Genomic DNA, 113,035 nt, shown 5'->3' with positions numbered 1-113,035 from the left:
CCAAACCTATGTCTCCGTTGTGTCCTGCATTGCAGGCAGATTCTTTACCCACTGAAGCTACCTGGGAAGCCCAATAAGAGGGTAGACCTTAAGTTTATTTTCACTACCAAAAGAACAAAGAAAAGGATGTGACTGAGGTGATGGGTAAATTTACTAGCTTGACTGTGTTGACTGAGGGTAATTTCACAATGTATATGTATAACAAATCAGCAAATCATGCACCTTTAAATGTACACAATTTTTAATTGTCAGTTGTACCCCAATAGAGCTTGGGGGGGAAACGACAGCAGACAAGCTTTCCAGGTGATTCTGACACACACGAAAATCTGAGAACCACTTGGGGAAAGAGATCCAAGAGGGGCTGGAGGAAAGGGAGGTGAGGAAAGGCAGGGTGGACAGAGCTGGGAGCAGGGACATGCCAGGTTCTGTGCCGGGAGGGGTCTCTCATCACCTCGCGATGAGACAGAGACAAGGATCAAGATGGGAGCCCATGGAGGTGGGGGGTGGTGGCATTGAGGATGCCAGTCCTGGAAGGAGGTGTGAGAGACAGGAACGTAGAGAAATCAACACTTCGAGCCAAGGGTGGAGCAAGGCGTAACCGAAGGGCATGGGCTGATGAGGGAGGGGAGCAGAGTTCACCCATTCCTAGAAGCTGCCGGAGGAAGAGCAGAGCCCCTGATGGAAGAAGAGGACGAAGGGGAAGGGGGACATCGTGGACAGTCTTATTGCCTTCTCAGAGCAACTCCGAAAGGTACAGCTGATTATCAGCTCTGTTAAGTGGACGAGGCTCAGAAAGGTTCAGTAACTTACACAAGGTCACACAGCAGGGACATGGCAAAGTTGAGACTCCACGTCCTCAGGAAGGAGCCCATGCCCTCAGAGCACAGAAGTGACTGGAAATCAAGAGGGGACTCAGAGCCTGGCTCTCTCCACAGGGCTCTGCAGTGGAAGAGCTGACAGCCACCTATTTATGGCAGTAATAGTAAGAGCACCCGGCTCCATTCAGGGCTTCCCCGCCCCCTCCCCATCTTAATTCCTATAATTTCTCCTTGAGAGGAGGATCAGCCAACTGAGACAAACAGCTATTCCACATTTCAAATAAACATAACCCCGGGAGGTGAGAATTCTTTTCTAGGCCATTTTTTGGTGAGAGGCTTGGCTGGGGCTGCAAAGATAACCACTCCTCTGCTTCTCCCCTACCCACCCCTGCTGATGTTCTCAACTACAAAACACTCCCCCCTGGGATACTCACCCTCCATAAAGTTCTTCCAGCATATTTTCTGATGGATTTCAAGAGGGAACCAGAGATTTTTATCTTTGTGATTTAATTAAAATGTGTTTGCTTGATGGTGAGGGAAGACAAGCTTCACCACTGTGGACACCTCTTCGAAAATGCCCTTTTCCAGCCCTTTGGTGGCTCCCCCGATGCCTGGGGCTGCCCCACCCAAGAGGGTAGGGGATGTGGGCTCTTTCACAAAGGTACCCACCAGGGCTCCCCCCTCCACAGCCTGATTACACATGCCCACCTTCCCCCGGGGGGCAGCCTACGTGAATCAGAAAGGAGAAAGTGCTGGGTGTTTTAGAAGAGCAAACCAGGCAAATGCCATTTGCCCTTTGGGTGTTAGGAAATTGGCTGAGCATCAATGGCCTCCTTAACTGTTGGCTTTGAGCTCATGGGAGATGAAATGAGTGGGAAGAGTGAGCAGCCACTGCCTCCAGGGCCAGCCTCAAGGGAGATAAGCGCAAACTCCTGGAAACAGGAGTCGGAGATGAGGGAGACAGGCAGTTGCTGAAACGGAATCAGAAAGCTTACCAGGCAGTGTCCAAAACAGATAGCTCCTGGATTAATCTCTTTGTCCAGGGTGACTCACACATCCTCACTGAGCCCCACCCAGCCCCACCCAGCCGCAGACCAGCCGGTCCCAGAGGTGGGGAGATACAGCTCAGCAACTGGCCGGAACAGTCATGGTCCAGCAAGTCCCAAGTCCTGGCTTCAGACGAGACACTCAGGAGAGCACGTTATCTACAAAAGCCGAGCAGGGATTTCAAAGAGGTGCTGAGACCAGCAACTCAGACATGAGTCTGAGAGCACTTCAAGGCAGCCAACTGGGCTGTGATAGTAAAAGAGGACCAATTCTCAACCCATCAAAGCCCTCTTTGCCTTCAGCAGTAGAGATACACTCGGACACCTTCTTCGCTTTCCTAAGCCCCACTTTCAGCATTTGAGCTCTTCACTGGACTGACCTGTGCTCAGGGTCTCCCACTCAGAAGCTCACAACAGTAAGGGTCCCCATAACCTACTCCCTCCATGACTCAGGAGCTCACAGTAAAGGTCTCCATACCCCACCCCTCCATCACTGACTGCCTGGCAACTCCTCCTGCCTGCTTATATTTTATGGGATATTTATATTGTTCTATAGCTTTCCTGGGAGTGTATGGTTTTTCCAAGCAGATAAAAAAAGCTCCTGGAGATCAAGGTCCATATTTTAAACTCCACACTGTTGCACAGCATATTAGACCCATGTCTCAACCAACCTGATACTTCCAGAGACGAACAAAGAGATTAGTGGCTCGACTGATATACGTAGTAGAGGCAAAAAAAAAAAAAAAAAAAAAAAACCATGTATTAAGTGAGTGAATGAATTTAACCTCCATGCAGCTCTTCCTAAGAAGGCCCAGAACATCTCCTCCCCAAGTCCTTTCTCAGAGCCTTCATGGCTCAGAGCTCTGATTAATGGCCCTGCTGAGGAGGGGAGAGGCCAGTCTGCTGTTCCCCAGCAAGCAGAGCCCACAGGTGGCCAGGAGCTCCCAGAGCAGATTCTTACACAAAGCCCCACAATGAGCACGCAAGACCCTTTCTTTGTGTCCTATGTTCTGTGTCCACACCCTGTGCTCCCCGGGGCTGCCAGGCCTGTGCTGTTGCTAGGCAACCACCTCACTGAGCTTCCAGGTGATGGAGGACCTGCGGGTCGTTGGGGTGAGAAGCCCCTGCCTGCTCCCAGGTCCAGGCACTTGTGATGGAAGCAGATTGTCCTCATCTGGACCATCACCTGTTCAGAGGGCTTCCTCCAGGGCCTGTCAAGTTATGGATCAGGTCCTCCTGGAAAGACACAATGGTTGCTGGGCCCTCCCCTGTGAGGCGAGCAGGCAGCCACCACTCTGTCCTGTCTAGCAAGGAAAGATAATGGTGGAGGGGTAAGGATGAGGCCACATGTTGGGGATGCTGGGAGGTGTTGGGTGGTGTCTGTTCCTTCGTGTGAAATCCCCAAGGGAGGCAGAGAAATACTTTGCTTTTCCCTCTCTCCTTTCAGAATCACGGAAATCAGTGGACCCCCAACCCAGAATAATTTTGTCTCTCTGCCCCCTGCAGGGACATTTGGCCAAGTCTGGAGATATTTAGACTGTTATGACTGGGATCTCTGTGAGCTCCTGTTCATTCTTCACATCTTTCCTCCCCAGCAAGCTTTTCTGACCCCCTTGCCCTGGCCAGGTTATCTCCTACCTCATCCTCTTTTACCCTCTCAAAGCACCTTGTGCTCACGCATCATAAAAATACTGTTGTAGCTAAAGCAGCTGATGTGCAATTGCTGATTCAAGGTCCTTCTCCTTAGAATATAAGGTCCTGACAGCAAAATCGGAGCTTTCTCATCCACAGTGCACCCCCCAACACCAGGATCAGGATGGAAAACTGAACCAGGAGTACCTTTGCTACTGTATGGTGCTCTTCTCCAACTCGTTCATTTCTTAGCACAGCAGAACTCACCTTAGACAAATGCCTAATGACTCAAAGGCACTTAGTGAGATTTAATAAACATCATTCCCTCCCCCGCCTTGTTCCCATCCCCTCCCCTTCTCCCCCCTCAGCCCCCAATCCGAAGTCAAGCACAAGAGGGGAGAGTCAACAGCTAGTCTGCTGATTGACTGATGCCTGCCTGCACCTGAGCCCTCAAATTCCCCTTCCAGGCAGAGGGTTGAAGGATTCTCATGCTTCCACAGAGACTGAGGGCAGGAGCTGGGACAGCTCTGGACTGGGCCCCCAGGCAGCAGGGAGGGAATTAGCTCAAATCACATTAACATGCTTCTCAGGAAACGCTGCTGAATTAGAGGTTACAGTCACAGCCACTGCCTCTTTTTAATAGGATGCTAATGCTCATTCTGAGCAATTACTCTATTTGCAATGGTTTCTTAATGTTCAGCTTCTGGAGCTCTGAGAGGAAAGGGCCTTGTGTTTCCAGTAACCCCACCCCCCCTCCACTGGCAATGCAGAAGGATGAGCTGTGGAAATGCACCTCATGGCCAGACCAGGGACCTGCTCCAGTGAGACTGGGGAAGGGGCTGGCAGCTGGCTCCCCTGACTGGGAAGCAGGCCAAGGGTGAAACCCTACAGGCTGAGGCAGGACGGTCTCCCTGAACCTCCTTCTCAGTTCCCTGAACAGCTGTGCAGCTGCTGAGCACTCTTAAAGCATCCTGTCCTTCTCCCAGCATAACACTTACCATGCTTATTTTGATTTTAACATTTCCCCCTTTTGATTATTAGAATAATGGAGGTTCATTGCAAAAATAAAGCAATCTGTAAGAGAAGAAAATAGATCACACTGCATGGTGCCCAGAGATCAGAGCATGCTACCAGATTTTATTCTACATAAAGGCACAGATAAAAATCTGTAAATACCTTTTTAAAAAATGGGCCTATTGTACTCTCCAGCCTGCTTTTTAACAGTAGAATGAACATACTTCATTGTCATCGCTTATACAATTATCTGTCTTTCCCAGTGAGTTTTCCCCACAGTGTGGGCGGCTCCCAACTTCACTAGGTTCACTGTGCCTGCTGGGCACAGACCCTAGCGCATGGCAGTCATCCCTTAAATGTTAACTAGAGATGATATGTCAGTCAGGATTCTTTGAGGTTACAAGTCGCCCAGTTAAGTACCCAATTGCTGCTGCTGCTGCTAAATTGCATCAGTCGTATCCGATTCTGTGTGACCCCATAGACGGCAGCCCACCAGGCTCCCCCGTCTCTTGGATTCTCCAGGCAAGAACACTGGAGTGGGTTTCCCTTTCCTTCTCCAATGCATGAAAGTGAAAAATGAAAGTGAAGTCGCTCAGTTGTGTCCAACTCTTAGCAACCCCATGGACTGCAGCCTACCAGGCTCCTCCATCCATGGGATTCTCCAGGCAAGAGTACTGGAGTGGGTTGTCATTGCCTTCTCCGAAGTACCCAATTAAAGCTGCTGCTGCTGCTAAGTCGCTTTAGTCGTGTCCGACTCTGTGCGACCCCATAGACGCCAGCCCACCAGGCTCCTCTGTCCCTGGGATTCTCCAGGCAAGAACACGAGTGGGTTTCCCTTTCCTTCTCCAATGCATGAGGGTGAAAAATGAAAGTGAAGTCGCTCAGTTGTGTCCAACTCTTAGCAACCCCATGGACTGCAGCCTACCAGGCTCCTCCATCCATGGGATTCTCCAGGCAAGAGTACTGGAGTGGGTTGTCATTGCCTTCTCCGAAGTACCCAATTAAAGCTGCTGCTGCTGCTAAGTCGCTTTAGTCGTGTCCGACTCTGTGCGACCCCATAGACGCCAGCCCACCAGGCTCCTCTGTCCCTGGGATTCTCCAGGCAAGAACACTGGAGTGGGTTGCCATTGCCTTCTCCAAAGTACCCAATTAAAGCTAGCTAAAGCAAAAAAGGAGTGTACTGGCTAAAAAAATCTGGGATGTTCAGAAATAGTTCTAGCTTCATATGAGACTTGATCAGTAATTCAAACCATGGCATCCAGGGCCTAATCAATCTCTGCTCAATGTCTCTGTCTTGTCTCTGTCCCTCTCATCTTGTGTGGTGTTAGTGTCATCAACTTCTGGTGGCCCAGATCCCCAGATCATGTCCTCACACCACAAAGTCCAGAAGAGAGCAGGTCACTTTCGATAACGGTAGCATATGTTCTAGGGGTGGTGGTGGGGTGGAAAGGCAGGGTCACTCTCTCTTTAGCCTAAATTGGGACACAGGCCTTTCTCTGAACCCATTCCTGTGGCCAAGGGGATGCTAGAGCTGGGGGTGGGGTCAACCCCAGCCAAGTCCCAAGCATGAGGATAGAGAGTAGATGGATTCACAGAGGAAGACAACAAGTGCCCACTAGAAATGAATGATCACACAGGCAGGTGGGAGAATGAGTCAAGTATTGAGGAAGGTGGGCAAATTATCTTCTGCCCAGATAGTTTAGAATCTAAGAAAGGAAAATACAAGGAAGGAAGGAGCATGGCTCACTCTGCCCCGAGTTCCCAGCTCACCAACAAGGTGCAGAAGCAAAATACAGTGACACCCACATCAGTCACGAACCCTTGGGATTGTGCTCATCAAGTGTGAAGGGTTTCTTTCTCCTTCTCTCTTGCCTCTATCCCTCCTCCCTCCCTTTCTCTGTTTGCATGCAGGTGTGTCTTTCCCCATCTCCTTCTCTCTGTTTTGCTGCTATCAGGTATTTGAACTTGATCAAACACAGTTACTATATTATCAACCAAGTAGGTGCTCAATGTTTGTAGTATGATTCTGGAACTTTCAATCTCCTTTCTGATAAGTGAATCCTGTTTATTTCCATAGACTATGAGACCTTAAAACACACTAAGAATGTAATTTGATTTTTAAGAGCCATAACATGGGTCTCCTTATAGAGATCAAAAGGCCCCACTTCCTGCAGGTGGTACAATGGGCCGTACCTGTGTGTTTGCAGAGATAAGAAGGGCAGTGTCCAAGCTGAACTAATTTCAGAGCATGCCTGGCAGACTTCTGGTCAGTCTTTTAACTGGCTCTGCTAAAATGTCCAACAGCACTGCCTTGCAGCCACTGGAAAGCTCTGGGCTCTGAGTGGTGGTATGTTAGGGTCATTTCAAAGAAATGCTTCCCAGGTAGAATCAGGCAATCAAATGAAGAAAGGGCTTTGGGCAGGAGGGCAGACTACTGACCAGGAAGTGGGGGCAGCCATTTCTGGATCATGTGACATTCTAGCTCCCAGTTCACCAAAGCAACGTCTGATCCACACCCATAATGAACCTGACCAAGGGACTAAGGATTTTTTCCACTCAGCTCCCAACTTTGGGACCACAATTGAGACCTCCCCCACAAATTTTGTCCTTTTTCTCCATAAAGGACCATCATTATAGTAATGAAAAATCATTCTGTGGGTGCATTTTCCAGGCCAGTGCTGAGCTGGGCAACTCTTCACCTGTTCATTCATCCTATAGTTCTTCATTGGCCAACTACTGAGTGCCAGGCTGTTTTGGGTGTTGGGGCAACAGTGAGGGATAAAATACATGAAGCCTGGGTTCTCAGTGGGAAGAGACAGGTCATTTAAAATGAGCAGATAAATACAGAATATCGAGCAATGAGAAGTGCTCAGGAGAAACACAAAGCAGAGTAAAGGGATAGAACGTGAAGAGATGCCATTTTCGACAGTTGTACAGTCTTTAGGACGGGGTGCCATTTGAGAGAACCCTAAAGGAAGGGAGAGATCAAGCCACAGGGAAGGATGATCTGAGGGAGGAAATCACGTCTGGAAAGGTGACAGCCTGCTTGGTTTGCTGGAGGAAGAGCTGGGAAGCCAGCAGGGACAGTGCAGAGCGAGCAAAGGGGAGACAGTAGAACGCTGGACCAGGTAGGTCATGGGCCCTGTGGGAAGGATCCAGATTTGGGACTTTATTCCAGTGCCATTGGAGAGTTGTGAGATGGGGAGAATCTTGTTTTTTGTTTTTTTTTTCTTTAAGAACGGTTCTGGCTCCTGAGGGGAAAGGAGAGTCTGGGACAAGAGTGGAAGTGGAGGCACAGTGAGGCAGCAAACACAGTCTCGAGGTGAGAGATTTTAGGGCGGGGAGGAGGGGCTGCTGTGGATGGATTTTAGAAGCAGAAGTAACAGGTTTTGTCGTTGAATTAAGTACAGAGGAGAAGCATAAGTGGAGGATGGCTGCAAGGATTTCAGCTGGAATACCTGGGAGAGCTGGTGGCGCCATTGACTCAAGGGCGGAGCCCATGAGGGGCGGGTGCGGATCCAGGATTTGACCTCAGATGGGTTACGGTTGGGGCTGGGCGCAGGGAGACCGAAAGGCTGAGGAATTAACACCAGGGGAATCCATCGTGTGACTGAGAAGGTGAGGATGGGGCAAAGGAGGCCGAGAAAGAGTGGCAGGGAGGCTGGGAGGGACCCAGGAGAGACAGGTGACCCCTGCCTGAGGGCAGCAAGTATTCCACGGAGGCCTGGATCAGTCATGTCATAAGTTGCTGGTAAATGGAGCAACGGAAAACCAGGGATTGACCTTGGAATGAGCAGACAGGCCAGGGAGGCTCAGTGGTGCCCCCGAGGCCACGTCAGCAGTGAGAGGGATGCAGTGTGGATGTATCTGTGCCCCCATCAAGGGCATCACATCCCAGCCATCCAGGCTCCTCACTCCTGTGGCCCCTGAGAAGACAGACCTGACTTTACTGCCAAGGGGCTGGTGTCAGCAGGCAGTCCTTTTAGAAAGCAGCTTGGCATGGTTCAAAACACGAGCCTGGCATTTCGTTTTCATTGTTTTGACTCCTAAAACTTACCAGGTCTTCTCTCGGCCTAGCTTCGAGATGATATCTTAAAAACGTTATCGTTTGTAACTGGACAATTTTTGGTGAGCTAGTTTTGAGGGCTAACTCTGCTGCCCACTTGATGACTAGGGGAGCGGGTGGCCGCTGTCTCCCTTCTCTGTGCCTATCACCCCCTTGAAACTAACACGAAACGACAATGAGTGATTTTCTTTTCCTGCATCTTTGGACTGTCTTATGGATTACAGCAAACGTTAGCTACCGTTGAAATACATTTTTTTCCAGATTATGTTATTTTTTTTAAACAGCTCGTTATGAAAATTTTCAAACACAGAGCAAAGTTGAAACTATTGTGCAGTGACCGCCTATATACCGCCACCTAGCGTCTACATGTAACATTTTTTTCTACTTGCCTTATCCCATCTACCCATCTATTTATCAATTGATTTTATTTTTTGAGGCATTTTGAAGTAAGAGGTAGATGCTAGTACACTTCACCTCTGAACACTTTGGTGTGTGTATCATTAATGAGAATTCACTATCTGCTTAAGAGGTGTTTTTTTTTTAGATAAATTTTGCAAAAACAGAGAAATCAACACCCATCATGCATACATATGCTGAACTTGGACAAACACATTCACACCTGGGTAACTGAAACCTCTGTCGAGATGCAGAGGTTTCCTTATCACCCCAGAAAGTTCCCTCACCCCCTTGCCCAGTGGGTTCCCACCTCCACCCCATAGGCGACTGCTGATCTGGTGTTTTTCACTGTAGATGACTTTGCCTTTCCCAGGGTTTTGCATAAATAGAATCCTAGAGTGTGTACTCTCTGTGTCTGCCTTGTTTAACTCAGCATAATGTTTCTGCAGTTGGTGGATGCAATAGCGGGTTATGGGTAGTCCATTTCCCTTTCCTGCTACTTGTGTTCCACTAATGACTGTATCGCAGGTGGTTCATCAATCCTGCTGCTGATCGCAATGATTATCTTAATAAAGGAAATTACCCTTTGATGAATTTCTGGTTAAGATGCTTCTGCCTTTCTGTTAAGCATCTGCTCATCGTCTGAAGCAAACTGGGCCTGAGTTGTGGCTGTGAATTGTCTGTGAAATCAGAAAGCTCTGGATTCCGAGTTCAGCTCCAGCTGTGATAACCAGGAGCCCTTGCTTGGGCCAGTTACAGACATGCACGTGCCCTGCTTCTCATATCTCAACAGTGGAAGCAGAAGAATCTAAAGGATGTGAGGTGTGTACTAGGATCAGAGCCGTGTATTTGGTCCTGGGCTCACTCATGAACTGCAGCTAACAAGTGTCTGCTATTCTGACTTCCCTAAGCACTGGGAAAACAATGGGGAACAAAAGCGGGCCCAGACCTCACGGGCTTTCAGTCCAGCGGGCAACATGAACACCAAACAACTAGCTGCACGATTAATTAATTGCCATTTTTCTCAGTGCTGCAAGGTGGGCTGTGACAGCTCACAGAGGCGCTCAAGGTGCTGAGAGTGTCGTATGAGCCAGAGCGAGGCAGGCCCAAGAGAGCCTTCCAGGTGGGAGCCATCCACTGGAGGAGCCGATGACCACTGTGTACAGACGGTCCTGTACATGGCCACTGGTGGGGAAGGAGGGGGATGGGGCATACGTGGAGGCTGACAGGCTGGGCTTTGGACAGTATTCAAAACGTGGGGCTTTACCCGAAGAGCCACGGGCAGCCAGGGCGGCATCACATGAGACTGTCCCGTTTCATCCTTCCCGCTCAGAGCTGCACCTGCACGGATTTGAGGAGGGGCAAAGGGGCGAGAGGCCAGCCAGCAGAGGTTTGAGATGCATGTCTTTCATGAAGCCTTGGTGAGGGGGCGGGGGGAAGCTCAGAGTCATTGCTGGGGCTGCTCGGGCTGCCATGACAAAACACCACAGGCTGGGGCTAGAGCGACAGAAACGCATCTTCTCAGGGCCCTGGAGATGGGAGCCCTAGATGGAGGTGCCACCAGGTCTCTCTTCCGAGCTTGCAGACGGCCAGCCTTATGCTGGGTCCTCACATTCTTTTCACGGTGCACGTGTGGACAGAGAGATCATTTGTGCCTCTTCCTCTTCTTAAAGGGACCCCAGTCCCCTCAGACTAGGGCCCCACCTTTACAACCTCTTTTAACTTTAGTTGGGGCTTCTCAGGTGGCTCAGTGGTAAAGAATCCACCTGCCAATGCAGGAGAAGCAGGTTCAATCCCTGGGTCAGGAAGATCCCCTGGAGGTCTGGCAACCCACTCCAGTATTCTTGCCTGGAGAATCCCACGGACAGAGGAGCCTGGCGGGCTACAGTCCATGGGGTCGCAGAGAGTTGGACACAACTGAGTGATTAAATAGCAGCGGCGGCGGCAGCAGCATCTCCTTAAAGGGCCTTTGCCCAATGCAGTCACGGTGGGAGTTAGAGCTTCAATACATGAATGGGGGCGCGGGGAGCACAGTTCAGTCCACAGCAGGGTGGGCATGTGGATTCCAGTCAGGAGATTAGGGTGGAAGTGCTGACAGCGTGGACTGGGTATTGGCAGTGATGGTGAAGAGACATCAGGCAGAAGAATCTACCGGAATCAGTGGAGGACATCACAAGGTGGGAGGGGAAGGGAGGTGTCAATTCCTAGGTTCACTGTCAAGGGCAGTTCCTAGGTTCCTAAAGTGCGGTGAGCTGAATGACGGTCCCCTGAAAAGGCATGTCCATGTCCCAGCCTCTGGAATCTGTGAATGTGACCTTACTTAAAAAGAGGGTCCTGCAGGTACGACTGAGATGACATGATCCCGCGTTACCTGGGTGGACCCACATTAAAGGATAAGTTTACTTGTAAGAGGCAGAGGGGAGAAGACACAGACGCCCGAAAGGCACAGACTGGCCTGGTGCGGCCACAAGGTCCCCAAAGCTGGAAGAGATAGAAAGGACACGCTGCCCGCTGACACCTTGAATTTGAGCTCCTGGTCTCCAGAACTCTGAGAGAGTACATATGTCTGCGGTTTGCAGCCGCCGGTTTGGTGATGGATCCTTTGCTAAGGCAGCCCCAGGCAACCAATGCAAAGAGTGACTAAACGGGAGGTTCAGTCCCAGAGTCGGTGGGGGGGGGGGGGGGGGCGAGGCGTGGGGTGGGTGGCTGGGGGGCAGGTCCTGTGGGATGGGAAGAAGAATTTAGGTTTAGAAACGTAGAATTTGTGACTCTAAGATGTCAAGGAGCTGAAAGGATAGCAGCCGGGCTCACAGAAAATACTCAATAAATGACAGCTATTCTCCTTATTATTTAGTTTTGGAATGCTCTGGTATTAGAAGCGATGGCTCCTCTTAAGCATATTTGGTTTTGCTGGAATCTTAGGAGGGCAAACAGTTTGAAGCTCTGCCAGACACAGGGCAAAGTGTAGCTCTGTGTCAGTAACACCCCAGCGGGGACCAGCACTTCCTGGTACAAAGTTCTGTTTGTCTGTCTTCACCTCAGGCTGATACCAACCTCATACCCACCTGGAAAGGCTACATCACAGCCACGTAGTACAGGTAGTCCGGGGAGCACTGCCGGCCCTCTCTGCCTTCCCTTCCCTCCTCCCGGCAGGGCCGTTGGTGGCAGAAGCTCGCCACCTTGTGGACAGCCACAGTTCTCGGCCTGGTCTGAAAATCAGAATCAGGATTGGAGACAAGGGGCTGCAAAGACCTGCCTACCTCCCTCCACATATAGCCTTGTTTAATCAGGCTCTGCAAGTCAAGGTCTGGCTGGAAAATCTCTCTGATCTTGAAAATATCTAAGAAATAAGGAAGATGGCTCCAAGCAGGCCCTGAGGGACGGCGCCTCCTGCGTGTGTCTCAAGGTCTCCTCCCCAGGCTATGCCACAAAAGCAGCTACTTCTCTGTCATGGGTGAGAGAGCCTTGGGCCCACTCCACCCACGGCTTCCACAAACCCAGAGGAAGCCTCCCCACTGGCTTGGAGATGTCCAGTTCTGACTCAAAGCTCAGAAAGCTGGGGTTTTTCTCAACCAGTGTATTCAAAGGCTAGTCTATGCCTCAGTTTCTTCATCCATTCAATGGGGGTAATAACAGTATCTATGTAATTGATCTGTTGTGGACATGAAATGAGTTAACCTAAATTAAGTGCTCAGATGACTGCCTGAGCCAGCAGGCCCAATGCCTGTTAACTAGTATGTGCCCCTCTCCCCACCCACCCCGAACCACCACCATCAAACCCAGTTTTCAGCAATATCCTTACAACTCAAGGCATCCCCACTCACTGTCGGATACCAGTGGTATCCAGGTAGGCCAGGTACTGTGGGAGGGGAATAAAAATACGTAAGTTATAGTCCTTTCCTCCAACAGTTTGTGGGACAGTCCAGAAGCAAGGACGACACACATATACACCAGTACCCCACCTGCTCTCAGACGCTATCACTGACCTGGCAGGCTGGGGCAGTCCAGCAGCGTGAAGACCCCTCCTGCCAGCCTTTCTGCAGAGGGAAGCCAGCACTGACAGGCCGCTGCTCCCTTCCAAACTTCATCCTCCCTGCGGTGGGTAACACCATAGATGAGAAGGGAAAAAATGGAGTGACTTCTCAAGCAGAGCTCTCTGGGAAACTGGAGTCACTTAAACTTATTTCTCATGACTTCTCAGGCTAAGCTTTCTCTTCCCTGTGTTTGCAAAAGCTGGACAAACATACAGCAGGAAGATTTAGAGGATTTCAAGCATTGGCGTAACTGTCAAATTGTGATTTTAAAGTCATCATTCTGTGTTGTGAGTGGTAAAAAAAAACCCCACCCACACAGGCTTATATGGAAGGAGGGACTGTGTTGACTCATGAAGCTGAAGGGTGGCGAGATGTTCCCAGTGGGACTAGACCCAGAGCCTCACTTGATGTTACCAGGTACCTGCCTTCCTTATCTCTGAGCTCTGCTTCCCCCACCTGGACTCAACTTCAGAAAAGCTTTCTCCCAGCAACTCTATCTTACACAGTACCAGCTCAACACACTTCTCTTTAATGCTCCAGCTAGGGTTACTGGATTTAGCAAATATTTGGGACACACTTACAATAAAAAAACTATTCCTTGTTGATCTGAAATTCAAATGCAATTAAACACCCTGTATGCTATCTGGCAATCCTCCCTCCAATACAGGTCCTAGGACTGCCCCTGGGCAATCTGAATCACACACCACCTTAGATCCAGAGGCTATGGTCAGGAGGATGGGCTGTGCCAGCCAGCAGACAAGGGTCACCTGCTTGTCTCATGACAGCCCTCCTAGTACACATGCCCTGAGGCTGGGAGACAGGGTCCCTCCCCAATAACTGGGATGCTGACCCTAGAAGCAGGGGGATGAACCCTGCACCAGCAAAAACAACAGATGTCCACACAATGGCCATGAATGTCCTGGTCAACACTGAGAATAGAAAACTCTGGGTGGCTGTACAGCACGCGACGGTTTATAAGGCATTTGCCCACCACTCTTTCTTGCCTCCCATACCTCTGTTTGGCTGGCAGAGCAGGTACTGTGATCACTTCCTGTATTTCTTTGCAAAACCACTACAACAAAGTACCACAGACTAGGGAGGTGAAGCAACAAACATCTATTATCTGACTATAATTCTGGAGGCTGGGAGGGCAAGATCAGGGTGTCAGCAGGCTTGTTTTCTCTCGAGGCCTCTCTCCTTGGTCTGCAGACGGCTGTCTTATCGCTATGTACTCAGCATATGTCTGTGTATATATCTCTTCCTGGATACTGGTCATACTGGATAAGGGTTCACCCATGTGACCTCATTTGATGGTAATTTTCTCTATAAAGATCCAGTCTTCGAACCTTCCTGGAGTGCGCACAGTAAGTCCCCTTTGTGGTCCCTACACCAAGTAAGGGGGCCAGGCGGCCCGTGTTCCTGAAATAAGCATTCTTTGAAACGAATGAAACAGAGAAAGAAAGAAAAAAAAAAACCCTAAAAGAGTTTTAGGAGATTTAGCAAAAAGGAGAGGAGCACAGGAGTACACGCTGATGATTTGAAGGGATTAAGACTTTTCAGAACAGCAAAAATGATGAGGCCTATGGATGTGTAAATGAGCCCCACGAAGAACTAATCAGAAAAAAAAAAAGGCCCGTAAAACAAGCGAGGGGAGAACAGTGAATATTTCAAGTGTCTTTAGTTCATAAGAAATTCATGAGCAAAACGTGTGGAGATCTTGTTGGTTTTGGTGGTGGGAAAGAATTGTAAATATGTATAATATGTAAATACCTCTGATAATAAAAGCCCATGAAGATAAACGAGGCTGTCTTCAGAAAATCTGTGAGCTGTATGAGATGCTAATATCACTGTCGTCACTCTAAGAAATTACCATAATGCTTACAGCGCTTTGAAAGTTTCCGAGCTTTGAAAAGAAATGCATCAACACTAACCAGAAGGCGCGCACTCACACGCATACATACACACACCTTTTTTTTTTTCTCATTCCTTCGCTCCTCTCTCCCTCCCTTCTAATTTCCTCTAATTTTTTTTAAATATGGGGAAGACAGCCTTAGTGAAAACTGGTGTTGGGAGTTACACCTCTCTGGGTTCAGGGGCAAGTTCCTGCCCCCACGGACCAGCTGTGAGATGCTGGGGCGGCCACGCGGGCGCCCTGGGACTCACTCTCCGCGTCTGTGAAATGGGCAGACCCCCGCGCCTCCCCACGTTTGGGGAGGAGCGAATGGGGGCCCACAGGGAAATCCGCTCAGCGCCCCTCCCGCCCTGGCGCGCGCCGGCCCGTGGCCCCGGACCTTCCGGCTGGCGAGCGAGCGAGCGAGCGGGCGAGCGGGCGGGAGGAGGGGAGGGGGCCGGGAGGGAGGAGGGGAGAGGGCGGGGAGGGAGGAGGGGCCGGAGGTGGGCCGCACCGCCCTGCGGACCCGCGCCCCGCCCGGCCCGTCCTGTCCCGGCCCGTCCCAGCCCGTCCGCCAGACCATGGCGCCGGCGGCGGGGCGCGGGCCGCGGGGCCTGTGGCGCGCCTGCAACTGGCTCATGGGTGCCTTCTTCGCGCTGGCGGCCTTTGTGCAGGTCAGCGCCCCGGGCCATGCGGGGGCGGCGGGAGGGGAGCACCGGGCTCCGACTCCTGGCCGGTTGCGGTGTAGACCGACCGACCGGCGGGGTTGCAGAAGCCGGCCCGGTACGCGGAGGGCGGGAGTTAGGGTTGATGCTTCGGGAACCCCCACCCCGTCTGGGCTGAGACACAGATGCCGTCACATGACCCCATTTGCTCACTGGCTGGAAGGAGCTGGTTTGGCGCGTGTCTCTTTGCGGAGGACCTTTATAAAAAGGCAGCCCGGGGGCAAGGCTGGTGCACAGCTCGGAGAGCAAGCAGAACAAAAACCCTAACAGCTAATTATCCTTTCAAGTAAGATCTGGGGCCCCCTCGCCATAGCTTTCCTCATTTCTTGGGACTGGAGGACCGTTTAAACACCCGTTCTGGGCTTGGCCCACACTTCGCAGAGCCTCTGTGCACTTCTTTACAAGTAAGTGTGGCTGTGTGTTCAAACCAGGTGCTGGGGCCAGCCAGAAACACCCCCTACACACACACAGCCAGAAGCACCCCCTACACACGTATACACACACACACCCCATCGGCTAGACTGTCTTACTCCTATGTAGCCTCCTGCTCGGCTTAGCAAATGGCCGACATGAATGAAGAGCAGACCAAATACTGGAATAGAACTGAGAGCCTGGGGCTAATGCTGCTGTTGTGGCGTTCCAGGTGAACGATCCGGATGCAGAACTGTGGATGGTGAGTATGGACTGCTCTCCCATACCTAAAAGAATCAGGGAACTGCACGAAACATGCAGTGTGTCTGTTTGCCTTCCTCCCTGCTTCGTGTACCTAAGAGCTTAGAAATCAACTCCTTAGTAAGCGCCTTTTCCTAAAATATTAGGAAGAAAAGTGAAAATGTTTGTTCCTCAAGCATATCTGACTCTGCCACTGCATAGACTGTAGGCCACCAGTCTGGAGTGGGTAGCAGTGCCTTCTTCGGGGGATCTTCCTGACCCAGGGATCGAACCTGGGTCTCCTGCATTGTAGGCAGATTCTTTACCGTCTGAACCACCAGGGAAATGTGAAAACATTAGGAGGAGAAGGATCAAATTGAGAATTCAGAATTTTCCATAGATACAGGGGTCTTTCAGCTGTATTCCCTTTGAATAAAACAGGCCAACTGAGAACACTTTTCTGAAGACAGAGTAGACCTCTCAAGGTCGTGTGAACCAATCCTCATGAATTTCTACCCAGAAACTCCAACAAACGTTTGACCAGAAAATGGCAGGCTTAAGGTCTGTGGTTCTGCTAATTCAGTGAGTAATATTCACAAAAAGTAATTAAAGCCCATAAAACCTACAGTATACACTGAACTGATACTCTGACTAAACCATTTAGAGGAGGGGGGGATTTGTTCCACACATTTTCTGAAATATCTGGATTTTGTTTCTTTTAACAGAGGCACCTAAGACTATACAATATCACCGATGAGATGATCTTAAGCTTTGGAATAATGTTGACTTTGTTCAAGTAGCAACAAGTGAAAGCATTTGGAATAACATTACATATAATATCACATATAAATATAACTACATTCTGATATTCTTATTGTCCAGATTCTCATGTCCCAGCATCAAATCAAATGGCCTCTTCCTCAGCACTCTAGTCTATGTCCTTAGTTCCAAATGTTATTTCTCCTGCAGTTCCAACTATCCAGCTTAATGGTGAATTTCCAAAAGACTCCTAGATCCGTCCACCAGTACGTGGTGGCTCCTCAAATATGCACAAGGTCCTTTTCAGCATCTTTCCTTCTAAAACCCATTCTTCCTCCTGACTCACCCTTTCTGTTATCAGCAGAGTCATTCTGAGTCATCCTTGCTCAAAACCTCAGCCATCTCTAATAATCTGTTTTCTTACTACTATCTTTGAGAGCCCCTCAAAAAACAAAATGAACAAAGCAATCCACCAAAAAGCAGTGTAGGTCTAATTGCTTATCTGTACAGTATCTATACATTTACCTTTTACATCATGCTTGGATGATGGAATTTGAGCATCAACACCGGACCCCCACAGACATCCTCACTCACTTCCAGTTTAGCCCCCCATTACCTCCCATGTGGACCCTTATGGGTCCTTTCTAATTCTTTGAGCTGCCTCTAATCTCTTACATTCCTGTAATTCTTCCCACATATTGCTTCCTGACAGAAACTTTCATCATTTCCCAAGATGTCTTAAGTTGGCCCTCTACAATATGGCCCTAACCTACCTTTTCAACTTGGGCTTGGAAGACTAGTCCACCTATAGTACTTCTGTGCCTTGCCCTGAGAATTTCTGTGTCAGACTCTATTTAAGTGTCCAGGTCTATCTCAAATGTTATCTCACCACAAAATCTCTCCACCTCTTTCCCATAAGTTCCAAGCAGCCTTCCTTTGAACCTTCACTGTAGCACTAACTCATTCTGCTTTGCCTTAGAGTTGGCTCTGTATATGCCAGCTTCCAGGGGTCAGGGGCCAGTTCCCTCTTCTTGCTTGGCAACCTAGCATAGAGCTTTCCTATGGCAGTCCTTCCCAGATTGACTCTTAGAGTGGAAGAATGAACACACGGATGAACTGATACTAGGTTACTGGGTCCTGGGGGCTTGTACTGTACCTGACTGATGCCCATGTTCCCTACCACAAATTGTTCATGGAGTATACTTGTATCAGGATGCATACAGGAGCAAATAACAGAATATCTGACTAGCATCAGATTCTAAACATACAGACCATCTCATGAGAAGTCTAGAGGCAGCTGCTTAATGGTCAACAGTGTCATCAAGGACCTGGGCTTGCTTTCCTGTTTCTCTGCCAATCCTCAATGGGTAGGTGATATATCCTTTCATGTTTACAGAATGGCTGCTGTAGCTCCAGACATCTCATCCCTAGACAAAAGCATCACAAGTAGGAAGAAACAAGGCAGGACCAAAACCAGTTTTCCTCCTGTCCTGCTTCTCCCTTTCATCAGGGAGCAAATGTTTCCCAAGAAGCTCCCCAGACAGGCTGCTATCCAGTTAGTACATATTACTACTAATAAGGCTTATGGTCTAGGATCCATCCTGCTTGGTCAGTACCCACGCATATTGAGTGTTAAGGGCTCTACGTATCAGCCTTGCCTCCAGAAGACTTCTCTGTACATTTCATTGCTAGAACATGATGGCTCCTCACTGCTAAAAAGGCTAAGAAAACAAATTGGCTTTTTTAGTTTTTATAGTGGCACGGAGACGGGGAGAGCATTGTTAGAAATGACTGTCGTGGGTCTCAGTGGCTATATGTTCAATTAAACTAAATACAGTAAATAAATATTACAATACCCTTTAGTTTAAAAAATCCACCAACAAAAAGATAAAAGACCATTATATGTGGATTCTGCTGAGTTCATTACTGAGTGTTTATACTGTGCATTGTTTTTACTTGTGTACTAAAAACAATTACTTTCAGTCTCTGCATGTAAAAAGAATCCTTAATCTCATTCAAAACAGAGATAAGCATTTAAATAAGGATTAGCATGGCACAGCTACCATGGGAAACTATTACTTAAAGATTTGTCCTGTTCATGTGTTTACAATACATTGAAATAAGAAGATCTTAGACCCTTTAATCTATGAATCACAGATATCTGTTATACTTAAATGCACATTTAAAAATCTCTGCCAAAAAAAAAAAAAAAAAATCTCTGCCAAACACTTCCTATGGAGAGCACAGTTAAATATTGTATGATGTGTATGTGTTTAATTTCTGTCTGCCAGTCTGTCTCAGTCTCTTTTTTACTGGTGGGAACTAACTAACCCCTTACTGCTCTAAGTGTGGCCCTTGGAACAACAGCAGCAGTGTCCCCTGGGTGCTTATTAGAAAAGCAGAATCTTGGGTCCTACCCCAAACCTCTGGAATCAGATCTGCATTTTAATCAGACTTCCAGATAATTCATATGCACTCTAACATCTGGTCTAACCCTCAGCAGCATGGTTGTCCTTGCAAATGTTGGTACCAGCTGATATTCCAGTCATCACTGGGGACCCTTTGGGAGGGATGAACATGGTCTTTAATACAGATACCATCTCTCCCCAGGGTCAAGACAGGTGTGTTTTCACAGTGACAGCAGATCACTTAAAATGTTGAGCCCTGACAACATCCAGATAAACTAATGGTTTCTAACTAGGCATCACGATTGATGTGGCTCACAGCTACATTTCTGGGGAGGCCCCCATGCTTCTTATAAACCTCCCACCTCTGCTTGTCCTCTGCCCACGACACACAAGCAATAGGTTTTTCTAGAATCTGCCTACTTGCTGTGAATGAGGCCTCTTTAGCACCAGTCTTCGCAACTCCTAAACAAGTTACCAGTTTCAGAAATGAAGAACCTGAACTTATTGGGCACATGTGATCCATACACTGTTAGTAAACTTTCTGTGGTCTCACTTGCAGAGATGGAATATGGGGCTGGATGGTCCATGGGTCTAGACCCAGCAGGGCCACATAGCTAATTATGGCTGCTTGGGTCCTACTTTTTATAGAGCAATTTTTGAAAAGTAGGGGAAGGGCATTTAGGCATGGATGTTGCTTGGGAGAGATTAGGAGGTCACTGTGTCTTGAGATCAGAGCTCTGCTTACTGCTAGAGCTTGAAAATGAATAAGTCTTTCCTGGAAGAGCCTACAGTCTAGGAAGAAGTCAGATAAAATGACACCCTGACATGGTAAGTGCCGTAAAAGCAGAGGTTACCACTTCCTTGGTTGTTACTAAAAGCTGGAGGTAAATCATGGCACATGGGGCCACCACTGGTGTTGTCTTTCTTTACTCCCTAAAGGTCTCTGAACATCTCCTATATTGGGCATCCTTCTTACCCCTGTAATTTCCTCTCTTTCTGCTCACAGGTTGTGTATACAATTCCTGCCACTCTGACCCTGCTTGTTGGACTTAACCCTCTTGTCACAGGTATGAACCTTGAATTCTCAATGGTGATAGGAAACATCAGATTTCCTTTTAATAATGAGAGTCTGTCTACCCAACTCCCAGTAAAAAAACTGGAGCCCTCCATGTCTTTCCTCTTCCTTCTGATCCTAAGAGGAGGTGAATTCCAATCTAGATCATCCCCTTCCATCTTCAGGAAAACTTGATGCGGATGTGCCATACTAAGACAGGCTTTATGCACTTGGATCCCAGCATCTCTGATGCTAATGTGGAACAGCAGTTAGGCCACGTAGCCCAAGAGAGAAGGGCTTCAGTCACTGCGCTTATTTCTTAAGCCACTAAGCTAATGGAAAATCAGCAATAGTCAAACTGCTAACTTTGTCTCCATACTCAGTGGGGATCAATGTCTATTATGTATCTACTCTATACAAATCCTTCTCCCAGTACCACTCTGGTTCATCATTTTCTGATTTTGAATTCATTCAAAATGAACGAACTGCTGTGTATCAGATACCTATGTATCTGCATTGCAACTATTATATAGAAACTGTCTATAATGTCTGTAATTATAGAAATCTCTGGATTTCTCATTAATACATGTTGCCCTTTCTAGTATCCCTGTGTACCATCACAGTGAAAGTGAAAATGAAGTTGCTCAGTTGTGTCCAACTCTTTGTGACCTCATGGTATGTAGCCTGCCAGGGTCCTCCATTCATGGGATTTTCTAGGCAAGAATACTGGAGTGGGTTGCCATTTCCTTCTCCAGGGGATCTTCCCGACCCAGGGATCGAACCTGGGTCACCTGCATTGCAGGTAGATTCTTTACCGTCTGAGCTACCAGGGAATCCATCACAGTAACTCCAGTAATTTCCTGCACACTTCTATATATGCTTCCTCCATCTAGACTGTAGGCCCCTTAAAAGCAGGATCATGTCTAACTCATGTACCCAACACTTGTTCGTCAGTGAATGGCTGTGTAACACAGAGGCTTTATCGTGTATTTGTTTCATAACCTACTCCTTGGACTGCTTACACATACATCCCAGGTGAGAATACATATAAAATATTCACTTACATTAGCTGGCTTGTATGGGCCATAGGTCACCAGCCTCAGTTAGGGGCAAAACATAGCTGCTTCACCTTTTACAGCCCTAAAAATTCACTAAACCTAAGTTGGACAGTTTCATCCTATAAAAGTGTCTTATAGCAGAAAAAAAAATTTTTTTTACATTGTTTACTAACATTTTCTTATTAGTGGGGAATATCAGTCCTGCAGGTTATTTTTCACTTTCTTTAAATCAGCTTCTACTAGTGGGGCTGGAAATTCCTCAGGGCCTTAGAATAAAGACAAATGATTCCCGCCTGGGTGGGGAAAACTCCCGTCACCCAGATGTATGGGCTTCTTGTACAGGCCCCTAGAATTCTGTTTACATCTTTAAGGTGTATCCATTAGGGCTCCATTAGTTGCAAGCAAGGAAAAAATACTCAACTCAAATGGCCTACAAGCTGAAGCGAGATGTACTGGGATCCTTTACTGAAAAGGCTGGGGCGGTGCTGGCTTCAGGTGCTGCTGGTGACTCAGAACTTAAACTTCTCTGCAGGCTTAGTTGCACATCAGCTGCACTTCAGCCCTGGGCTCCACGTGGTGGCCCTGCCGCTCAAAGGTCACAGCTTCACCACGCTGGGTCCAGCAGAATCTAGAATCCACTTCCCTGATAGCTCCGCAAAAGCTCAGGATGGAGCTGGTGCTCCTGATTGGTTATATGTTCATCCTGAGACAAATCACTGTCACCAAAGGAATGGAATACATTGACCTTGTTAGTGTCCAGTCGTCTGGGACACCGGGACTGAGAGTGTGGGAAGGGTGGGTCCCCAGAGAAAAGATGGGTCAGTCAGCATCCGAATGGGAGATAATGGACAACCAAAATAATAAATGTCCACTTAAGTTTATAAACATCATTTTCACCTGTTTTAACCTTTTGATTTGAGGGCAAATCAAAACAACCAAAAAATAAAAATAAAAAACCCCAGCCTTTTCTGTATGCTTTCCCTGAAGGCAGATTAAAAGCCAATACAAAGAAATCTTGTTTCTCTGGGGCGTGGTTCCATGATTAACAGCACCAGGATATCTGTTTTTAGGTAACTTTATTTGGAAGAGTGTGTCTGCAATACATATTATCCTTTGTGGCCTGTGGGCTATCAGCTTGGCATACAACCTCTTGCTTCATAAGAAACAGAACCTCTTGCACGAGGAGGAAGGCAGGTGAGTGAGTGGTGGGTTTCGCTCTTCGGAGGGGGTGGGGAAGAACTATAAATCTGTGTCTTCACAACACCTTATCTGTGGTGATTTAACTCCCCCAGTACCTCGAGGGGCAGGGAAGATATCATCTCCTTTACATGCTAAAGAAACTGAGGCAGTGATGGAGCTGGAGCCAGGATTTAAATGCTGCACATCACCTTATATTACCATCAGGCAGTTGGACCTTGGCCCCCCTTGTGATGAGCAGTGATGGCATAGAGTAATGTTCAGTCCAGTCTAATGAGGTGAAAACTCCGTCAGCATTTGGGTTCGGTCCTGGTACAAGCCAAACTCTACTTACAAATATGATCGGCCTCCTCAGAGGGGGACCTCTGCCAGCCTTGCCCTTGTACATCTCGTCCTCTGCACCCTCTGTCACCATCACTGGCTCGTTTTATCACCTCTTCCTCTGCTTCCCCTCACCCTTGACTCCCTGACCTCACAAAGAGCCCCATTCCTTTCCTTTCTGTCCCACATCTGCCAACACCAAGACTGAGAGTCCTGTAGGTTAAGTCCCACTGGTTTTGTGCTGCTGTTACAGGCCCTAATCTTTGGAAATTAGATCGGGTTGGGGATGGGAATGCAGACCAGATGGTTTGAATCAACCCCCACCTACTTGAAGCCCACGAGATTCAGTGAAATCAAAGAGGGGCTTCCAAGTGGTACTTGGCCAAATACAATTATGTTCTACTCTGTGTAGAAGATACGACCTTTTAACAAATAATTCTAGAAGCATATACCCACCCCCAAATCATTAGACTGACTCATTCGACAAATCATTCCTCTCCTCTAAGACATGACCTGGTCTCCTACAATGTGTACTTGAATTACTGATTTGAGCTCAACCTGCCTAACACTGACCCCTTTAAAACAATATGAAGAGTGTGCCTGATCAAATCTGGGATTATCTTCTTGACTGTAGTATTCTTCCCCATGACATGAAGTAGATTTATCTGTGTTTTTGTTTTGGTTGTTTCTCTGTTCATCTATAAATTGGGAAACAATCATGAAGTTCATATCTGCCTCATAAGATGAAATTTATTTTCATATAGGGCTTTAAAGGGTCTGACAAAAGTAATTTACGAGTCATGGCCAGACTTGAAAGTATTTTGTAGATGCTTGTATCTTGGAGCAAGTCATCAGACAATCAGCAGAATCAAGTGTCATTGTAGATGCTCTGTATCTTGGAGGAAGTCATCAGACAATCAGCAGAAGCAAGTGTCAGGGAGAAAATGGAATGATATGCATCTCACTTGCAGCCTCTTCAAAAAAAAAATGAAATCTCTGCTGTTTTGTAGGGAGCTGTTTGGTCTCGTGATCATCGCAGCATGGCTGGGTCTGTGCCACAGCTCTTCAAAGTAAGTTTTCGACCCATCAGTTAAAATCAGATGTGCTCAAGCAGGTGAATGAGAATACTGACACAGATGTAACCAGGAATCTTTTGAGAGAAATCTTCCCTTTTTGTAAGGGAAGCTAACAATAGATGGCTCAGTGTTTCACGATCACTGATACTTTTGTGAATATCACAATACAGTTTTCTGAGTCATCGCAGGGAGTTGCCAGTCTAAGAGGGTGTCCTTCAGGGAGAAAGTGATCTCAAAAGGAAGCTTGGAGATTGAGGAAAAGTGAGTAGCAAATAAAATATAAAACTGGAGGTATATATATATGTGAATATTAACTTTGTAAAACAGCAATAGAAAAAGAAAAATACATGACAACTGAGCATGTAAGTTGGAAGGGAAAAAAATGGAGCTAAAGCAGTCTGGGGTCCTTGAATTATCTGAAAAGGGTAAAAGTACTAACTTATATCAGACTTTGATAACTCAAGGATTCACGTGGTAATAATCTAAGAGAAAACCTTAGATTATTGGAAAAATAATCTAAAAAAAATCTTAGGAAAATAATCTAAGAGGTAACCACTAAGAGAAAAGGAGTACAGAAGGCAGGAAAGGAGAAAAGAAAAACAGAGAACAGATGGAGAAACAGGAAGCAGATGTTAAGAGAGAGAATTACATTCAAACATATGAGAAATTACATTAAATGTAAATATTCCAATAAAGATCCAAAGATTTTCAAAATAGATAAAAAGACTAAAAACCCAACCAAACACTGCTTACAAAAGAGAACTCTTAAATACACAGAATCAGAAAGATTGAAAGTCAAAAGATGGAAAAATCACAGTATACAAACACCAACCAAATGAAAGCCTGTATAGACATTTTAATTTTAAAAAGTAGACTTTAAAATCAGCATTAGAGTAGGGGACTATTTTTTGGTAATGAAAAAATTTTTGTTTTTTTATTTTGAAATATCCAAACATATTCAAAAGTAGAGAGACAAATATAATGAATCAGATGTACTCATCACCCATTTTCAACATTTATCATACATCCAATCTTGTATCATGTACCACTATCCTGATTATTTTGAAATAAATCTCAAACATCATATTGTTTTGTGTTTTATATATTTCGGTATGTGTCTCTAAAAGGTAAGCATTTAAAAAATAACCACTCTACTACCAATACACACACAAAAATAAAACAGTAATTATTCAGTATTGAGTTGTCCAGCCACTGTTTACATTTCCACAACTGTATGATAAAGGCTTGTTCCTGTGCTCCGTGTTTCCTAAAAACTGGTGGTAAGATCCCAGGCTTAGGCACAGGCTGGTCATCGTTGTCTTCTTCTCCTTCTCCTCTTGTCATCCTCATCACCACCATCACCACCACCACCAGGCAAGAACACCTCATTGGTGGTGTTATGTACTTCCATCATAACGTACATCACACCTCGCTGTTTCTCTGTAACATTAGTATAACATCTTCATGACCATTGCCTAAATCCACGAATTCATTTGAGTTGCAGAATGCTGATACTCTAATTATATAATTTCTTGGCTATTACCTGGAAAACTTTGAAAACTTCTACTTATCAATTCTTTGACTACTCAGATACAAATCGTAAGAGGAAAAGGAGTTGATTCTCTTAATTGCCCGGTTTTCAGAATAATGAGTTTTTCTTGCCTGGGCCTCTTCCAGAAGTGACCAGTGAGTTTTGTTTATGTAACAGTACCATTATAAAGTCATAGATCTCAACATACTTGATGTTTTTTCAGGCCATGGCAGTTGCTTAGACTGTTCCATCTTTGATCAATGGCACTTTTTCACACTGGCTTCAGAATTCTGTTTAACATGATCCTAGTAAACTTTTATTAGTTTTTTTGGTCTTAGTAAATTTTGATTGCTTCCTTGCTTTCTGGTATGACAAAATGTTCCACGCTAAGGTGTACATTTTATGCCCCAGACCTGGAATCAACTATTTCCCCCAAAAGCCTTCTTTACTTTTGGTAGCTAATAGTATTTAGAGGTCACATTGTGGGTATAAATGGTGCTCACTACTACTGGATTGAGTTCATTCTTTTTAGTGGTTAGAATTAGGAAATTCACATATATGTACACATGTATGTGTATATACACACGTGTATTATGTGTGTCATAAATGTATATGCATACATATGTATGAGTATATAAAATATATATAAAGTAGCTATATGTATATATATTTTTACATATATATAGTTAAAGATAAAATCCCTTATGAGTTCATGTTGATCCTAGAATTCAAATTCAGGAACACAGGTTTTCATTTAAACTTATCAGCAATCTTAAATCTGTATTTCCTTTTAATCATGTCAAAAAATCTCTAGTCTCAGAGACCTCAACATAACTCATCTGACTTATCCCATAATACAAACACAATCTCAGAATAATAATATAATTACAGAAAATAGGTACTTTGTGTTGTTGTTGTTAGGGAATATCTACTTAAGGGATGCACATTCAAATTACGTGGAATAGTTACTCTGTATGCTAATCTCACCAAGTGAATACATAGTTTATTTCATTTTACTTTAAATTTCTAGGGATACTTTATTTAAAATATATTTTGTTTTATAATTATGTAAAATATCTATATGGTTCTACATATAGATTTACAAAACAGAGGACATTCAAAGGGCTCTAACTTCTCTATCCCCCAACCCTAATTCCCCCCCTTTCTCTATAGGTAAAACTTTTTTCTACTTTGTGGTTTATCCTTCCATGCTTTCTTAATGGAGCAAATACATGCATTCATTGGTACTCCTGCTTGTCTTACATAAAGTGGTAGCACATTATACACAATTGTATTCTTCGTTTTACCCTTACCACATCCTGGAGATCATTCTGTGGTATATAAAGACTTTGCTTATTTTTTTTTTTTAACTTTGCTTATTTTGATATGTCCACAGTATATGCATCCAGCCCTCTACTGTTCAGACTGTATCTAATCGCTTGATATTAAAAACGGTACCAACAGAGTATACTGTCAAATTTCTGAAGTTTTACTAATTGGATAGTTGAGAAACGGGTAGTAGCTTTCACTTGCATTTCTCTTATCAGGAACAAAGGTGAGCATATTTTTGTATGATTAAGAGCCATTTGCATTTTTTTATACATGTTAGTTCATCTCTGAGAGATGTAGGTTTAACCAGTTTCTAAGGCAGTTGGTCTTCTCTACTTTTAGAAGCTCTTTACATACTAGGACTATTAACCCTGTCTGTGATATAAGGTCAGAGAAGGCAATGGCACCCCACTCCAGTATTCTTGCCTGGAAAATCCCATGGACGGAGGAGCCTGGTAGGCTGCAGTCCATGGGGTCACAAAGAGTCAGAAACGACTGAGCGACTTCACTTTCACTTTTCACTTTCATGCACTGGAGAAGGAAATGGCAACCCACTCCAGTGTTCTTGCCTGGAGAATCCCAGGGACGGCGGAGCCTGGTGGGCTGCCGTCTATGGGGTCACACAGAGTTGGACAAGACTGAAGCGATTTAGCAGCAGCAGCAGCAGTGATATAAGATGAACATTCTTTTTTGCTTTTATTGTCCTTTTACTTTACTCATGCAAAGTATGCTTTGCCATGAAAAAATACTTTAATGTATCCACATTGATCAATCCATTCCCTTACTGCTTCTGGATCTGGAGTCACAGGTAGGAAAACTTTCCGTCCTCTCAGGTTTTAAGTAACTTACCCAAGTTTTCTCCTAATGCATGTATGGTTTCATTTTTACATTTAAATCTGACCTATTTAGAATTTATCCTAGTATAATGGCAAAAAGAATGGATGCAATATTATCTTTCTCCCCTTTGGCTCTCTGGTGATCTCAACACCACTTATTAATAAAAAGGATATATAATCAACATAGCCTCAAAATATATAAAATAAATACTGACAAGCCAAAAAAGAAAAACTGAAAAATTAACAATCATTTTGGGAAACTTTAATATGCTTTTTCCAGTTACTAACAGAACAAGATTTAAAAAATCAATAAAGATATAAAAGACTAGCTACACAATAAAAAACTTGACCTAATGGACATATATAGAACACTAGCACCAAGAAGAGCAGAATTCACATTCTTTTCAAGTAAACATTGAATATTTACAAAAATACTTCATGTTGAGCATGAAATAAGTCCCAACAAATTTCAAAGAACTGTAATATGGAGTATGTTCTCTGACCACAGTGCAATTAAGCTAGAAATCATTAACAAAAATAATAATTATATAACCACGGTATGTTTGGAAATCAGGAAATATACTTCCAAAGAACATCTGGAAGAAATCACAATGAAAATTAGAAAATATTTTGAACTAAATGATAAAGAAAACATAACACAATAAAATTTGTGGGATGGGGGCTAAAAAGCATGCTTATGGGGGAATTTATAGCCTTAAATACATGTATAAGAAAAAAAAAGGCTGAAAAATCAATGAGCTAAACTTCCAAGAAGTTAAGAATTCTCCAGTTAAAGAAGGAAAATAACAGTAAAATAAGCCCAAAGAAATAATGAGAAAATAAACACAAAAGCAGAAACCAATGAAATAAAAAAAAAAATCAACATTTCATTCTCTGAAATGATTAATAATATTGATAAACCCTAGCAAGACTAAAAAGGTAAAAATAATTAGAGAGCAAGGAAAGGAAGGCACAAAACACCAATAATCAGGAATGAAAAAGAAAGTTATTACCCATGTAACAGATACTGCAAAAATCATAAGATATTATTAACAACTTTTTCCCAATAAATATGAAAATGTACATGAAATGCACAAATTCACTGAGAAATACAATTTGTCAGAACTGATATAGGAAGAAATACTCAGAATGGTCTTACAATGGTTAAAGAAATTGAGTAGATAGCTTTTCCTAAAAGAAAACTCTAAATGGCGTAACTGCAGAATTCTACCTAATATTTAAAGAAGAAATAATGCCAACCTTCAACAAACTCTTTCAGAGAACAGAAAAAGAAGGAATACTTTCCAGTTTATTTGTTAAGGGCAGAATAATCTGGATACCAAAACTTGACAAGAATGTTACTCCTACCACCCAAAAAAAGGAAAGAAAAAAAGAAATTATACAGCAATCTCATTCATGACCATGAATGGAAAAACCCTAAACAAATTAGCAAATCAAGTCCTGCAATTCATGACCCAACCACCAAGCTGGGTTTTTTCTAGGAATACAGTTAGTTTAACATTTGAAAAGCAACCAATGTTTTTCACCAGATTAATAGAATGAAAGAAAAAAATATCTATACAAAAAGAACATTTGATAAAATCCAACAGCCACTTATAATAAAAACTCATAGAAAACAGACTTACCCTGATAAGGGGTTGTTGTTGTTTAGTCGCTAAGTCGTGTCTGACACTTTGTGAACCCGTGGACTGTAGTCTGCCAGGCTCCTCTGTCCATGGAACTTCCCAGGCAAAAATACTGGAGTGGGTTGCCATTTCCTTCTCCAGGGGATCTTCTGGACCCAGGGATCAAACTCGTGTCTCCTGCATTGCAGGCAGCTTCTTTAGCACTGAGCTCCCTGATAGAGTAGCTATACCAAAGCATAACCCTTAATGGTGAGCCGCTGAATACTTCCTCTAAGATCAGGAGTGAGGAGTGGCCCCGGCTGCCACTTCTCACCACCATCCTAGCGCTTGCCCTCGCCAGTACAATAAGGCAAAAAAAGAGAAAGAAATGGCCCAAGGATTGGAAGGGAAAAATTAAATTTCCTTATTCACAGATGACATTAATTGCATATGTAGAAAATTTTTTAAAAATCTAAAATGTTCTTCAAATAGGTGAGTTTGGCATGATTGCTGGATACTATGTCAATTTACTAAAATCTTATTTTTAATCAGCAATAACAGAAAATGATAAAAAGTTTCCATTTATAATATCAATATATCAACACCCCAGGACTAAATATAGCAGAGATATGCAAAATCCCTACAAGCAAAACTATAAAAACTATAAAACATTATGGGAGAAATTAAAGATCTCAATATTAAAATAAAGAACACCTAAATAATGATTCTTTGGCCGTATACAATAAACCCATACTGGCAAAAGGATAAGTGAATGAAACAAAAGTCTAGAAACAGTTCCATGTGCATATAGACCCTTGACTTAGGACAATGGTAGCACTCTGGGATAATCTTTTCAATAAATAGTGATGGATCAATTGAATAGCGATACAGAAAAAAGAGAAACAACCCCTCCAACTTTCATAAAAATCGATTCTAGGCAGATTATAGATCTAATGTAAAAATCAAAATGATGAAACTTTTAGAAAAGATAATTTAGTATCTTCAAAACCTTGAGGAGAAAAAGTTTTCCTCAACGGGACACTAAAATCATTAGGTGAGGATCCATTTTAACACTGCTTAATCAATGACCTCAGTTCCTTACAACACATTATTAAGTGAGCGGGAAAAGCTATGTAGAATACACATTAAAAAAAAAAAAAAGGATTTGCAGTAGGAACATATAAAGAACTACAAGTAAGAATTATATTTCAATTTAAAAAATTAAAAAGACTGTACAAAAATGCGGTGATGTTTTATTAAATTCAGTCTTCTTATTTGTTACCAAACCAAATAGTAATTTTTATTGGATTTTTGTTTCTAATCATTTTTGTGTGTCTATAGGGCTCCAGGTGGTGGAAGAATTCAGCTGGCCATTGCTACCACAGTCGCTCTTCTCCCGTTTATCTCCTGGGTCTACATATATATAAACAAGGAGATGCGCTCCTCCTGGCCAGCTCACTGCAAGACGGTGATTTAAATGAAGAATCCTGTTCCTAAAATGAGAGTTCTTGATTTTTTATAAACATGGTTGTAACAAGCTGACTTCCTAGGAATTTATTTCAGTTGAGTTACTACTAGAGATGAATTATTTTTTAAATCCTAAGAACTTTGTATGCCTGCTTACAACACAGGACTGGATGGGACTAGTAAGAGAAGGGTCTGACATTGTTTTATCATAGTGTAGTAGGAAAGTTAAGAAAGATGAATCCCAACTCTGCTTCATCACTATCCATGTGACTTGGAGAAATATATAAATCTACTTTTTTTGGAATTAAAGAATTCCAACTGAAATTATCTTTTGGATAATTCTTTATCTATAAATACCAGCCCGCCTACTTATTTATATAATTGTGAAGATTAAAGTAGATAACATGAGAGCATTCCAAACATAAAGTCCTCCGCACAGGATAACAGAGGGAAGCAGGGTTTGGATAATGATAGATAGGAGTTTAAGAGGGCTGTGCCCTTGAACTAACATCGTTAGACTGGACTGGTACCATGAATTAAATGAGGTGCCGTGAATTAAATGAGGACTTCGGGTGAACAAAGTGAACAACTATGTCTTGGAAAGAAAGGAAAGTTAGTTAGAATAAAGGAATTTGGGACCAAAAAGCAGCAGAGAGGGAATATTAATTACCATGTAATTGAAAAGTAAGACCAAAATCTATACACATATCCTTAACGAATGCCAAAAGTAGCTCTGGAGAGATCATTTCAGAGCTGCACCATCTGGCGACCACAAGCCACATGCTGTATTGAGCACTTGAAATGTACTTACTGAAGAAGTTTTAATTTTTTAATTTACAAACATCAATTATGAGGACACTGATTACATGTATTTGGAACACTTGCTTTAAGCTTGTTTGGAACAACTGAAATATGTGAATCTACTTCTTCGACTGTAAATTTTGTACCTAAATACAGACCAGGTTTTTCCAATGAAAAGTTATTGTCCAAATGGATGGATTATAGGCATAAAACACACACTACATTTTAAACTTAGTATAAAAAGAATGTAAAATATTTTTATATTGATTACATGTTGAAATAACATTAGATGTATTGGAATAAACAAAATTATATTATGAAAATTAATTTTATGTGTCTGTGTACTTTTTAAAATGTGACTGCTAAAATATTTCAAATTACCAAGTGGCTCACAAGTTGTTTCTGTTGGTCGGTGCTGTTCTAAAGCATCTGGATGCAACTCTTTTAGTTGATGGCATCAAACTCCATAGTTTGATGATACACAGGCATCAAACTCCATAGTGAAGAGTTTCCTGAGATTTAGGAAATATTTCACTCAAAAAGTATTAGCACCAACAATGTCAGGAGAGTGAAAGTGAGTCTGGTAGTTTGTCTCCTTATATAAAGGATTTCAATGTTCTAGTGTACGTTTATGGTGCATATTCATAGTTTTTGTATATATAACTAGTAGTCAAGAAATGAAGAAACAGACTTATTTTCAAATTCCGTAAGGACCTACCCAGCCTCCAAGCAATGCTTGACACTGTGCAGAGGGCACATTATAGCCAAGTCTGTAAAGTGAATAAAGGGCCTCAAACGTAACCGGATCCCAATTCTCCTGAATGTTACCTTACATCACAATGTGCAGTTTGCAGATGTGAGTAAGGATCTTGAGATGGGGATTGTCTGGGTGAGCCCTCAATGCCATCACTGTTGTAAGAGGCAGGCAAAGGGAGATCTGACCACACAGACAGAAGAGGAGAAAGGCACGTGACAATAAAGCAGCAAGAGACTGGAGAAGGCTGTGAGGCTGTCTCTGCAGAGGGTGGGGTCATGAGCCAAGGACAGCAAGCCACGCAGCTCTAGAAACTAGAAATGGCCAGGAAACAGAGTATCCCCCAGAGTCCCTGGCCCTGACAACATGGTGCTCTCAGCCCGGTGAAGATGTTTCCAGACTTATGACCTCTGGAACTGTCAGAGAACACACACACACAGTTTATGCCGCCGAGTTTGGGGAAATCTGTCAGCAGCCAGTGGAGACGCACATGCTGTACTCCACAGTGCCTTGGTACTTCGCAGGCACACTACGCTGACTAGCCCTGGCTTTTGTCGTCCCCATCTTTAAGCCCTGAATCAAACTTTCTCTACACTTGAACAGTCCTCATCTGCCACTGAGTAAATGTTTTTGCAAATAAGCCTCAGAATATATGACAACTCAGTTAAACACGCACCACTTGTCTATGAAAGGAGTCAGGGGTAAATTCATTTACCTACTACAGTCTCACCCAGCACCGGCTGGGGGCCCAGACAGGCAGGATGGCAGGCACAGTCCTACTTTGGCTGAAATCACAGGAGGTGTGCAAGGAGACCACACATCTACCTGTGTGAACGGAGGTGCCATTCGTTCACCTGTGAGGCAATTGGTGATCTTTTTGGCTTACAAAACAGGAGCATAAACCCATAAAAGTACAAATATGATGAGTACTATAAGCAAAAAGTGTCCACAGCTCATTCACACAGCTGGGTAAACGGAAAGTTTACCTGGGCTTCTTTTACTTTTTTATTGTGAATTTTAAGTTACATGGCTAACACAGTGAATGAATACATTCTCCTTGTAAATAGTAAAAAACATCTCAGGTAAGGCTAAATAGTGTCTGTTTTGAGGAGTATATCCACCTTCCACCTCAGTCTCCTGCCTGGTTTACTCACGCTACTTTCATTCATCTTCTTTCCAATTTTCAGCATGGGATATATTACCCAAAAATGACACTTCAGAGTATCTTATGAGCTAACACACATTGAAGCCATTTATGGCTATTTGTTATGCAAATAGAATCCTAAATAATGAGACTGAGGCTTGGGGAATGGGAAGCAAACAAAACCACAAAGCCAAGTCAGTCTCTTCCTATAAAAGTAAACAAATAAAATCAGACAAAAAATGGAAGGAAGGCTTATTCCTTCCTGTAATTCATAATTCTGTCTGGAACTCTGCCTCTCCCTTCCAACATCATTTTGTCAGGATAGACGTGAACGGTGCCAAAGGCCTGGCTGTCCGGAGCTGTTTCGATAACCCCTTCTATGTTGACGTGGTGCACACCGTAAGGGTCCTCAGAGTAGCCGCCATCGTGAGTGTGGCCGGCGAAGAAGCACACCACACACTTGTGAGACCAAATGACTGCCAGGGCGTCTCTGTAATTCCAGGCCAGGCACACACTGTCAGAGGCCTCGGGGTAAATGGGAAGATGGCCTGTTTAAGAGAAGAAGAGTTATGAACCAATCAAGAAAGACCTCTTTCACAAAAACAACGAGTACTCAGGAAAAAGAAAATGTGTACTGCCACTCATCCTGGACTGAGAGCACAGGGAACCAACATACACAAAAAACTAGATACTCTACAGCCACGTCTCTGGAACATGAAAAAAGGGGAGACGGTTCATACCCAAGGGGAGAGCAGCCACTGTACAGGCAGAAGTCAGAGATCTACGGCCTCAGGGTCTCAAGATGCACAAACACCAGGGGAGATGGACCTGGGCAGGGCGGTCAGCAAAGGCAGCCACCGGCCAGGCAGATGCCATACTGGAATCCAGTCTTGTCAACTTTCCTATGTGTATATGAGTGTTACACACATAGAACGAGCTACTCCTAAGTAACAGAACAGTCTAGGGAGGCACCCATGGATTATATGTCATTCATATAAATACTCGATGTTTTATAAAGAACTGACTTGTGCCACTTTAAACACTTCCAGGAGGTCGTGATGGTCACAGCCATTTTACACGAGAAAACTAAGTTAGAGCAGGGAACAGTCACACTAGCTTCCCCATGAGACAGAGGCAGAACTTCAAATCCTTGATGCCAAGACACATGTGAGGCCACATCACATAGCAGGTACGGTTTCACGCCCAAGTATGGGTGCTATAGCTCATTGGTCTTTACTTCTTCCCAGTAAATCACTTTCCTTTTTTCTCTGTTACCGTTTATTTTTATTCTGAAATTTTATTCTGAATATTTTTATTCTGCTTAAAAACTATTAAAAAAAAAAAAAGGGAGGCGGTAACAGAGGGTTAGCACATAGACATACACAAACACACACACACACCATCACCACCACCACTCTTCAAGCTGTGATAAGGGCTGAGAGTCCAAGGAGGCCATGTGACTTTCTAGACCCAATGTTATGCTGGACACATCTATCAAGTCCCAGTGGTGTCTGACACAATCAGTTGTTCCCTTCTCCTTGAAATACTTGGCTCCAGAACACCGCCATCCCCCTACTCTTCTCCCAACCTTGACAGCTTCGGATACTCACCCTCCTTTACTGCATTCTCACTTCTCGGGGTCCTATCTGGGCTGCCCGAATGCTTGGTCCTCAGGATACACAACACTACCTACACCTAATAGCACAGTGGTCTCTTAGTAATTTACGATTTTAAACATCAGCTCTATTCTTTCAACTTCCACATTGAGATATCCAGTCCAAACTTCGATTCCAAGTTTCTGACAAGTATGTCCACAATGCTTACTCAATCTCTCTCCTGATGCCTAAGAGGCATCTGACACCTGAAATATATTTTCAAACCTGAACTCCTGAATTCTTCACCCGAAACCCCTCCTACTGCCATGTTCCACATCTCCGCTAATAGCAATTCCATCCTTCCAACTGAATAGCCAAAACTTGAGTAGACCAAATACCACTGAGTAGCCAAAATGAAAGTGAAGAAACAAAATAAAATGTCGATCAGCCATTTTAAACTTTGCTAAAGAAAACCCAAGGCACTCAGTTATTACGGGTTTGTTTACCTGGCCTCTGAGCTGACAGCAAAATGCAAGAAACCCATCAGAAGCTAATGCAGACAGGTGCACTGACAGAAGGGCAAAGAAACGGGAATACAGAGGGGGAGACGACAAAGGGGGCTCGTCTCAGGAGCTGCACGCCGTGAGCTACATGGTTCAATCTCTTTGGGTTCAAAGAGATCAGAGCATTCAGTACAGGTACATTCTGTACATTCAGTACAGGTAAAATTAACAGGTACATTTTGGCAGCAAAAACCAAGAAGCAGAGACAAGAAGTATCCCATTCTGGAGACCACTTATTACAGAGCCGAACAGTGTCACAGCAGGGCTGTCACACTTGAGGGCACCTTATTTAATTTTATTTAATTTTCCAAGCCTTGAATGACATTTGATATTCTAGAAACACTTTATTCTGAGTAAAATTTAAGAATAAAACACCATCTCGTGCACCATCTTATCATGTCAGTGAAAGAGAAGTAAAAACTGATTTTTACTTCTGATTAATTTATTTTTTGGCTGGCCCACGCGGCTTGCAGGATTTTAGATCCCCAACCAGGGATAGTAGAACCCAGGTCTCAGTAGTGAAAAGTGCTAAGTCCTAGCCACTGGACCTCCAGGGAATTCCCTGGATATAATTTTATATTACCAACTATCTGAAAGCCTGTCACTTTCAAAAGGACTTCATGTTCATAGTTTCATTTGATACAATGTAAGAAAACTGCAGTGTGTACATTGATCACTTGTCCAGAGCACACGGGTCACAGAGACAAGAGCCAGAAGGGCATGCTATCCCTGCGCCCCTCGGTCCAATCTTTAGGCCACGTCAGTTTTAAACAGGAGAACTCCTCTCAGCCCCCACACCACGTACACCAGACATACCGCAACCCAAATTCAGTTCATGTGTGTGTGTGTGTGTATGTGTGTGTGCATATGCGCCCACAAACATCTACATCTGAGTGTACTTTAAGCACCTCCAGATTCCTATGATCTCTGATGGCAGTATGCCGTGAAAAATGACTCTAAATGAAAACAACACACTTATTTCCTTGCAGCCACATGGAGGATTTAGTTGCAGCCCTGCCAGATGATCCTCTCACACTGGTCTCCTGGGACTCCAGCTTTGCTTTCAGTGGGCAGCAGAGACCACTGCACCCACCAGGAGGACTCCTGAGGCTGAGACGTGGGCCGGGGTCTGACTGGAATTCTTCACTTACACACATTGCTAGACAAATTGATCCCATTTGGGGAAATTCTGCTTTGAAACCTAAAAGGCCAAATCACAATCTCTAATATATGTTTTTCTCCTTTTTATTTTACAATTCTTAAACATTAATTTTATATTCAGATTGTTTCTCAACAAAGAGTTTTAAACTAAGCTTTTATTTTATAAAAAAGAGACATCTCAATATTAAATATCATTAGTATGCTTTAACTAAGCCCATTCTCTAAAATGCTAGTGTAACAGAATCATTTAAATACTTACTCACAATCACCACCTTTTCTTGGTTTCTGTCGGAGAATGTAAGAACTTCATTCAGCCAACTCAGCTGTTCTTGGCTAAATCCACCATTAAACTGGACAAACTGGGGCTCACGGAGTCCTGAAATGAATCCAGTCATTTACACCCATCAAATGTCAACGCTTCTCTCACTCAGGCATCCAAACTTAGCTACCATGGGGGAGACTCATGCTTTTTTCTTCAGGAATACTCGGCAGCAGTTGACTTAAAATAGGGAACTAAAAGAATTTACAGCAATGTAAATCACGCTGTGTCTTACTCCTGACCTCAATACTCCTCTGCTTACTTCCCTTGCTCCCTGTTTACACTGAATACAAAATAGACTGTTTTCATGTCCACTGAGTCACTATAAAGTCACTTTCACCCCCAGACCCCTGTGCATTCTTTACCAACAAGGTCTTTCTCTGCTTTGCATCTCTGCCTTTGTTTTTGTCTTGAACGCTGTGCTCCACCCACTCTTCCTGAGGATGATGACTCCTTCTCACTCAGGTGTCAGCTGAATGCTTTTCTCCTTACAGAGGCTATCTCTGGCCAACTAACTACAATGGTACCTCTAGTCCTTTTCTGTAATATTATGCTCTCTTTTCTGGGTGGCGTTTATCACTTCTCTTTCATTTACTATCTGTCCTGCACACTTTCTTCTCTTGCTTCCTCCACTCTGTCCACAAAAAAGTGGTGCTGTCAGTACTGCCCATAGCTCTGAAGAGGTGCCCTAGTGAAAGTGCCCGGCCAGAATATTAGGCCCTCAGATATTTGCTACATAAATGAATCTTGAACCAACTGCCACCGCTCCATGTGCCTTGAGGCGAGTGAGAAATCCTGACCCTGAACAACAGGACAGTATACTTTTACCTTAATCGTCCATCTTCCTGCTGAATAAAAGGTAGCTGAAGAATTTAAAGACAATGTATTAGATTCTCAGCTCAAAGGAATAATTCACCTTGAGGACTATTCAGTTCCGTATTTGGGTTGTGCTCCCTCAGTATCTTCAGACACTGCTGGTATTTTGGAGAAGACTGATCCACGCCCAAGACACTCATGTCATAAGCATCGAGTAAAATGAAGCGGAATTTAGGGAATGGCACAAAATGATACGCGTAATAATCCTCCGAGGGCACAGTCTCAGGATGGTGGGCAATCTGGTCTTCCAGAAACTTTGTGTTAAGTTTGGAGTTTGTTAAATAGTCTCTGCTGAAATTATAGAATTCGTGGTTTCCCCACGTGTGATGAACAGGGACTTTTAGCATTTGGAATGTGTTCATGACGCGCTCCAGTGACTTTTCTGATGCTTTGTACTGCGCATTGTATCCGTCAATGATGTCTCCAAGCTGAAGTACACAACGGGGCCGGCTGCTTTCTTTATTCCAGTGTTCAATAGCACCCTGTAAGTGAAGAAGACTGTGTCTGTAGTACCTCCGTCTGTTTCCCTGGAAATTATAGCCATCTTCCAAATCAGCATATTGAATATCTGCTATCACTCCAAAGGAGAAGAGAAGTTCTGAGCTCTCACTGAGGGGTTCAGGTTCAGGCTTATAATCCATACTCCAAATAGCTTTCTAAATAAAGAAGAAGAAAAAGGTAACTATGTTATAAATGTCTTAATTTCCTACTGGACTGAAGAAAATGCCAAGATGAATATTAAACTTAATAGTCAATCCACTAGGTAGCTAGGTAGAGAAACGTGCATGGGCTTTAAAGTCTGATTGGTTAAGTCCAAATTATCAAATCCTCAAAATGCTTCTGCTTCCTCACCTGTAAAATAGATAACCTCTATTCTGCAGAAGAGCAGCAATTAACAAAAGGGTATTAACATATTAATGAACAGGCATTCAAGTTCCTGTGAAGTCAAATTCAAGTGTGGTATAATTTGTAATTTTTAATAAATATACACTAATTTTAAACACACACACATGCCCTTCTTCCACAGACACCAAATAATTCTATCAAAAGCTCAGGACACCTTCTTTCAGTCAGGAACTGTTTTAGAAATTACTATTTTATTTAACATTGTAAATTTAATATGAAGAAGTTGTATAAAAACGCTTTAGTAAACAAACACAGGAACAAGCTATTAGAAGAATCACTCTGACAAATAAAAGTTAACAGACCAGCTGAAAAAACATTGAATTCAATTTTAATCTATCTGACAGCTGTCTGATCAGTTAACCTACAACTGAGCAAAGAGGTGACCGGCATTTTATATGCTCACTGCCTGAATAAGCAAGGAACTTTCGTGTCTTTTTGTTGATTGGAGGAGTAACTTCTCCCTGGGGAAACAAACAGAGACATGGGGTGCGGGAGGAACCTTAACCATAGGCAAGTTCAAGACAGAAAAATTTGTTCAATTAAAAATGATTTGACGTGCTAAGCAAATATTTACTTCCAGCAGATATTCTAGAGAATTCTAGCATAATTCAGGAATCAAGAAACATGGGTAATAGCAGACCACCAACTTCCTGGTTAGCAAGCAGAGGAACACACTAGCTAAAGATGCCAGTTCATAGAAAATATCATGTCCCAGGGTCACCTTTGCCAGATGCATTTGCTCAGTAGAAACCCCGGGGGGTAAAAAAAATCCCCCGAAGGAGTGGAATCCAAAGTTAAGGAAGTAAGAAGGCCGGTTTCTCGTGTCTTTTTTTTTTTTTTTCCCATATTTTGCAAATCCACCTCAGAGATGGAGAAGGGTAAGACTAAGGCAGCAGATGTTGAAGCAAAGGCAAGACAATTGAACGCGAGTTAAATTTTCGCAAGGAATGAAAAACAAACCTATGAGTGCTCCCCCCTCATTAATGTCAGTCGCTCAGTCATATCTGACTCTTTGTGATCCCATGGACTGTAGCCCACCAGGCTCCTCTGTCCATGGAATTCTCCAGGCAAGAGTACTGGAGATCTCCAGGGGATTTTCCCGACACAGGGATCCAACCCCGGTCACCTGCATAGCTGACAGATTCTTTACCGTCTGAGCTACCATGGAAGACACCCCTCATTAGTAGTGGGCTTAAATAAATATAGGCTTGTGTCAATCGCGGAGCCCAGGGGGACCAAGTCCAGGGCTGGGATATAACACAGAACAAACACTACTCCGTACAGTGCCGTTATTTGTAGTTCGATTCCTTGTAACTTGGGAATATAAGTTCCAGGCAGTTCGGTCATACTTGACTAGTCCTTGTCACCCTGCACTACTCAAACATCTTAATCAATTTTTTTTCTTTTTAAAGTCAAACAGTATTTCAAGTGCAATGGGTGCAAAGCGGTGAACGACCGGCCTCCTGGCTGGGCTGGCCGAGGGCGCCCGACAGGGTGGGGACGGAGGCTGCCCGGTCCCGCCAGTCTCCCGGCGCCGTTTTCTCTTTTCCAAGGCTGGGGGCGCCGGGGGAGGAGCAGCTGCTGCGGTCGCCGAAGCCTGGGGTCCACGAGCTGTACTCAGGCCTCTCGGCCCAGGACCCGCCACGAAGCCCAGCCCCGGAGGCTGCCCCCTTCTCCCGCACCTGCCCCATCCCTCGAGCCCGGCCGTCTACCCGGTCGGCCCGGGCGCGAAACCCCCGCCCAGCCCGGTCCGCCCCGCCTCCGACCGCGAGGAACCACCTACCGCGCGCCGGCTCCTCGGCGAAATGCTCCCTGGCTACCGGATGGGCTACCGCGTCACCATCGAGCCCAGCGGAAAGAGCGGCTCTCCCTCACTTCCGGAGGAGGTGGAAACGGCGCCGGACGTCGAGGGGCGGGTCAAAGGAGGCGCGGTCTCTCGAGCTCATGGCGGGGCTGTCGCTCGCGCCCGGCCGGATAATGCGGCTTCCGGGCCGCCAACTTTGGCCTTTCTTGCCTCACGGATTCGGGGTTTGGGGCCCAGAGAAGGGGACCGCGAGGGTCTTGCTGGGGCGGCTCTGCGCGAGGCCAGAGGGGGCATGGCGGGCCTCGGGGCTCGCTGCCTGCTGCCTGGGGAGCCGCCCCCTCAGCACTGCAATGCCGCCCCCGCCCGGGTCGTCAGGGCCGGAACGGAAGGGCAGCAGAGACCCCATGCGCCCCTCGAAGCCGGGGGTGAGTACATACCAGAGCCTTGCCTTTACTAGTCTCGGCTGTCAGTCAGCCCTGCGCCCTTCCCATACCGGTTGGTCATGACCTCAGAAATCACTCTACCTGGCCTCAGGTTGACCTCCACTCAGCCTGCTCACCTGAGTCACAGAATCTCATCCCGCGTTCCCCTCCGTTTTGCACGTAGCCCGGTCATTAAAGGAGCTTCCCTTGTGGCTCAGCTAGTAAAGAATCCGTCTGCAATGCGGGAGACGTGGGTTCGATCCTGGGTTGGGAAGATCCCCTGGAGAAGGGAAAGGCTACCCACTCCAGTATTCTGGCCTGCAGAATTCCATGGACTATATAGTCCATGGGGTCGCAAAGAGTCGTACATGACTGAGCGACTTTCACTTTCAGCGTTAAAGAAAGATAACCGGACTTGGATTTTAGTTCGCTATTGCGCGAAGAAAATAAGTTTCAGGTTTTTTCAAGGGGTCTCAACCATAAGTTTGCCATAATTAAAGAGTTAACGTTTTTATAATTGTCACTCGATTCTCCCTTCAGAGGCTTGTTGTGTTGTATGCTGATACTGAGCAAATGTGCGTCGTGGTTGCGTGCTGAGTATACCTTTTTCCCTTTGGTTTTTCCTGGATTCTAGGACCCCAGAAGAACTTAGGAGCAACTACGCTGTAGTGATAAGTAAGAGAAGTGGTTATTGGAGCTGGGGGAAGATCAATGAGTTATTTTACTTATCGCGGGACTTGGAAGAAAGTACAAAGAAATAATGATGCTATTTGCAAGAAGTTCCACTTTTAAGTCTTTTCTACTTTGGCTTTGTTACTTCTGGAAACCAGATTTCGGTTCACCTCCCAGATTTATTTGGTTTATTTCTCAGTATCCGCACAAGCAGGTGATTAACTGATTTTTAAATCAGCAGTTGGGATCTTGGTCACACGTGCTAACAGTCATGGTGCTTGAGCCTTGGGTCCTGTTTTCACGGGAACAGAAATTGATTTAGGGAACTTTCCCTTGAAAAGACGTGCCTTAGTAATTGTGTTAGGAGCTCAGCTGCAACTGTATTTTTTCATCCCAAGGTACTGTGAAACATTGTGCATGTTTAACAAGATCAAGGCCTCTGTGTATGTATTTTAGAAACTACTGTAATAAATTTAGTGTAATTAAATGCACTTTACTAATATTTTTAATTTTGAAATCTCTGCCCCATTAGCCTGTTTCCTGGAAGTCTTTAGCCGTCACATTTGCTATTGGAGGAGCTTTATTGGCCGGAATGAAGTACTTCAAGAAAGAAAAGACGGAGAGTAAGTAGATGCCATCCAGTGAGCTCTTAATGTAACCCTTCCTGGCTATGGACTAGCATCGGTGTTGGTGTTAAGCTTTGTATCTTGAAATAATTTCATGTTTATGGTAGAGTTGTAAAAATGACAGAATTCCCACGTATCTTTCACGTATCTTCACTTAATGTTAACATCTTGTATAACCATGACTATTCACTATACTACAAACTTTATTTGGGTTTCATCTGTTTTTCCACTGTCCTTTCTGTTCAGGGCAGACTGTCTAACTGTGTGAAAAGACTTATTGTAGACAGATTAGGATGCAGATGGTAAGTCCAGAGGGTACTCAAGATGACTAAGGTGTGCAGTCCAGCCATTGAGGCGCACATGACAATGAAACAGACACAGAAGTAAAGGGTTTCACTTGATGAGGTTCTGCCAGGCCAGAAGGAAGTGAATGAGAACCTGGTGTGGGAATGCCAGGAGCTGCTCTGGATTAACACTCAGAGTTTAGAAATTGTTTACAAGAACTCTATATTTTAGTGAATATTTCAGGACTTTTAAGGTTTTGTTTTAGAAGCTTCTAGTAAATCCTTAAAGTATCACTTAACTCTGTTTTGATTCTTTAGAGAGTATCTTTTGATGCCATTATACAAAGGATAATGTTTATATCTGGGAGTGAGAATTTGTAGGCTTTAGAACCTTAGGAATATAAGCAACATATTGATACACAGATATATTTCTTTCATGTAGCAAGCAGTGTTTTGCTAATTACAATTTTCATATTTTAACATGCACTTAAGTTGCTTCAGTTTCAAAATGAAACAAACTTGACAAACTAGGAAAGTAATAGTAAAGATAGTTCTAGAAAACCCAAACTTCTTTTGACTTTAGTTGCAGTTTTCACCTTCTGTTAATAATCTTGTTTTGTAAAAACTTGTGTTATGAAACAGTATTAGAAATGAGTATTTGCTGACATGATGCCTCATCATCTCTAAATACTGTATTATGTGTTTTCTACAAACAAGGACATTCTTCAACATGACCACAATACAATCAACAAAATCAGAAAATTACTACTGTTCAATCTTCAAATCTTGTTCAAGTTTTGCATATGATACCCTCCTTTTATTTTTTAAACATTTTTTGGCCGTTCCTCATGGGATCTTTGTTCCCCCACTAGGGATTGAACCCTCACTCCCTGCAGTGGAAGTGCACAGAGTCTTAACCTCTGGACTGCCAGGGAAGTCCCAACTGTTGCCCTCCTTTTACAGCAGAAGGATTCAGTGTAGAACTACACCTCATAGCAGGTTCTCTCTTTGTTCTCCTTCAGTCTGTAACAGTTTCGCAGCCTTTACCTGACTTTCATGACCTTGACAGCTTGGAAGATTTAAGGCCAGTTATTTTGTAGACTGTCTCTTAGTTTGGGTTTTTCTGGTATTTTCTCCTGATTAGATTGAGGATGCTGTGTTCTTGTTGCATTTAATCAGGTGTCACATGATTTCAATTTGTCCCATTACTAATAAAGTTCAGTCTGATCACTTGATTAAGGTGGTATCTGTCACTCTTCTCTACTGAAGATGTAATTGTGTGTTTTGTGATGTCCATTTATGTATGTAAATATTCTGTTCCCCATCAAATTCAATTTATGTACTTACGTCAGTGTGGACTTATGATTTTCTTGCAAGCCAGTGAGTTGTAGTCCATTATTCTTTAGTTTGATGCTACCATTATCCCAGATTGGTCAATGGGAGTTCCTTCGAACAGGCTGTTATTTCCTTCCAACAGTCCTCCAATATTCTCTTGAGTTCATCCTTAATTCTAGTGTGGTAGAGTGTTCTAGGATCGTGTACTTTCTCTGCCCTAACCCTGGTACCAGCCATTTCCCTAAAGAGCCTCATTTCCTTTTAGTGGAAGATGATGATATTTGGAAGTCAGGATATGAGCTCATTGCAGTTAGGGTGTGTCCGCTCCTGCGTCCTTCCAGTGGACAGAGCTAGGAAAGAGATGTACATGTTTATAGCTATATTTATTTCTGTATCTATATGTATTGAAACCATAAGTTCATACACTACCTCCCATTTCTTTCCAGTACTTCAAGATTTGTTCTACTGTCTCTTTCTATTGTTCTAACTCCTTTTCCATTTGTTTTAACAGTTATGTTTAATATATTTACTTATTTGATCAGGCCCCTGTATGTAACTAAGGTCACATTTCTGCTGTCCTGTCCCCATGCAGCTGCCCTCCTGCACACTCAGGCTGCAACATCACTGCCAGGCCATCCACCTCTCCCACCTGGGCTCAGACATTCTGTTCTGCTGTGTCCCTCCTCCACTCCATCAGGGTTGCACCTAATGGCTAAGGGCTGAATTGTTCTGGAAGAGGGAGAAAATTTTTTTTACTGCTTTTTTTTTTTTCTTATAGTCCCTATTATGTACAATAGCGTTTCATTTCATTTTACTTTATACTTATTTCTCTTAAAAGATTTTTTTTTTAAGCTTCTTGGAAACAGGCTATTTCTTCCACCTTTTGTGCCCTCAGTCATTAATATAGTGTGACGCATAGATCAGGCATTTGAGTACCTGTGGTTAGATTGACTTTTTTTCCTCTCCTGTTTGTGTTTTTTTAAGAGCTGGAGAAGGAACGGCAGCGAAGCATTGGAAAGCCTTTACTTGGGGGCCCATTTTCCCTCACAACTCATACTGGTGAACCCAAAACTGATAAGGACTACCTGGGTCAATGGGTATTGATTTATTTTGGTTTTACTCACTGTCCTGATATCTGTCCAGAAGAACTAGAAAAAATGATTCAAGTCGTGGATGAAATAGGTAAGAAAGCTGTCTCATTCTGTAAAAAAGTACATGTTTACTTGATGCCCTTAGGTTACTATGCTTTTTGTTACTGGTAGGTGGAGGGTTTTAATTACTCATTCGGTTTGTGAGAAAATATAATCTCAGTTAATCTCAGTTGCACTTGTTAGTTGCTGTGATTCCTGTGACCTTATTCTCCACCAAAGAGGAAGTTTGTTTTGATGCTAAATATTAGATTGCTTAAAAATGTTGGCGTGGTCTGGGTCTCCCTTAACTCTGCTTTGTGTCCCTTGCTTTTTGTAGCCTTTCGTCACTGACCGTACCATTGCCTTTCCCCTAGTGACTGCTGGCTAGACTAGGAAATGAATTGTTCCAGGATATTCAGACCTTATTAACAGTTTCCTGGCACTTGAGAAATGGTTGTGGGGGGAGGCGGGGGCGGGAATCCTACAAACACTGGATTGGATTAAAAGACAGGATGTCCACATGATGTGATTCTGAGTAACAGCATGTCCGCACTGGTGCGGGTGTTCACTAGGATGTGTATCTGACTACACCACAGATATGTATGTACCTGGACTTCCTGCAGCTCCCCTCCCTCCCCCATCGGTGTTAGCTGTACCCCTGTGTTGCCTGACCACTTTGCTGTGCTTCACACTGCTGTAATTGCTACTTGTCTTCTCCCTTAGAATGTGAATAATGATTAATGAGAACTTTCTTTCAGACAGTATTCCAACTCTGCCAAATTTAACTCCGCTTTTCATCACTATTGACCCAGAGAGGGACACAAAAGAAGCCATCGCCAATTATGTAAAAGGTATGTTTTATTTCCAATACTTTACGTCTGTTTAGCACTTAAAAGTTTTTGAAAGATCAGCTCACTGGAATCTTGCAGTGCCTTGTGAGATACAGGGACGAGTGGTGCCATCACTTGTACAGGTGGATAGAAAGTGGCTCAGAAGTGTGACTCTGGTTGGTAAGTAAATTATTTTGTCATGGGGAAGGGTTGAACTTGGCCTTCATATATCAGAAAGGAAAGAGAGAGCCTTGAGTTGAGAGGACACAATTGCTTCTGAGCAATTCATCAGGAGCCTCTCGATGAAATGAAAGAGGAGAGTGGAAAGTTGGCTTAAAATTCAACATTCAAAAAGCTGAAATCATGGCATCCGGTCCCATCATTTCATGGCAAATAGATGGGGAAACAATGGAAACAGTGACAGACTTTATTTTCTTTGGCTCCAGAATCACTGCAGATGGTGACTGTGGCCATGAAATTAAAAGATGCTTACTCCTTGGAAGAAAAGCTGTGACCACCCTGAACTGCATATTAACAAGCTTTAAATAACAAGCTCTGCCAACAAAGGTCCATCTAGTCAAAGCTATAGTTTTTCCACTAGTCATGTATGGAGGTGAGAGTTGGACCACAAAGAAAGCTGAGTGCCGAAGAATTGATGCTTTTGAACTGTGGTGTTGGAGAAGACTCTTGAGAGTCCCTTGGACAGCAAGGAGATCCAACCAGTCCATCCTAAAGGAAATCAGTCCTGAATATTCCTTGGAAGGACTGATGGAGAAGCTGAAACTCCAATGCTTTGGCCACCTGATGTGAAGAACTGACTCATTGGAAAAGACCCTGATGCTGGGAAAGATTCAAGGCAGGAGGAGAAGGGGACAACAGAGGATGAGATGGTTGAATGGCATCACCGACTCGATGTACGTGAGTTTGAGGAAACTCTGGGAGTTGGTGATGAACAGAAAAGCCTGGTGTGCTGTAGTCCATGGGGTCGCAAAGAGTCAGACATGACTGAGCTATTGAACTGAACTGAAGTGAATTGCTTCTAATTCTAGCTCAGAACCTCATTCTCCCTTTCATAAAATTAGGGCAAACATGCATTCTGGGAGTATGTTAATTGGGAGATTAAAGAAAAATAACTAAATATAAACACATTTTTTAACTCAGTGCGTATTTTATAAATCTAAAGTATAAATGACACATAGCTGTTTTAAGAAAGAATTTCAGCTCAAACATCTGAATATGTACTTAAAGCCTATTAGAAGGTACTTTTAAAGGCTAGAAATTATGGTAGAATTAAGGGTGAAAATTTAATTTCTTATGAGTTTGGGTAATTTCTCTGAATTCAAGTTTTTTCAGCTAAAAAAGGTGATGAGAACACAGTATTTGTAAATCAACCATAACTCAATTAATTATAATTCAAGTAAGAGAAAATATGTAAAAGGAAAGAAAAGAATGACTTGTTAAAATTAGTGTGATTAAACACTGGAAGCAAAAAATAATGAGTAAAAATCTGATCAGACAGGTTTTGTTGTTTTACTAGTGTGTGGAACATGAGTGCTTAAAAATCAGGAATTTCTATTTTAATTATGGTGAAATTGATTTAAGCTACTGATCAGAAGGACTAATGAATAGTTTTCTAATTATTTTTATTATATGAAACCTAATACATATCCTCGAGAGCTTTGAGTTATTTTCAAATGTGTTTTATGTAAGACCTGCTGTATATTTTATTATTTAACATGTAATGAGAGATGGTTGATATATAAAAAGAGTACATAAAGTACAGCATAGTGTATTCCTTTTGACACATGTAAGAACTCAGGACACCGAGTGAACGTATCCATCACCCCCATCAGCTTCCACGTGCCCTTGCTATTCATGTCTCTCCCCTGCACCTATCTCCAGGCAACCACTTATCTGCTTTCTGTCGATTCAGATTAGTTTTCAAATTTATAAGTTTATGTAAATGGGATTATACAGTATATGCTGTTTTTTTAATGACTTCCTTCAGTATAATTATGCTGAGATTCATCCATGTTGGCTCGGACAGTAAAGAGTCAGCCTGCAGGGCAGGAGACCTGGGTTCAATCCCTGAGGAAGGAAATGGCAACCCACTCCAGTATTCTTGCCTGGAAAACCCATGGATGGAGGACCCTGGTGGGCTACACCCCATGGGGTCACAAAGAGTCAGACACGACCAAGTGGCTAACCTGCACACACAGACACACACCTTCAGTATAATTATGTTGAGATTCATCCATGTTATGGTCTGTATCAATAGTTTTGATTATTATTGTTGTGTAGTATCCCATTGATGGACACTGGAGTTCTTTCCAGTCTCTGACTCTTACAAATAAAGCTGTTGAGAGCACTCGTGCACGTCTTTGTGTGGACACGTGCTTTCATTGCCCTTGAGTAAATACCTCGGAGTGGAGTGGCTAGGTCATGTAATAGGTGAGTTCTTAACTTTTTAAGAAGCTGACAGACTTTTTCGCAAAGTGGTTGTGCGTTTTTACACTCCCACTGGCACCATATGAGAGCTCCAGCTCCTCCACATCCTTGCCACACTTGGTAGGGTCAGTCTTTTTAATTTTAGCCGCTTCAGTAGGTGTGTTAGTGGTGTCTCATTGTGGTTTTAATAAAGCATTTCCCTTGGTAACTTTTCATATTAATCATCTTTTCCTGCTGTTACTTGCCATCTGTATGTCTTTGATAAAGTGTCTCTACATCTTTTTCCCATTTTTATGGAGCTGTTTTATTTTACTTAAGTATTTGTTTATTATTTATATTCCTGATAAAAGTCTTTTGTCAGGTGCATGATTTGCTGATATTTCCTCTTAGCCTATGGCTTGTCATGTCAGCCATGTATTTTGAAGAGCAGTTTCCATTTTGGAGGGCTTCCCTTGTGAGTCAGCTGGCAAAGAATCCGCCTACAGTGTGGGAGACCTGGGTTCGGAAGATTCCCTGGAGAAGGGAAAGGCTACCCACTCCAGTATTCTGGCCTAGAGAATTCCATGGACTGTATATCCACAGACATAACTGAGTGATTTTAACTTTTCACCTCACACTTCCATTTTGGAGAAGTTCCATTTATTAGTTTGTTCTTTTGTATTAATAGATCTTTTTTTTGGTTTCATCTGTGAGAAATACTTGCCTAACCCAAGGTTACAAAGGTTTGTTCTCTCATTGAAGTTTTAGAATTTTTATTATATATAAGCAGAATTTATATACACAGCTTACAGTTTTGTCAGAAATTGGAGCAATAGCATTGTTATTTTTTAAAAGCAGTTAAAAGCAGGTATAACTCATTGGGTAATACATGATCTCAAATTTAAATATGTGTCATACTGACTTCTACTTATCATCACATATGAACCAAACTTAGGTATCCCCAAATAAGTAGATGTTTGTTTGAGTTGCTAATGGAAATACCAAAACCCTATGGTAATATTCTTCATTAGCAAGTATAGTGATTGATGATGATACCATTTCTAGTTGCATTTGGGGAGAATTTTAAGTATTTAAGTTGGTATTTAGAAAATTACTGGAGTTTCAGCAATAGTTTTAAAAGGTTTGGATGTGCAGCTTGTTCAGGCTTCACTTACCTTCTCTTCATTTACTCAGAGAGTGGGGAAGCAAGACAAACCACCTTGCTTTTTCAGTTTTTGAGCAGATTTTCCTATTTAGAATGAGTTAGATCAGAGAATGATAATGGGCTTCCTCTCCCTTTGAAAGAAAGTGCTGCTGTTAAATGCCAGACTCAGCTCAGTGGTCTGATGAATCCAGGTGTTGTAAGTGACTTCCCCAGCTTACTTCTACAAATTCCAAAAACTTAATAGCAAATGCATGCTGTGAGATTATGTGGTGGAAAATGAGGCACAGGTATTTTGACCTGGCATGAACTAATCAGCCAAGTTTTTTCTCGTATGATGCAATTGAAAACTGTGATGCTTAATTTATAAGGATATCTTTAAACTTCAGCATATCTCAGAACTACACATAAATGTTTAAAAACAACTAAATTAACAAAAGATAAGACATAAATAGAATACACTGCTTCTAGCTTTATTAGATAGTCATGAAAGGATTTGACATACATTATCAAGAACTTTTTTTGGTTTCATTGCTCTTCTCTATTAATACCCTGTTTCAAGTTTCATTGATTTCTGCTCTAATTCTCTTCTGCATACTTGGGATTTAATTTGCTCTCTTTCTAGATCCTAAGGTAGAAATTTATAGGTTTTATGTCTTCTTTTTACTATATGCATTCAATAAGTTGTGCTTCCATTTTAATTTTTAAATTTCTCTTGAGATTTCTTCTTTGGCCCATGTGTTATTTAGAAATGTGTTTAATTTCCATGTGTTTTGGGGATTTTCCAGATATCTTTCTGCTATTGATCTCTGGTTTAATTCCAGTGTGGTCTGTCTTGGTGAATGTGACGTATATCACAGAGGAAAATTTTCATTTGTTTTAGATGAATTTCTTCTTCTTTGAAACATGAAAAACTGTTTAGGGACTCACAGGAAGAAAGTAGCAGTAGTTTTATAACTGTTTTTTGAAGTAGGGATGGTTGGTTTTTTGCCTCTCTTTCACTGTCTTTCTCATTTTTTATTTAGAATTTTCTCCCAAACTGATTGGCTTGACTGGCACAAAAGAAGAGATCGATCAAGTAGCCAGAGCATTCAGAGTGTATTACAGCCCTGGCCCCAAGGACGAAGATGAGGACTACATAGTAAGTAACTGCTCAGTTTCAACACCTGGGCAGGCTCCCAGGTCTCAGACATTTACAAGCCTTCCATGACAACTGGCTTTAAAAGCAAAATGAAAACGGTAAATAATCTGAGATGATAGCAAATTCCTTAATAATTAGGGATGCTTGAGAGGATAGAAAAGTGTATATAGTTTTTGAAGGATGAGTAATTTATATTTTTTGTTCTAATGGTTTAATTGCCCATTTTTCTCATGGCACATAAAATTGTAGAGCAGTATATTAAAATCTGGGATATCTTAAATTCACTAGAGTATAAAATAATCATTTTGGGCAAAGCTCACTTTTAGTTTATAAACACTGTATTGGTTCTCTCTGCCCCCTAATGAAGAGGCTTAAGAAATATGCTCCTTTTGATAAACAGTGTTAGGCCTTAGGGACCTGCATTTTTGGGTTTGAGTGAGTAAGAATTCTGAAAACCAAGAGAAAAGAAAGCCATAGGCAGTTAGACTTTTTATAAGATTTCTTTTCATACCAACTATATACATTTACATTATTTTGTGTTTAGTTGCGTTTGCAACTACTATGCTCTGCATAATTAGGTGTTTAATATGCTTTTTTAAAATGAAGAACAAATTCTATTAGGTGATTCTTCTTCAGCTCTTAGGTTAGAGAGCTGTTCACATTCATCAGCAGTACCCAGGAGTCTGAGTCACCTTGTTCCTCTTCTTGTCAGTGGTTTCTCAGTGAAGCGTAAGCACCACCCCTACCCACCCAGTTTCCTTCCCAACATGGACATACTTCCCTATCCCATGAAGAGCTTACATTGTATTTTAGTAGTATTTCGAGATTTTTCCTCTGTTGTCATGCTCTATTTTCTCTGTAATACTGTTGCAACAAAGTGATGAATCATAAGAGATTTTCCAGCTGCAGAACTGGTTCTGTAGAAAGACAGTCAGGACCCTGAATCACTGGTGTGCCAGCAGCACCATGGCTAGCTTCCAGGAGGGTTTGCAGAGGGGTCGTCTCACTGCAGTGCTACCCTACAGCCCACTGTGATTCCCCACCACCTTTGAACCTGGAGCATGTGGGTGCCCCATAGCCTTTGGCCTAAATTAAAGGTCTGTTTCTGGTCCCTTTGCCTTAAACCCACATAGTAATCTTATTTTTAGTTCCAGTGCCTCGTAGACCTAGGGAAACTTGAGTTCATGGGAGAAGAAGAGAAAAATCAGCATTTTTTCTTACACTCTAAGTGAAGTAGGAGGACCTACTGTGGTTTCCTTTTGTCACACTAATAGCATGAGAAGAGCAGAGAAGAAGCCGAGGAGAAACGAGAGGTTTTCAGACTTCTTTATCTTTCTGTAAAAGAGAATTGTACTGACTGGTTTTGAGCTTAACTTATGATAAGAGTGGGAGCATTTGAGCTAGTCAGTCAGACTTCAGGGTTGAACAGCTTTATTAAATTAAACATACACACAGTTGTCAACTAGTTAACACTCCTTAGTCTTGTGCTTATAGCTCATAATTCTAAAGTTAAATTTTACAGATTAGACCAAACAACCTAAAATACTCAGTTAAATCATTCAGCTAATGTTAAGAAATACTTTGCTGAACCCAGAGCACTGCTTACCACAGGAATGTGATTTGGGTCACACTGCTGTCAGACACCCACCTCTTATCATCAACTGACCCTCATCGTTTTTTGTTTAAAATACCTTCAGGGAATTCCCTGGTGGTCCAGTGGTTAGTACTCCACGGTTTCATTGCAAGGGCCAGAGTTCAGTCTCTGGTTGGGGAACTAAGATCCCATAGGTTGATCAGTGCAGTAGACCGGTAGATAGGCAGACAGACAAATAAAAATACTTTGAAACCTTTGAGCTGGTTGGTCTTCATTTAGTAAGAGTGCATCTCTTCTTGTCTGACCATAACCAGCCGTGAAAGGCAAGGTGCCAGTGAGCTCATAAACATAAACCAAACGCAGGTACTGAGATTTGAACCCTAAGATAGCCATGCAAATAATCCAGAATATGGGTATTAATCTTTTAATCTTTAAAATGTGAATATTTAAATCTTGTGGAGATTTCTTAAACCCTCTAGAACCCATCTGAGACCCCATTTTGAGAAATAAATACTGACCTACTACAATAGAATGCAATGTTTTGATAAGAATCAGCGAGTTCACTGCTCTACACTTGCAAAATCAACCAGTAGGAGGAGACATTGTCCAGCTTCTTGGTTTTTTTCCATACTAGTGTGACTCTGTCCCTTGAGGAGATGGTAGGGGAACTTAAGATTTAAGAACATGCAGGGAGTGAGGGAGTACTTTAAGATGGAGAGGTAAAGGAATGAGATTTTCTTAATCTCAGTAGCAACAGAGAGGAGCTTCTGGCTTTGAATGCTCGTGGCATCCTCAGACCCATAGTGTGCATAACCTGAACATGCTACACGTTCCTGACAGCTAAGTGTGCAAGCCATTGTGTGATATGTGTAATGTTGTATTATTTTCTAAGTGTTAGTTAGAAAATACTTTTGAAAAAGAATACACATGGCTTTCAAACCTGAGATGTTCAGTCTTAATAAAAGAAGTGTGAGTTGTATAATGTGACGTCATCTTTCACCTGTTGGATCAGAAAGGTCAAATATATTGTCATGATCTTACTTACTGAAAGAAAATACTACAGTGAGTGAAATTGGACCCACTGGCACTTCCATGCCTTGTTGATGGGAGTCAACTGATACGCCCTCTTCAGAAGGCTATTTGTATTATCATCAGCATTTAAAGCATTTAAATACTTTTTAAGTTAGAGACCCTATTTTTTGGAATTTGCCTTACAGATATAACCTACAGCATTGTTTGTAAAAGACTGAAAACCAAACAACGGTTTTTTAAAAGGCTTCTTTCTATACATGTGCTGATACAGAACAACATCCAGTATATTGCCAAGTGGGAAAACAGGTATAATGTGGTAGTGGTTACTCAGTTGTGTCTGACTCTTTGCAACCCCAAGGACTATAGCCCGCCAGGCTCCTCTGTCCATAGGCTTTCCCAGTCAGGAATACTGGAGTAGGTTGCCGTTCCTTCTCCAGGGGCTCTTCCCAACCCAGTGATTAAACCTGCATCTACTGCATTGGCAGGTGGGTTCTTTACCACTAAGCCACCAGGGAAGCCCCATAATGTGTTGTCACTTCTGCATAAAAAGAAATAGGTGGGTATTGGCACACTGATAAATGCAAAAGGATTGTCTGGAAGAATCCAGCAGGGCCAGGCGGCTGTAGTGCTCCCCGAGGAGAACTTAGGGAGTCTGAAGGAGTATGTATGTTTGTGTGCAAACTTGCATGTTAGAAACACCGCGTGTTGCTCCCCAGCATTCCTATAGAGATGGTGGTGGGACAGTCCAAAGATTATGCAGTTTGGAATGGTGTAGATCTGGTTCTAAGCTTGCTCTGGCACTTACTAATTATGTCACTTGCCCCCTGGAGCCTGTTTGTCGCTTGCAGAGGAGATAGTACCTGTCTCCTGGGTTAAGATGACATGTGGAAGTGCTTGTCTGTGGATGGTAGTGTCCTTTCTCTGCACTAGAAACTACTCGAACTTTACAGTAGAAACGGATGCTAATTTGCTCTGCCCACAACCTCAGTGAACACTGAGATGCGGCCACTGACAAGTCTGACAGTTTGGGTGGGACAGTATTTTTACTCTGTGTTAGAATACTCATAAAATTAAGCCAAACACACACTGAAATTCTGGTTTCTTAAGGAGGAGAGAGAACAGAATAGAAAGAGTAGGAATAAGGAAGAAATGGGGTGAAAAGAGATGTGAGCTATGGAGTAGGGCTTCAGGGGATGCCTGGAGGCCTCGTTCTGACTCTGTCAGCTGTTTGGAGAAATGCAGGTCCCTGTCCTCCCGAGGTGAGTTATCCCCAGACCCCTGAGATCAGCAGCTGTCTGAGCCCCCAGGTCTGCATTCTTTCCGATGTGAGTAGGCTAGTGACTCTTTCCATTTGCTCTCTCTTTTCAAATGTGTGTGTGTAAAAAAAGCATGACAACTTCACAGACGTAGCTTGTGTGTCCGGGTATATTTGGGGTGTCTCCAGTCTGGTATGTGTGATCACATTCCTGTCTTTGTCTTGCCGAATAGCAATCAAGCCTGGAATAAATTCCAAGGATTCCAAAGGCCAAGTCTTCTGCTCATTTAACCTTGGATTTGTGAAGCATATGACTCAGAACACTGATGGCTGGTCTGGACTTTAGGTCGAGCTAGGAACACTTTAAGAACTTTTCCAGGAAAGTGGATAATGGATTTAAGGGGACTCCTGGGAAGTATAGTGTTGATGGCTCCAAGGAATTCTCTTTAGGTGCGATTGTTCAGTGTAATGTAAACACTTCCCAGGGAAAGAGAACATTCATTTTCATGTTTCCTTTTGAATCACTAATATCAGAACTAAATACTATGTTGGAATTTATATATATTATGTGTTTAGTGGTTAGTGTTCTGGGTTTTTTCTCATAAAACATGGTAAGTAGAATTTAGGATGTGATAAATGATAACCAGTTCTTCCAAAAACATAGAAGAACATACCCAAGAACTTAATAAAGTAATTTCTCACCAACACTTTTAACCCCATGTGATATCTCTTTATGATAGGGGTCAGATAAAATATTTTACTCGTAAACATGGACTCTTTCCAAGCGGGCATCGGTGATCCACAGCTTTGGCTGCTTTGTGAAGGCCAGCAGCAGCCATTTCTTAGAAGTGTGTTCTTCCCTCAGAATTCTGTAGATGAGGGTGTTAAGGATTGAACTGAAAGAATTCCAAGTTCTTGCTTGATGTGTCAAAGCAATAGTCAGGGCAAATTTCTGAAACAAAGATTTTAGATAATTTGTGGTTGTGAATTGACCATAATAGACTTAGGCCCATTCCATAAATAATAGAAATGCTGCAGAGGTTAGCATCTTACCTGCTGTATTATTCAGTACAGTAAGGAGCTTATTTTGGTGAACTTTTCGTCTTCCTTCCCTTTTCCCTTTTCTCTGCAGGTGGATCATACAATCATAATGTACTTGATTGGACCAGATGGTGAATTTCTGGATTATTTTGGCCAGAACAAGAAGAATGCAGAAATAGCTGGTTCAATTGCTGCACACATGAGGACACACAGGAAAAAGAGCCAGTAACTAACACAGCATGGCCACGCTCTATCCTCCTGCCAAAGCGGAAGGACTTCATCTCCCGTAGGAGCCAGTACATACATGTACATACATGCAGCCTGCAGAAAGGCCTTCACACCAGGAGAAAATATAAATTTTGGACAGGGCATGTTACGCTTGGGTTCATCAAGGATGAATTCTTGGAACTGTAAAGATTACAACCAAAAGTCTCCCAACTTGTGGCCTTCAGACCAGAGAACCCAGTTGTCTTAAAACCAGTGGAATGGACCTCAGGGAAGGATACAGCCAGAAAAGATGAATCCCAGGCATCTCCCCACGTGAGTGGGGCCCTCTGGTCACGTGGTTGCCTCTCCAGAGTCTTGAGGTCTTGCTCAGACAGGTACTGAATTTCCAGGAGGATTGTCGCTTGCTTTCCTCTTTGAGGTGGCTGACGCAATCAGATCAGGCTCTCTGACATTCGTAATTAATCTTTATGCTTGAAGGCATTAGTATAGTCTTCCTTGTGAATGAGAATCATTGTCATTGTTGGCAGTGTGATCCCCTGTCGGCAGGTGCTGATTTTACTCATAGAGAAGGAATCTGTTGTTTGGGACAAACTTATTAGATCAGGCAGGTTCCCTGGGGATCTTTCTTGTGATTTTTAGCAGTATGATGTGTGGGGCTTCTAGGGACCTACCGGAGGGTGTGGGGATGATGGACCATGAGTGTGTACAGAGTACCCGCCTGCCTGTGCTAGACTGCACTTGTCTGAGATAAAGGTGTTGTCAGCTTTGCAGCTTGGACAAGCATGGCCTTTCTCATGGGTGCAGAGATGACAGCTTAGAGCTCCTGGGGCTGGTAGGTAGGTACTTGTTGGAGTGCAGGCGCCTGGGCCCAGGGCTGGGTTCACTGAGCTGCAGAAGGATGCCGAGGCTGCGTTCACACCTGCCGCCCAGGTTCCTCTGATGCAATGGCAGGGCATTGGGGCCTCAAGAGGCTGTCTGGGGGGCCAGGAGGATGTGGGGAAGGCAGGTTTGGATCTGGGCGAGGACTCTGCTCATCTTTGGCATGTCCATCCACAAAGTGCTGGAGTCACAGCCATTAAGGGAGATGCTGGCTTTTGTTTCAGAAGTTAACTTCCCTGGAATCTGGACTTGACTGTCTTATCACCGTTCTCCACCTGAAGCCGCTGCAGAGCCTTTGCCAGTCTCCACACACCCTGACAGGTGTGGTGCCTCCCTTCACATCAGTTCTGTGCAAGTGACATGGCTCTATCTTTTGGTTTTTAAATCCTCTTCTCAATACTTATGTTAAGCCTACTACAGATATTTACGTGAAGGGGTGTGAAGAAAGTCAAACTCTGGAGCGGTTCTGGGCTGAACTGTATCCCCTGGATTCATGTGCTCGTTGAAGTTCTAACTGCAGTGCCTCAGCATGAGACTGTAAGGAGACAGGGTCTCTCAGAAGTTAAAGTGAGGCCTTTCAGGTGGGCCCTCATCCAACATCCCTGTTGTTCTTACGAGAAGAGATTGGGACACAGGCCAAGAGAAGACCATGTGAAGACACGGAGAGAGGCCTTCAGAAACAAGCCCTGCCCATCCCTTGATCAGGGACTTCTGGCCGCTAGAGCCATGAGACAGTAAGCGTCTGTTGTTCAAGAGCTGGGACTATCGTGCTTTGGGACAGCGCCTAGTGGACTGCCACAGTGCCATTCTCCCTTTTGGCTCCATAATACAAAGCTACCCAGATTTAGTTTATATAAACCTAAATGCAGGCAGAAGTCATTGGTTTGGGATGACTTTCCTAGGAACCTTGTCAAGAAGGTGAGAAACTTAAAAGAACCTGGGTCTCGTGCATTGCAGGCAGATTCTTTACACTTTGAACCACAGTGGAAGCCCTAGTAAAAGCCTCGTCTCACATAACAAAGAAGATCTTAAGTATCTGAAATGCCAGACATTTAAAAAGATGATCTGTTTTAAGCCACAGAACATTTGTGCGGATCACTTTGCAGCAGCTTATGCCGGAGAAAATTCAGTCTTCATTCTCAGCTGTTGCAGGTTAGAGCCTGTGTCATGATCCAGAAAAGGAACAGAAGCTTTTGAAAAAGACCTTTTATTTGCTCTTCATTCCAGTGTCGAGTTTAAAGGCTTAGAAGTTGGGCAGAGGACCTCAAAGATGACGTCCGAATATCTCCACCCAGGAGGGGACACTCCCAGAGATTAGGTGCTGGCCTCACTCTTGAATCTGCACTTGAAGTTGGGTCCCAGTTTGTGGTCAGGTCCCTGCCTGTCCCAGGGCTGTGAGGTGCTTATGAAAGTGAAAGTTGTTCAGTTGTGTCCAACTCTTTGCAACCCCAATAGTCCATGGAATTCTCCAGGCCAGAATACTGGAGTGTGTAACCTTTTCCTTCTCCAGGGGATCTTCCCAACCCAGGGATCAAACCCAGGTCTCCTGCATTGCAGGCGGATTCTTTACCAGCTGAGCCACAAGAGAAGCCTGGGGTGCTCATGGGGGCCAAACAAAAGCTGATGCGGGGAGGGGGTACACTGTGCCCATGGGGCACCCATTCTTTGTAAGCCTCAGGAAATTAAAATCAAGGCTGCCTCTCAAGAAAGTACCACTTGCAAACTTGACCTGGATGGGTTGTGTTTTCACTGATCTCTCCACTGGAATTAATATTTTAAGAAATGGCATTTATTTGAAAATTATAAGAATCCTGTCCATGCAGCAGGCCCGAAAGTACTGTGCGCACCTGGCTGTCAGTGCAACGTCAGGTGTAAGAGCCGAGACTCGCTGAATATCAGTAAAAAGCCTGTGTGGATTGACAGCTAATGTGAACCCAATGAGTGGTTTGAATTTGTGAATATCTGCATAAGAGATTGTAAAATAAATTGTTTTTAAATATAAGGTTAAAAGAAATTAAAATTTTCAGATCACCAATACTGCTGTAAATAATGTCTTTTCTTATTTTTGCATATAGCACAGTTTAAGTTGTGTGAGTGTGTGTATGTGCGAGAGAGCTACCCTTTCAAAGACCAGTCACACAAGCATTCTTCATCCATTGAGCTCATACATTTTACTTGTGGTTCTGAGTTACATTACTCTGTAGAGATATGGGTGGTTATTCCTATTAATGAAGTACAGTTAATAACCTCTTTAGCCAGATGTTCCCCTTTAGAACCTAGGGGTTTTCTATTCATTTTAAGAATATATATTAAAGTTTATTTGTCTTTCCACGATTACAACATAAACATTTGTAATATTCAGAAAAGTTGAAATGTTTAAGTCAGCACTGTTCCCCCACCAGGAATCTTTGGATGCATTTCCTTTGAATCTTCAACCTTAGTCTTTGTACTGGAAATCCACCAATGTGTTCCTTTAAAAAATTAAACGTTAATAGGTCAAGGTCAAGCTCAAGCCTCTGGACAGCACTTCCCCACCATCCTCAAAGGCAGCTGCTGTTAAATGTTGGCTGGGTATCATTCTGGAATACTAAGGACCCACTCGGGCTGTGTTCTCAGGCTCCAGTTATGAACACTTAAACTAGCACATGTGCCACTAAAGTTTTTTACATAGCTGTTATTTTTGTTACATTTTTTCTATAGTTATATTATTGAATTTGGCAAATATCAAAGGTAGCCCAAAATAGCCCCCTCGTGCCAAGGTTATGTAGTGGACTAACTGGAGAAAAAAACATTTTCAGGGCAAACTTGAGCTGTCCCCTCATCCCTCACCATCGCTGAATGATGCCATCGTTTCAGGTACGTTGGAGAAACTTCATTCTCAGGACGACAACGTGGAACTGGGAACCACAGGCCAGGGACCTTCAGAGCTGGCCAGACTGGCTTCCCCCATGCAGGTGCGGTTGCATGCAGCGCATGCACACAGCCTGGCTCTCCACTGTGTATAGCTTCTCGTGTGCTGAAACCAGTCTGATTTCAATCCTGACGATGCTATGGTAACTCGAAGCCTCACTTTTCTTGCCTATAACCTGGGAACTTAAGAGCACTGGTGTGGCAAGGTCGGTGTGAGGGTAAGAGAAGCAGTGTGGAACACCAGCACGTGCTCAGGGAGTGATGGTTCATGGTATTTTTGGTCCTGATGAGGGTGGTGATTTGGGTCTTGATTAACAGGTGGCGTCAACAGTGGGTTTGTGTGTGTGCTACCCTCCCTCCACCCCCACCCCACTCGAGTCTGCCTGTATCCTAGTACCTGGACCTCCCACCTCTTGCTGTTTCCCCACCCTGATACACATAGCTGAACCTGAAGCTGTTCGGTTACCTTGCCTTACTGAACTGTTCACACCTGCTCTCAAATGGTGTCCAGATTAAGAAGAGTTGTGGGAAAAGCCATCAAATTGAAGCCAGGACCTTTGAGGCATTTGGCCCTGACAGGAACAGCAGGGCATGAGCACATGGTCATGATCAGAGCAGGTTCTGCTTCAGGAGTGGGTGGGCGCTGTGGCCTCTTGAAGCTGTTGCACTCAGCAGCTCTGAGTCTGCAGAGGAGGAGGCAGTTCTCCCAAGTTCTAGAATGTGAGGCTCAGGGCAGTGGGTGGTTGGAGCGCTCCGGGCTTCGCGAGGGCTTTGACCACAGATGCAGCTGCTCTGTCAGACCGTGACACTTTCTGTCACGTGTTTCCGGCTTTAACGATGTGTCACTCCCACTTTGACCTCAGGAACCGGTCGCTGTGTCTCACTGCTCAGATTGTCCTGAGGCCTGGTTCCTGCCATCGCGGGCAAAGTTGGTTTGATTCTGTGCCATTTCTGCCTACACTCGGTTCACAAGGTGGCACTTTCTTGCCTTTGAGGGTCCATCAACAGGTCATGAGCGAGCGTTTCTTCGTGTCTGGCCCCAGGACACCCTTCTGGAGGCGCGGTGCTCAGCAGCCTGTGTGTCTGTCTCTTCAGTGTTGATGATGCATCTGCTCCCCATTTGCTGAGTGCAGGCCTGACTCTGTGCTGGAGACGGGAGGGGAGTGAGCACCTCCCTGCCGAGTGCAGGCCTGACCTCTATGCTGGAGATGGGTCCGGGGTGGGGGGGGGAGGCAGTGCGGTGGGCGGTGGGTAGGGACTGAGTACCTCCCTGCTGAGTCCTGGCCTGTCCTCCATGCTGGAGACAGGAGGGACTGAGCACCTCCCTGCCAAGTGCAGGCCTGACCTCTGTGCTGGAGACGGGCAGGGGGTGGGGTAGGGACTGAGCACCTTCCTGCCTGGGGAGCTCATCTTCAGTGTGGCAGACAGACCGTCAACAGAGAAATACATAGAGCAGGTCAGATAGTCAGAGGTGCTGGAAGGAAAAGGTAAGGGCCTGGAGAGCAATGAGGGTGGGTGACAGTGTGATTGGTCATGGAAGGACTCCTTCAGGAGGGGACTGTTTGGAAACGGAGTGAGCCGTGTATCCAGGGAGACCTTCCAGCTCGAAGGCCTTGACCCCAGAGTGAGTGTGTGGCACTCAAGAGCAGGAGCCCAGTGTGACAGTGGTTGGTGAGTCTGAGGGACAGGAGGGCTGGAGAAGGAGCCGGGAGCCACATATGTCAGGCCCCAGAGCTCATGACAGGGACCCTGTTCTATTTCAAGTGTTGAGGGGGCCCTGGAAGGGTGGAGGGCAGTGCTTGATCTGATCCACCTGCCAGGGCGCCCACCATGACTGTTGCTTTGACCACGTAGGGGTCTGTGGGTGCCAATGTCATCCCCCAGGGGGTGTTAAGTCACTCACCCTGTGTCATATTTTAGGAGAACATCTCTGTGAATGTTTAATTGAAAGAAAACTTAAGCTTTGAGCTTTCTTTTTATAGTGGGAAATTTTCAACATAAAGAGTGGCCTAGTTTAGTGAACTTGATATGCCCATCACCAAGCTTCTGTAATTCTCAACATGGCTGAGCTTATTTCTTCTACACCTCCACCCCTCCTACCCAGTCCCGCAAGTGTGCACATCTTTCTTGGTCTTTGAAAAATAACCACAGTCTCATTACCACATCAAAAAAAAGTTTTATCTGTTTTTGCTTAATATCACTGAATATCCAGTCAGTGAAAAGTCAAGTTTATAGTTGGGTCCTTTGCTTTCTAGGAGCCACGACACCTCATTGTGGAGGGGTGTCCTGTCCACATCACATGTGTGACTCTGGGTTTGTGTTTGCATTCAGTCAGGGAGGACACAAAGGGTTTAGAGTGAAACAGCCGGGCAGCACCCTGCCGTGGTTTTCGGGTCAGACTCTTATCAAACTTGGGCCCACTCAGTTCAGTTTAGCCATTCAGTCGTGTCCAGCTCTTTGCGACCCCATGGACTGTGGCACACCAGACTTCCCTGTCCATCACCAACTCCCAGAGCTTGTTCAAACTCATGTCCATTGAGTCGGTGATGCCATCCAACCATCTCATCCTCTGTTGTCCCCTTCTCCTCCCACCTTGTGTCTTTCCCAGCATCAGGGTCTTTTCCAGTGAGTCAGTTCTGTACATCAGGTGGCCAAAGTATTGGAGTTTCAGCTTCAGCATCAGTCCTTCCAATAAATATTCAGGACTGATTTCCTTTAGGATGGACTGGTTGGATCTCCTTGCAGTCCAAGGGACTCTCAAGGGTCTTCTCCAACACCACAGTTCAAAAGAATCAATTCTTCAGCGCCCAGCTTTCTTTATAGTCCAACTCTCACATCTGTACATGACTACTGGAAAAACCATAGCTTTGACTAAATGGACCTTTGTTGACAGAGTAATGTCTCTGCTTTTTAATATGCTGTCTAGGTTGGCCATAACTTTTCTTCCAAGGAGTAAGCATCTTTTAATTTTATGGCTGCAGTCACCATCTGCAGTGATTTTGGAGCCCCAAAAAATAAAGTCTGACATTGTTTCCCCATCTATTTGCCATGAAGTGATGGGACCAGATGCCATGATCTTAGTTATCTGAATGTTGAGCTTTAAGCCAACTTTTTCACTCTCCTCTTTCACTTTCATCAAGAGGCTGTTTATTTCTTCTTCACTTTCTTTCATAAGGGTGGTGTCATCTGCATATCTGAGGTTATTGATATTTCTCCCGGCAGTCTTGATTCCAGCTTGTGCTTCACCCAGCCCAGCGTTTCTCATGATGTACTCTGCATATAAGTTAAATATGCAGGGTGACAATATACAGCCTTGACGTACTCCTTTTCCTATTTGGAACCAGTCTGTTCCATGTCCATTTCTAACTGTTGCTTCCTGACCTGCATACAGATTTCTCAAGAGGCAGGTCAGGTGATCTGGTGTTCCCATCTCTTTCAGAATTTTCCAGTTTGTTGTGATCCACACAGTCAAAGGCTTTGGCAGAATCAGTAAAGCAGAAATGCTCATCCACATGCAGTAAAGCTGGTCTACTGATACCCTATGGTGGTGAAGGGAAGTGCAGCATTTATCACGGCACTGAACAGGGAGTCCAGGTAGCTCGTGCTCTACAGGCCCAAACTTCCCTGATAAACTTCCAAGAAAGGTTTTTAAAGACATGGCGACATGGTGAGGGAGAACGTGTCGTGGGGTGTGTGATCTGCTGGAGGACATTGTTCTGATTGGTTGGTGGTGAGGTAATCAGGAGTCAACTCCATCAACCTGGCTTCAACTACTCTGGGGTCTGTGTGCTTGTGATCAACATGCAGTCAGCTTCTTCCACCTGTGGGGGTTTCAGTATCTGCAAAGCAAAGGAAATGGCTCAAAATATTATCTGTCACCCTTGAGGAGCAACTGAAGGACCTTAACTTTCTTAATGGCTAAACTCTTATTTTGTCTTACTTGACTATTTTCCTTTTTTTCGTGTGTTCTCACTTCTCGGATTAATTTTACTCCTTGGAACTCGGGGAAGGCCAAGGAGGCAGAAGCTCTTCTGCAGACAGGAGGCAGAGTGGGGATATGCACGGGGGAAGGGTAATCTGTTCTGAGAAGGTCACAGAGTCCTTCTCAGTTACAGGACCAGGTCAGAAAAACCAGCTCACTTGTCTTGGGTTTGTTGTTTGTAGAACAGGAAAAACAGAGGACGAGATGAGACCCTGAGAACAGGGAAGACTAATGGAAGGTTGTGATGAGACCTGAACTGTGCTCATCTGTGGCAGGAGGTGGGCAGGGACTGAAGGACGCTGAGGCCTTCCGGGAGCCGTGGAGATGCTCGGAGCTGAAGCTGGGTGGTGACTCGTGTAGCCTAAGAGGTGTTAAGTATAAACTTGAGATGTATGCATTTGATTGTTTATAGCTAAAAAAAAAAAAAAAAATGGTGGAAGGGACAAAGAGCTGTCCTGAAGGCCAGGCTGAGAGAGAACACCTCGAGGTGGAGACGGAGTCGGCCATCACTCGCCCTCGCTGCAACAGCCTGGACCAGATCTCGAACTCCCAGCACCACCAGGTCGCAGGTAGGAAGGGGGTGAACGGAGACCCTCCAAGAGCTCTGACGAAGCAGAGGTGGGTTGGGGCCAGAAAAACGGGGCTGGGAGGGGAAGCGGGCGGTCAGACGAGGGCTCCTCAGCCCTACTCAGAGTTGCTGGAGAGCAGACGGAGGTCGGAGCAAACTCTAGTCCTGCTCTCAGAGGCAGAGCCATTTGTGCAGAGGCTTCGGGGGCTTTCTGGGACCCGAGACACCAAGCGGGGACAAACCAGAGGACAGAGCAGGCAGGTTCCCTACAGGTGCAGCAAGCGGCACTAGGTCATTGTCAGTCCTGCTGCGGGGCTGGTGGTCTGTGTGCTTGCTGAGTCCTGGGCGCTGCCCCTACACTTGGGCCATGTGAAGTACTCCTGGTGGGGGTGGTCTGCAGCTGGGGTCCCCTATCCAGTCTCCCTTCAGGATGACTCAGAGGTATGAGGCGACGCTGAACTTTGTAGTCGGTGCGCAAGCCCCCCAGTCTCGAGGGCCCTGGGCTCTGCGTCTGCTGGGCTCCCAGGTCTCTGTGGTGACCTGGAGGACATGGTGTCACCACGTATCAGACGTGGTAGAGACCATCCCGTCTGTCCTTGCTGTGTAAGAAGGAAGGGCTGGGGGGACCCTTCTGCGAGTCTGTCTACAACCTGGCTACCGAGACGTGGTCCTGTACCTGCAGCGTCACCTGGGAGCTGACCAGAAATGCCGAGTCAGGCTCCATGCAGGTGTCCTGAGTCAGAAGCTGTAGTTTAACGAGATCCCATGTGATTCCTGTGCACATTACTGTTTGAGAGCCACTGCTCTGCAACACGTCAACTTTCCACCTCCACACCACAGAGCCTACCAACTTGCCTCCAACGGAGAAAAGTAAGGATAATGAAGTAATTCATCTTACCCTGACCAGGAAGCTCTTTAATTAATTTTGCTTCCATGAAACACATAATTTGAAAGCATCTTTCAAGTAAACAGATTCCATTTTCTGGTAACTGATCACTCCATTTAAAAAATTTAATCAAAGACATACATCATTCCCTGTCAGAACTTCTGTTCAGCCTTAGGATACCAGGGGTTTCTCCACTGACTTGCTGTAATTCCAGCAAAAACCAGAGATATGCTGTTTGGTTAGCCTGTGAGGTTTTGTAAGGTTAATTGCAATGTTTCCATTTGAGCATTTTTAAATATTGATTTGAAACCAGATGAGGACCATTTAACTGTCAGCGTGCCCTGTGCAGTCAGGCTGATGAGAATGGCTGATGGGATTAAATGAAGCTGGGAGAGGCTAAATCTGCTCATCTCCTGGTCAGCTCAGACTCAGAAAGGCTCTGAGTTACAGAAGAGACGGGCTATGGAGCCCAGCAAGAATTAACTCCCACCCTTGACAGGGACAAGCATGGAGTATGTAACTTGGTACACACATGATACACTCCTCAGTAAACTAAAACTTTGCAGCAGTGTTTTTTAAGAGCTCAACAAAAAGATTCTGAAATTAATCTGGAAAAGTAAATGTGAAAAACAGTTCAAGATACAGGCAAATAAGACAGTAAAAATAACAGCAAGGAGAAAGGACTTGTCTACCATTATTAAAATACATTACAAAGCAATGATGACTTAATACCCATTCAACAGATGGATCAAATCACAAAGGTATGGAAACAGATACATGGTTTATCAAACGACTATATAACAAAGGTGGTAGGTATATTGTACTGGTGAAGATGATTAAAAATGATACTGCAACTTAATGAACTTAACGAAATGAAAAAAGGAATCCCAGTGCTACATCCTCCTTTAAAATGAACACGCAGGAAGGCAGCAGCCCACATATGCGGGTCCCTGGGGGGCAGTGCTGCCCACTGCACCACAGGGTCACCTCCACCGCAGCCCAGAGCGAGCCCTGAAACATGGACAGAGGAAGAAGGCCCTGCCAATCAGCAGTGGGAGCTGAAGAAAGGAGGCCAAAGCAACCTCCACCAGCCATATGCAAATTGAAGCACTGGGTGCAAACATGGCAGCAAAGGAAGCCTGTGGGTGGAGCAAGAAGCCAGCAGGCAGAGATTGGGGATGGGGGTAGGGGGCGGTCACTGAAAGTCAAAAGCCTGACCTGCCTCATCCAATATATGCACATTTACTGATTTATACATTATATATTATACGTGTGGGCTTCCCTGATAGCTCAGTTGGTGGAGAATCTGCCTGCAATGCAGGAGACCCCGGCTTCCTGGGGAGACCCGGATTCCTGGGTTGGGAAGATCTGCTGAAGAAGGGATAGGCTACCCACTCCAGTATTCTTGGGCTTCCCTGGTGCCTCAGCTGGTAAAGAATCCACCTGTAATGCAAGAGACCTGGGTTTGATCCCTGGGTTGGGAAGACCCCCTGGAGAAGGGAAAGGCTACCCACTCCAGTAATTCCAGCCTGGAGAATCCCATGGGTCGCAAAGAGTTGGACACAACTGGGCGACTTTCACTTTCATTGTACGCATGCTGTGCTACTGCGCAGACATATTTGGAAGTGGGTGTCAGGGTGGCATATGGAAAGAGAAACTTGAAAGGACAAGACAGCAAGTAAATGGTGTTATTAGCCCAGGGGATGGGTACCTGAGTATTACTCTATAAATGGAATGTATTTTTGTACACCTTATGTATGTTCTACTTTCCTGTAAAATCTTTATGTGCACATAAGTAGAAGGGCTGATAACTTACTTCCCACACCCCCTGTTGCATGTGCTCCTGAGTCTGGAGAGGAGTGCTTTGGAGTCCGTGGCGTCCCAGGTTTAGATCCCACCTATGCCCATTCTTAAAGTGCCTGCCCTCCCCACCCCAGCCCCTCTCTCCAGAGTTTCTTCATGAGCTTCTGTTTTTCTTCAACCATAAAAGGCAGACTAAAATAGTAGTGAAAGCTTTTGTAGACATGACAATAAAGGCAAAAAGCATAGAGTAAATCATTGCTAGGCTTAATCAAAATCATACAACAGAGTTACTATCACTAATATGAAAGGAATGTTTACAAATCCATATGGAAGTAGAAGATGAGCACCCCATGAGAGCTGGGCAAAGGACATGAAGAGTTCAGAAAAGAATATCAAATAGTTAACAGCCATAACTACAAAAAGCCAACAAAAAACAATAGTGGTAAAAAAATGCAAATTAAATCAGTGGAGGTATTATCTCTCAGGTTGACAAAACACTAAAAAGAACGTCGCCCATTAAGAAGGAGGCTCAGGAGAAATGGACCCTCACATAGAGCTGGCGGAATAGAAAGTGTGGCAGCCAGCCAAGACCTGGAGACGCTGGGGCTTATCACTGTTTCCTTGGATCCGATCTGTCTGGGGAGAGACATGGCCAGGATCCAGCTCTGGATTCCCACCTGGGGAAGTCCAGGGAGGAAAGGCTCCCAGTCACATGCCATCGTGGACATTCACCCTACACCCCATACGTGGAGAAGGACAACTCAGCCCTCCTCCTGCCCCCATAATACTAAAGGATGCTGTCAGGGCCCTTCTGGAGCAGCAGGACAGCTTGGTGCCACCAGACTCAGCAAGGAAACCATGGTCCACCCAGGGGCCTCTTGCCACCAGCCAGCATCCCTCACTGAGTCACAGTCTCCACATCAATTAAGTAGGGATAATTCCACCTGCTCTGCCAGTCCCCTCCCCCCAGGATTGTTGTGAGGCTCACATGAGATGAGGAACAAATGGGGAAACATTTGCAATATACATGAGAGATTACTAAAATCTCTGATATATGAAAGTTCTTGAAATAGAAAATGATTAACATTTCGAAAGAAAAAGGACAAAAGACATGAAGACATAGAACAACAAATGACCGACAGCAGCAAGTGGGATTCAGCCTCACTTGTGATGAAAGCAAAGCATCAGTGAGTCACTGTGTTCACTTATAAAACTGGCCCGAATGAGTGATGATACCCAGAGCTGGCGAAGACGGGAAGTGAGCCCGCCACAGTGGGAGTGGGGGACTGTAAATGGATATAGTCTTTCAGATTACTATGTCTATATGTGCCAAAAGCATTAGATTCAGTAATCCTATTTTTGGAAGTTTATCCTAAAGAAATAACCGGATAAATGTTCGAAGAGGTAAGGTGTTCCTCACTATGATATTTTCAAAGGTGAGCTTTGTTAAATTATGGTACCTCTGCATAATGGAATTGTGTGGCCCTATTGAAAATGATATGGGGACATCCCTGGTGGTCCAGTGGCTTAAGACCCCGTGCTCCCAATGCAGAGGGCCTGGGTTCCATCCCTGGTCAGGGAACTAGATCCCACATACTGCCCCCAAGACCCAGCACAGCCAAATAAATAATTTTAAAAAATGATGATATGAATCTAAAGTCCCTGACAAGGAAGGATGTCCACAGTCTGTCAAATAAAAGCAAAGGTGGTTGCAATTACATTTCTGCGTGATAGAATTTTGGTTTTACAGTGAGCATGTGTTGCTTTAATAAAAATACATAAAAGTCACACCTTTTTATTTTGAAAAGACAAATACAATGTTTGGAAGCAGTATATAACATTAGTGACTAAGCTCTGAGTGGGAGGTTATGATTTGCCTTCATCTACTATTTCCTTAATTTAAATTTTTGTATGAATATTAATTTTACAATCAGAAGAAAACATTGGGGAAGGGAGCATTTTCCCACAAGCTCTGGCTGGGGCAAATCATTTTTTTAAAATAATTTTTCTGGCTGTGCTGGGCCTTCATTACTGCGGCGGGCTTTCTCTGGTTGCAGAGAGCAGGGGCTACTCTCTAGCTGCAGTCTGCAGGCTTTTCACTGCGGTGGCTTCTCTTGTTGCAGAGCACGGGCTCTGGGGGTGCTCGGGCTTCAGTAGTTGCAGCAAGCGGGCTCAGTGGTTGTGGCACACGGGCCCCGCAGCATGTGGGATCTTCCTGGACCAGGGTTCAAACCTGTGTCCCCTGCGTTGGTAGGTGGATTCTTAACCACTGGACCACCAGGGAAGTCCCCCAAATCATTTCTATGTTAACTCTTCACTCATTGTCATTCCTGGTTTCCTGAAGAGCCCACAGCTTGCTTTTCTAGAGTTAACTGTTCTGCTCAGGGGATGATCCCTGGCCTGACTCATGTTTCCACAGAGTCCACAGCCCAGGCCCCTCCCAGGGATGAGAAAGCTTTCGCACTTCGGGAAGAGAAACTAGGGAGGGAAGGGCCTCCCTTAGGCCCCGTGAGGGAATGGATGAGGTGACCGATGGGTGACATGGTGACAGGAGGGTCAAGGCAGGGGGAAGCTGACTTTTGCTGCCAGAGGGCTGGGTGGTGGCCCTTACAGCCCCACCTGGAGCGGGTATAAGGGACAGATGGGTGTGGGTGAGAATGCCCTGGAATGGAGGTAGTGTTATTGGTGAGGGGGTAGGGATATGTGTGAGATGTCTTGAAACTGCCTGGAAGGACGTTTACTAACCCTCCTGGGTGGGGCGGGTGGGGGGCAAGGCCCCAGGTGGGCTTGTGTCCAGGTCTGAGACATTGAGCAAGCTCCTCAGCACAGCCAAGAGAGGAGGAGCTCAGGCTCCCAGGCTGGAGGGTGGTGAGGGGAATCTGGAAGGAGAGGCGGTAACATGGAGGAAGGTGATGTCCCCCTCCCCCTCCCATGTCCCTGAGATTCACACAAACCATGGGATGCTCCCTGCAGCTGAGTTTCTTGTGCACAACAGGTGAGGGCTGAAGTTTTGCACTGAAGCTGACAAAGGTGTCCCTGAAGTGCCAGAGCGGGGAGGCCTCCTGCCTCGCCCAGCTCCTTCCTGAGCTCCCTGCAGCTCCTCTTTCAGCACAAGCCAGCCCACAAAGGTCAAAGGTATGGAATTCATCCCTCAGTTGCACTGTCTGTTTCGGGTCCATCTGGTTCACCACTTGGCTCTGGCTGCCTGGCACAGGCCCGGGCACATCCGTGGGGGCCTCTGTTTTGGGTGGGAGCTAGAGAGTGTGTCAGTTGACCTGAAGTCTGGAGGCCACGGGGACTGGAGGAGCAGGGACAGGGCCCCTTCCCTGCGGTGACCCCTGCCAGACAATGGCGACTGTAGATCAGAGCTCCTCTCCCACCCCCAGAATGAAACTTAAGGTGCCCCCCACCATGTGGAGGGCAGGTTTGGGGATACCGGAAGCAGAAGGGGGCAGCATCCTGAATGGACCATTTCCCAAACAATAGAACGTTTCTGGAATCCACTCAGTTACCGTGAAGTGACAGAATTTAGTTTTCTCCTCTGGTGGAAGTGGACATTTGTAAACAAAGTCAGAATCTGTTAAGAAGAAATAGTGGCAATTACTTCTCTGCCTTTCCCTGTAGTCGGGAAGTCGGTACCTGCTTCACAAGGGCAGTCTCGTAGGGAGACAGCACTGGCCAGGGGCTACCACTGTGGGGTGGCTACCCAGTGGGGTGTGCCCGGCATCACATGCCTCCTGCCCGCATTACTATGAAGGTAGAATGAATACTGTGACACATCAGAGCCCACCTCATTCTTTTTAGGGCATGTCCATGCTTCCTTTTAATGAGAATGGTAAAATCAGAGAAAGGAGGGGAGCTTGGGGACCTAGGAAATGAGAGAGACCCGTTTCTCAGATGAGGGGACTGAGGCCTGGTGAGGAGAAAAGGTGAGCCAAAGTCTCAGGTCAAGGCTGTCTGACTCGCTCCTCTTACCTGCCCGCTCCCCACCCCCGCACGCCCACCCAGGAAGCTAAGATGTTTGACCGAAACTCCTAGTGTTTTGTCCTGCACCCACACCTCCCCTCCCCATCCCCCACAGGTGTTAGGGTCTAGATACAACATTGGGGCCTGTGGAGGAGGACAACCCTGCCACCTGCTTTTCCCCAGGGCTTCTGGATTCCCTGGGGAAAGGGTGTCACCTCCTATGGAAACAGCTGGTCAGTTAGGGGTGGGGCCGCCCAGCCCTCCCAGATTTAGGAATCAGGTCTGTCAGGGTTGGAAGCAGCTGAAGAACTTGGTCTGACAGTAGTTCCTATCCAGAGGCCTTCCTCAGCATGATCTGGAGAGCCTTAGGAAGCCCACATGCCCAAGTCCAGCCCCCAGAGATTCTGATTTAATGGGGTCTGGGTTAAGAAACCTCAGCTAGACCAGCTACTTCATGAGAAGTGTTTGAGCATGCCTGGGCCCCTGGCTGCAGCTCCAGTCACTGCTCTTTGAGAGGCTCCTCATTCCCTCCAGGGCCACCCCTCCCTCGACACACACACCCACACCTGCTGGCTCTGCATCCTATTCTTGCTCTTTTTCAGTCACTGTTCGGGAAATATCTGTGTGCGCTCAGATCCATCTCTTCACTTCAAAATTCTATCACTCTAGATTCTTTCCCCTACCCCTGGAACTCTGAATGGTTAGTACTCACATGCAGGTTTTCATTAGAATCTGGGGTGTGCTAAATGGGGGAACCTCACAGATGGTACTCAAGCCTAGACATTTGGTTGGTCTGGGGCAGGGGAATCCCAGGGATGGGGTCGCACAGAGTCAGACACGACTGAAGTGACTTAGCAGGAGCAGGGGCAAGGCTGGGTCCTTTTCTTGTTGGTTTTTACATTCTCCCCTTGCTATTTTTTTTTCCCACCTCTGAGGCATTTTATTTGTATATCTTACATCCCCAGGCTTCCCTGGTGGCTCAGATGGTAAACCATTTCCCTACAATGCAGGAGACTGGGGTTCAATTCCCTGGGTCGGGAGGATCCTCTGGAGAAGGAAATGGCAACCCATTCCAGTACTCTTGTCTGGAAAATCCCTTGGACTGAGGAACATGGTAGGCTACAGTCCATGGGGTCACAACGAGTCGGACATGACTGAGTGACTTCACTTTCACTTACATCCCTAGAAAAAGAATCCAAGGATTTTCCCTCCTGTGCATTTTTGTCTTGCTTCTTCATGGTCCATGATGCCAGCTGAGGTTGTCAGTACAATGAAACCAAATTGACCGGATGGGAGCAGGTTATTCTGCCATTTTTCTAGATCTTTGAGTTGCACATCAAATCTGGGGCTGATCACTCCACACTTATTTGGCCTGCCTGTGAGGTTCACAACAATTTTCCCAGCTCTGTGATCATCAATGATTTCAAATTCGCCAGTGTAACCATGCTTCATCATCACAGTTGGAAACCTGACGATGACTTTGGAGTACAGCCTAAAAGGACCTGCTGTTTGTCTCTCTTTTCGGCATTGTTGATACTCGAGAGCATCAGCCAGGACATTCATGCGCACCATTCTGGCGGCACGGAAAGATGGCGGATCGAGCTCTCCTCGCTTTTTATTTGAACATTTTCAAACTCAGAGAATGCAGATTTACCCTTTCCTTAGAGCGAACCTATTGTTACTTTAAAAATTTAGTTTATTTATCTGGTTGCGCTGGGTCTTTGTTGCTGTGCACAGGCTTTGTCTAGTTGTGGCAAAGGGGGAGTCTGGTCTTCATTGCAGTGCTCGGGCTTCTTGTGAGGGTGGCTTCTGCCATTGTAGAGCACGGGTTCTAGGGTGTGTGGACTTGGTGGCTAAGCATGGGCTTTAGTTGCTCTGTGGTGTGTGGAATCTTCCTGGACCTGGGATTGAACTCATGTCCCCTGTGTTGGCAGGCGGAATCTTACCCACTGGACCACCACTGGATTCTTACCCAATATCAGACCACTGGACCAGTACTGTTATATCTTTGCCATATTTGCTTTACCTGTGAGTATACATTTCTTTTTTTGGCTGAACCATTTGAAGTTCCTGTGTAAGATTCTATCTCCCTAAATATTTCAGCATGAAATATCTAGAAATAAGATCATTTTTTTTCTGCATAGCCAAAATCACATTTTCACACCTAAGCAAAATAGCAGTAATTCCTTAAGTAACACCTAGCATCCAGTTTATGTTCGGATGTTCTCAGTTTGTCCCCTCTTTGGGTTTGTTCTTTCTCCCTTCCCTCCCTTCTGTTCTCTTTTCCATTCTAGGATCTAACCAAGGCCCCTGTGTTACATTCGGTTCTATCTCTGATGTCTCGTTTCCACTAAAACACATTTCTAAAAAAATTTGATTCACTTTGAACTATCTAGGCCAGTCTTTACAGAATCCTACTTTCTGGACTTGACTGACTGCTTCTTCATGGTGTCACTCACTTGTTTCTGTCTCTACTTTCTGCAGTTGTGGACAGAGGCTCGAATGGACACAGGTGAGACCTCCGGCAGGTCCGTTCCCAGGGGGTGCTCCTGGGTAGCGTATCCTGCATCTTCTTGTTGCAGGCCGGCCGACTATCCAGTATTACTGGTGCTGCTTCCTCGCCTGGTGAAAACAGTGACTGTCTTCTTCCCTAAAACCCTTTCCCCCAGTGGTTTTAGCATCACTGATGATCCTTGCCTGGATCATTTATTTTATTAGCAGTGGCAAGGTGATAATGTGCCTCTGTCTCTCATTCTGTCTACATATATGACCGGCATTCTTCTTTAAAGAGGAAGAACTTTTCTTCCTTGCTGCCCCACCCCGCCCAACCCTGTGTCACCTTAGGACTCACAGATTATTTCTTATTCAATGTGTTGGTATTTCAATAAGGTCATTCTTTCAGATGCTCAAATTAATTCAGATGAACAGGTCCAGTTCAAATTAACATGGGGGTTTTCTTACCTTCTTTTATTTTACACTCACACCTTTTTTTTTTTTCCCCTCTTAGGGTGAAAATCTTGGTTCTTATAAGATGAATATATTTATTTCGTCATTTGCATTATCTAAAAACATACAGCTGTTTCCAATTTTAACCCAGATTGCAACTAATAATTAACCTGCTGGGAAAGGTTCCCAATTAATACTTCTCTGTATGCTTTGAATACATCTCATGAAGAATGTACAGAGTACGTTTCAAAATTGACAGGAATTATTCTTTTCTAAGTGTGGTTATTAATTTGATATGCGTTGGATTTATTTGTACTTTTATAAATTTGATTTTAGGAATTGCCTTTTTCCTTCCTTTTTCTTAAAAATTATTTTTGAATAAGTCATTGGCTTGGTTTAAAAGTCAGAACCATTTAAGAAGGCATAACTCATGGTTTCCATTCATACTCTGTGGAGTGTGGGGAATTGTTTTCTTAGTTTCTGGTTTATCTTTCTTAGGTTTCTTTTTGCAAAAATGAGCAAATATATATAGATATTCTTATATCTGTTTTCTTACACGAAAAGTTAGAATTCTGTATACAGTGTTCTAGACCTTTCTTTTTTCACGGACAATATATCCTAGAAATGTCTCCATCTCAGCTTATAGAGTTCATTCTAATTTTTTTTTAACTCATTAAAAAATTACTTTTGGCTGTGTTGGGTCTTCACTGCTGTGTGTGGGCTTTCTCTAGCTGTGGCGAGGGGGGCCCTGCTCTAGTTGCAGGGCACTGTCTCCTCTCGTTGCAGCACACGGGCTCAGTAGTTTCTGCTCTCGGGTTTCGTTGCTCTGCAGAATGTGTAATCTTCCCAAATCAGACATTGAACCTGTGTCCCCTGCATCGGCAGGTGGATTCTTAACCACTGGCCCACCAGGGAAGTTCTTCTTTTACATGGTTGCCTCTCCATAAAGCCACATATTCTACCATGGGGATAGAGCATAATGTGTTCAATAATCTTTCTACTGATCAATATTGGGGCTACTTTTAATCTTTTGCTGTAATAACAGTACCGCAGTAGATAACCCAGCACTTGCAGTGTTTTAGTATTTGTGGACATACATCTTAGGAGTTGATTCCTAGAAGTGGTTTGATAAGTCAAAGGGAAACTACACATTTAGTGCCCCCCCGCCCCCACCAAATTCCCCTCCACAGCAGTTGCTATGCAATTTTTTACCCACTAGAAAACTATGAGAGTGTGTGTTTTATCACAGCTTGCCAACAGAATGTTTTGCTCAGCGTTTTTGGATTTGTTCCATTCTAATTAGTGAGAAATTGTGGTTTTAATATGCTTTTCTCTTGAAATAACGATGAGCATTTTTTCACATATTTAAAGACCACCTGTGTATCTTTTTGTGTGAATTTTCTACTTGTTTACTTGCCACTTATTTCTATCTGAGGGTTTTTTTTAAATCCTTTTCTTAGCTTTTAAAAATCATTTATATATTAAAGACACTGGCCCTTTGTGATGCAAATTGGAAATATTTTCTCCCAATTTGTCCTTTGTTAATTTTTGTTTTTTCCCATGGAGTTCTGTTCCTTGCTATGATGTTGTCTTTATTTATTTTTTTTTTTTACAGCTCTGAATTTTGAGTCAGAGTTGGCCTCTCCCACCCCAAAATTGGAAAGGAATTCACCCATGTTTTCTTTCAGTACTCGTTTCATTTCTTTACACTTGGGTGTGATACATTTGTTGTTTAATATGTGGTATGTGTGTGGTATGAGGTATGGATCCAAATTTATCTTTTTCCAAATGGCCATCCAGTTGTCACTCCACCACTTATTAAGGAATCTATCTTTGCTCTGATGACTTGAGATGCCCCCTTCATCCTGAATCAAATTTCCAAATGTATTCGGGCCTCTTACTGGCCTAGAATCTAGTATGTTCCTTTGATCAGTCTGTCTCTTCAAGCATCAGTTCAACCTTCTGCATTATGTAGACTTTATCATGTATGTTTTAATATCTGGTAGGATGTCCTGCCTTTTACTTTTCTGTTTTCAGGGTTTTCGTTTTCTTTACTTTGTATGCATGAAACTTAGAATTAACTATATAGCTCCAGAAAAAAAGTTGGTATTTTTTATTGAGATTGCATTAAATTCATATATTAATTTGGATGTAAGTGGAATCTTTATGATGTTGAATCATCCTATCCAATAGCAAGGAAGACCTACACATTTGTCTTTTTGTATTATTTTAAGGTTTAGCCCATATCTTGTTAAATTTGTTCTTTAGTATTTTATTTGCTGCTAAAGAAGTCATTTCTTCCATAGGAGGTCATATCTTCCAATTGGTTATGCAAAATTTATTTTTTTTGAACAGTTCCTTGTATGATTCTAAGGTACAGCCAAATTTGAGAAGCACAACTCTTTTTTTCTTTTTTTTTTGAGAAGCACAACTCTTATTTTTTATTTATTGAGGTGTAGTTGATTTGGAATGTTGTTAGTTTCAGATGTACAGCAAAGTGATTCAGATATACATACACATACACACATATTTTTCAGATTCTTTTCCATTATAGGCTAGTACAAGATACTGAATATTGTGATACTGAAAATATCATGCTATACAGTAGGTCCTTGTTGTTTATTTAGAGTAGTGTGTATCTATTAATCCTAAACTCCTAAATTATTCCTCCCCCACCTCTCTCCATTGATAACCATAGGTTTGTTTTCTATGTATATGAGTCTTTCTATTTTGTAAATAAGTTCATTGGTATCATTTTTTTAGATGCCACATATAAGTGCTATTATATGATATTTGTCTTTGTCTAACTTACTTCACTTACTATGATAATCTCTAGGTCCATCCGTTTTGCTGCAAACGGCACTATTTCGTTCTTTTGTGTGGCTAATAATCCATCGTGCATAACATACTGAATCTTCCTTATCCATTTGTCTGTCAGTGGACACTTCAGTTGCTTCCATGTCTTGGCTACTGTAAATATTGCTGCTATGAACACTGGAGAGCATGTATCTTTCTGAATCCCAGTTTTGTCCAGATACATGTCTAGGAGTAGGATTGGTGGATCATATGGTAGCTCTGTTTTCAGTTTTTGAGGATCCTCCATATTGCTCTCCATATTGGCTGCACCCGCTTACTTTCCTACTAACAGTGTAGTAGGGTCCTCTTTTCTCCACACCATCTCCAACATTTGTTATTTGTAGACTTTTTGATGATGGCCATTCTGACCAGTGTGAGGTGATACCTCATTGGAGTTCTGATTTGCATTTCTCTAGTAATTAGTGGTGTTGAACATCTTTTTATGTGCCTGTTGGCCATCTGCGTGTCTTCTTTGGAGAAATGTCTGTTTAGGTGTTCTGTTCTTTGATTAGGTTGTTGGGGACTTTTTGATATTGAGCTGTATGAGCTGTTTGTATATTTTATAAATTAAGCTCTTGTCAATTGTATTGTTTGCAAGTGTTTTCTCTCATTCTGTAAGTTGTCTTTTTGTTTATGATTTCCTTTGCTGTGCAAAAGCTTATAAATTTGATTAGGTCCCATTTTTTTTTTTTTTTGCCTTGGGAAACTGACCTAAGAAAACACTGCTACAATTGATGTCAGAATGTTTTGTGTATGTTCTCTTCGAGGAGTTTTATGCCATGTCTTATATTTAAGTCTTTAAGCCATTTTGAATTTATTTTTGTGTATGGTTTGAGGGAGTGTTCTACCTTCATCAGTTTATATGTGGCTGTCCAGCTTTCCCTGCATCGCTTGCTAAAGAGACTGTCTTTTCTCCATTATGTATTCTTGCCTCCTTTGTTGAAGATTGGCCATAAGTGTGTGGGTTAACTTCTAAGCTCTCTATTCTGTTCCATTGATGTAAGTGTCTTTTTGTGCCAGTATCATGCTGTTTTGATTACTGTAGCTTTGAAGTATCATCTGAAGTCTGGGAGGGCTATGCCTCCTGATTTCTTCTTTTTTTCTCAGGATTGCCTTGGCAATTCTGGGTCTTTTGTGGTTCCATATAAACTTTGGGATTATTTGTTCTAGTTCTATGAAAAATGTCATGGGTAATTTGATAGGGATGGTATTAAATCCATAGATTGCTTTGGGTAGTATGGTCATTTTAACAGTATTTATGAAATATCTTTCTGTTTCTTTGAGTCATCTTCAGCTTCCTTTATCGAAGTTTTATTCTCAGTGTATATGTCTTTTACCTCCTTAGTCAGGTTTATTCCTAGGTGTCTTTCTATGTGATTTTAAAAGGGATTGTTTTCTCATTTTCTCTTTCTGGTATTTCATTACTGGTGTAAAGAAATGCAGCATATTTCTGACTGTTAATCTTGTATCCTGCTACCTTGCTGACTTCATTTATCAGTTCTAATAGTTTTGTGTGGAATCTTTAGAGTTTTCTATATAAAGTTATCATGTCATCTGCATATAATGACCGTGTTACCTCTTCTCTTCCAATTTGGATACATTTTATTTCCAATCTAATTGCTGTAGCTAGGACTTATAGTATGATATTAAATAGAAGTGGTCAGAATCCTTGTCCTATTCCAGATTTTAGCAGGAACACTTTCAGCGTTTCATCATTGAGTATTATGTTGACTGTGGGTTTGTCATAAAAAGTTTTTTATTGTATTGAGATATATTCCCTCTATACCCACTTTGGTGAGGGTTTTTATCATGAATGGACATTGACTTTCATCAGATGCTTTTTTTGCATCTATTGAGATGATCGTGTGGGTTTTGTCTTGTCTTTTGTTCACATTGGTTTGTATATGTTGAGACATCCTTGTGACCCTAGGATGAATCCTTTTGACCCTAGGATGATCCTGGTGTATGATCACTTTTATTATGTGTTGTGGAATTAGGTTTGCCAGTATTTTTGTTGAGGATTTTTTCCATCTCTATTCATCAAACAGTGGCCTGTAATTTTCTTTCTCGGTGGTGTCTTTGTCTGGTTTTGTATCAGGGAGACAGAAGCTTCATAGGTTGTCTTTGGGAATGTTCCCTCCTCTTCAGTCTTCTGAAAGAGTTTGAGAAGGATGGATGTACATTATTCTTTGTATGTTTGGTGAAATTCCCCAGTGAAGCTGCTCATTCCTAAACTTTTGTTTGCAGTGAGTTTTGTTGCTGTTTTCTCAGGGAGTTTTTTAAATTACAGATTCTATTTCTCCTCCAGTGATGGGTCTGTTCAATTTCTTCTTGATTCAGCTTTACAGGCTGTAAATTTCTAGAACCGTATCCATTTCTAGGTTGTCTAGTTTGTGGGGATATCTTTGCTCAGTGTATTCTGTATGGCATCTTTGTATTTCTGCAGGATTGGTTATTTCTCCTCTTTCATTTCTTATTTTGTTTATTTGGGTCCTTTCTCTTGAGAAATGCAACACAACTTTAAATGAAAAGTCAGTCTTATCCTTCAATTTAAGGGTTCAATTTAAGGCTTAAATTAATCAACTACCATGGCTCAGACTGACCACCTTTCTTCCAAGTTCTCTATTATCATGGAGCCATTTGTTCTCCATTTCCTTCCAGAGGTGACCTCCTGGTGACTTTTGATCTTTACCTTCCACACTCACGTGCACCAGGTGGACTAGTTTTCATGCCTCCTTCTCGACAGCATTGTTCAGACCACGTGTGTCACTCTTCGTTTCTATCCCCAAATCCCCTGGCAAAGCCCTGGGTCATGCTTTCTCTTTATAACCTCCTTTCCCTTGGTATGCCTGTCTTCTCCTGTCCCTCTCAAAGCATTCTTCCCTGCTTCCATCATGTTGCTCCAGGCTGCCAAGCACAAGGGCCCATCAATCTTCTGAATCATGCAGACTTGTGACAGCGGCTGCGGCTGCCCCACCTCAGGTATGGGGCTCATGTCTTCTTTGCCAGGGACTGTCTCTCAAGCCTTCTCTCTGATCTTTGGTCTTCTCCTCTGGCTTTCAGCGTGTATGGAATCCTCTATTTACCTGGTCCCCTTTTAGCAGCAGCTACTGGTGGCTCAGTGGTAAAGAATCGCCAATGCGAGAGACGCAGGTTTGATCCCTGAGTCAAGAAGATTCCCTGGAGGACGAAATGGCACCCCACTCCAGTATTCTTGCCTGGAGAACCTCATGCACAGAGGAGCCAGATAGGCTCCAGTCCATGGGGTCGCAGAGTTGGACACAGCTGAGCGACTGAGCACATATGCACATCCTTTCACCGACAGACTGAGGTTTGACATTTTCAGGAAGTTTGCTCTGATGGACTTCACAAAATTCTGGCTCATGTCATAATTCTGGAATCAGCCATTCTCTGAACTCCTCTTGTGTAGTTAGTGAGGTGGTTTGTAGCACGGCTTTGACATCCAATCCAACTGCAGTGTTACCCTGGGTCTTCAATACCATGCTTCGTCTTCTCGTATGTTTGACATTGTGCATAATGGAAAGGTGGGCTAAGTGGGTGCTTGTTGAATTGAATTAAAGGAGTATTATGGGCCCTCTCAGCTTTAATTTCCACCTGGGGCTCTGGACACCAGTTCAGGACCCCTGCCCTTCACTTCAGGGGCAGGGAAGGGTCTTAGCTCAGAATAACCGAGTTCACTGCTTCCAGTGATACCTGACCCCCCTTGAGCGGGATGTGGAGAAGACACTTGACTCCAGAGGCATTTGCTCCTGAGGCTGACTTCCTGCTCTGGCTGGGCACCATCCCAAGGGGCCCTGTGTCCACATGTGGAGCAGACATCACACAGGAGTGGAGGAAAACCACTCAGGAGAAAGCCATCGTCTGGGGAGGGGACTCAGCTGCTCTCTCTGAGCAGTTAGCACCTCCTGAGCTGCCTGTGTTCTGGAGACACAGCACGCTTTCTTCCAGTGCACCCAGGAGGGGACGCAGTGCTCGTCCAGGCTGTGCAGGTTGGTTCTCGCTGGGTGATGGCCGGAGGAGCAAGGCCTCCTCCTGTTCCCGTAAAGTTGGCTAATAATACACTGCTATTTCATCCGTCCCCTTCTGATCAGAGAAGGGTTCCACCCCAGCTGCAGGGCCAGTTAGCCCTGAAAGCTGCCTGTTTCAGCATCCCGAGGCTCCTTCTCTAAGATGTACCCCTCTTTGGATGAAAATCTTTTAAAATGCACACATATGTCCCTTCTCCCTGCTCACCTCAACAAAACAAATATCTAATGTGATCTACTCAACGACACTAAGATAACCAGTAGTACTGTGTGTAACACACGGAAGCCTTCAGGTAGAAAATGTAAAATCTACAATGTGCTAAACACAGCACCGGGTGTGCCTGACATTTTATTATCCTATTGAATGCACATAATCAGTCTGCAAGGCAGCCACATTCTCCCCATCTTTGCGCTCAGTCATGTCCGACTCTTTATGAGCCCCTGGACTGTGACCTGCCGGGCTCCTCTGTCCATGGAATTTTCCAGGCAAGAATACTAGAGTGGGTTGCCATTTCCTCCTCCAGGGGATCTTCCCAACCCAGGGATCAAACCCATGGCTCCTGCATCGGCAGGCAGATTCTTTACCTTGAGCCCCCTGGGAAGCCCTCACCCCCGTATCACAGATGAGAAAACAGAGGCTCAGAGAAGTGAGGCACAATGCCTGCCATCACACAGTGAATCAGAGGGTAAGCTGTGGGATTCACACCCTGGCCCATCTGATTCCAAAATTCCACAGCCTGTACCTGCTGCTGTCCATGCAGTTCTGTCCTCCAACAGGTACGTTTCCCAATGGCTTTTTTTTTTTGGCTGCACTGTGCAACTTGCAGGATCTTAGTTCCCTGACCAGGGATTGTACCTGCACCCTCAGCAGTGAAAGCGCAGAGTCCTAACCCATGGACCACCAGGGAAGTCCCCAAATGGCCGTGCCTTTTGATCCCTGATGCCTGCTTTTAGAACGGTTCTCTCTGCCGCAGTTTTGTCACTTCCATCCATGGGGTTTCCAGAGAGCGGGGCTCTCTGCCTCACTCTGAGCCTCCTCCTGTGGCCTTAGGCAGGCCTTCTGCCCCGCCTGTCCCCCAGCTCCTCCTGTGCAAAAGCAGCTTGACCAGCCAGCCACCTGTGAGACCTCTGAGCTGAACACTCTCTGCCTGCTTGAGGAAGGAGTGTGATGCAGAGAGGAAGACAAGGCTACATGACCTGGAAAACCTAGAGGAGGCTGGCAGCATCTCAGAGCTAGCATTGGGTTCAATTAATGTGACCTGGAACCGTTTTACAAGGAACTCAAACCCTGTACAGAAAGCATCCTTGCAGTTTCCCGGAGGTGGGTGTGGAAGTGGTTATACAGAGACACAGGTAAACTGGTGACAAGAAGATGTAAAGAGCAAACTGAGCCTCATTCTGCTGCCCACAGGACCCCTCCCAACTGCAGCTCCAGGTGGTAGGGAAGGACCCACCAGCACCACCCCTCCCCGGGGCCGCCCTGCTCCATCAATGCCTGAGATGTGGCCAGGGCCCCTCGCACTGTCCCTCAGCCCACAGGGCTGGCTCACACCTCTGCTTTGCAGGTGACCTGTACCTGTCTTGACCAGGCCTCCCAAGGAGATGGCCAGCCAGTGGGCAAAGATGTGGACTCTGATGTGTTGCTGGGCAGGCAGGATGGGACCTCAAGGAGACCATCCCCTTTCAGACACAGACAGACCCTTTAGGAGCGTTGGGCTGTCTTCTTGGATGTGGAGGGTCTCTAGGGATGGGGGTCTCAGCCCAGCTGGAGCAGGGGGGTGGGGGTGCACATGCAGCCAGCCTGCGGCAGGCTGAGGGGGGCAGGCTTCCTGTTTTGTTTTGTTTTTTTTCCTGCAGCCACGCACCTTCCTGGCCCTCACAGAGCAGGCGGTTCATCAAGTGTACTTTGACCTAAAATCACCGGAATCTCAAAAACGGTTGACTAACCATTATCCTGGGAACAGTTACAGGTAAAGGCTGCATCTCCCTTTCTTTTGTGCCCTCTTGAAGTACTCTGCACTGGGGCCAGCATACAGTGGATGATTAATGTATGTTCCTGCATCTTAGGGGTCCACAGCCCTGCACTGCCCCATCCCCACCCATACCTCTTCCACTTCTGCGGGTGCTGTGTGTTGGGAGGGGGCGGCTCTTCCTCTCAAGGGGAAACTGCTGACAGTTAATGACCACGGGGTGCCCACCAGCCACCCTCCCAAAGGCTTGTCAGGAAAGGTAAGGAGAAAAGGAGGAGACATAAAGCCAGGCAGGAGTGGGCCGAGCTTCAGTCGCACCTCTGGTCTCCTGGCTTTGTTCCTTCAACCCCAATTTAGAAAGACTCATGCTTGCTGGACCCTCTCCTCCCATCCCCCCGTTTCTCTGCAGGCATGCCACCCCCTAACCCCCACCCTGGCCAGCAGCTGGTCTTTCCTAATTGGTCATGTGTCTTAATAACAACAGGTCCTCAAGCAGCTGTTGCTGTGGATACTGTCTGGCGGGGTGGCTCCCTGTCATTAATTTACTTGTTGGTCCTACTGGCGCTTAAGAAAGGATTAAATTAACAGTGACACTAATAAGACAGAAAGGTACACAGTGAGAGGAGAAGGAGGAGGGTTATAATTGTTGTTGTCGTTCCTGGCACAAGTTTTACAATCACACAATTCTGTCACGACCCTGTGTTGTGACAAAAGTCTTGCCCAAAATGCCAAGAGGATTTTCATCTTTCTGTCCTCAAGTTGCACTCCTTTTCCCCACATGATGAGATTTCTGTCCCCAGAATGCACCCTGATTTTCAAGCATGTGGCACCTGCAGGATGGAGTTTAGGCTGGACCCCCGTGAGGCCACCCCTCACACCGAGTGAAGACACCCTGGCCCCAGGTTCAGAGAAAGGCATCTCAAACTTCCAACTTTCTCCAGCTGGAGAATGGTTATGGATGCTGCTCATTTCTATATATACCTCGCCCTTGGCAACAGCAAAAAAACGTGAGGAGGGGAGCTGGCCCTCAGCTTGTGGCATCGGTCATTCCCTTTCCAAATATAGAGCAGGAATGAGTGGTGGGGGGACAGGCTATAAAAGCCACAGCGGCAGCCCCCTGGTGCTGCTGTGGGCAGAGGAGTCTGGGCGCCCTGCGCGGCTCTCTTCCGTGTGTGGCTCAGAGGACCACCCGGTGCAGCCCTGCCTGGCTGTGGTGAGGTTAGTTAGAGGTGGAGCTGGGTCTCCACCTCCCGCACCCCACTTCCTCCTCCCTGAGCTCCCCTTGACTTTGTCTTCGAGGGCTCCCTTGGGCAGGATCCCTCTGGATGCTCCAGGGACCTCGGCCTGTCAGTGTGGCCTGACGACCCCTCTCTTCCCCTCTGATCTGTGCAGAGGCTGTGGGGTCACCGCCCCCCGGCCCCACCCTCACCTTCCCCGCCTGCGCTGTGTGCCTGGTGAGCGGGTGCCCATGATCTCAAAGCCTCAATGGCTTGTGAAAGTTTGCCAACTTGAGACTTCTCCCTGTTGGCAGAAGTCAGAGGGGGCCTGATCCTAGCCTGGAACCACAGGCCTTTTCAACAGAGATGCCGCCTTGTTCTGAAGGAGAGGCACTGAAGGAGGGTGTGTTAGTGGGCTGGCGTGAGCCAGGATTGGGGGCAGCTGGGGGTTTGACTACCTTTATGAATCACTTGTAGGTCACATCCCATCTGCTCTTCCAGCCTGTCTCTGGGGTAAGACTCTTTTTAAGTTATTAGTCCTTTCCCCTTATTTGGTTAATTCAAGACCCGATTCAGAACTGAACCACACATTCGGGTGTCCTGAGCTTTCTTTTTGCATATTTACCGCAGGTCTGATTCCCACGGCTGCTGTTGTCCGCTGTCCTCCTGCAGGTGTGACTCTCAGGTGAGGAAGCAGGTTGGGTCCCTTGCCTCAGAAGTCTCCAGGGTCCAGTTCCTCCTGCTTCCAGTGGCCTGGGGGGCAAGAGCCTGTGGAGCTTAGACCAGGACAGGGCAGGCTGGGCAGAGGGTCTCAGCAGATGCTGAAGTCAGATGCCACCTCTGTTCTCAGAACAGAACTGAAGGAAGCAAAAGCCAGTTTCCTCGTGTGAGGAGGTGGCCACCTTGAATCAAAACAGTCCCCAGATTCCTTAGCTGTTTGCCATTTAGCACACTCTCTTTGAAGAATGGTGTTTATTTCTGATGGTGTTTATTTTTAAATTTCCCCTTGGCAACACCTAGGCTTTTCAGAAAAGGAAACTGAGTCCCAAGAGCTGCCCCCTCCCTCGGGTTCCTTCACCCCTCTGAGCCCCGCTGGATGGGGGAGCTTGGGTAGCATCCACTCCATGCCTTTGCACAGAGTCGGCACAATAAATACGTGTGCATTTGATTTTTCCCAGGGGGTAGATGGGAAAAATCAGATGCTCCTGGCCCACCTTGGTGGGCTCCCACGGGGGCAGGGCTGGAGTCAGGGGTAGGGGGCTGACCTGGTGGGTTCATCCCCCAGCTAACACCATGAGTAGCGACACCGAAATGGAAGTGTTCGGCATCGCCGCTCCCTTCCTCCGGAAGTCAGAAAAGGAGAGGATCGAGGCTCAGAACCAGCCCTTTGATGCCAAGACCTACTGCTTCGTGGTTGACTCTAAGGAAGAGTATGCCAAGGGGAGAATTAAGAGCACCCAGGACGGGAAGGTCACGGTGGAAACTGAAGACAACAGGGTAAGCCCCATCCACTCCCTCTGCAAGCCTCTGGCCCTCTGTCTGCTCCCCTGGCTGCCCAGTCTGTGCGTCTGCCCCACACCTGGCCCTCTCCACATGTGCATACCTCCCAGGTGTCCTCAGAGAAAGCAGAGTGAACACTGGCCTCAGGTTGCATGGTCGGAGAACCACCTGCCTGCAGCTGGCCAAAGCAATTCATGTTCCAGTGCTTTTGTTGATGTTCATGTCACTCTAGGTCAGCGGGGACCAGCCGTGTGAGTCCCAAGGGTGTGGAGTTGAGAGTCCAGCAAGAGGACGACCTCCTTCAGAGCACTCTCCTTTGGGAGTCTAGGTTTCCCCCTGATTCTTCTGGTGATAGTATGTAAGGAAGTAAGGAAAGCGGATCAGGGACCCTAGTGGACCACAAGCTTGACTGAAGTAGCAGCATCCCCATATCATGAAGACAGGAGCAGTGTAGCCCATTCCTTTCTGCCCAGGCTAGCATGGGGGTGCTGGGAGGAATTCTGGACATCCCAACTGTCTGGGATTTAGACCAGAAGAATCCAGAAATGTTCTAAGAAAGGTTAAAATAAAATGGGGGTGGGGATCCAAATGAGAGTAGTAAAGGAAATCGTATCATTGGGTTGGATGTGAAAGAAAACAGCATGGAAACCACCCACTGAAACCACCTTCCAAGTCCTGAGGCTCAAGGGCAGCTCTCGGTACATTTCAGATGACGGAGTGGGGAATGGCGTCCGAGGCTGCAGGAAGCACAGAAGCTAGACCTGGTGGGGGACAGTCCAAGATGTCCAGCCCCTCACCTCACTGGAGGGCTGAGGCCTGGATGGTTTTAGTGAACCCCTGCTTGAAGGCAGGTTTTCCCCACCACCTGGCTCAGAAGCAGGGCCGGGAAAACCACCATCTGCAACGGAGGTCTCAGACAGGAAGGGGGTGAACGGAGGGTGAGAGAGCGGAAGGTGAGCTCCACTCCACGATGCCAGGTCCTCCAAGGCGCCCCACCCCGCCCACGGGCACTGGGCCCTTTCACAGCTCAGGCAGGTGGGGGTGATCGGGCGAGATGCAGTGTGGGGGCTGGGAGCTGCTTTCAGGGAGCTCAGGATGACTTGGGCTGCTGGCCTGGAGGTCCATGCCACCGGCCTCCTCCTCTCTGTCCCTGCCTCGGGGACGCCATCCACCTGCCGTGCCCTCTAAGTAGACGGCAAAGACCCCTGAGCCGCTGGGACCGGGTTTTGGCCCAGCCAGCATGACCCAGCTGAGGAGTTCCCGCTGGCTCCTAGGCCTGCCTCCTCCTCCCCGAAACCCCCGAGACCCTCCTCTCCTTTCTGTTACCCTTACCTCACCTCAGGCCACTGGAGACGGAAAATAAAAAAGTGCGAGTCTCAGAACCGAACCCCGTTCCATCTCCTCCACCATGAGCCGCCCCAGCCCCGACCCCCTCCGTCAGACGGGCCTTGCCTCCAGCGCCCCCTCCTGGTCTGGGCGTGGAGACACACCTGCGCACAGAGAAGCCCAGGTGTGCACCGTCTCCCTTCCCTTGCAGACGCTGGTGGTGAAGCCAGAGGACGTGTACGCGATGAACCCCCCCAAGTTCGACCGGATCGAGGATATGGCCATGCTGACGCACCTGAACGAGCCGGCCGTGCTGTACAACCTCAAGGACCGCTACACCTCCTGGATGATCTACGTCAGTGCCCACGTCTGCGGGCTCCTGGGGTGGGGTGTGGTGGGGTGGGGTGGAGATGCTCATGGGGGGATGGGCTTTAGAAGGATTAGTGTTTGACGAGGCCATTGGATGGCATCACCAACTCAATGGACTCCCAAACTCCGGGAGCACTCCGGGCGTGCTGCAGTCCATGGGTTCGCAAAGAGTCGGACATGACTGAGCACCTGAACTGAACTGAGGCCATTCAACAAAAGAGGGGGAATGAAGAAAGGGAGACGAGAGTGATGGAGGATGAGAAAGTGAGAGATGAGTGGGCCCAGGAGGGGACCGGAGGAGAGGTGGGGCTGAGGCCGGGTCCTGGTGCTGTCACCCAGCAGCTGCGGATGGTCACTGCACCCCTCGAGTCTCAGCTGCCTCACCCATAGAGAGAAATCGGATCTTGCCTCCTTTACAAGTTTCTCAGAAAGGTGAAATAACAAAGGGGGAGGGTTTTATATGCACACACCCATGTGTACATAAATTTGTATATTTTACTCCCCCACAGACCTACTCGGGCCTCTTCTGCGTCACCGTCAACCCCTACAAGTGGCTGCCGGTGTACAACCCTGAGGTGGTGGAGGGCTACCGGGGCAAGAAGCGCCAGGAGGCCCCGCCCCACATCTTCTCCATCTCTGACAACGCCTATCAGTTCATGCTCACAGGTAGGTGTCTAAGGGGGAAGCCTGGAGAGGTGGGCAGGACTCAGGGAGGCTGCAAGTCTGGAATCAGCCGCCCCTCTAGTGTGCAGCCTCCGCACGACTGGGTGGAGGTGCTGAAAAAAAAAAGAGGTCAGAGATTTCAGGGCCTTGCAGGCCTGGGTGAGAAGCTTGGATTTAATGCAAACATGGGTTACCTCATGTGAAACTGACGTTTTTGTGGGCCCAAAACAAAGACTGATAGTTTCATATGGTTCAACCTAATACGGTGGGCAGCCAGTGGCTGGCTGTAAGCAGGGGCTTAACCTCTTTGATCCATATTCTCAAGGAGGAGTCTCTTTGAGCTCCCACGTAGGACGAAACAGAGGCATTGTGCAGTGAACTGTGACTGCTGGAGACATGGAGAACTGGGAGCTCTTTTTATTTTTATTAAAAATTCTTGATCGAAATATAATTGATTTACAATGTTGTGTTAACTTCTTATTTACAGCAGAGTGATTTAGATACATATATATATATATATATGTATATATATACAGATTTTTTTCATTATGGTTTATTATAGAATATTGAATACAGTCCCCTGTACAGTAGGACCTTATTTATTTTATATATAGTAGTTTGTATCTGGTAATCCCCAAATCCTGATTTATTCCTCCCCCACCCCCCTTCCCCTCTGGTAACCATAGGTTTATTTTCTATGTGAGTCTGTTTCTAATTTCTAACTAAGTTCAATTGTATCATATAACCACACATAAGTGATATATGGTATTTGTCTTTCTGTCTGACTTACTTCAGTTAGTATGGTAATTTTTAGGTTCATTCATGTTGCTGCAAATGGCATCATTTCATTCCTTTTTAGGGCTGAGTGGTAGTCCATTGTATGTATGTACCACATCTTCTTAAGCCACTCCTCTGTAGATGGACATTTAAGTTGAGAAAGTTCGTTTTATAATACCATCAACCCTATTTTATTTTTCCCTTTGGCAGATCGTGAAAACCAGTCTATTCTGATCACGTGAGTATCCAGGGTATACAGCGTTTTCACAGCTGTGGCTCTTTGTCCCCAGGGTAGAAGGGGAAGAGGCCATTTGCTTTGTTCTGTCAGTGAGAAAGTACTGAACAAAGTCTGTGATGCAGAGATGGACGGGGGACAGGCCAGAAGGTGTGTGAGGCCTCAGGAAGCAGGGCTCCCCATCCAGGCTGTTCAGTGGTGCCGGCCTCCCAGGGCCCTTGTCTCTCCGGGCGGTCTCCTCTTTGTTGGGACTCTCACATCTGATGTGGCAGAGGAGGCTGTTTACACTCACAGGACTCTTTTTCTCCTCCTCTCTCTTTCGATCGCTCCGAACAGTGGAGAATCCGGGGCAGGAAAGACTGTGAACACCAAGAGGGTCATCCAGTACTTTGCAACAATTGCAGCCACTGGGGACCTCGCCAAGAAGAAGGACTCCAAGATGAGGGTGAGGGGAGGGGCCGGCCGGCTCTGCCTCCGCCGCCACGCTCGTCTCAGCTTCAGAGCGAGGAGGCCCAGGGTGCCTGTGGGGTGGGAGGGACCCAGCTCCTCGGGGAAGGGGTGCTGGCAGGGTTGAAAATCCCACAGGACAGCCGGCTCTTCTATACGACCCAGCGCATGGGTGATCTCACAGGACCAGATCCTGTGATTGCCAAGAAGACAAGCTCTAAGGCTCCGCTAAGAAAAGTCCATCTGACATAACACCAGAGTCACACACACCACCTGGAGAGAAGTGTAGCGTCCACTTGCCTTTCAAAACGAATATATCCCAGCAGTATGGTGTGAACCCAGGTGACCTCACCACCTGGAGAATGGAGAACCTGAAGGGTTAAAGGAGGTTTATGTCAAGATACCCAACCAGAGCCAAACACGACATGGCGACAGGGTGCTGATGGTGTGGTTGGGCCCTAGGTTGGAAAGCAGGGGATGGGGAAGGGACCGGCGTTAGCCGGGGCGGAGGGGCATTGGAGCTCACCCTCACGCGGGGCTCTTCCTGCCCTGACTCCCTGCTCCAGGGGACGCTGGAAGACCAGATCATCAGCGCCAACCCGCTGCTGGAGGCCTTCGGGAATGCCAAGACCGTGAGGAACGACAACTCGTCCCGCTTTGTGAGTCTGCTGGGTCAAGCTGGGGTGTCCTGCAAGGCCAGCGAGGAGGCACGACCCCTGCTTCCAGGAACCTGCGGCCCTGGGGGTGGACAATGAGAGGAGGAGGAGACAAGCCCACAGGACAGTCTGACAGTTCCTCGTAGACGGGGCGGTAAAGGGGGCCGGGCGTCCTTTAGACGGGGCCGGCAGGGGCGCCCTCCCAGGGGCGCTGGCCGTGAACCCGAGATCCACAGGGTGCGGAGGGACACAGTCGCAGAGGCAGGGAGGGGACTGGTGAAGTCAAGGGATCTCCAGGGGGTCTGGGTGAGGCAGGGCAGTGGGAAGGGACCTGGAGCCTGGGAGCACGCAGGCCAGGAGAAGGGTCTGGTTTCATTCCAGAAGTCAGGATCCTGTTAGAGGGAAGTGATACGGTTTGATTTGCATCTTGAACAGAACATGACTCTGCTGACTGGCTGGAGTGGCGTGTGGATGCAGTGTGGAACAAGGGGATGGAGGAGGGCACAGCAAAGCAGGGAAGAGGCGATAAGGACACTTAACTGCAAGTTCCTGGGGAAGAAGGCTCTGTTCCACTCCCCAGGTGGGTAGGAACACCTGGAGTCAGGTCACCTGGTCTCCCTTCCCTGACAGGGCAAGTTCATCCGCATCCATTTTGGTACCACGGGGAAGCTGGCCTCTGCAGATATTGAAACATGTAAGTAGACTCCTAGGATCAGATGTTCTGGGACATCGGGGGAACAGTTTGGAAGACACTCCTGTGTTTGTGTTCCTAGATCTGCTGGAAAAATCAAGAGTGACCTTCCAGCTGAAGGCTGAGAGAAGCTACCACATCTTCTACCAGATTCTTTCCAATAAGAAGCCCGAGCTCATAGGTGAGGATGCCCCCAGAGGGGCTGGTCTGGGGCCTGTCAGCTCTTAGGTGAGCGGACTGAAGAGAGTTGTGCCTCCTCACAGAGGAAATTTGTTTTAGAAATGGGGTGTGGCTGTTTTGACAGTGATGTGCCAATCTGAGAAATGCAATCCAGTGGACAGAAAAAGAATGAGGCACAGTTGCCTTCAGCTCTGGTTCATGGAAACGGGCTGAACGACTTACCGTTTAGTGGTCCTCTGATGCCCCCTGGTGGTCAGCCGCAAAACCAACCTTCCACCAAATGCTGTGAGGCCCCCGCCAAGGCAGAGGAACCGCCAGCTGGTGGATGTCCACCCCGCTTTCCATTTGGCACCTGACAGGGGCCCCATGCCCTTCTCTGCTCTCTGCCTATGTCTGCTCAGCATTCTGGGCCCAATCCTGGAAACAGTCTGCAGCTCTCACCAGGATTTGGAAAAGACAACGATTCTACCAAACCACCTGGGCTTCCCTCCAGGGGCTCTCCGTGTCCACAGAGGGCTCTCTGGCCCACACTCAGCCTGTTTTCCTGGTTAATCTTTCCCAACCGACATGGGTCTGTGCTGCCTGCACACAAAGCAAAAGGGTTTAAATGTTCTCTCTGGAGTTTGTGCCCTGTGTGGCTGGGGTGGGTGCAGAGTCTTCCCTGGGCTTTCTATTCAGCCGCAGCCTGAGTACGAGAGGCTGTTTAGCCCCAGGGGGATGTCTCCTTTGCATCCATGTGACCCCCTCTAACTGGTCGTCATTGCAGAGCTGCTGCTCATCACAACCAACCCTTACGACTATCCCTTCATCAGCCAAGGTGAGATCCTGGTGGCCAGCATTGATGACGCCGAGGAGCTGCTGGCCACGGATGTAAGTAGATCAGGGAGAAGGATGTGTGTGTGGTGGGGGGCTCCTGCTCCATCACTGAGGTCAGCTGGCTGACACGCTCTCCTGCAACGCCAGAGCGCCATTGACATCCTGGGCTTCACCCCTGAGGAGAAGTCTGGGCTGTACAAGCTGACAGGCGCTGTGATGCACTACGGGAACATGAAGTTCAAACAGAAGCAGCGGGAGGAGCAGGCAGAGCCGGATGGCACGGAAGGTACCACATCACCTGCTGGGGTATGCGCCAGAGTTGGGGGCCTCCCTTGAAAGCGATCAATCCTTCCTCCCCCTGGAGAGATGAACCTCGGCGGGGCTCAGATGCCGACAGGTTACTGCCCTGTCTGCTGAGTCACTCAAGTGGTCGTGCTTCAGACACAATGAGGAGTGACCAGGGTTTTCTGGAACTGAGTGCTGCCTTTTCAAAAGGCCCATCATATTCTCTGAGTGACTTAGCGCCCACAGGTGAGCAGTTTAGAGTCAAGTAATGTAAACACACGGAGACGAGCTGAGCTGAGCCTTGAGACATCTGGAGGATTTTCAGAGGGGTTCTTTGGCTTTGCCACTTATCTTGGGTTTCCCTTGACACCAGCCTTCTTTCCTGCCAGTGGCTGACAAGACAGCCTATCTGATGGGCCTGAACTCTTCAGACCTCCTGAAAGCTTTATGCTTCCCCAGAGTCAAAGTTGGGAATGAGTATGTTACCAAGGGCCAGACCGTAGATCAGGTAAGTGACCACCAGGAGGCTGGGAAGGGATGCAGGCACAGATGGCTACTGCCCACAGACTCCACACAGGTGCTGACCCCCGACACAGGTGCACCACGCCGTGAATGCCCTCTCCAAATCCGTCTATGAGAAGTTGTTCCTGTGGATGGTCACCCGCATCAACCAGCAGCTGGACACCAAGCTGCCGAGGCAGCACTTCATTGGTGTCCTGGACATCGCAGGCTTTGAGATCTTCGAGGTTTGCGTTCCCGATATTCAGGTGGCTTTGTGGGGGGGGGGGGGGGGCGGGGCTGGTTCTCAGGATTACAGGAAAGATGTCCAGGCAGCCACTTGTCACCCCGTATCATCTCTGGGAGGAGCACTAGATGGAGGGTGGGCCAGGTAGAAGCATGTACACCCATTAGAGCATGTTGTCAATGTCTACCAAGTATAAGACTTGCAGGTGAATAAAAGATGAGCTTGTAGTTTGTAGATGATGATGAGAAGTATGTAAGTACACAGAAGACCAACTATACAGATAAGGCAAACTGTGGTCAGGGCCCAGGAGAGGCCCATCCCGTGGACTTAGGAGAGGGAGAGGTATCTTCCAGCTCAAGTTCTGGAGAAAACTCTAAGACGTGATGTGAGCTGAGCCCAAGAAGGTGACCACACCTGAAAGTGTAGCTGAGCTGCTAGGAGCCCGAGACGAGGAGGAGGAGGAAGGTTGGTGGGTCTTTGACTTTGAAAGCAGTCTAACCTTCCATGTGGACATTGTGTTTTGATGTTAGTATAACAGCCTGGAGCAGCTGTGCATCAACTTCACCAATGAGAAACTGCAACAGTTTTTCAACCACCACATGTTTGTGCTGGAGCAGGAGGAATACAAAAAAGAAGGCATCGAGTGGACGTTCATCGACTTTGGGATGGACCTGGCTGCCTGCATCGAGCTCATCGAGAAGGTACCTGCCATGTGTGCTCATTAACCGCCCCTCACAGGCCTGATGCTTGTCACTGCAGCTCACACTCACTCACCCCGTGTGCATTCTGCCTTGGTTCAGCCTATGGGCATCTTCTCCATCCTGGAAGAGGAGTGCATGTTCCCCAAGGCCACGGACACCTCCTTCAAGAATAAGCTGTATGACCAGCACCTGGGCAAGTCTGCCAACTTCCAGAAGCCCAAGGTGGTCAAGGGCAGAGCCGAGGCCCACTTCTCCCTGATCCACTACGCGGGCACCGTGGACTACAGTGTCTCGGGCTGGCTGGAGAAGAACAAGGACCCTCTGAACGAGACGGTGGTTGGACTGTACCAGAAGTCCTCCAACAGGCTCCTGGCGCACCTCTATGCCACCTTCACCACTGCAGACGGTAACAGACTCCCAGGCTGCCTCGAATCCACACTTCTTCCCCAACTCAGCCCACAAAGTAAACAGCTCTGGAGGGCTGCTAACACCACACACCATCTTTTCTTTCAGCTGACAGCGGAAAGAAGAAAGTTGCCAAGAAAAAGGGTTCTTCCTTCCAAACTGTCTCTGCCCTTTTCAGGGTAAGAAAGATAGAAGTTTATTTGCTTGTAATTGGTTTAAGTCATCTCAAAATGAGCAATGTAGAGATGCTGAACTTGGTCTATTCAAAAATAGTGATGTGGTCTTAATCTGCTTACTGTCACTTAGGAGAGTGGTGGTATGATATGTAGATGAGTGCTAACAAATGGAGGACCAGAATTTAACCCCATCTTACATGCCACTGGCTGGGTGGTCTGGGAGGCGAATCCTCAGAATGAACTTTCTGACTTACCTGAAACACAAGGCGGTAGCATCTCAGGTGCCCAGTGGAGCCGGATAGGTCCCCTGAGTTAACTCAGCAGGCAGCCTGTACTTGGCTAGTCTCTGGCTACTGTGAAGCAAAAGACTGTTTTATCAGTTACTTGCCTACACTTCTTGCCAAATGGACTATTGAGAGACCTTTTGAAAAGAGTTAAATAAGACCTTTATTAGAATTCACAAGAAGTTTAAAATATCTTTTTTTGTTACAGTGTATCTCTGTGTTTGTAAAAGCCTACAGTCTGCTCACTGTCAAATTGAATCTTTCCCTTTTAGGAAAACCTGAACAAGTTGATGTCAAATTTAAGAACAACGCACCCTCACTTTGTGCGCTGTATAATTCCCAACGAGACCAAAACCCCAGGTGAGACGCCCGCCAGCTCTGGAGACTGTGCTCAGGTCAGGTTTTAGCAGAGTCTGTGTGAAGCTGACGTTGCTTCTCTTCTCAGGCGCCATGGAGCACAGCCTGGTTCTGCACCAGCTGCGCTGTAACGGGGTGCTGGAGGGCATCCGCATCTGCAGGAAGGGCTTCCCCAACAGGATCCTCTACGGGGACTTCAAACAGAGGTGCGTAGTAAGACGGCTTCCCCCGTGGCTCAGTGGTAAGGAACCTGCCTGCCCATGCTGGAGACCCAGGTTTGATCCCTGGGTGGGGAAGATCCCCTGGAGGAGGGCGTGGCAACCCACTCCAGTATTCTTGCCTGGAGAATTCCATGAACAGAGGAGCCTGGCAGGCTGCAGTCTATGGTGTTGCAAAGAGTTGGACATGACTTCAGAACTGAACATGCATGTGTAATAGAAATGTTCCATTTGTTTCTTGAGGAGGTGTGTAAATGCTAGAATTTGAGAGGGAAAAATACTGAACAGCTGTGGGCTCCATGGAATATGATTTAACCACCATGTGGTCAAGGTATACACACTTCTTTCTCCCACACTTTCTCAGGGCCTTCTCTGATACACAACGTGGCAGAAAAGGACGTGGCAGAGAAGAGTCGGGAGGCCTAGATTTCAGGCCACTGTTTGGCCTGTGACCAAGGCCGAGTTTCCTTCCCTCTCAGGACCTTGGCCTTCTTGCCTCTTGGAAGAGAGGCCTGGACTGGCTTCCAAAGTTCACGTCTTTGCTAACAGCTTACGATGTTTCTGTGTCCACACGGCAGATACCGAGTGCTGAATGCCAGTGCCATCCCCGAGGGGCAGTTCATCGACAGTAAGAAGGCGTGTGAAAAGCTGCTGGCATCCATTGACATCGACCACACTCAGTACAAGTTTGGACACACCAAGGTACTGTGTCAGTTCCAACAGACACTGGCCTGTGGTCCCTGAGAGACTCCTCCAGAAAACTGACCCAGGGCATCCGTCTCGCCTCAAGGTGTTCTTCAAGGCCGGCTTGCTGGGAACCCTGGAGGAAATGCGGGATGACCGCCTGGCCAAGCTGATCACCCGGACGCAGGCCGTGTGCAGAGGGTTCCTCATGCGCGTGGAATTCCAGAAGATGGTGCAGAGAAGGTCGAGCGGGGTCTGTGCTCAGATCTGAGCTCTCTGGGAGAAGTGGGGATCCTCTCTCAGAAATAACTCATGTTGTGTTTTCAGGGAGTCCATCTTCTGTATCCAGTACAACATCCGAGCCTTCATGAACGTCAAGCACTGGCCCTGGATGAAACTCTTTTTCAAAATCAAGCCCCTTCTCAAGAGTGCAGAGACGGAGAAGGAGATGGCCACCATGAAGGAAGAGTTCCAGAAAACCAAGGATGAACTGGCCAAGTCAGAGGCAAAAAGGAAGGAACTAGAGGAAAAACTGGTGACTCTAGTACAAGAGAAGAATGACCTGCAGCTGCAAGTACAAGCTGTATGTGTCTAGGAATTTAAATTTTTTTCTCCTAGATTTGATTATCTAAGAAAACTGGATTTTGGGTGGGATTTTTTCTTTTTACTGGGTATGTTTCATAAAGGATTCTATTTATAACAAAATACTTTGTTATTGTTCAGTTGCTGAGTTGTGTCTGACTCTCTGCGACCCCATGGATTGCAACACACCAGGCTCCTCTCTGTCCTTCACCATCTCCTGGAGTTTGTTCAAATTCACTCATTCAACAAAATACTGGAATGTCACAAACTTTACCTTTAAACCATTAAAGGAAATCATGATTCTTTTTTTTTTTAAAGGAAAGTGAAAACTTGTTGGATGCAGAGGAAAGATGTGATCAGCTGATCAAGGCCAAGTTCCAGCTGGAGGCTAAGATCAAGGAGGTGACAGAGAGAGCTGAGGATGAGGAAGAGATGAATGCTGAGCTGACGGCCAAGAAGAGGAAACTGGAGGACGAATGTTCGGAACTGAAGAAAGACATAGATGACCTTGAGCTGACACTGGCCAAGGTTGAGAAGGAGAAACACGCCACAGAGAATAAGGTACACCCTTGTGGGTCTTTCCACTGATACGGTCAGTACAAACCCAACTTGATCTTTTCTTATAATTGCCTGTGGCATCTTCTTAGGTTAAAAACCTCACTGAAGAACTCGCCGGGTTGGATGAAACCATTGCAAAGTTAACCAGAGAGAAGAAGGCGCTCCAGGAGGCCCACCAGCAGACCCTGGATGACCTGCAAGCAGAAGAGGACAAAGTCAATTCTTTAAGCAAAATCAAGAGCAAACTGGAACAGCAGGTGGATGATGTGAGTGAAGGATGCCAATTGGGAGGCCTGGGTTCAGGGCAGGAAGAGCCCCTGGGACATCCATGGTGCAAAGCATTTGTTCTTAAAAGGAGACCATGCCTTTTGCAGCTGGAAAGCTCCCTGGAACAAGAAAAGAAGCTCCGTGTAGACCTGGAAAGGAACAAAAGGAAGCTGGAGGGAGACCTGAAGCTCGCCCAGGAGTCCATCCTGGATCTGGAGAACGACAAGCAGCAGCTGGATGAGCGGCTCAAGAAGTGCGCCCTGACACCGCTGTGCTCGGGTTTCCAGTGCCCGGGTGTCTGGTCCTCACACGTTCTGCGTTTCCCTTCACAGGAAAGATTTTGAGTACTGTCAACTGCAAAGCAAAGTGGAAGATGAGCAGAGTCTGGGCCTGCAGTTTCAGAAGAAAATCAAAGAGCTTCAGGTAGGGGGTGCTTGGGACTTTGCTTTCACACTCGGACACACACGATGAGCTGGCAAGCCTGCTGTGCGTTCTCAGAGCAAGGGGCCAGACCGTGGGCCTCTCGTCTCTGTCCAGGCCGACAGTAGTAATGAACAGCTTTTCCACAATTTAAACAAAACACGTAACTGAAGTATTTCATATCAACCCGTAGTCAGAGTGTTGGATACTCATTATCAGCCGCTGCAGGATAATGCCCAGGTTGAGGCAGGAAAGGCTCATGTCAGGGGAAATTCGCAGTGTTGGTATTGCTCCGGGAGCAGCCCAAGACTTGGTTGGTCTAATGGGAGGGGAAACTAGCCTGTTCTTGACACTGGGAGTCAGGATTCTTCCGGATGGCCTGCCCGCACAGGCCCGGATCGAGGAGCTGGAAGAAGAGATCGAGGCCGAGAGGGCAACCCGCGCCAAGACGGAGAAGCAGCGCAGCGACTATGCCCGGGAGCTGGAGGAGCTGAGCGAGCGGCTGGAGGAGGCGGGGGGCGTCACGTCCACCCAGATTGAGCTGAACAAGAAGCGGGAGGCCGAGTTCCTGAAGCTGCGCCGGGACCTGGAGGAGGCCACGCTGCAGCACGAGGCCATGGTGGCCGCTCTTCGCAAGAAGCACGCGGACAGTGTGGCCGAGCTGGGGGAGCAGATTGACAACCTGCAGAGGGTCAAGCAGAAGCTGGAGAAGGAGAAGAGCGAGTTCAAGCTGGAGCTCGACGACCTGGGCAGCAACGTGGAGAGCGTGTCCAAGTCTAAGGTTCGGGGTGGGAGGCAGGGGGCTCATCCTTGGGTGAAGGACACCGTTGGCCCTCCACACCTGAGCACGGACTCAGCTCTCTCCCCTTCCCTACCCTGCAGGCGAATCTGGAGAAGATCTGCCGCACCCTGGAGGACCAGTTAAGCGAGGCCCGGGGCAAGAACGAGGAGATTCAGAGGAGCCTGAGCGAGCTGAGCACCCAGAAGTCCCGGCTGCAGACGGAGGCTGGTGAGTGCCGGGGAACGGGAGGGGCAGCGCCTCCCGGACACCTAGCCAAGACAGCAGGTCAAAACCAAAGGCAGGATTTGTTTGGGGAGGACTTCTAGGGAAGCAGATTTTTAGGAGAGAGGCAATCAGAATAACCTACAAAAGGCCATTCAGAGTGCCCTGGAGGAGGTGAGCACTGAGAGTGCAGTAATGAGAGAGGAGTGAGGAGGGGCTCAGGACGCCCCCTGCTCCCCGAGCACCCTCTAGAAGTTTACAGCAGTGTCTCACCAGGGTGTGCGCTCAGCCTCCTTGTCATGGACACGTGCCTTCACCCCCAGATCTCAGCACAGTGCCTTACACACAGTCGGAATGTGTGAGTGAGTGAATAGACGGGTGAAATAAAAGTATTTTCCTTCTGGACACAGGTGAGCTGAGTCGTCAGTTGGAGGAGAAGGAGAGCACAGTATCGCAACTTTCCAGAAGCAAGCAAGCATTTACCCAGCAAATAGAAGAGCTCAAGAGGCAGTTAGAGGAAGAGAGCAAGGTACATAGCTGAGGGAATGCTCCCTGGTCTACTCTCTACGTACCACCTACAGAAACAAAAGGCAACTTCATTCATAGGTGATGACAGCGGGAACACATCTGGACTGCATCACAGACACAGCCTGAAACATCATCCATTGGGCCTCTCCTCTCTCCTGACTTCCACAGGCCAAGAACGCCCTGGCCCACGCCCTGCAGTCCTCCCGCCACGACTGTGACCTGCTGCGGGAACAGTACGAGGAGGAGCAGGAATCCAAGGCCGAGCTGCAGAGGGCGCTGTCCAAGGCCAACAGCGAGGTGGCCCAGTGGAGGACCAAGTACGAGACCGATGCCATCCAGCGCACGGAGGAGCTGGAGGAGGCCAAGTACGCAACTCTGTCTTCAGAAGAACGAGCACTCCCAAATGATCAAATGATCAAACACTCCTAAATGATCAGATGACAGAGGGCACTGACCCTAGCACTGCTCGAGAGTGAATGTTACCGTCTTTTAAGGCAGCTCTGTGCCAGCAGAGGACTTCTGTGAGCACATTTCATTGAGACAAACGACTGTGATCTTGGTTAGAGGCAGGCAGGCAGGCTACTGATCACTGATTTTTAGCAGACAGGAGATTCTCCTGGGCTTATGAAAGGAAAGCGGTGTTTGAATCACATAGGTTAGTGGTTCCAGCTAGATGAATAGTGATGTTCAAGAGGACTGAAGCTTAAACAGCATCTGCTTCTCATTTGTTTTAAGGAAAAAGCTGGCTCAGCGCCTCCAGGATTCCGAGGAGCAGGTGGAGGCGGTGAACGCGAAGTGCGCGTCCTTGGAGAAGACCAAGCAGAGGCTGCAAGCGGAGGTGGAGGACCTGATGGTCGACGTGGACAGAGCCAACTCCCTGGCTGCCGCCCTGGACAAGAAGCAGAGGAACTTCGACAAGGTGCTGGGTGGGCACAGGAGGTGGGGGCCCAGTCCTGGCTCCCCCAGGAGCAGTGAGACCTGGGGTGAGCCCCCGAAACCAAAGAGAGTGGGATGCAGGTGGGGGTCCCCTTCAAACACTTCAGTGGAGACAAGCCACCTCCTCCAGGGTCATCCAGTGTCGTCCAGCCCCAAGCATTCTTGGTCCCCAACATGGCTGGTCTGTCTGGGTGGCTGATGTGGAAATCTAACTCAGGTCCTAGTGGGAGAGTTTCTGGCAGCCTCCCCTTCAGTATGACAAGTAAGGTTGATTTGAATCGAGGTTTTAATGAAATATTTAGAAGTGCAGGTCCATTCTTGTAGTAGGAAAAGGAGGCCTGGCTAATTCCTTCCCAAAGGTCCACTTGCTTTTTGGACATGACAGTTGTTACTGACCAGTGACTGATCTTGAATTGATTTATGGAATGAAATCTTGGTTAGTCAACAGTTAGGAACACAGGGCTAGACAAGTGACATGGCCAAGGGGACCCCGATTCTCAGAGTGTTCATATTCACAGGGGTCCTGAGATAGAAGCTGGAGGTGAGGGGTCATGAACAGAGGTGCCTTTCTCCCTGGCATTGCAGGTGCTCGCTGAGTGGAAAACCAAGTGTGAGGAGAGCCAGGCGGAGCTGGAGGCATCTCTGAAGGAGTCCCGCTCCTTGAGCACCGAGCTCTTCAAACTGAAAAACGCCTACGAAGAAGCCTTAGATCAACTTGAAACTGTGAAACGAGAAAATAAGAATTTAGAGCGTAAGCAGTTTATCTAAAATCCCCCTTCACACTATGCCCCGAATGTGAGGCTGCAGGACCGTGACTTCAGGACCCAACTTCATCTGCCTGTCTGTTACCACATGCAGAGGAAGCATTCCACACCCAAGGGCTTGTTTCTGAGCCTCCCTGTGTCCAGTATCTTATCTCCAGCAAGCAGCGTCCTTAGCGCCGTGATAAACTAGTCAAAAGCATTGGCTAGTGCTTACTCTGCATGGAAACCTGTGTGGAAGTTCAAGAGCAATCAAACTTCTCTCTTTGCAGAGGAGATAGCAGATCTCACGGAGCAAATCGCTGAAAGTGGTAAAACCATCCATGAACTGGAGAAATCAAGGAAACAGATCGAGCTGGAAAAGGCTGATATCCAGCTGGCTCTGGAGGAAGCAGAGGTGAGCAGAATGCCAGCAAGGCAGTATGGGCGCAGACGCCGTGACGGGGGGGCTCCAGCCAGGCCCCACTCAGGGTCTGCAGAGTCACAGTCCTCGTGTTGGTTCTTTTCCTGGCAAACTACATGGACGAATACATGTGAATAATCTTAAAATTACTGGAGAAAATCTTACGTTAAAATAGGTCTAAAAATGAGATTTTACAAAAGACTGAGATGAATTTAAAATATCTATAAAGTGCCTTAAGTGCCTAAGAAATATCTAAATGTTACTATTGTTTCATAAGAGTTTTGAATATTGTTGAGTTAGTTACAAATATTCCATTGGAGTTTTCTTACCCCAGAGAAGAGTGTAGCAGGCTCTGTCCCATCACTGGTACCATTTCTGTTTTGTTTTTGTTCTTCAAAGGCTGCCCTTGAGCACGAAGAGGCCAAGATCCTCCGAATCCAGCTGGAACTGACACAAGTGAAATCAGAAATCGATAGAAAGATGGCCGAAAAAGATGAAGAGATCGAGCAGCTGAAGAGGAACTACCAGAGGACCGTAGAGACGATGCAGAGCGCCCTGGATGCCGAGGTGCGGAGCCGGAATGAGGCCATCAGGATCAAGAAGAAGATGGAGGGGGACCTGAACGAAATCGAGATCCAGCTGAGCCATGCCAACCGCCAGGCCGCAGAGACCCTCAGACACCTCCGGAGTGTCCAGGGGCAGCTGAAGGTGTGCGGGCTCCCTGGTGGGGGACCTCTCCATCCTCAGACCCACACAGCTGTGGGCTAGGCTCAGGGTCCTCTGGCCTCAACTTCAAGCAGACGCTTCCATTGCTGTCTGGCCAGGATACCCAGCTCCACCTGGATGACGCTCTGCGGGGCCAGGAGGACCTGAAGGAGCAGCTGGCGATCGTGGAGCGCAGAGCCAACCTGCTGCAGGCCGAGGTGGAGGAGCTGCGGGCCACGCTGGAGCAGACGGAGAGGAGCAGGAAGATCGCAGAGCAGGAGCTCCTGGATGCCAACGAGAGGGTGCAGCTCCTGCACACCCAGGTGAGCGGAGGGTCCTGGGTCCTGAGGGTCCTGGCCTCGGATGTGCCAGGTGGTAACCCTGTCCCCTGCGCCCTAGAACACCAGCCTCATCCACACCAAGAAGAAGCTGGAGACGGACCTCACGCAGCTCCAGAGCGAGGTTGAGGATGCCAGCAGGGACGCGAGGAACGCTGAAGAGAAAGCGAAGAAGGCCATCACCGACGTGAGGCTCCTCCCTGCATTTCATCCAGGCCCTCTCTCTCTCCAGCCCTGCGCTGGTTCCCATTAGATGGGGTGGGGCCTCCCTGGGGCACATGCATGTGAGTTCTGCTCTAGAAGCACTCCCCCGCCCCAGAAATCAGAGTGTGCCCTTCCACACGTTAATAAGGGGGGCATGAAAAATAAGGGAGTGTGGATGGAAAAGACCAGAAGGAATTCTGTTCATGTCTTATGCTCTGGGAGAGGTATGCTCTTCTTCCCTTCTATGTATGACTGATTCCAAATATGAAAACGAGACACCCGCCTCCCCACCCTTGTTTGGATCCCACCTAAGGTCACCTCACAGAAAGCCCGCTTCCGGCCCCAGCACCCACCTTCCTGCTCCAGAGGCCGGTCCCTGGACGCGCGGTTCCCACAGCGCCACCTGCTGCTGGTGGAGAGCACTACCCTGCGATTATCCCCGCCCTGCACCTTCCGCACCTCAGTTCCCTTAGCCTCCCGACGCCACACCCGTGATGCTGGGTTATAGACTCAGAGTCCTAAAACTCACGGGTTGGTAATGAAAAAAGGGATTTCCTTGGGGTGGGGCGGTCCCAAAGGGGCCAGCTTAAGAAAGGGAAGAAACCATTTCCCATGCAGCCCTTGGAGGTCTCGCCGTCCGGCTTACATGCCTCGTGCAGCTCTGCCCAGAGCCCATGGTGGTCTCAGGCATCATGTCACCTGCGTCCTTGTCAGCAGCATGGCTCCAGTCCTCCGGGTCCCCAGATTTTGACAGTTCCAAGCACCTGACCTTTGTTTACATCTCAGTGGGATGATGTGCTTTTCAGGCGGCCATGATGGCTGAGGAGCTGAAGAAGGAGCAGGACACCAGCGCCCACCTGGAGCGGATGAAGAAGAACCTGGAGCAGACGGTGAAGGACCTGCAGCACCGCCTGGACGAGGCTGAGCAGCTGGCCCTGAAGGGCGGGAAGAAGCAGATCCAGAAGCTGGAGACACGGGTACTTGCGGGAGGGACCCCAGCATGATAAGCGGAGTTTTCCAGCCTGCCTGGGTCATACTCCAGCCCCCGACTAACTTCCCAAGTGCTCCCCCAGATCCGAGAGCTGGAGGCCGAGCTTGAGGGGGAGCAGAAGAAGAACACCGAGTCTGTTAAGGGCCTGAGGAAGTACGAGCGGCGGGTCAAGGAGTTAACTTACCAGGCAAGTGGAAGGAAACCCCAGGAGCATTTCCTCTGTAAGGGGGAACCTCACCCTGGACCCTCTCCAGAAGACAGGGAGAAACCCAGGCACTGGGACCTTGTACAGCCCTGTCCCCTCCTGGCGACCTGCCATCCCATGTTCTCTCTTGAAGAGTGAAGAGGACAGGAAGAATGTGCTGAGATTACAGGATCTGGTGGACAAACTTCAAGTGAAGGTCAAGTCCTACAAGAGGCAGGCGGAGGAGGCTGTAAGTCAGCGAGACCCCAGGGCGACACCCGCCCTGCTTCTGCCCGGGAGTTCCAGAGAGGCGCTCACAGCTCATACCCATTTGACTCTATTTTAGGATGAACAAGCCAACGCTCATCTCACCAAGTTCCGAAAAGCTCAGCATGAACTGGAGGAAGCTGAAGAACGGGCCGATATTGCCGAATCTCAAGTCAATAAGCTGCGCGCGAAGACCCGAGACTTCTCCTCCAGCCGGGTAGGTGGTCCTGAGGCACTGGGTGGGCAGGGCGAAGAGGAGAGGTGTGACTCCCGGGGAGGAAGCCTCCCGAGATGAAGACATTTTTGAGATGGACGGGGCGCTGGAGCACCCTCGTTTAGAACTGGTCCGTCTGGGATTTACTTAGAGCCACACAGGGGAGAAGAGCCCGGCCAAACCCAGGTCGGTGAGTCCCAATAAAACATTGTCCTGGAGAGCAAGGAGCGGCCCCTCCGTGGGAACGGAGCTCTCGGGCGCCCTCTGCCGCCAGCCTCCGTCACCGCACTCACCGCGTGTAGGTCCCTAAGTGAAAGTCGCTCAGTCTTGTCTGACTCTTTGTGACCCCATGGACTGTAGCCCACCAGGCTCCTCTGTCCATGGAATTCTCCAGGCAAGAATACTGGAGTGGGTAGCCCTTCCCTTCTCCAGGGGCTCTTCCCAACTCAGGGATCGAACCCAGGTCTCCTGCATTGCAAGTGGATTCTTTACCATCTGAGACACTAGGGAAGACTACCCCTGGGCTGTTCTGAGGACCAGGCTCTCAGGCCTGGGGGGACTGCCACCACGTAGACAGTCGTGTATTCACTCGCCTGCGATCCAAGGAGTACCCCGTGTCCTCTGAGACAGACAAGCAAGCACCCCAGATGCTTGTGGGGAGGGGGAGCAGCAGGAAGTGAGGCTCTGCTGATATAACTAGAAATGCCCATTTTCTCCCCAGATGGTGGTCCACGAGAGTGAAGAGTGAGCCCCCTCCTCTGCAACAGGACAGAAAATATGCAAAATGTGTATTTTCATGGTTCCTGACTCTGATACTTACTTTCACATGCAATAAACTTTGTTTTCAGTTTGGGGCTGTTTCATTGTATTTGTTTTCTCTTCCCAGTGTGGAAATGGTTCACTGGTGATATTTATGCCCAATGTGGAAATCTCAGCAGATGGCTTGATAAAGCTATTCTGCATATTTTCTGGGGTGTGTCTGTGGGGACAGGGAGAGATTGCTTCTGGTTTACATTTGAGACTAGGTTAACCACTGCTCTGGCAGGAGAAGGGGGAGTTTGTCCAGAGAGTCATCTCCCAGTACAACATGAGGGAAGCACGAAGGCTTGGTTCAGGAAAGCCCTGTCTCAAGTTGAACTGGGTTATAAGGCAGGGGCTAGAGTCCCCCTACACCCTCTCAGGGAACTGCCCTGAAGTACAGGAAACGTTTGTCAGGCAGCACTCCACATGAGCACTGCATTAACTACTGGGAATACACAAATGACTGAAACAGTGCCAGTCCCCCCAGAGCTCAGGCTACATCTACCACTGAGTTCTTGGCTCGGTCTGCATGGTTTCAAAGCCGCACCACAGAAAATCCCACCCCTATCCAGGGGAAGCCTGTCTTTATGGGAAAATACAGCAAGAAGTCAGAATACTACCTGGGCAACCTGCTACAGAAACGGAATCGTCAAACTTGGAATTATTTGTTCGTCATTATCAGAAATATTGTCAAGTGCCCTCCTTTATCTGATTCTGGGGGATTAGATGACCCGGAGCTCAGCGCCTTCTGGGATTTGTCATCCACAGAAAGAAGGCCACTGTGGCCTGTCAGAGATTTCAGATAATTTTACCTTAAAGACCACATCTCTCTGACATGCTTTCATCCTTTCTGGAAATGCTGTGACTAGAATGTGCTGTGTCCTCCTGGCGGGTCTGCTCTTGAAAGGAATCCCAGCAGTGAGACCAAGGCTGGTCCAGGCCTGGCCTGAGGCTGGGCCAAGGGTTGCGTTTGCCCAGAGCTTCTCTGCTGCACACTTATGGCTACAGGCTGCCTTCTGGGGAAAGTGGGGGATGGAAAAAGCAGACAAAGCTTGTTACAGAGGTGTTCAAGCTGGTAGATGAAGAAGGAATGAAAGGTCTGGCACGTCACCATTTTTATATGAATTATGAACCCCTGATGAATTATGACTACTAGTATCACAAAAATAAGGCAAAACATGACATGCCTATGGAAAGAAGTATATACACCACTGCCCAGGAAAAATTCCCATCTAGCAATCACACTGGGGTCTGATCCAGACCCTAATTGTATCCACCAACTTACAGGAAAGCAGAAACAGACCCAAGATAGAACCAATAAACTCCAGGATATGGGGAACACAACTGAACACAACATCTAGTTTTTTCAATAAATGAATCACAAGGGAAAAATCCATGAAAGAAATGGAAGGAGGAATTCTGGATTAAAAGAGACTCAGCCCTATCCACTAACTGCTTGGCTTAGACCTTGTTAGGATACACATGTATATCCCATTGGGTAAAATGTGAATAATGACTGGATATTTGATGATGATATGGGATTATTGTTCATTTTCAAGGTGATACTATGATAATGTTTTCTAAAATAGTCCTTGTCTTTTAAAAATACATAATAAAATACAGATAAGAAAGGAAGAAAGAAAAAAGAGGCAGGCAGGCAAGCAAGACCACCTTTGAAGTGAACTCATTTTATAGAATTTCAAGCAAAGAATTGATGAGAGAGATACCTGATGCATTTTATGCAGACTGGTGCCATAAAACTGAAAACCTCTGAGGCTGTAGGACCTGCCATGTCCACACACTGACAAAGCACAACATTTCACATAAAGCAGGTGAGCAGGTGGTTCTGGAAGCAATCCATAACTTTCCAATTAGGCTCTGATTTGGTGAGGGGCATTACTTTGCCAACAAAGGCCCGTATAGTCAAAGCTGTGGTTTTTCCAGTAGTCATGTATGGATGTGAGAGTTGGACCATAGAGAAGGCTGAGCACCGAAGAATTGATGCTTTTTAACTATGGTATTGGAGAAGACACTTGAGAGTCCCTTGGACTGCAAGGAGATCCAACCAGTCCATCCTAAAGGAAATCAGTCCTGAATATTCATTAGAAGGACTGATGCTGAAGCTGAAGCTCCAATACACTGGCCACTTGATGCAAAGAGCAGACTCATTAGAAAAGACCCTGATGTTGGTAAAGACTGAGGGCAGGAGGAGAAGGGGACGACAGAGGACGAGATGGTTGGATGGCATCACCAACTCAATGGACATGAGTTTGAGGAAGCTTCGGGAGATGATGAAGGACAGGGAAGCCTGGTGTGCTGCAGTCCATGGGGTTGCAAAGAGTCGGACACGACTGAGCAACGGACAACAACAAAATGGTAACGTTCATTTTCTGTTAATATTGTGACCAACTGTGCCAGTGTTCGTTTATTCCACGAAGCAAAGGATGCCCATGATTATAGAAAATATAAGCCCTATTACTGCAGAGAGAAAGGAAAGCATGAACCTTATTCCAAGTAAGCCCCAGCCGTGCCCCACATGGGAGCTGGGGGAGTTGAGTCTGGGAGCGGAGAGGGGAAAGGTGGACTCGGGCCTGTCCCCTGAACTCCTTCCCCGGCTCTCAGCACCAAGTGCTGACCCAGTGATGACACGTCAGGGCTATTGCCCCACTTCCCGGAGGAAGAAACGGAACCACGGAGCACTGAGCTCGCGGTCACACCGGCCTCTCGAGCTGGGATTATCCCTGGTGCCCAAGCTCCTCCACACTGCAAAACGCCACCTCCCTGGGCAGCTGGCAAACAGACGCGACAAGTACCTTGAGGAGGTGGGCTTGGGGGTGAGAGCCCATCAGAACTGGACAGATAAACCCACGGCGCACATGTTTTCCCCTTTTGACTGTTACCATTCCTGTTAAGTTCCTCCCGGCCTCCACTCTGACCCTTCTTGTCCCATCAGCCCAGCCCACTCTGTCTTCATAAAGTCTCCCCTCAGACAGGCCAAGTCACTAGGAACTTGGTGACCTTTAGCTCATCTGCAATATTGCCTGGTCCTTTTGCATGTGAGCCCCAAAACAGGGTGGCAAAAAAGGGTGAGGGTCCCTCCTTCAGGCTAAGTTCTCTGGGTGGAATCCCACCACCTTCAGATTAAGAGCTGTTTCAAGTTACTTTTCCTTTGTATAGACAGTCTCAGCTTTTATTATTTTTTTCCTGGTACTTGAACATAGAATTTATTAATCCTCCCCTTGTAATTCTTACACTATCCAGAAAACTCTTTCTGAAGTCTTTACTGAGCCAAATCTCTTGGCAGTAGATTTCTATTTTTTATTACCTTTTATAATTTTTTAATTACACAAGAAATACATGATCAACACAGGATTTAAAAAGTACATCTGTCAACTCTAAAGGGACTGTGGGCTAGGCTGGCAGACTGCTTTATTTGGAAGTGAGGAGATCCTGATTTATGATGGTCAGGGGGCCTCCTTCCTCACAACGTGTAAGGGACTCGGCTTCTAATAAGAACCACATGTCCTCATGGCGGGGGCGGGGGGGAAGGGGGACAATTGGCTGCACCCTGCAGCCTCCTCCTCCTGCTGGAGAGGGCCGTCCCCCTCCCCCTTTCTCCTCGCCTGATCCCCGCGACAGCTGAGAGCTTTAATAAAGCAAAGTGCGCCTGGGAATGTGGGCTGAGGAAGCCACTCAGAAGGTGGAGGTCTATTTCTACCCCTCCCAATAATCCCACTGCTAAAAACAGCCAAGGCTGAGCCATCCCGAGGCTGCTTGCTGGGGCCCAGCCACAGTCTGGTTACCCTGAACAAGGCCTAGACATTCCGGAGGCCCTCAAGCCCACGGTGGCAGCAGCCGGGACCCAGGATGGGACCGATTATTTTTAGCTAAGATGTGTCATGCTTTCCATGGCGGTGAGGAACAAGAAGCCTGGGCATCTGGGGGCCTTCTCCATGTTTTATCAAACAAGAGGTGGTCCTCAGAGCCCCAAGGAGGAGCAGGGGAGTGGGTGCTACCCACCCTCAGGCTGCCTTCATCAAGACCCCTGACGCCAGCCTGCAGAGAAAAGGGGCAGCTCAGGTAAAGAACATGGACCATTGTCATCGGCAGAGGGTTACCCAGTGACCCAGAGATACAGAGTAGATGAGTCAGAGCCTCAAGAACATCAAGGGAATAAGAGTACTCAAAGATGATGGAAAACGAAACCAACCACAGAGGTAACTGGAAGCTGAGGAAGGGGACAGGGTGACATGTTTTATAGTCAGAAACCGAAAGAAAGTCAGTCCCTTCAGCAGTGAGCACAACGCTCTATACAGAGCAGGTGCTCCACGCACGGGCCAAACTCAGCTCCTGGTAAGAGGGGGAGACGGGGGGACTCGGTGTGCGCTTGGGGAGAACCAGTTCTTCTGACTCTCTGCCTCTCCTGTCACTAGTAAAGACATAATAATAACCCAGAAGCTGTTCTTTACAAATCTGTCAACAATCCTAACCATGCACATGAATTTCTTGGCTTCCCAAAACAGCGGGTGTGGGCACGGCTGTTTGCAGTTCACACTGGCTCAGAAACCTGGGCGGAGAGTCAAGCATCAGTGAGGAGGCCCTGGGAGGGGGTGCGGGGGGTGGGGGGCGAGGTGTGAAGACCGCTCGGGGCAGAGGCGGCACTTCCCCAGGCTCCAACGCTGCTGCCCTTTCAGGCCTGCGGTCTCACACTGCCTCACCCACCTGTGTTTACCCAGTGCCTACTCCGTGCCCAGGAACAGGAAATGGGCGGACAGAAGTCTCCAAGAAAACCAGATCAGGACCATGTAGAGAGACCCCTTGCTCTGAGCTCCCAGGGCCAAGTGGGGAGGGCCGGCCGGTGGAGGGACAAACATTTCCAAATATGACGCAGCCTCAGCTCGGGGCAGGATTAGCAGCCGCGGCAGCTGCGCCTATTTTGGGCTGGGGTCTCTGTCCCCCGGGCAATAGGTGCAGAGACTGGGAGCAAGGCATTTACAGCAGCGTTTATTTTGGGGGCTTCCTGGCCTCAGGCCCAGGGACTGGAGTCAGCCTTTCACATACGGGTCCTAGGCCAGAAACCGAACACGTCCTCCTCTGTCTCCCGAGGGGCCTACAGGCCTGTCCCCCTTCCACCCCCAGGCTTGCTTGAGACCAAGTAAAGTCCGGGAGGCAGAGAGAAGTCGGCCCCTTCCCACCACCCACCCCGCTGCTCACACTGGGGAACCCAGCAAGGCGATGAGGGGACCGTGCCTGCGGTGGCCAGACCCCATTTAGGCTCTTTCTCGAGGGCACTGGCAGGTCATTCCTACACCAGCCCACGAGCCAGCAGAGATGGGGAGGGCCCTCTTGGAAGTAGACTAAGGGACATGAGTTTTTCTCAGCTTAAGTGACTTGCCTTCAGCCCCACAGTGAATCCAGACCACAGAAGGTCCTGGTGCAGTGTCGTGAGTGGCCCATAGACACACACTGAGTCAGTGTGATGTGGCCACAATCAGCCTCCCATGGCCAAGAGCGAGCAGCCCACGGTCCTGGGGACCCAGCCGGACAGGGGCCAGGCCCCCCGGAGGGTCAGCTGGTCCCGATGCAACCGCAGGGAGCTGTAAATAGTGTCTCCTGCCACTTCTTCTCCCCCTTCCTCTGTGTCCCCCTGGGGAGGGTCAGAGTGGCAGTGCCAATGGGTTGCCCCCAAGCCTAGAATCAGTCCTGTCGGCCACGAGGAACCCCAAACAACTCTGCAGGCAGGGATTTAAATTCCCAGCTCTGGTCCCAGGACCATCACCACTGCCTGAGTGGTTGGGCGCTGACACTCAGTTCACACCTGCTCGACCTGTCCTGCCTTGTAATCCTGAGCAGTCTACTGCCTTTGTTTCATTGTCTGAAATATGGGCTTGACGATGAACACAGGCCTTTTTTGCAGCTCGAGCCATCTCCATAAGGAAACATTAATAGCAGTTGCATGTTTTAAATCATCCCAGGCTCCTGAGATAAAAAGACAGTTTGAATATTAATCATCACAGTGAAAGGATGAAGCAATTTTGACATGTTTCCTCCTGCCTTTCACAGTTGTGCAGAAACCCCTCCCGGGCTCTGAAGGCTGGTAATGTAAGGACGTGGGCTCTGAGGTCCACTCAGGCCATCTGGCCAAAAGAGGATTGGGTTCAAGGCAACCAAAAATCACAGCCAAGTCCAAGCAAATTACCCGAGATGGCTTCATCCTCCCAAGTCATCTTATTCGAAACACAACTCTGATCTGTCACTGCTCTGCTTGGACGCCATCAACAGTCCCCTCTGCCCCCAGCTGAGCACACACGCCTGTGACCACAGCTCACCTGTGTTCCACACGCCCACAAACATGCTCCTCCTGCCTGGCCACCTCCCCCAGGGCCACCTCCAAGTGTGAAATCCGAACATGTCTCAGGCCCCCTTGGTCCTCTGCACCCACCAGCAGTCACAACCTGAGACTTGGCACACATTTCCGGAGGCACGTTTTTATTCCTTCTACTCTCCTTAAGGAGCTGGGACTTCCTGTCTTTCTTATCTTTGAATCACAGTTCCTGCCTCAATATCTTTTTATTTCAAACACAGAGAGTTTAGTCACTAGAAGAACTAGGATGAGAACTAGGAGTAAGACAACTCAAGTTCCAGTCTTAAGGTGACTTCCAGTTTCTTTCACCATCTTGGGCTGCTCATTCTCAAGGTTTTGAGTCCTTACCTGGAAAATGAGCCATTGGAACAATCACAAGCTTCCTAAGTGAGCTGGAGCTTGGGGATCTACCTCTAAGGCTCCCCTGGTGATTCTAATGATCTAGATTCCTGGTACTGTGCAATGGGAACACACTGCCCTAGAGGCGAAGTGAAGTGAAAGTCTCTCAGTTGTGTCCGACTCTTTGTGACCCCATGGACTATACAGTTCATGGAATTCTCCAGGCCTGAATGCTGGCATCTGTAGCCTTTTCCTTCTCCACGGGATCTTCCCAACCCAGGGATCAAACCCAGGTCTCCCGCACTGCAGGCGGATTCTTTACCAGCTGAGCCACCAGGGAAGCCTACCCTAAGAACTAACAGCGTCTCAGCAACACTGCTCATGCTTCCCTATCCCCTAGTCCATCTGTTCCCAAGCCCCTGGCTGCCCCACTTCCCCTGCCACAAGTCCACAAGCCACGTCTTCCACATGTGCAACAAGCCCTCTGGTGCTCTGCCTGAGTCTCCCGCTAGGTGGCACCACTGCTCCGCCCGCGGCACAGTCCCCAGCAGGACCAAAGACCAGAAGTTCTCCAGGTGCCAGAGCTGATGGGTGACTCAGGCAAAGTGCAGGTGGAAAGCGGGAGAAGATACCCCTCTGCCCCTTGCCTGCGCTTTGGTGGAGAATCCAGAGCAGAGCCGTGCCACACTGGAATTAGGGCAAAAGGAAAACCTACTAATTCTATCCCGTCTTAATTCAAAATGTTGATATTTTGTCCATCATGCATTCTTTTGCATCAACTCTGATTTTGAAAATACCAGTCTTACCAACGATCGAGTCTTTTGTTGCCTCCTTAAGTTTGACACAGACTTGCCTCCCCCTCGTCCCACCCTGGCCAGAGCAGCGTGGTTTTCCCCAGTGTCCTGGGTGCTATAGAAAGAGCTGTGTGTGCTGTGATGGATGGAGGGCCCCTTCTCTGTGGATACCAACGCTGGGCTGGAACAGAGCTGCGGGCAGGTGCTTGGGTCAGTTCACCGTCACAGCAGGAGCCCAATTCCCCTCAGGCGAATCTCTGTCTCAGGAGATTCTCAACCTCCCTGTGGATCCACTTCTGCCAGGTCCCCAAAGAGGCCTGAATCCCAGGAATGCCACCAGTTGGCCAGAAGCCAAAGGCCCTGCTACAGAAGACCAGTCTAGCCTCCCCAGTCCTGTCCTCCGAAGGATCTAGCGGATTCCCTGCCCTCTGCATGGCCTGGCTGAACTCACTTCCTGAGGGACTGCAATGCCTGCTGCTCTCTCCTGGGCCGGGTGTGGGCTGCTGTCTCCTCTCTACCCATGTTTCAGGGGCGTCTTTTCTCTCTCCTAATGAGCTTGTATTCTTTCCAGCTTTTTGTGCCACCGCTCCTGATGCTCCCAGTTTCCTCCTGTGTGTCCAGGCACCCCCTGCAGAAGGCTGAGAGCACAGAAGGTGAAACAAGTGGGCCACTGACCCCACAGAAATGACAGTCACAGCCAGTAACTCCCTCTAGAGCTACCTGGGAGCTCTACGATTGCGCAGGCCACACCCAAGACCAGCTTAATCACACTCTGGGGGTGCAGTCCTTCCCCCTC

General features: G+C 46.6%; 4 protein-coding genes and 1 pseudogene across 11 annotated transcripts; 3 read left to right on the top strand and 2 right to left on the bottom strand.

The window, feature by feature from the left end:
* Positions 1-15,452: 15,452 nt before the first annotated feature.
* Positions 15,453-32,062, top strand: TMEM220 (transmembrane protein 220). Of its 5 annotated transcripts, XM_061143492.1 has the most exons (7): positions 15,458-15,572; positions 15,959-16,026; positions 16,266-16,295; positions 20,447-20,507; positions 22,623-22,746; positions 24,081-24,140; positions 30,809-32,062. In XM_061143492.1, the coding sequence occupies exons 1-7, from the start codon at positions 15,479-15,481 to the stop codon at positions 30,942-30,944; spliced, it is 573 nt and encodes a 190-aa protein (XP_060999475.1). In that variant the 5' UTR covers positions 15,458-15,478; the 3' UTR covers positions 30,945-32,062. The 5 variants fall into 5 exon arrangements, with proteins under 5 accessions (XP_060999478.1, XP_060999475.1, XP_060999476.1 ...); XM_061143495.1 differs by lacking the exon at positions 15,959-16,026 and having other exon boundaries at positions 15,453-15,571; XM_061143493.1 differs by lacking the exon at positions 16,266-16,295.
* Positions 32,063-33,442: 1,380 nt separating this feature from the next.
* Positions 33,443-42,477, bottom strand: ADPRM (ADP-ribose/CDP-alcohol diphosphatase, manganese dependent). 4 transcript variants are annotated; one of them, XM_061143490.1, is made up of 4 exons: positions 41,417-42,477; positions 38,188-38,803; positions 37,212-37,328; positions 33,443-34,181 (listed from the first exon to the last, which is right to left on the bottom strand). In XM_061143490.1, the coding sequence occupies exons 2-4, from the start codon at positions 38,786-38,788 to the stop codon at positions 33,886-33,888; spliced, it is 1,014 nt and encodes a 337-aa protein (XP_060999473.1). In that variant the 5' UTR covers positions 38,789-38,803; positions 41,417-42,477; the 3' UTR covers positions 33,443-33,885. The 4 variants fall into 4 exon arrangements, with proteins under 4 accessions (XP_060999473.1, XP_060999470.1, XP_060999471.1 ...); XM_061143487.1 differs by lacking the exon at positions 41,417-42,477 and adding an exon at positions 40,837-40,955; XM_061143488.1 differs by lacking the exon at positions 41,417-42,477 and adding an exon at positions 40,336-40,738.
* On the top strand, positions 40,944-58,950 carry LOC133057230 (protein SCO1 homolog, mitochondrial). The gene is made up of 6 exons (XM_061143491.1): positions 40,944-41,282; positions 42,484-42,574; positions 45,181-45,378; positions 46,085-46,177; positions 50,771-50,886; positions 55,900-58,950. The coding sequence occupies exons 1-6, from the start codon at positions 40,998-41,000 to the stop codon at positions 56,035-56,037; spliced, it is 921 nt and encodes a 306-aa protein (XP_060999474.1). The 5' UTR covers positions 40,944-40,997; the 3' UTR covers positions 56,038-58,950.
* Positions 58,951-72,212: 13,262 nt separating this feature from the next.
* Positions 72,213-72,605, bottom strand: LOC133055989 (small ribosomal subunit protein uS8-like; annotated as a pseudogene).
* Positions 72,606-85,358: 12,753 nt separating this feature from the next.
* LOC133055988 (myosin-3) lies at positions 85,359-104,733 on the top strand. The gene is made up of 39 exons (XM_061141080.1): positions 85,359-85,562; positions 87,103-87,246; positions 87,770-87,926; positions 88,911-88,938; positions 89,272-89,380; positions 89,949-90,041; positions 90,669-90,732; positions 90,812-90,910; positions 91,676-91,779; positions 91,873-92,011; positions 92,400-92,518; positions 92,607-92,756; positions 93,286-93,456; positions 93,556-93,862; positions 93,970-94,040; positions 94,594-94,681; positions 94,767-94,884; positions 95,475-95,598; positions 95,687-95,823; positions 95,908-96,163; positions 96,481-96,723; positions 96,810-96,986; positions 97,095-97,240; positions 97,320-97,410; positions 97,799-98,188; positions 98,290-98,416; positions 98,821-98,939; positions 99,107-99,303; positions 99,674-99,857; positions 100,460-100,625; positions 100,908-101,032; positions 101,438-101,746; positions 101,863-102,066; positions 102,143-102,268; positions 103,092-103,262; positions 103,359-103,463; positions 103,615-103,710; positions 103,807-103,944; positions 104,663-104,733. Exons 1-39 carry the CDS (start codon positions 85,359-85,361, stop codon positions 104,687-104,689), a joined length of 5,823 nt encoding a protein of 1,940 aa, XP_060997063.1. The 3' UTR covers positions 104,690-104,733.
* The last annotated feature ends 8,302 nt before the right edge of the window (positions 104,734-113,035 follow it).

This window comes from Dama dama, chromosome 5 (genome assembly GCF_033118175.1).
Source record: "Dama dama isolate Ldn47 chromosome 5, ASM3311817v1, whole genome shotgun sequence".
Classification (NCBI taxonomy): domain Eukaryota; kingdom Metazoa; phylum Chordata; class Mammalia; order Artiodactyla; family Cervidae; genus Dama; species Dama dama.
This window is presented reverse-complemented; position numbering and strand designations above follow the sequence as displayed.

What these genes read in the sequence shown, in the direction of transcription:
- TMEM220 (XM_061143492.1), top strand. Translation starts at nt 15,479, where the DNA reads ATGGCGCCGGCGGCGGGGCGCGGGCCGCGGGGCCTGTGGCGCGCCTGC. An exon ending in GCTGGCGGCCTTTGTGCAGG is followed by an intron (nt 15,573 to 15,958) that starts TCAGCGCCCCGG and finishes TCTTGGGACTGG; the next exon opens with AGGACCGTTTAAACACCCGT. An exon ending in CTCTGTGCACTTCTTTACAA is followed by an intron (nt 16,027 to 16,265) that starts GTAAGTGTGGCT and finishes GTGGCGTTCCAG; the next exon opens with GTGAACGATCCGGATGCAGA.
- ADPRM (XM_061143490.1), bottom strand. Translation starts at nt 38,788, where the DNA reads ATGGATTATAAGCCTGAACCTGAACCCCTCAGTGAGAGCTCAGAACTT. An exon ending in GGAACTGAATAGTCCTCAAG is followed by an intron (nt 37,329 to 38,187) that starts GTGAATTATTCC and finishes GATTCATTTCAG; the next exon opens with GACTCCGTGAGCCCCAGTTT. An exon ending in AGAAAAGGTGGTGATTGTGA is followed by an intron (nt 34,182 to 37,211) that starts GTAAGTATTTAA and finishes TCTCTTAAACAG; the next exon opens with GCCATCTTCCCATTTACCCC.
- LOC133057230 (XM_061143491.1), top strand. Translation starts at nt 40,998, where the DNA reads ATGGCGGGGCTGTCGCTCGCGCCCGGCCGGATAATGCGGCTTCCGGGC. An exon ending in TGCGCCCCTCGAAGCCGGGG is followed by an intron (nt 41,283 to 42,483) that starts GTGAGTACATAC and finishes CTGCCCCATTAG; the next exon opens with CCTGTTTCCTGGAAGTCTTT. An exon ending in ACGAAGATGAGGACTACATA is followed by an intron (nt 50,887 to 55,899) that starts GTAAGTAACTGC and finishes TTTTCTCTGCAG; the next exon opens with GTGGATCATACAATCATAAT.
- LOC133055988 (XM_061141080.1), top strand. Translation starts at nt 85,359, where the DNA reads ATGAGTAGCGACACCGAAATGGAAGTGTTCGGCATCGCCGCTCCCTTC. An exon ending in CACCTTCACCACTGCAGACG is followed by an intron (nt 93,863 to 93,969) that starts GTAACAGACTCC and finishes CTTTTCTTTCAG; the next exon opens with CTGACAGCGGAAAGAAGAAA. An exon ending in TGGAACAGCAGGTGGATGAT is followed by an intron (nt 96,987 to 97,094) that starts GTGAGTGAAGGA and finishes TGCCTTTTGCAG; the next exon opens with CTGGAAAGCTCCCTGGAACA.